Source organism: Panthera onca, chromosome B2, assembly GCF_046562875.1.
Source record: "Panthera onca isolate mPanOnc1 chromosome B2, mPanOnc1 haplotype 2, whole genome shotgun sequence".
Lineage (NCBI taxonomy): Eukaryota > Metazoa > Chordata > Mammalia > Carnivora > Felidae > Panthera > Panthera onca.
This window is the reverse complement of record NC_138343.1, coordinates 41,848,772-41,975,248: the sequence shown is the minus strand read 5'-3', so window position 1 is coordinate 41,975,248 and position 126,477 is coordinate 41,848,772. Positions and strand designations below refer to the sequence as shown.

At 50.8% G+C, this 126,477-nt stretch overlaps 3 protein-coding genes, 1 long non-coding RNA gene, 1 other non-coding gene and 1 pseudogene across 13 annotated transcripts; 3 read left to right on the top strand and 3 right to left on the bottom strand.

Moving 5' to 3' along the window:
• Nucleotides 1–2,103: 2,103 nt before the first annotated feature.
• LOC132668108 (U6 spliceosomal RNA) lies at nt 2,104–2,206 on the top strand. The gene has a single exon (XR_009605474.1). It is a non-coding gene; the product is annotated as a U6 spliceosomal RNA (small nuclear RNA).
• Nucleotides 2,207–5,263: 3,057 nt separating this feature from the next.
• LOC132667125 (uncharacterized) lies at nt 5,264–25,769 on the top strand. Of its 4 annotated transcripts, none has more exons than XR_009604984.3 (4): nt 5,264–5,651; nt 8,243–8,337; nt 11,598–11,701; nt 12,828–14,270. It is a non-coding gene; the product is annotated as an uncharacterized LOC132667125 (long non-coding RNA). The 4 variants fall into 4 exon arrangements; XR_009604982.3 differs by lacking the exon at nt 12,828–14,270 and adding an exon at nt 19,489–20,806 and having other exon boundaries at nt 5,265–5,651; XR_009604983.2 differs by lacking the exon at nt 12,828–14,270 and adding an exon at nt 11,977–12,756 and having other exon boundaries at nt 5,266–5,651.
• On the bottom strand, nt 25,758–43,841 carry CAPN11 (calpain 11). 4 transcript variants are annotated; one of them, XM_078446943.2, is made up of 22 exons: nt 43,779–43,841; nt 37,601–37,854; nt 37,153–37,222; nt 34,971–35,089; nt 34,026–34,159; nt 33,673–33,841; nt 32,338–32,421; nt 32,147–32,232; nt 31,833–31,907; nt 31,516–31,676; nt 31,205–31,374; nt 29,527–29,538; nt 28,979–29,190; nt 28,413–28,452; nt 28,246–28,314; nt 28,106–28,163; nt 27,901–27,965; nt 27,559–27,627; nt 27,022–27,100; nt 26,883–26,925; nt 26,280–26,338; nt 25,758–26,189 (listed from the first exon to the last, which is right to left on the bottom strand). In XM_078446943.2, the coding sequence occupies exons 1-22, from the start codon at nt 43,807–43,809 to the stop codon at nt 25,918–25,920; spliced, it is 2,331 nt and encodes a 776-aa protein (XP_078303069.1). In that variant the 5' UTR covers nt 43,810–43,841; the 3' UTR covers nt 25,758–25,917. The 4 variants fall into 4 exon arrangements, with proteins under 4 accessions (XP_078303069.1, XP_078303070.1, XP_078303071.1 ...); XM_078446946.2 differs by having other exon boundaries at nt 26,041–26,189; nt 26,809–26,925; XM_078446944.2 differs by lacking the exon at nt 29,527–29,538.
• A 5,704-nt stretch (nt 43,842–49,545) lies between these two features.
• Nucleotides 49,546–73,909, bottom strand: TMEM63B (transmembrane protein 63B). 2 transcript variants are annotated; one of them, XM_078446940.1, is made up of 24 exons: nt 73,787–73,909; nt 66,999–67,181; nt 66,629–66,708; nt 66,325–66,366; nt 65,258–65,348; nt 63,792–63,829; nt 62,718–62,860; nt 62,554–62,605; nt 61,987–62,095; nt 61,256–61,326; nt 58,281–58,361; nt 57,683–57,806; nt 56,693–56,826; nt 56,413–56,550; nt 56,135–56,288; nt 55,123–55,229; nt 54,770–54,856; nt 54,501–54,566; nt 53,042–53,204; nt 52,369–52,474; nt 51,213–51,380; nt 50,867–50,982; nt 50,631–50,711; nt 49,546–50,359 (listed from the first exon to the last, which is right to left on the bottom strand). In XM_078446940.1, exons 2-24 carry the CDS (start codon nt 67,155–67,157, stop codon nt 50,168–50,170), a joined length of 2,502 nt encoding a protein of 833 aa, XP_078303066.1. In that variant the 5' UTR covers nt 67,158–67,181; nt 73,787–73,909; the 3' UTR covers nt 49,546–50,167. The 2 variants fall into 2 exon arrangements, with proteins under 2 accessions (XP_078303066.1, XP_078303067.1); XM_078446941.1 differs by lacking the exon at nt 66,325–66,366.
• A 100-nt stretch (nt 73,910–74,009) lies between these two features.
• On the top strand, nt 74,010–87,658 carry MRPL14 (mitochondrial ribosomal protein L14). Of its 2 annotated transcripts, none has more exons than XM_060615625.2 (3): nt 74,010–74,130; nt 84,857–84,935; nt 87,179–87,658. In XM_060615625.2, exons 2-3 carry the CDS (start codon nt 84,865–84,867, stop codon nt 87,543–87,545), a joined length of 438 nt encoding a protein of 145 aa, XP_060471608.1. In that variant the 5' UTR covers nt 74,010–74,130; nt 84,857–84,864; the 3' UTR covers nt 87,546–87,658. The 2 variants fall into 2 exon arrangements, with proteins under 2 accessions (XP_060471608.1, XP_060471609.1); XM_060615626.2 differs by lacking the exon at nt 74,010–74,130 and adding an exon at nt 74,137–74,246.
• A 27,328-nt stretch (nt 87,659–114,986) lies between these two features.
• On the bottom strand, nt 114,987–117,635 carry LOC132667928 (F-actin-capping protein subunit alpha-1 pseudogene; annotated as a pseudogene).
• Nucleotides 117,636–126,477: the final 8,842 nt, after the last annotated feature.

Here is a 126,477-nt window from a genome sequence, read left to right as displayed (position 1 = left end):
CTACTTCCAGGTGGAACTCTAGAGAAATGTCCACAAATGTGCATAGGGAGATGTGTGCAAGGATATCCGTTGATGCTTTTTGCAACAACAACAACAACAAAACACACAGAAACAACCAATGTCCACCAATAGGAGAACAGAAAAGTCAACTTTGGAGCACCTGGCTGGCTGGCCCAGTCAGTGGAACATGTGACTCTTGATCTTGGGGTTATGAGTTCGTGCCCCACATCGGGTGTAGAGATTACCTAAAATCTTTTAGGGGCCCTGGGGTGGCTCAAGAGCTGGATGCTCTTGCTTTCCTCTCGGGTCACGATCTCACAGTTTGTGAGATTGAGCCCCATGTCTGGCTCTGCACACATGGCATGGAGCCTATTTGGGATTCTCTCTCTCCCTCTCTCTCTGCCCCTACGCCCCTCTCTCTTTCTCTCTCTAAAAAAAAAAAAAAGTAAAAAAATAAAATCTCTTTTTTAATATTTATTTTATTTGGGGGGGGAGGGGAAGGGCAGAGAGAGAGGGAGACACAGAATCCAAAGCAGGCCCCAGGCTCTGAGTTGTCAACACAGAGCCTGACGCGGGGCTCGAACCCATGAACCTTGAGATTGTGACCTGAGCTGAAGTCCGACGCTTGACCAACTGAGCCACCCAGGTGCCCGAAATCTTTGTTTTTTTTTTTAAAAAAGAAAAGAAAAATCACCTTCATCATAAAATGGAATACCATACAACAGATAAAATGAGTGCACTAACTCTCATGTATCAACAGGGATCAGTGTCAAAACATGATGTTGAATAAGATAAAGCCAAGTGGAAAAATGTTATGAGCCAAATTATATAATTTATGTAAAAATTTTATTTTATTTTAAATGTTTATGTATTTTGAGAGAGAAAAATAGAGCAGGGGAGGGGGCAGAGAGAGAGGGACACACACACACAATCCCAAGCAGGCTCCACGATGTCAGTGCGGAACCTGATGTGGGGCTCAATCCCATGAACCGTGAGATCATCACCTGAGCCAAGATAAACTGAGCCACCCAGGTGCCCCTATGTAAAAATTTTAAATATATGAGCATTAGTATATACTTTTGTAGATACATACCTATGTAAAAACATAGGAGCAGGGGCGCCTGGGTGGCTCAGTCGGTTAAGCGTCCGACTTCGGCTCAGGTCATGATCTCACAGTTCGTGAGTTCGAGCCCCGCGTCGGGCTCTGAGCTGACAGCTCAGAGCCTGGAGCCTGCTTCACATTCTGTGTCTCCCTCTCTCTCTGCCCCTTCCCTGCTCATGCTGTGTCTCTCTCTGTCTCAAAAATAAATAAACATTAAAAAAAATTTAAAAATATAGGAGCATCTGGGTGGCTCAGTCGGTTAAGTGTCTGACTTCCGCTCAGGTCATGATCTCACGGCTGGTGAGTTCAAACCCCGCTTTGGGCTCTATGCTGACAGCTCAGAGCCTGGAGCTTGCTTTGGATTCTGTATCTCTCTTTCTCTCTCTCTCTCCTGTCTTGTGGCCTATCTCTCTGTCTCTCAAAAATAAATGTTAAAAAATTAAAAAAAAAAAAGATGTACCACGAGATTAATGTTTCGTGCTTGCTGACAGAACATCCACTCTATAGTAGCTGGATCAAGGAGTCCTTTTACCTTTCAAGTCTTATTATTTAAGAAATACAGATGGGGGCACCTGGGTGACTCAGTCAATTGAGCGTCTGACTTTGGCTCAGGTCATGATCTCAAGGTTTGTGAGTTCGAGCCCACATCAGGCTCACACACTCACAGGGTGTGGCTTGCTTGGGATTCTCTCTTTCTATCATAATAAAGAAATAAACTTAAAAAAAAAGAGAGAAATACAGGTATGCCTGGGTGGTTCCGTCAGTTGAGCGTCCGACTCTTGATGTTGGCTCGGGTCATGATCTCATGGATCATGAGATCAAGCCCCAAGCCAGGCTCTGTGCTGACAGCATGAAGCCTGCTTGGGATTCTCTTTCTCCCTCTCTCTCTCTGCCCCTCTTCTGTGTGCGTGCTCTCTCTCTCTATTAAAATAAATACGTAAATATTAAAAAAAGGAACATCTGTGATTCATGGGAAGAGGTCAAAATATTAACAGTAATAGGTGCTTGCTTCACAGGCGCATTTACTAAAGTTGGAACAGTACAGAGATTAGCACGGCCCCTGGGAAGGATGATATGTGAAATCTTGAAAAAAAATCAACATTAATAGAAGTTAGGAAGAATTAAAAAATTTTTATTTTATTTTAGAGAGAGAGAGACACACACCACACACACACACACACACACACAGAGTGTGAGCGGGGGAGGGACAGAGGGAGAGGGAGACACAGAATCTGAAGCAAGCTCCAGGCTCTGAGCTGTCCGCACAGAGCTTGACGTGGGGCTCGAACTCATGGACCATGAGATCATGACCTGAGCCAAAGCCACCCGGGCCCCCTCAGCCACCAATTCAGCCACCCGGGCGCCCCTGAAGAAAGTGGCTTCTTGAGACAGAAGCTGCTCCTGGTGGAGAGGCTGTGAAGACTGATGAACTGACAACAGAAGTTTTAGAATTTTATGTAAATATAATTGGTAAAGCCATTGCAGGATGTGAGAGGACCGACTCCAGTTTTGAAAGAAGCTCTACCGCGGGGAAAATGCTATCACACAGCAGCACATGCTGCAATCATTCGTGAAAGGAAGAGTCAATGGATGTGGCAAACTTGACCGTTGTCTTATTTTAAGAAACTGCCACAGCCACCATAACCCTCAAGCCTCCAGCACCCTGATCAGTCAGCAGCCATCAGCAAGGAAGCAGGACCCTCCACCGGCAGAAAGATTGATTTGCTGAAAGCTCAGATGAAGGTTAGCATTTCTTTTTAGCAATAAATTAGTTTTTTTTTAATTTTTTTAAACATTTATTCATTTTTGAGAGACAAAGAGAGACAGAGCATGAGTGGGGAAGGGGCAGAGGGAGGGAGACACAGAATCTGAAGCAGGCTCCGGGCTCCGAGCTGTCAGCACAGAGCCTGACGTGGGGCTTGAACTCACGGACCGCTAGATCGTGACCTGAGCCGAAGTCAGATGCTCAACTGACTGAGCCACCCAGGCGCCCCAGCAATAAATTAGTTTTTAATTAAGATATGCACATTGTAGGGTGCCTGGGTGGCTATGTCGGTTAAGCGTCTGACTCTTGGTTTTGGCTCAGGTCCTGATCTCACCGTTTGTGTGTTTGAGCCCCACGTCGGGCTCTGCGATGACAGTGCAGAGCCTGCTTGGGATTCTCTCTCTCTCTGTCTCAATAAATAAATAAATAAATAAATAAATAAATAAACTTCATTTTTTAAATTAAAAAGATTGTTTTTTTTAGACATAATGCTATTGCACACTTATGAGACTACAGTATAGTGCAAACCTAACTTTTATATGCACTGGGAAACCAAAAAATTCATTTCACTCACTTTATTGCAATACTTGCTTTTTGGTAATGTTTGGAACTGAACCCACACTATCTCTAAGGTACGCCTGAGTTGGTCTCTCCAACCTCTTAGGCTTTTTCTCTGGATTTCCCTAACGCTCTTCACCTTTCTCTCCCTCTTTTTTTAAGTTTATTTATTTATTTTGAGAGACAGATAGAGTGTGAGCAGGGGAGAGGCAGAAAGAGAGGGAGAGAGGGAGAATCTCAAGCAGGGTCTGTCGGCAGAGGCCGACACGGGGTTCGAACCCATGAAACTGTGAGATCATGACCTGAGATGAAATCAAGAGTCGGAAATTTAACCAAAGGAACCACCCAGGCCCCCAGCATTTTTTTTCCTCTCTTTCTCTCCCTGCCTCCCCACAAGTTTCTGGACCCCAAGAAGTAAAAGGCAGTGTGGGCTGGCAGTAGGGAGCATGGTGCTGGGAGTGCCTCTTGCTTCTGGCTGTTCTCCGGGGGTGTCCTTCTTTCTACACTCAGTCTCTCCTTGGGTGTCCAGAAATGGCCCCTTTCTGCCCTCCCTTCCTTCTCTGGCTCCCTTAGGCAGGAATTGGTGCTTTGTGCCAGGGATGAGGCTGGCATCAGGGACACAGCAATAGGACAGGCACAGGAGACAGGTCAGGGGAACCCAACAACGTGGAGGTGACCTTGCCACGCCCCCCCCATGGCATTCCAGGGGAGCAAAGCCTGTGCCCTGAGCCACAGACCCAGAGGGCCACCAGACCTCTCTTTATTTCCTCCTGTCCTCTGTGAATCCAAGAGGAGAGCCCCACCCACTTCCTTCCTCTCCCTTGCACCCAGCTCTCTCAGTGAGGGAATTCTGAAAATATGAGGGAAGGCACTGGAAACCCAGCCTAAAGGTTCTTGGAAGACCTGGAAGACTGGGTTTGGGGAATGCACATCTCCAATGCCACTGAAGGTAAATCCATGTGAGTTATGGCAAAATAGATGTAGTTAAACTCTGTGTCATTCAACTGAAGGGTTGATTCTGTTTGAATCTGATCACACAAATGTCAAAGAACAGAAAATATGGGCATGGTTCTTTTGTAAAGAGCTACATTTTAAACACGTTTCCATCCTTGAGATAGATAAATAGATATCTACACAAAAATCCACCTACAGAATTCCCATTAGAGTTAGAATCATTCCAGGAGAGGATGGTTGTGTGATTGGGTCAGTTTTATTCGAAGAGGGCAGCTTTCAGACCGAGTGATTCTAATATATATTATTTAATAGGGACACGATATGGGGTGGTGGTTAAGCAAATAGGCTCCGCTCAGGGTTCAAATCCCAGCCCTTCTGCCTCCATTGAGGAATCTTAGGCAAATAAGTCATTAACGGCTCTGGGCCTCAGTTTACCTTTCTGTGAAATGGAGCCAATTTAGAATGAAAAGGCTTCTACTACTGGTTAGATATTAGAACGGCGCCTGGTATAGAGAACATGCTCGGTGAATGGTAGCACTCTTGTTTTTTTAATAATGTACCCACATCTCATATTCATCGGTCCTTATAATTTTCCCTGGAGTGTTCTCTTCCCTAGACAGATGAAAAAAACTGAGGTTCAGAGAGGACCTCGGTGACAGTCGGAAGAGGGTGCGGGGAAGACAGTCGAGGTAGAGAAGTTTGCACCTCAGACCCAGGAGGGTTCTAATTCCCCGCACGGCCAGGTTGGCCCCACAAGAGGCGTCCTTGGTGGAGAGCTTTGGACGTTCGAAATAGGGAGTGAGCACGTTAGCTAGGACACCCATTCATTTCCCTCCTCAACAAACATAGTTAGTGTTCCTGCGAAGGCACTTGAAATACCTTGAAATAAGTCAGTGAAAGACAGCCCTGCCACCGGCTGTCAGTAAGGCACCCAGAGGAGTAAACAGGAAATTACAATAAGGAGAGACGATTGTGCTGCCAGGGAAAAGTGCCTGGCGCCTGAGGAGTCCAGGGCGCCTGGCCAGCATGGCCTGGGGAGCAGGCGTGGAAGTTCTCTTAGAAGGCCTCCCACAAGACTGGCCGAGCTCGAAGCCAGCTGAGGTCTAGGCGAGGGCGGGGGTTCGGAGAGGAAACAGGAAGAGAAGGCAGAGGCCGAAGGTGCGCTGGGGGCAGAGGGCGACCCTGCTGCAGGGAGGAGGAACAGAATCCAGATGAGGAAGAGCCTGAGCCAAGATGGAGGTCAAACAGCGGGGTGAATTCAGGAAATGTCCGGTGCGCGGGAGGCGGGGGCTGGAAACAGTGCTTGGGCGAGTCTGGGTGGTTCTGACTAGCTGGTGCCACTAAGGGAAAGAGGGACAGCAGACTCACTCTGGGGGACGGGTTGAGGAAGCCAAGTTTCCAACAAGGTGAAGGTGCTTCTGCAAGACCCACGGGACCTAGAGGCTCACGTCTCTGGCAGGAGCGTGTGCAGCGGTTAACCTCGGGCAGCGTGGGAGAAACGTGGCGCGTTGGGCGAGAGAATGAGGCTGCAGAGGCGATGGGCAGGAGGGGCACCTCCGGCGGACCTGCCTGTGGAGACAGAATAAACACAAGGAGAAATGCGAGGGGTGTGAAAGTGCAGCGATAGACTCCCAAAAGGGAGATTTAAGAAATTGCAAAAAAAAAAAAAAAAAAAAAAAAAAGAAATTTATTTTGTAAATAAATGCACCCACAGATACAAACACACAAAGGCATTGAGAAACAGGAAGTGGTTATCCTGGGAAGTAGGCTGAAAGGTGAATTTTGGTTTTCTTCTGTGTGCTTTTCTCTATTTTCCATATTCTAATGAGAATTTGTAATCCTGGGGGGCGTCTGGGTGGCTCAGTCGGTTAAGCATCCACCTTCCGCTCAGGTACCAATCTCTTGGTTGGAACCCCACCCCTGGCTTCGCACTGATAGCTCAGAGCTTGCTTGGGATTCTCTCTCTCTCTCTCTCTCTCCCTCCTGCACACGCATGCTCTCTTTCTCTCAAAAATAAACAAACATAAAAAAAAAAAAAGAATATGTAATCCCAGAAGTCAAAGGACACAATAAATGTTATTTACAATAAGAAGAGTCTTTATAGAGCCAGATGTCACCAAGAGGTCAAATGTCACCAGGACGAATGAGGAACTAGAGGGGTTTTGGGACGTGGCTCTGAGAGGGGACAGGTGGCCTGAGGAAAGCAGTTCTGCTGGAGTGAAAGGGAGGAGTGGGGTCTGTGTGGCAGGCATTAAAACCCAGTGGAGGGGTGCCTGGGTGGCTCAGTCAGTTAAGCGTCCGAGTTCAGCTCAGGTTATGATCTTGTGGTTCACAAATTCAAGCTCTGGGTCGGGCTCTATACTGACAGCTCAGAGCCTGGAGTTGCTTTAGATTCTGTGTCTCTGGCTCTCTCTGCCCCTCTGCCTCTCACGCTCTGTCTCTCTGTCTGTCTGTCTCTCTCTCTCTCAAAGGTAAATAAATAAACATTAGGGAAAAAAAAAACAGTGGAAAGACAAATGACAAACAAAGGGAAATATTCGCAGCCCCTACGGCAGAACAAAGACAAATCTTCCTAAAATATAAATAGCTCCTAGACTTGTATAAGGAAAAACACAAAAGCCTAGTATAAAAATGGACAAAGAATATACAGAGGCAGCTCACTGAAAATGAAATGCAAGCAAAACGGGAGTCTTAGCTCAGTTTCAACTTGCAATAAGAAAAATGCAAATTATGAGGACACTGAGAAACAATTTTGTTTCTACCAGATTAGAGATATGTAAAAGTTTTACCACATACCGTGTTGATGTGGGGAGATATGCACTCTCTCATATTGCTGGTGGCAGTATAAATTCCCCCGATATGGAGGGAGCTTAATATATATAATGAATTACTGATGTATATGCTTTTTTTAAATTTTTGTTTTTAAGATTTATTCATTTTTCAGAGACAGTCAAAGCATGAATGGGGAAGGGGTATAGAGAGAGAGGGAGACACCGAATCCAAAGCATGCTCCAGGGTCTGAGCCATCAGCACAGAGCCCGAAGCGGGGCTCGAAATCACGGACCTCCCGATCATGACCTGAGCCGAAGTCGGATGCTTAACCAACTGAGCCACCCAGGCGCCCCTGATGTATATACTTTTTAACTTAATATCCCACTTTTAGAAACGTATCTTCTAGAAATATCTGCATTATATGAAACGCCACGTGTGGTGTCATTCATTGTAGCATTGATTATAATAGTTGAAGATTGGGAACAACTGTCAGGAAAGAACAGACAAAGTCAATGTCAAGACTTCACTACATAGTGAGATCCTATGCCACTATAAAAAAATCATACAGAAGCTCTCTGTGCACCAATAGAAAAATATCTCCAAGGTATCTATTTTAATTACTTTAAAAAATAAACTATTTTTTAAAGTTTATTTTATTATTTATCTCTGAGGGGGAGGGGCAGAGAGAGAGGGAGACAGAGGATCTGGGCTCTGCGTTGACAGCAGCGAGCTTGATGTGGGGCTCGATTCACGAACAGTGAGATCATGACTTGAGCCAAAGTCGGACACTTAACTGACTGAGCCACTCAGGCGCCCCACCTATTTATTTGAGAATAGTTTTACATTTACAGAGAAATTGTGAAGATAGTACAGACTATTTCTGTATCCCCCACACCCAATTCCCCCTATAATTAGCATCTGACCTTAGGATAGTACGTTCGGTACAGTTAAGGAACAGATATTGATAACATTAGTATTAACTGAAACCCATACTTTATTCAGATTTCCCTAGCTTTTACCCAGTGTCCCTTTTCTGTGCCAGGGTCCCATCCAGGAGACCACATGACACTTAGTTGTCTTTTTCTCCTTAGGTTCCTCCTGGCTCTGTGTCTCAGACTTTCCTTGTTTTGGTGATCTTGACAGTTTTGAGGAATCCTGGGCAGGTGTTTTGCAAAATGTCCCTCAGGTGAGATTTGTCTGTTTTTCTCATGATTAGACTGGAGTGTTGGAGTTGGGGGGAAAGAAACCAAAGAAGTAAAAAGCCATTCCTGTTGACGCTGACCTTGATCAGCTGCCTGAAGTTGTGTTTGTCAGGTTTCTCTACCATTAAGTTACTCTTTCCTCCCACTTTTCATACTGCCCTCCTTGGAAGGAAGTCACTAGGTGCTGCCCACGCTTAAGGGGTGGGCAATCACGCTCCACCTTTGACGTACTCTCATCGTTGTGTTCTTTGTTTTTGCCATTATTTTGAGCATTTCCTTACTTTCTGGCACAAGACGCGTTGGGCTCATCTTATACCTTTCCTGCACCAGCCCTAGAATCAGACATTTCTCCCACAAGCCCCAGTTCTGTTTATTGGTGAATGGTATTAGAAACCAAGTACTGGGCACTTGGTGTGCTCATTGCTACTGGAGTGTTGTGGCTTTGGGCCCTCTCAGCCTGCAGAGGAAGGAAATGCGTGTGTGTATACTGACCCCAGTATACACACATATCTATAAATATATTGTATGTAATCATCTGTATCTATGTTAAGCTAAACGTGAATTCATATTGATATCTCCAAGTCTGATCTATGACCACATGGATCATCTAGCCTCTTTTCCTGGATTATCTGTAATATTCCCAAGATAATAATTTTTTTTTTTAGAAAAAAGGAGGGTTCAGGGGCACCTGGGTGACTCAGTCAGTTGTGCGTCCGACTTCAGCTCAGGTCATGATCTCGAGGTGAGTTTGGGCTCCGCGTCGGGCTCCGTGCTGACAGCTCAGAGCCTGGAGCCTGCTTCGGATTCTGGGTCTCCCTCTTTCTCTGCCCCTCCCCCACTCATGCTCTGTCTCTCTGTCAAAAATAAATAAACATTAAAAAAAAATTTAAGAAAAAAAGGAGGGTGCAGACTGATGAGTATACCAGGATACCTTTTGTGCAAAGAGGGTAGAGAAATAAAATATGTTTGGGGGCACCTGGGTGGCTCAGTCAGTTAAACATCGGACTCTTGGTTTCGGCTCAGGTCATGATCTCAACGGTTTGTGAGTTCGAGCCCCACATCTGGCTCCGTGCTGACGGCTCAGAGTCTGGAGCCTGCTTCGGATCCTATGTCTCCCTCTCTCTCTGTCCCACCCCTGCTCATGTTCTGTCTCTCGTCTTTCAAAATTGAATACATGTTAAAAAAAAATTTTTTTTAATGGTTAAGATGGGAAAGTTTATATTCTGTTGAAACCATCATTTAAAAAATGTACAAAAAAGTTACCGTGTTCATTTTGCTTTACTGTTTTCCACTCAGCGTATTTTCAGAATCTTATAGCCGTGGCTGTGTGGTGTCCAGTCCACTGCTCCTGTTATGTGGTAGTCCATAGTTTTTCTAGCACATTCTATTTTTTAAATTGAGAAATAATTGACATATGACATTATATTATATTAGTTTATATACATTATAAACATTATATTAGTTTACATACAAATATGATTCCATTTTTTTTTCTTGTGTTGAGAACTTTTAAGAACTCTTTGGGCAGGGCACCTGGATGGCTCAGCAAGTGCAACATCTGACTCTTGATCTTAGTGTTGTGACTTCGCCCCACGTTGGGTGTAGAGATTACTTAAAAATGAAATCTTAAAAAAAAAAAAGAACTATTCTCCTAACAACTTTCAAACATACAACCGTATTATTAACTATAGTCACAAAGCTGTACATTACATCCCCATGACATATTTATTTTATAACTGGAAATTTATACCTTTTGACCCTCTTCACCCATTTTGCACACACCCCCATCCCCACCAATCTGTTCTTTATATGTATGAGTTAGATTTTTTGCTTTTGGCTTTGTTTTTGTTTTTTGTTTTTTTAAGATTCTACACATAAGTGAGATCATACATATTTGTCTGTCTTTGTCTGACTTATTTTACTCAGTATAATGCCCTCAAAGCCCATCCATGTTGTTGCAAACGGCAAGATTTCTGGCCCACTTTAGACCCCGCTTTCTCAGAAACCAGAAGACAAAGCTATGGTGCTATTCTGAGGGACTGGAGAAGTCGGGCTGAGGGGGTTCCTGTGATGTGGCCTCATCCTTGCAGAAAAACTGGAAGCTGTGGAGGGGGGCCTGAAGGAAATGGGGGCAGCAGCTGCAGAGAATGGCAGTTAGTCATCAAGATGTGAAATCTAGATTGCCACATGGCCTCGATCAAGGTCACCCAGCCTGAGCTGTGCAGGTTGCAGGCAGCACGGGCCAGGGCCCTTCCCCAGCCAAACCCTACCACCCGGTTCCGTGCACAGAGGAAGCTAGCCACAATGAAGGCCAGGGGAGAAGATCAGAAAGTGTAGTTACAGATCCTTGAGAGACAGCAAGGACAAAGTGGGAATGACCTTCCAGGGCATTAGGCTGAGAGAGCAGGCAAATGAAGTTGAGCTGGGATCAAGTCCAAAGGGACTGGAGAAACAGGGGGCGGGATGCAGATTTGGCAGGGGGCAGGCCAGACAGGCCTGGCTGTAGCTGGGGGGGCACTTCTGTTTCAGAGTCTGGATGTGGGAGAATGTGACGCATGCACGCTTGCGTATGTGTTAGACGCGTGTGTTCATTAGATGCATTTATCACATGTATGCTAATTCATTTCACTTCTCGAATGCTAGGCAGCCGCCATGTGGTGCAACTCTGGGCGTGCACCACACCATCTAGGTGAATGACACTCCCTCTGATTGGTCGGCACACAAACTACAGGTGGGGCTCCTTCATCTAAATGTGATGATGATGATGAGTTTACCCCCCGGGGAGCGCTCACTGCTCACCAAGCGCTAAGCACACTTTGATCCCTGTTGTCCACCCGACACGCCCTGAGAAGTAGCCAGGGGCACCCCTGTTAAAAAGAAAACCACGGCCCCTCATGGAGTCACTTAGGTTAAGGCCCCACATCAGCAAACCAAGACTAATACCTGACTTAACTGCAGTTTCAACCCCTCCCAGGAATGTGACCTTTAATCAGTCAACCTGGAATTTCTTGGGCAGCGCTAGGAAATGTACAGATAGACTGCTTCCGTTCCCTTTGCCTGAAACAATACACTGCTAATAATTTCCCTTTCCCGCTTCCTCTCTGCCTTTGCAAACCTTTCTTTTTCTACAGCTGGACGGAGCTTTTTTCTGTTTGCTGGGTGGGACGCTGCCTGATTCATAAATTATTCAATAAAGCCAGTTCGATCTTTCCAACCACTCAGTTGAATTTTGGTTGTTTAACAGATTTGGCGGCCGCGGCAGACCCCAAAGAAGACTGTGGATAGGCGTGGTAGCTGCGAACCCCTTTTTGAGTTCACTGTCTTTCTCACCGTTTCCCAGGGCTGTGGGTAAGTCCCTCTCAGTTGGGAACCGGGCTTTCTTTGCGATGAGTTCCTGATCTAACTGGCTTCCCGGTCCAGGGCTTAGTGGGTCAGTTTGAGATGGCAAGCTGAGGCTGGAGCCCTTGGTTCAGTCTTCAGTTCCCAGTGGTTTGGAACTGCTCGCCCGAGAGGGAGACTGAGGTCTGCCTGTGGAGTCCACACTGGAATTGCTGGCACTGTGCAGTCTTCTATGGGCTGGTCCGCAGTGACTTCTAAACCCTCGTTCTTGGTTCTGTCCTCAGATTCCACGCGGGGAGCTGCTGGTGGCAGCTGTGTTTCTCCATTTGTATGGAATCAGTCTGCAGTCCCCATCCTTTGAGGTCGGGTTGACCTTTCCCCAGCCCCTAGTTCTTTGGGTACTGCTGCGGCCACGGTTGGTTTCCTTGGTTTCTGTGGCTTTCTGTTAGTGTACCCACAAGGTAAGGTGTAATTGCTGATGGGGATCTTGGAAGCCAAAAAGCCACAAAAATTGGTGGTCATGGGTTCAGCATTTAAGAGTTGTTAGAGTGTGAAGAGTGCCACCTGACCCAAAGACGCCCGTGTTAGGATAAGTTGGCCACAGAATGGGTTAGATTGACACTAAGTCATCTACCAACCTCAAGAAAATTTTCGCGCGGGGCATCTGGGTGGCTCTGTCTGTTAAGTGTCCGACTTTGGCTCAGGTCACAATCTCAGGGTTCGTGAGTTTGAGTCCCGTGTCAGGCTCTCTGCTGTCAGCACAGAGCCTGCTTCAGATCCTCTCCCGCCCCCCCATCCCCCTCCCCCTCCCCCCCCATCTCTCTCTCTCAAAAATAAATAAACATTTAGGGTGCCTGAGTGGCTCAGTCAGCTAAGCATCCAGCTCTTGATTTTGTCTCCAGTCATGATCTCATGGTTTGTGGGTTCGAGTCCTGCAGTGGGCTCCGTGCTGATGCGCGGCGTCAGCTGGAGATTCTCTCTCTCTCCTCTGTCTCTGCCCCTCCCCCACTCTCTATCTCAAAATAAATAATAAATAAACAAGTAAATAAACATTTAAAAAAAGAGACAATTTCTGTGCAATGAGGTGAAACACTGAAACACCACACAAACCCAATTCCATGTGCATCTTTCTTAGGTATCAATCTGGCTTCGAGAAACCCAGAAGCTTAATGAAAAAAACAAACAAACAATAAAAGTAAGTAAATAAATAATAAAGATGGGATCCTTAATTCTTACAGAGTCAAGTGTACCACCTTCCAGCGCACCTGCTTATTTTATGTCTAAGAACTTCGGTTCTGGAAGCTATAGATATTTACACAAATGGCAAAATCTTACTAAGCTTGATTTGCGTTCTGAGGAACTTGGCTTCATAAACGTCAGGTGGCGATCCCCAAAATAAGGCCAAAGTGAGTTGTACTTCATTTACAGCTAGATCTGGCTGGACAGAAATGTAGGTTAAACTCCTTTACCAGCCCTCAGGGGAATTACAGTGGCCATTAGGAAGAATGTTCCAATCAGATAAGATCATTTAAGAAGTACACGTAAAAACAAAGGCTTCAAAATTGCAAAACCAGCTTTATTGAAACTTTCGGTGCAAAAAAGTTGATAAAAAATTACGAAGACACAGAAGTAATACAAACGACTGTAAGACTGTCCTAATTCTTACTGCCTCCCCCTCCCTCTATCCTTTACTCAAAGATTCCTTCTAGTTATCCTCTGTCTGAATTGCCTTTACACTGCATGACTGGAGACAAAAGTCCACCGGTTTAATCACTTTACAGACACCACCATATCTGTTGTCAAAGGAGCCCCCCCTACCCCCCTTGAGCCTCTCCCAGAGCTGATGCGACTCTGTGGAAATCTTCTGGTAAGCTGCTACATTGTTCCCTGACACAGCCAAAGGAAAACTAAAATTAAAAGCCAAACAAAGCCTTGCCAAATTCTAGTAAATATCAGAGCTATACTCTCTCCACTTTAAGCCCCACTCAGAACCTTAGGATGGGATCCTGGAAAAACTGATGGAAGCTGGCTAGAAGGCTGTTTCCTGTCAGTGAAATGTACCCACGAAGAAAGAAACTAACAAACATTTCACCATAGGTGGGTGGATATGTCAGTCCTCCACATTCAGGCTACAGCCCAGTTCTTCAGAAGAGGGATTAAAGGCAACTGTCCTTATCTTACAAATCTTTACAAAACTAGACTTGCAGCTCTAAAGGCAATTCAAAGTTCACCTATTGCTTTACTAATTCCCAAACCTCCCCTATCTCAAGGGGCTTGTAAATGATTGACTTTACAAAGCCAAAGTCCTTCTTGGAGGAATTTGCATTCTCTTCCTGGGACTTTGAGATAAAAATATTAAAAGTACAAACTTCAGGAAAGCCATTCTTTCCCCCTCTTTAAAAAAAATTTTTAATAATGTCTTGGGGTGCCTAGGTGGCTCAGTCGGTTAAGCATCCGACTTCAGCTCAGGTCATGATCTCGCAGTTTGTGGGTTCGAGCCCCACGTTGGGCTCTGTGCTGACAGCTCAGAGCCTGGAGCCTGCTTCCAATTCTGTGTCTCCCTCTCTCTGTGTCCCTCCCCTGCTCATGTTCTATCTCTCTGTGTCTCTCAATAATAAATAAACATTAAAAAAATTTTTTTAGAAATTAATAATGTCTTAATTCTAGAAGTCTGTATGTTTTAATTCCCTTCACTTATTTTGCCTAAAGTAATTCTTACCAGAAGTAGAATGAAAGGGAGAAAGGCAATTAGAAGTTTTTTAATTTAATTAAAAAAACTTTTTTATTTGAGAGACAGCCATCTGGAGAGAGAGAGAGAGAGAGAGAGAGAGAGAGAGAGAATCTTAAGCAGGTTCCATAGTCAGCTTGGAGCCTGATGAGGGGCTTGATCCCACAACCATAAGATCACGACCTGAGCCAAAATCAAGAGTCAGAAGCTCAACTGACTGAGCCACCCAGGCACCACAGGCCATTTGAAATTTACATGAATGGGGGCACTTGGGTGGTTCAGTCAGTTAAATGTCTGACTTCGGCTCAGGTCATGATCTCGCAGTTTGTGAGTTCAAGCCCCACACTGGGCTCTCTGCTGTCAGCACAGAGTCCGCTTCAGATCCTCTGTCTCCCTCTTTCTCTGCCCCTCCCCCTTGTTGCTCTGTCTCTCTCTCTCTCTCAAAAATAAATGTTAAAAAAAAGAAACTTAGACGAATGAAAAGTCATGTGTTTTCTTCCACAAATATTAGTAGAAAAATCTTTAGCAATCTGAGCAAGTCACCTGAACTTATTTCATCTGCCAGAAAAAGTTTGGATCTAACTGTTCTTTTATAAACTAGTGGGTTTTGTATTTTCATGCCTGTCTCGTGGCTAAAAATTTTAAAACGATAATTGTAAAGTCTCTGTTTATATGTTTATTGTAGATAGGTGACATTTTCTACTTCTGTGTGGAATTGCTAGAATTAATTTGCGAAGGCTTCTATTTAACTGGCTTAAAAATAAACACTTATAAATGAAATATTTCTAAATTTCAGAAGTATAATAGAAGCTAATCCAAGTGCTTTTCAGGTTCACATGCTCTGGGAAGATATTTTAGTATTAAAGCTAGTTTAAGGTTGTTAGTTTAATTAAAATAAACATGTCTTTGAAGTTATTAGCATTAAATATAATACTTTTATCCTACCCTGGTTTGCTAATCGAGGAAGGTCACGTTATCTCTGTTACAAAATTTGTCAACAAGAAAAATACCTTGGGACAATAGTTGATTTTATCTAATGTCTCATAAAGTTTTTGTGGGTAATCTAAACATAATTGTTAAGAAAAAATAAATTGAGTAGATATAAATAAGATAAAAAAATCTTAGGTAAACTTTTAAAATAATTTCCTCACGGGGCGCCTGGCTGGCTCTGTCGGAAGAGCATGTGACTCTTGATCTCAGGGTTGTAAGTTCGAGCCCCACATTGGGAGAAGAGATTACTTAAAAAAAAAAAAAAAAATTTCCTGAAATCTTTTAAACATCTTTTTTGTTTTGTTTTCAAAGTAGGCTCCACACCCAGCTTGGGGCTTGACCCTGAGAACAAGATTTGCATAGCCTACCGACTGAGCCAGGCAGACACCCCTTCCTCAAGTCTTTTTGGTAACCTGAAATCTTAAAGTTTTGCCAAGTGATGAGTTAAGTTAAATTCAAAGAATATCTAGATCATTTCCAAATAAGATAAAATGCTGAAACATTAATTACTGAACACAGGCTTCTCCTTTTTTTTTTTTTTTTTTTTTTGCTTCCTTTTACAGACAAGCTAAAAATAATTGTCTCTATTAATAAACATGGTTTATGCCATGGTGAGAAATTTTCTATAAAAAAGCATATTCTGAGGCTCCCAGGTGGCTCAGTCGGTTAAGTGTTCAACTTCGGCTGAAGTCATGATCTTGCGGTCTGTGAGTTTGAGCCCTGCATCGGGCTCTGGGCTGACAGCTGGGAGCCTGGAGCCTGCTTCAGATTCTGTGTCTCCCTCTCTCTCTGCCCCTCCCCTGTTCATGCTCTGTCTCTCTCTGTCCCAAAAATAAATAAACGTTAAAAAAAAAAAATTAAAAAAAAGATAATATTACAAAATTACTATATTTCTGTCTACAAAAATGCATTTCCATTAACTTCTTTTACTGAAAGCACACATCCTGTTCTCGCATTACTTTTTGTAATATAGTAATTTTGTTCTAAAATAGGGGTACTTAAAGAGGAAAATAGAGGACAAAATCTGAATGTAAAACAGAAAGAGTTGTAGAAGATTTGTGGAAAGGGAAATTTTCAAAAGGAATTTTAATATGTGATCAAATTGGCTAAGATTAAAATGAACTTATTTAAAAATGAGATTTAGGGGTGCCTGGGTGGCTCAGGTGGTTAAGCACCTGACTTCAGCTCAGGTCATGATCTCACGGTTCATGAGTTCAAGCCCCGAATCAGGCTTTCTGCTGTCAGCACAGAGCCCATTCTGGATCCTCTGTCTCCCTCTCTCTGACCCTCCCCCTGCTCTCTCTCTCTCTCTGAAAAATAAATAAACATTTAAAAAAATAAGCTTTAGTATCAAAAGTAAACAGCTGCAAAATTAGAAGTTAGCTTTTCTTGTTGTCAAAAGGACAAAGTTTTCTCAGGGCATCTGGTCAGCTCAGTGGGAAGAGCATGTGACTCTTGATCTTGGGGTCATGGGTTTAAGCCCCACATTGGATGTAGAGATTACTTAAAAAAAAAAAAAAAAAAAAAAAATATATATATATATATATATATATATATTTTATATATATATGTATATATATAAACTTAAAATACATATATATATAAACTTAAAAAAAGAATATTTTTTCTAGATTATTGACCTGTTCTTAAGAAGACATTATAAACAAAGGTTTTTCTTCACCTTTAATGTAATCTGCCTAGAAATGCAAAGATTGTATGCTTGCCTTTATTGAGTCTCTGATTACTTAGGAAAAAAAAAAAACCTGGAATCTTTTTAATGCTAAAAGAGTTGAAATTTTTAATAACTATTTTAACTTTCTGTATTTGCTTGCAAAGTCTTTACTTCTTGCTTTGGTTGAATGGATAACTAAGTATTGTGAAAGTGACCCATGATTCTATTTGCCCAAGTGTTTTAAAACCTTTTTGATTGATTGATTTTGAGAGAGAAAGTGGGTGAGCATGAGAGGAGGAGAGACAGAGGGAGGGAGAGAATCTTAAGCAGCCTCTACGCTCAGGACCGTGAGATCATGACCTGAGCCGCAATCAAGAGTCGGATGCCTAACTGACTGAGCCACCCAGGTGCCCCAACCTTTTTGATATTTTTGATGAGCTTCCCCCAAATCAAATCCTAAATAGTCTTTTTGACCTTGAACTACCTTTGAGTTATTCCAGACATTTCCCGGAACATCTCAAAGGATTTGTTCTCTCTCCTTATAAAAAGGGAGATATCAAACTTAATTAGGCTTATCTGATATATTAAATTACACGGGGAGCATTGTCAAATAAGAAATAATACTGATGTGGGAAACAAAAGGCAAAGGAAATGCAGATAAAATTCAGTTTCCTTATAACCAGCTGCCCAATGACAAATACTTGAGGCAGGCAGAGAATAACATTCTTCCAGGAACTCCCAACTATCTTATTGTTAATGCTTTGCCAGAGGGAAAAACAACCTTAGCTTGACAATAGCTAGGCCTCCAGGATCTTGTGGGTCTTCTTAGCACATGAAAGTCCTTTTGGAAACTTCCCCCTTGCTTTTACCTCCCCCAGCTCCCAACTATCGAATTAGTCACTCCTCACAATCCCAGTGCAACTCTTTCTGCCCAGAGGTCCTGTCCCTGTGCTTTAAGAAAGCCACCCTTTTGCACCAAAGGCTTCTCAAGAATTCTTTCTTGGGGCGCCTGGGTGGCTCAGTAGGTTAAGTGTCCAACTTCGGCGCAGGTCACGATCTCATGGTTCACAAGCTCGAGCCCCGTACCGCTTTGGATCCTCTGTCCCTCTCTGTCCCTGCTCCTCTCCCCGCTTCTCCAAAGTTAATAAACATTTGGGCACCTGGGTGGCTCAGAGGTTAAATGTCCAACTCTAGATCTCGGCTCAGGTCATGATCTCATGTGTCATGAGTTCAAGCCCCACATCAGTTCTACAAGGATAGTGCAGACCTTGCTTGGGATTCTCTCTCCCCTCTCTCTCTGCCCCTACTGGGCTCATACTCTCTCAATCTCTCTCTCCCTCTCAATAAATAAATAAACGTTTAAAACAAACAAACAAACATTAACGAAAAGCATTCTTTCTTGGCCATTGGCTTCGAACCTCAACATGTCAAACTGCATTGGTACTAAGCCTTCTTTATATTATGCCTGTATATGTTATGCCCAGAATTCACGATCCCCAAAGACCACCAGGGAGCCGGGTCCGATGCAAAAGCAAAGAGCCTTTATTCGAGCTAGCTCCAGCTCAATCCCCTACCTGTACCTACGCAGCGGTGAGATGCCGGAGAGAGCCAGCGAGTTTCAAAAGCACAAAGGTTTTGGGGCGCCTGGGTGGCTCAGTCAGTTAAGCGTCCGACTTCGGCTCAGGTCATGATCTCGCGGTCTGTGAGTTAGAGCCCCGCGTCGGGCTCTGGGCTGATGGCTCAGAGCCTGGAGCCTGTTTCAGATTCTGTGTCTCCCTCTCTCTCTCTGCCCCTCCCCCGTTCATGCTCTGTCTCTCTCTGTCTCAAAAATAAATAAACGTTAAAAACAAAAGCACAAAGGTTTTATAGGAGTCTAGGAGCAGTTGGTGAGATAATGGTTGTGGCCTTAGCTGATTGACTGGGGAAGGGTCGTGGCCTCAGCCGATTGGCTGGGGAAGGGTCGTGGCCTCAGCCAATTGGCTGGGGAAGGGTCAGAGTCCCGTTAGGCAGGTTGCTGGATGGGTTTTGATCGGGAAGTTTGAACGGGTGAGCGGGAGATTACTCAAGGGGAGGAGGCGTGGTCTGAGGTTTCTGCGATTTTCCCGGAAAGGGAACCATGTCGGGGACATGGTCACTCAAGGTGGAGGACACAGAACAAGATGGAGTCGGCCGGCGTAGGTCCGCTCTTTCATATACATGTTCTGGAAAACTTGTAAAATTCCTGGCAATCTGATGTGTCCTAATATAATGTCGGCACTTGTAATTCTAATTACTGTCTTAAAATGTATGTTGCAAGAATACCCAAGTTTCTTTGTTAATTGCATTACAATGAACTCTCATCAGATCTTTTTACCCAGGTCATGTTTAAGTCCTTTATCATTTACAGGCAGTTATTGTTTTACTCAGATACTTTTATAGAAGCTTCTAGTAAGCGAGTTTCATCTTCAGAGAAATTCATGGAAAGGAGTCTGCCAAGTACCATTGAACTCATGCATTGCGAGATCACGACCTTAGCCAAAATTGAGAGTCACATGCTCTACCGACTGAGCCACACCGGAGCCCGTAGAATACAGATTTCTGGTAACTTTCCGATCATACAACTGGACTGGTGAGAACAAAGCCTGCTCTTGAATCTCCTTGGAAGGGACTATAGCAGGCCCTCCTCACTAGTCAGATGGCAGCCAAACCACAGCACCTTAAACCTTGGATGTGCACCTTGGAGCTGGAGAAGGCTCCCCCTGGCATCTGGTCCTGTGCAAGTGTTGGAGACATCCAAGAGGCCAGATCGTGAGACCTCACACTTTAACTGATACGAAACCCTTTCTTTTTTCTTTCTTTCACAATGGCACTGGCCTGGAAAGATGACCCCCCTCATTGGTGTGAAGGGGGATAACCTTTGCCTTTCGGCCTGCTGGATTCGTCATCCCAAACTCCTATCTGTCCACATTCACAGTGCCACCTTAGTGGAAGTGGTTTGTGACCGGATGGGGTTTGTCCCTTGTCTTTGGTGGTCATCACTCTCCTTGGGTCTACAAAAGTCTAGAGAGCTGGTGCAAGATATGATTTGAAGTGGGGTTCGGGAACTAACGGTCAAGAAAGAATTCTTGAGACGGTTTTGATGCAAAAAAAAAAAAAAAAAAAAAAATGTGGTTTTTATTAAAGCCCAGAGACAGGATCTATGGGCAGAAAGAGCTGCACCAGGATTGTGAGGAGTGATTGGTTAGATACATTTTAAGTGGGGTTAAGTGGGGAGGGGCGGAAGAAACAAAGGAAGTTTCCAGAAGAATTTTCTTTTCTTTTCTTTTTTTTTTTTTAAATTAAATCTGCTCTTGCTTTATTTTATATATTTAGGGTGTAACACAATGCCTGGTATATACTGTTGCATTTTTTTTTAATTTTTTTTTTAACGTTTATTTATTTTTGAGACAGAGAGAGACAGAGCATGAACAGGGGAGGGTCAGAGAGAGAGGGAGACACAGAATCTGAAACAGGCTCCAGGCTCTGAGCTGTCAGCACAGAGCCCGACGCGGGGCTCGAACTCACGGACTGCGAGATCATGACCTGAGCCGAAGTCGGATGCTTAACCGACTGAGCCACCCAGGCGCCCCTGTTGCATTTTTTTTAATATATGAAGTTTATTGTCAGATTGGTTTCCATACAACACCCAGTGCTCATCCCAAAAGGTGCCCTCCTCAATACCCATCCCCCACCCTCCCCTCCCTCCCACCCCCCATCAACCCTCAGTTTGTTCTCAGTTTTTAAGAGTCTCTTATGCTTTGGCTCTCTTCCACTCTAACCTCTTTTTTTTCCCCTTCCCCTCCCCCATGGGTTTCTGTTAAGTTTCTCAGGTTCCACATAAGAGTGAAACCATATGGTATCTGTCTTTCTCTGTATGGCTTATTTCACTTAGCATCACTCTCTCCAGTTCCATCCACGTTGCTACAAAGGGCCATATTTCATTCTTTCTCATTGCCACGTAGTACTCCATTGTGTATATAAACCACAATTTCTTTATCCATTCATCAGTTGATGGACATTTAGGCTCTTTCCATAATTTGGCTATTGTTGAGAGTGCTGCTATAAACATTGGGGTACAAGTGCCCCTATGCATCAGTACTCCTGTATCCCTTGGGTAAATTCCTAGCAGTGCTATTGCTGGGTCACAGGGTAGGTCTATTTTTAATTTTTTAAGGAACCTCCACATCCAGAAGGATTTTCCTATGTTAAAGAAGACTCACAGGATCCTGGAGGCCTAGCTATTGTCGACTAAGTCCGTTTTTCCCTCTAGCAAGGCATTAGCGTTAAGACAGTTGTGGGGGCGCTTGGTTGGCTCAGTGGGTGGAGAGGTGACATTCCACTCGCCATCTCGGGGTTGTGAGTTCAAACACCACATTGGATGTAGAGATTACTTCAAAATAAAATCTTTTTAAAAAATATAACAAGACATTCCTGGAGGAATGTCACACTCTGCCGGCCTCAAGTATTTGTCAATGGGCTGCTGGATATAAGGAAATTGAATTTTATCTTCATTTCCTTTGGTCTTTGTTCTCCCCATCAGTGCACAGCCGGGCAATGCTTCTTAGGTTATCTCACTGTGTCCCCAACTTGTCACAAGTGAAATAAGACATCTCACTGGTTGACTCCCCTGGATTTACATCATTGAGTTAGTTAGAAAAGGCACCCTACCAGGGGTGCCTGGGTGGCTCAGTCAGTTGAGCGTCTAACTCTTTTTTTTTTTTTAATATTTTTATTTATGTATTTATGTATTTTTTTCTTTTTTTTAAATTTTATTTTTTTCAAGTTTATTTATTTATCTTGAGAGCAAGACCATGGGAGAGGGGCAGAGAGAGGGAGAGAGAGAGAACTCCAAGCAGGCTCCGCACTGTCAGTGCAGAGCCTGATGCGGGGCTCAAACTCACAAACCGCGAGATCATGACCTGAATCGAAGTTGGACGTTCAACCGACTGAACCACCCAGGTGCCCCTGTTTTTATTTATTTTTTGAGACAGAAATAGAGAAGAGCATGTGCAGGGGAAGGGCAGAGAGAGAGGGAGACACAGAATCTGAAGCAGGCTCCAGGTTCTGAGCTGTCAGCCCAGAGCCTGACGCAGGGCTCGAACTTGTGAACTGCGAGATCATGACCTGGGCCAAAGTCAGACACCCAACTGACTGAGTCAGGTAGGCATCCTGTGCTTCTGACTCTTGATTTCACCTCAGATCTCAGATCTCAGATTTCAGCTCAGATCAGATTTCAGCTGGATCGTGGGATGGAGCCCTGCATCAGGTTCTGTGCTGAGTGCTGAGCGTAGACCCTGCTTGAGATCGTCTCTCTCTCTCTCTCTCTCTCTCTCTCTCTCTCTCTTCCTCTGCCCCTTTCCCCCGCTCACTTTCTCTCTAAAATAAAAAATTTAAAAGAAAGAAAGAAAGAAGGAAAGAAAGAGAGAGAAGGAAAGAAAGAAAGAAAGAAGGAGAGAGAAGGAAAGAAAGAAATGAAAGAAAGGAAAAGGAAGAAAAGGAAGAAAGAAAAGAAAGAAAGGAATAAAGAAAAGACCTATCAGGAGGGATTCACAACTCAGGGTTTGCTTCCTTTAGCAGAGCCATACTTACCTGGTTAGGAGGAAATATAGATAAGAATATGATCAGAAACCTCTCCTTAACTCTTAAAGATATTGTAGAATCTGTCACTCAGACAATAGCTGGCCAACAAAGATCCTTAAACTCTGCAGTAAAGCTGTCCTCGATAACAGGATAGCCCTGATTATCTTTTAGCTGAGCAAGGAGGTGTCTGTGCTGTGGCCAATGCCATCCGCTGTACCTGGATTAACACTTCTGGGGAGGCTGAAACTCAGTTGCACGAGCTCGCTGCCCTAGCCACAGGGCTTAAAACAGTGACTCCTTCAGCAGAGTCTTACTTTGACTTATTTGGGTCTTGGAGACCATGGCTCTGAAGTGCGCGGCAGACACTGGGGATTATCCTGTTTGTGCTCATCACGATAATCTCCGTGGTGCCTTGTACTCTCTCAAAAGCTTTAAATGCGTGTTCACAGCTGTACTTCACCAAGTGCACGATCTCCCGAAGACTGGACTGTCAGAAAAAGAGCAAAGAGGATGAACTGACTTAAAAATGGTGAACCTTGGGGCTCCTGGTAGGCGTGATATCCATGCCATGGAACATGCAACTGTTGATGTCAGGGTTGTGAGTTTGAACCCCACGCTGGGTATCGAGATTACTTTATTTATTTAAAAAATTTTTTTTTCAATGTTTGTTTATTTTTGAGAGACAGAGAGAGAGCGCGAGTAGGGAAGGGGCAGAGAGAGAGGGAGACACAGAATCCAAAGCAGGCTCCAGGCTCTGAGCTGTCAGCACAGAGCCCGACGTGGGGCACGAACCCCCCAACCGTGAGATCATGACCTGGGCCGAAGTCGGATGTCCAACCGACTGAGCCACCCAGGTGCCCCTAGAGATGACTTTAAAAAAAAAACCCATGAACCTGAAGTTGTAACTTGTGACTACCTTAGTCACGGAATGTCTTAAATTTCGATCACGTCTCTCAGTTAAGCTTAGAATCGAATCAAAAAGGAGAAATGTCTAAAAAGAAGGGCACTGGGGTGGCTCAGTAGGTCGAGGATCTGACTCTTGATTTCAGCTCGGGTTATGATCCCAGGGTCGTGGGATGGAGCCCCAAGCTGGGCTCCACGCTCAGCATGGAACCTGCTTAAGATTCTCTGTCAGTCAATCCCTCTCTCTCTCTCTCTCTCTCCCTCTGCCCTTCTCTGCTTGTGCACTCTTTCCCTTTCTTAAAAAAAAAAAAAAAAAGAAATTGCTAAAAAAAAAAGAAAATCCCCAGGCCCCACATGGATCATGGAGTCACTTATGTCAAGGCCCCATACCAGGAAACCAAGACTTCATACCTAACCTAACTGTAGTTTTAACCCTCCTAGGGATGTGACCCTTAACCAGTCAATCTGGGATTACCTGCAGCACTAGAACATTTACGGATAGACTCCTTCTGTTCCCCCTTAGGGAGGTGACCTTACCTAAAACAATACACTCTTTGCTAATAATTTCCTTCCGCTGCCCCACCCCCTGCCCTTACAAACCTGTTTCTACAGCTGGACAGAGCTTTTTTCTGTTCGCTAAGTGGGATGCTGCCCGATTCATGAATTGTTCAGTCAAGCCAATTTGATCTTTTCAGTTACTCAGATAAATTTTTGTTATTTCACATCCCTAACCCACAGGTGAGAAAAAGGGGACTTTCAGAGAAGTAAAATAACTTGCCCCGAAGCCACCCAGACAGAAGTTGGCGGCATCTCGCACCAGGGCAAGGAACAACAGGTGGGGTCAGCGTCTTGCCGGGCTTCCTAGAACCCAGTGGGACTGCCCAGGGCCTCTCTAAAGCTCAAAGGACCTGCTAGTTTTGGGGCTTCCCCGAACAATCCCTGCCCTGCCCCCCAGGAACCTTAGAGAGCAGCTCTGTGGAAAAAAGGAGGCAGAAAGTGGTGTGGAGGAACTACTGGTCTTTAAGAGGTTCTTCAAGAGAGTGTGACTTTCTCTTAGACAAGGCTTGCAGAGGGCAGGAGGAGGAAGAGGGAGGTGGCTGGCGGAAATGATTCCTGGGAAGAGCGGGGGCGGCAGAGGAGGGAGAGGGCGGCTTACTTAGTTTAGTCTTTGAGGCCACAAAGGAGACAGGCGGCAGGGGAGATTGGAAATCCAGCCCCCCACTAAGCATAAGAGGGGTGGGTGGGTGTCGTGCAAATGGAAGGGAGCCACCACGGACCACTGCTGTAGGAAGGAACTTGAAATCAGCCACCAGCCGGGAAGACAGGACGAAAGGGCACACAGACACAAGAAGGATCTAGAGGCATGTAAGGTGGACAGGTCCCTAAGCTAAAGGGATTTGGAAGCTGCCTCTGTCCAAGAGGTTAAAGAGCTCACATGCACAGGCCCGGGTGTCCAGCCCAGAGAGACCAGAGGGGAAGCCAGGGAAAGATCTGGAAGGATGGGTGATGTGCAGCTGAGGGGCTGCTGCAGATGGTCTGGACTTCTCGCTGCAGCAAGAGGCTGGAGACTAGGGGAGAGGGCACCTGGGGCAGAGACTCCAAGGTCAAGAACAGGTCAAGGGTCCCTTGAGCCTTCCTGTGAGGGCAGTGGCTCAGCAGTAGCAAGTGTCTAACAACACAAATGATTTGAATCAGAGCACGTTTCACGCAGGAAGGAGCTCATCTGTTGCCACAATCTTCACCCCTCCCCGCCTCGCACCCAGGAGGGTCACTTCATTTCTATGACCGGCTGGCTCACGTGGATGCCAGATTTTTGGCCTTTGAGACACCTGCAATGCCGCCTTTGGAGACCCCAGGTTGGGGGAGGGGACGAGAGAGGAGGCTGGCGTCCCAAGGGCCCCTAACTTTGCCCAATGCCCTGTCCTCAGATGCTGCTCCTTGGTACCACGTCTGTACGGGTCCTCGGGGAGGGACCGTTGTGCCTTTAGCGTCTCTGGTACTGCCCATAAATGTCAACAGCGCCCTCTAGTTTTTGTAACAGTCACACATGCCTCCCTGGAAGTAGGGGTGAGATCACTCTAACTGAGAGCTCCTGGAGCCCCTCTTTGGTGCTGGGGAAGTGACTTCCACCCCTGCCAGAATTTTCTTGGCATAGAAGCACGGAGACACAGAAGCCAGTGGCAATGGCTGTTTATTATAACAATGCCCACAAGTGAGGGAGAGAGAGGAGGGCCCAAGCTTGGAGAGGTAGGCAGTGGGTACGTGTGAGCAGGAAAGTATGGAGAGCCTCCACAGCCACTGGGGAAGTGGCACTTAATCTTCAGTAGAATATACTCAGAAAGGGAGAGAGACTGGGGGAAATCCAGCCACCAGAAGCTGGCTGGGGAAAAAGAGAAACACTTCGGGCTGGGGGGGGTGGGCAATGGACGGCCTGGTGCTGGAGTAAGGGGCCCAGGTGCCACTACCTGGAGCCCGCTCCATTGGCAGGGAATGCAGAGCCGAGAGCAGTAAGGAGTGCCCTGCCCCTGAGCCCGGAGCCCCGCAGTGGTGGTGGTGGGAGCTGGGCTCTTGGGGCTCCCCTATCCCCACATGGTTGTCTGCAGCCACTGTGGGGAGGAGAGAAGCAGATCCAAGGCCGGTAGGGAGGGTGGGGTAGGATGGCTGGGGGAGCAGAGGGCAGGGGGAGCCGTGAGTACCTGGTTCAGATTCAAGCGAATATAGCCAGTGTTCTTGGGGTCCATGGATAGAAAGTATGCTGTTTGGGAGAGGAGGCAAGGGAAGGGGTTTGAGAGACGAGTCTGCGGTCTGCAAGACCCAATCCCAAAGAAGCAGGAGGTCAGAAAGGGCATCAGAAGCTGTCCCTTGCTGCCTCCAGGCTAACCCTCAGCCCAGGAAGGAATTAATGATAACAACTCCAAGCCTCGCCACGAGCCACACACAGAGCGTCGCCACGCGTGAAACTCATATGTTCTGTGGCTCCGTCCTATGAGGGCAATACTGTTACTGCCCACATTTTATAGATGAGAACAGAGGACGGAGGCACAGAGAGATAAAGCGCCTTGCTCAAGGCACACAGCCAACAAGTGGTGGGCCTGGGATTTGAACCCAGATCATCTGTGCCCTAAAGAGGGGGATGGTTTGGGAGCAGGGCTCCTCACGTGGGCGTGTGGGAGGCGGCCAGTGGTCCCCGACCCACGGTGGGGAGTGGGCAGATGGCTGACTCACTGAACATGGCCTTGAGCCTCAGGAAGCAGCTGATGAAGCTGTCAAAATCCACGATCATGTTATCGTTTGCATACCTGGCCACCAGCACCTGCATCACCTTGTTATTCAGCTTGATGCCTGGGAGAGAGAGGAGTGCGGCGGGGGAGTCCAGCCCCCTGGCCACCGCGTCCTCCCTCGCTGCCCCCAGACCCTCTCCCCTGACCCCCTGCTAACCTGCTTTCTCAATTGCCAAGCGCATCTCATAGGAGTTCAAGCTGCCTGAGTTGTCCTCGTCACACTCTCGGAAGATGTCCTGAAGGGATAGACAGAGGGGGTGTGCATAGCACGGTGGTGGAAATAATGAAATATTTCAGTATAGTTAACCTACAAGGACTACCCAAGACGCCAGCGCTGCCTACCCTGGCCCCCGCCCTGAGTGCCCAATATTCCTGTCATCTAGTGACTGTAGGGGGCCTCTGGCAAGGGGAGGGGGCTAAGACCGGAGTCAGGGATCTGAAAGACCCACTCCCAACTGGGCCCTCTGCACCAGTCCTTTAAACTGGTGATGCCTGGACTATACTGGTTGTTAATCTGACTAGCTAATGCACCAACACTCCAACAGATCCTGTCCTCTGTGTGTGTGTGTGTGTGTGTGTGTGTGTGTGTGTCTAGTCAGGGGCTCCAGGTTCTAGCATCGTCCTTACTAATCCCCATCACTCTTGAGGACCTCCCTTTCTCCCCGCCATAAACTGCTCCTTCAGTGTTTTTTACCGTCCATTTCTTGATTTTTTTCCACAGGATCTGGAACTCCAGAAGCCCCAGCTTGCCAGAGCCATCTTTCTGGGGAGGGGGTGGTAGTCAAGGATGTCAGAAGAGGGAGTGAAGAGGGCATCTTGGGGCCAGGGAAGCAGAGGGGCTCGCTGAGTGGGAGACATGAGACCCGGGGATCTTGTGTGGTCCCTATGGTAACAGCCAGAAAAACTGGCATCTTTTGCTACCTCAGAGCCTAATCCCCGGCAGGAAGGAGGGCATGTCTGGCCAGAGCGATGGTCACCGGGGGGCCAGGCTTGGGGGTAGGGGTGAGGGGTGGGAGAGCACTGGACAAGAAGATACATCCATGAGGTTGACCATACAGCGGCACACATCCAGGCCGAAGCCCTGGGTCCTGAAGTTTCTGACTGTGAGGGAGAGAAGGGGCAGGAAGAGAGAAGGAGTGAGTGGGGCATTGCAGGGGATGCAGGGAGCGGCCCAGGGTGGGTGCAAGCTGTGGGAGAAGGGTTGTGAGTGGCAGGATGGGGGGGGGGGGTGAAAGACTCACGTTTGGTGACCACCTTGTTGAGCAGCTTCTGTAGCTCATACATGCCTATCTCCTTGTCCTAGGAAGGGCGACCATAAATCCCAGCTCTGGCACGTTCCCCCCATCCACCTGCTTTGGGTGCCCAGCCCTCGGCCTCGCACCTCTCCTCCTGCCACTATCCCAAACAAATGTATGAAGTCCTGGTCTACATCATTCTCACAGAACTTCTCCTGGAGGGAAAGGAGTGGGAAAGGGACCCAGTCAAGAAAGTTCCTTCACACTCCTCAGATGCTTCCTCCGGTCCCTCGACCCCACAGCCTCCCCTCACCTCCTGGAGTAGCTCAGCACAGTTGGCTTCATCCAGTTCCCTGCGCAAAAGTGAAGGAAGGTTCGTGGTTATGCGGGATCAGGGAGACAGGGAATTTAGTGGGGTGCTTGTGGGGAGATCGTGTCGTGTATCTGAAGCAGCGTGCAACAGGTTCCATGGGATCTGGGTTCTGATTCTGGCTTGCTACTGAGAGTCCCCTTCCGTGTGCCTCAGTTTCCCTGACTTATTTATTTATTTTTTTTAACGTTTATTTTATTTTTGAGACAGAGAGAGACAAGAGCATGAACGGGGGAGGGGCAGAGAGAGAGGGAGACACAGAATCGGAAACAGGCTCCGGGCTCTGAGCCATCAGCCCAGAGCCCGACGCGGGGCTCGAACTCACAGACCGTGAGATCGTGACCCGAGCTGAAGTCGGACGCTTAACCGACTGAGCCGCCCAGGTGCCCCCAGTTTCCCTGATTTAAACTAGGGACAGAGTTGGGGAGGACCAGATGACTGCCCCCTGAGCTTGACATCCTACAGCTCTTGGGCAGGTGGTCTTGGAGCGGTGAGGTAGGGCTTCTCACCAGGACTCGCTGTGCTTTTCTGTGAAGACCCGTAGCAGGAAGTCAGCATCTCTGTGTGGCTCAAAGGTGGAGGGAATGATGACATATTCCCCCGGAGGCAGCCGGAGATGACTGCTCACCTCCCGCGAGTTAGTAAAGATCTCTGAGAAGCCATGGTCCTGATACTTTATGAAGAAGTCCTTCTTCAAGCGAGTATCCTGGATGTTCTGAAACTATATGTGCCTTGGAGGTGGGTACAGGGCTGGCATGTGAGTATAGGCAGAGAGAGGGACCCCAAAAGTGAAGCTTACTGGGGCAAGTCTCCGGGGGAGGCATTACCACAAACTGACCAGTCCTGGATACCACCCAGCTGGCAGGTAACCAAAGTATCTCCTGCCCGACTCCCTAATCCTTGATCTCCTGCCCTGACTCCCATCCGGGGCCCCAACGCAGTAGAATCCTAACCCAGTAGCCCTGAGAGCCCTTGGCTGAATTCTACCCCTTGCCCATCCACATGCAGCCAGAGGTGGGGCAGTGCCTGCCCAGAATCAAGCCCATGTCTTCTGTACCTCCTTTGGGACCTAGGAAGAGAAGAGAGAGGAAGGCCAAACTCCCAGGATGGTGAAAGGGCTCAGGCCTGTAGAAGTCAGGCAGTGTGTGTGTGTGTGTGTGCACGCGTGCACATGTGTGTGTGTTGGGGGTGTTACAGCAGGGTGGTGGTGGTGGGGCATGGGTTCTGACAGCCAAAAGTCCTAACGTTAACATTAATAATCCCTCAGTTTTGGACAACAAATTATAGTTTACACAAAGTTTTGCCAGGGGGAGGTTTTTACCCCTGCAGGTTAAGGATAGGAAACCGAATCCCAAGAGGTGAGGTAACGTGCCCAATTTCACACTGCTAAAAAGTGAAAGAGCTAGGATGAAAGTCGAGGAGAGCGTTTTCCAGAACACGAGCGTTTTCCATGGAACACTCGTATCCTGCAGGTAGTTAACAGGTGATTATTGAAACTGACCATTGGACACAAATATGTTTGTAAAAAGGTGAGTTAAACCAAGATAAGTAGGTTGTAAGGGATCCTGGGTAGCTCAGTCAGTTGAACGTCCGGCTCCTGATTTTGGCTGAGGTCACAATCTCACGGTTCATGAGTTTGAGCCCCACATTGGGCTCTGTGCTGGCAGCACGGGGCTTGCTTGGGATTCTCTATCTCCTGTCTCTCTCTCTCTCTCTGTCCCTCCCCTGCTGTCTTTCTCTCTCTGTCTCAAAAATAAATAAAATAAACAAAAAAGATTAAGTGGGTTGTTGCCCCGTAGGGATGATGAAAACCCATAGCTGATGCCCTGTAGAGCCCCAGGTGGGAGGTAGAGTATATACCTTTCCTGAAGGACCACAGCTAACCTTGGAAATATATATATTTTTTAAATGTCTTGAGTGTTTCTTTATTCTTTAGAGAGAGAGAGAGAGAGTGAACGGGGAAGGGGCAGAGAGAGAAGGAGACACAGAATCTGAAGCAGGCTCCAGGCTCCGAGCCATCAGCACAGAGCCCGATGCAGGGCTCAAACTCATGAACTACAAGATCATGACCTGAGCTCAATTCAGACGCTTAACCGACCAAGCCACCAGGCACCCCTAATCTTGGAAATATCTTCAGGCATGTCTGGTGTCTGTTAACCTGGTGGGCTCCCAGCCTAGGAGGAGGGCAAGGCTTGTGTCTCTCTCTCTCTTTTTTTTAAAGATGAAGTATCTTATAATTTTTAAAATGTTTTTATTTATTTTTGAGACAGAGAGAGACAGAGCATAAGCAGGAGAGGGACACACAGAATCCAAAGGAGGCTCCAGGCTCTGAGCTGTCAGCACAGAGCCCAATGCGGGGCTCGAACTCGTGAACTGTGAGATCATGACCTGAGCCGAAGTCGGACGCCCAACCGACTGAGCCACCCAGGCGCCCCTTGGGATACCTCTTGGCTGCTGGAGTCAACGCTCTGGGTGGTGTGTCTGGGCGGGTGTGTGTGTGGGGGGGGGACACCTGGGGACAATGTGAAGTCTCAGAACATCTGGGAATCAGGACATAATCTGCTTCTGAGCCTTGGGGGTGTGAGCTCGGGTAAGTAACCTCACCTCCCTGGCGCTCTGTCTCCTTCCTCTTCTTAGAAGGCGTTACTATTCATTAAGGCCTCTGGCAGGGTCTTGAAGGGGGTGAGGCCAGGAGAGGGAGCAAGAGTGGCTGGGGGAGGTGTTGGGGCACCCACCGAGTAGATGACAAATCCAATGGTCTGCAGCTGGGCTCCGTGGGGCCGTGCCCGTCGCCAGTTCTTCTGCATCAGGGCCACCAGGCAGGTGCAGACAACTTCGTCGTCCTCTGGGTCGTCGTCCCCCTCCGGGAGAGAGATCCTGAACTGGGGGTTGGTCCAGAATGTGTCTGTGGAAGAAGCAGGTCAGCATGGCTCTGCCCTTCCCAGGATGGACCGGCTTCCCGGCCACACGCCTGCCTCCTCGGCGGGGCCTCGTGGGATCTGCCGGTCCCCTGACCCCTTCGCGGACCCCGAATCCCCTCACCCACCGGGGTGGTTCCTGCAGCCCCCCGCAGTGCTGCCCCGCCGCCAGCTGCCCTCGCAGAAGGTGGTGTGCCAACAGCCCCCGTTGTCCCAGGAGAGCGTGTCAGGCGTCAGGTTGCAGATCTCCAGGAGCGTGAAGTTGTCCAGGAAGTCTTGGTAGGACATCCTGTGGTGGAGGGCGCAACGGCTAGAGCCTGTGGCACCGTCACACCCGGAGGCTCCCCCTCAGAGCCTCCCCATCAAAGGCAAGGGTGGGAGGGCGGCAGAGGAGAAGAAGGGACAGGCATGGGGGCAGAAGGAAGCCCACCCAAGCTGCACTGACCAGAACTCCCCATCCTCCCTCTTCTGAAGCAGCTGTTTCTGGGTTTCTGGGTCCACTTTGTCCCACTCGCTGGCACTGGATCAGAGACAGGAGGTGGAAGGAGAAAGGCAGGGCTCAGAAGGTATTTTGTTCCTCCCCAAGGGATTCCCTCCCCGCTGAACTCCTGCCGCTGGGGGTCCTGAGTTAGAGGGAAAGACACTAGGGGGGAGAGGCTGGTCCTGGGACGCCAGAGGGTCCATCTGTGACACTGCCTGGCTCGTGGGCCGGCCGTGCGCTCTGCCCCTCACCTGACAGTGCTGCTCAGGGGCACCTACTTGTCACTCCAGGCTCCATTCCACTCGATCCGGCCCCAGGGATTCCGGACTCGAATCAGGGTTTCCGTTCTGCCTCTGTAGAAGACCTGGCAGAAAGGGTGTGGTGGCAGGGGTGTGGCTAAAGGTCCGGGGCAGGAGGGACTGTCCTCCTTGTTCTGTGTCTCCAGGTAGGGTGCCCTTGGCAGACTCACATCATGGAGGCCGGTCACAGAGTAGGCGTGCCCTTTCACTAGCATCCTCTGGGTCATGGCCTCCAACTCACTGTCGCTGGTGACCTACAGAAAAGAGAGGAAAGAAAGGAATTCAGGATCCGGTCAGATGCACCAGGGCACCCGAAGAGATGTGAGCACTCTTGGGGTCCAGGGTTTTTTTTTTTTTTAAGTTTATTTATTTTGAGAGAGAGAGACAGAGAGAGAGAGAGGCAGGCAGAGGGAAGGAGAGAGAGAATCCCAAGCAGACTCCGTGCTGTCAGTGCAAAGCCGGACTCAAAACTCCATCCCATGAACCGTGAGATCATGACCTGAGCCAAAATCCAGAGACAGACGCTTAACCGACTGAGCCACCTAGGTGCCCCCTGGAGGGCGCAGCCGGTTAAGCGTCCAACTTTGGCTCAGGTCACGATCTCGCGGTTCCTGGGTGCGAGCCCCGCATCGGGCTCTGTGCTGACAGCTCAGAGCCTGGAGCCTGCTTCCGATTCTGTGTCTCCCTCTCTCTGCCCCTCCCTTGCTTGCACTCTGTTTCTGTCTCTTTCTGTCTCTCAAATATAAATAAACATTTAAAAAATCTGTCGTTTCAAGCCTGTCATGTGAATGGATTCGTACAGTATTGAACTCTCTTGGTTTTCCTCACGCAGCATAATTCCCTTGGGATTCAGCCAAGTAGTTGCATGTATTGGTAGTTCATTTCCTCTTATTGCCGAGTTATATCCCATGGCCTATGTGCACCACAGTTTAACTATTCACTCCGTGAAGGACGTGAAGGACGTCTAGACTGTTCCCACTTTCTGGCTACTATGAACAAAGCCTCTATGAACATTTGTGTGCCGGCTTTCACGTGCTTGTAAGTCTTCGTTTCTCGGGGTTACATGCCCAGAGTGCAAAGGCAGGGTCGTACGGTTCCACCCTGGGCTCATTTATTTCTTTGAATAAATATTTGCTGGGTGTCTCTTGCATATGCCAGGCAGCGTCCTAAGTCCCAGGATCCGGCAGTGAATGAGACAGGTCACTGCCCCCATGGAATACAAAACTGTCAGGAGAAGATAGACTGGGAACAACTATATTGATAAGTAAGACCATTTCAGATCACAATACATGCTGGGGAGAGAATAAAAACAAAGTAGAAAGCAAAGGGAGGTAGGAGCAGCTGATTTAGAGTGGGAGGTAGGGAAGAGAGACCTGAGGAAGGGGCATTTGAACTGAAATGTGAATGAGAAGGGGCTAGTCGCGCAGCTACCTGGGGGAAAGAACCATCTGGGTGAAGGCAACCGCAGGTACAAAGGCCCTGAGGCAGGACCCAGTATGGCTTACTTCGATGCAGCAGCCCATGAGGGAGGATCGCTCTATGGCCTTCCTAAGAATCCTCAGCAGGTTCCGAGGGGGCTTCTGGAGTTGGAGGCTATAGGTCACGCCCCCTGTGAAGTCTTCAAAGCCCTCTACTGTGTTGCCCCCCGACAGTGCTTCATAGGACCCATTCAGCCTGCGGGCACAGAGAGGGCACTTTTATGCTCTGGGTTAGAGATGCCAACTTGGACACGAGAGGGTGTGGTGAGGGCAGGAAGGGATGCCCTGACCTCCATCTGCTTTTTCCCCCGAGTCAGCTGCCCCCATAGCTGCCAGTTGTCGGGCAGGCTTGGAGGCAAGCCCAGGCTTGGGGCACTCACTTGGCATATGCCTTCTCGAGCAGGGCACTCCAGAACTCGGCGCGCTCAGCTGAGTGCACGAACACCAGCTTGCCATTCTTTGTGGGCAGCCGGTCATCCACCACCACGTCCATCCATTGTCCAAACTGCCAAATCTGTGGGCAGCAAGGTGGACCTCAGTGGGGCTTAAGACACGTGTGTGCCCCTGGCCATCCTACAAGCACATGCGTGCGTACTGGCACACACCCTCACACCCACCCCACCCCCGCTGCCGTATATGAGAACTGTGTTACACGAGCACCTCCTGGTGGCCAGGATCAGTGACACGCCAGTGTCAGAGAGCCCACTCCCCAGAAGGGCTGAAAAGTGAGTGAAAAGCTATGAAAAGCCTGAAGGTCACCCCAGCCTCATCTCCAGTTTCTGCCTTGGGCCCCAGAGGGACCCCACCCACATTTTGACCTTGGCTGGGCTTTAGGATTTTAAATTTGGAATTAAAAAAATTCTTGTGATTCTCAGAAATATTTTGCGACACGGGCAATTTGTCCACACGTCGTTAAGTTTAAAGAGCAGATTACCAAAACTATGTGACAGTGACTCCCAATGTCATACACACGCACACACATTCACACACATGCGTGTTTCTACCAACAGGAAGAGACAGAGAGGGAAAGGGAGAGAAGCAGGAGAAGGAGGGCCACCAACAACAGATCATTACTATTATTTTCTTTGAGGGCTTTAAAAAATTAGCTTACGTGATTTCTTTAGTGACCAGATATTTCTCTGATAATTAGACAAAAATCCACTCTAATAAATGTCATTTTTCAAAAAGAAAAAATGTAACTTCAAAGCAAATATAATTAATTCTTCTTCTTCCTCCCTACCCGCTTTGTCTCTGTCTCTGCCACACACACACACACACACACACACACACCACAAAACAACTCTGGCTTTCAAATCATCCTTCACCTGAAAATGGAAAATGCCTGCATAGTTTTTCTTGAAGCTCTGCCCCTTGGGTACCACACGGTACAGCAGTTTGGGGCAGGTGGTGAGGGAGCCAATGGCAGCCAGCAGCCAGCAGTCCCCTGGAAAGACAGGAAGGGGGTTGCCTCTCCTCTACTCCCAGGAACTGACTCCGTGGCCCCCTCCCTTAGCCCTGTCACTAAGAAGTGTTCAGGAAGGGGGGCGCCTGGGTGGCTCAGTCGGTTAAGCGTCCGACTTCGGCTCAGGTCATGATCTCGCGGTCTGTGAGTTCGAGCCCCGCGTCGGGCTCTGGGCTGATGGCTCAGAGCCTGGAGCCTGCTTCCGATTCTTTGTCTCCCTCTCTCTCTGCCCCTCCCCCGTTCATGCTGTGTCTCTCTCTGTCTCAAAAATAAATAAACGTTAAAAAAAAAATTAAAAAAAAAAGAAGTGTTCAGGAAGGAATCTAGTAGGGAGAAACAGGGCTGAAAGAACAGGCTCTGGGGGGAGGTGAGCCTCTTTACCTTCTGTATTACAGAAGAGATTCACAAATTAGAGCTGGATGCTTTTGTTTTCAGATTTGGGGAGGAGGTGTTTGGCTTTCGTCTTGCTTCTCACTCTGGGATCTACTTTCTTTGGGAGAGAGCCAGTTTTCTCCCCCCTCCCCGCCCCCCTGAACAAATCCAGTCACCTTCCCCCATGCCCTGCCTCCTTCTACTTCTACGCCATGATTACATTAGTGTAGCAATCAAGATATCTCTCCCTGGTATCAGTCACATAACACCAGACACCCAAGGGGCTTAGGCTGTAGCCCAGCTAGGTCCCCAGGGCTAGGCATTGATGGGGTACAGGGGCAGTAACTCTGGTTTGAGGTCACCCATCGAGTACTCTCTCGGTATCTCAGATGTCCTGGGGTGGCCGTGGGGCAGGGTGGTAGCCTGAGTGAGTGTCCTGGGCCAGGCTGAGGCTGAGGCTCTCTCGGAAAGCTACTGCGATTACCAATGGCTTCCTAGTTGCCTGAGGTACCCTTAGTGGGAGGCAGAGGATGGGAAAAGGAGGGTTAAGGACACTCCAATCTTCCATTGCCAAAAGGACACCTAAATAGAGAGAAGCCAGGTCACTTCCTGTGGCCCAGTAAGCCACGGTGACAGACACGGGGCCTGAGGTCTCCTTGGTTTCTGCCCTGCCTACAACTTGCCCTTTTCTCTGCCACAAATACGACAGAACTCAGCCCCAGAGGAAGCCCATACTGGTCTTGTCCCTGAAAATGCGATGAAGGGTTTGGAGGAATCCTTCCTTAAGGAGGAAGATATCCCTTGGGCTTGTCATGGGAGCCCTTGGGAGAGGGGGCTGAAGAGCCTAGTGCCCCTTTACTTAATACGTCAGACTAAGGAAGTTCTGGAACCGGCACTGGCTTAAAAATATGTCCACAAGCTCTTTGACAATCCTCTCAGGAGGTGGAGTCTAATTCCCTTCCCTTGAGTGTGGGCCAGATTTTGTGCTTGCTTCTAACAAATGGAATGTGGTGGAGGTGACCGCATGTGTTCTCCTGAGACTAGGTGGTAAAAGGCATGATGGCTTCCTCTTTGTCCTCTCCCTCATATCATTCCGTCTGGGGAAATCTGTTACCGTGTTGTGTGGACACTCAAGCGGCCCTATGGAGAAGCCTACATGGAAGGGAACTGAGGCCTCCTGGCCCGTGAGTGCGCCATCTTGGAAGTGGATCCTTCAGCTCGCGTGGAACCTTCAGGTGAGCACAGCTCTGCCTGACATCTTGACTGCAGCCTCATGAGAGACTCTGAGCCAGACCCACCCACCTATGCTTCTTCCAAATCACTAACCCACAAACACGGGGATGATAGGTATTTGTCGTTGCCCGGGGCAGTTTATTGTGCAGCAATGGGTCACTAGTATACCACCCAGCTTATTCCCAGACCCAGCTAGCAGCGGGAGGGGCTGGGATCAGACGGGGGGGGGGGGGGGGGGGGAGGTAACAGGAAGAACATACTTGACAGTCTCATTATCCTCTCCACAGAAACAGAGGGGCAGGGAAGCAGGAGAGGTTGTCTGAATCTAGGAGTCCCAGCTTCCCATCCTCAAAAGACACTCTGGCACTCCCCCTACCTCAGCCTTCTTCCCCGATTCACCCCCTCCCCCCCCCCCACCGGCTTTTTTGCTCCTCACTCACCAAGTACACCCTGGCAGATGTCTGTTGGACTGATCCCATTCATAATGAAATGAGGATTGCTTGTGATTTCCTGCAGTAAAGGAATAAAGGTCTTAGAGGGTGCAGGACATGCCCCGCCCCCCTCCCCGGAACCTCCATCTCGCCATTCCCGGGGCATGATGCCCACCTCCAAGTTCTAGGGGAAAACAGGGTGCAGGAGGGCACAAGACCAGTTTGACATAGTTGTCGGATGTGATAGCAAAGGTCAGTGAGTGACTTTCCCAGGGGTTATCTGAGAGGTTTTGCTTAAGCATGTCCAGAACTGTCTCCAGCCCTGATGGAGGTGGAGACTAGTTCCAGGGCCAGGATTAGGGAGGTTGGGAGATTGGAAATGTCAAAGTGACTGGGACATTGTTACAAACAGCCCTCCACCCCGAAGATGAGTCATGCCTTCCCTCCCAGTACCCACACTGGGCCTCTGCCAGGAGATGTTCTGCACGCTTTTGGAGTTGGGACCCAGCTCCTTGAAGCCCAGGGACCTGGGTTCGGCAGGGAAAAAGGAGTCCTCGAACAGCTCCCCCTTCCTCAGACAGGTTGCTTGCAGGTCCTCAAAGCTCTGGTTATGGAAGTTCTGGGCGTTGTGGTGTTGGCCCATGCCCTTGGCTTTGAGTCGGCAGTGGGTGATGTGAGCCGCCATTCCCTGATTGGTGAAAACCGCCTCCGCTTAATAATGAAAAGACAAACAACCCAATTAAAAAATGGACAAGGGATCTGGACAGATTTCTTTTTGAAGATATGACCAACACTCATGTGAAAAATTGCTCAACACCACTGGTCGTCAATGACAAATGCAAATCAAGGCCACAGTGATACACCCCTTCGCACCAGCTAGGATGGCTATAATAAAGAAGACTGATAATAACAAGTGTCGGCAAAGATGTGGAGAAGTTGGAACCTTCATACTTTGCTGGTGGAAATATGAAAGGGTGCTGCCACTTTGGAAAATGGCCTGGCTCTCCCTCTAACAGTTAAACATAGAGTTATTACCATATGGCCCAGCAGTTCCACCTCTAGGCATTTACCTGAGAGAAAGGAAGATATATGTCCGTACAAAAACTTGGACACAAATGTTCATTGCATTATTCCCAATAGCCAAAAAGTGGGAGGAGACCCCAAATGTCCAGCAGCTGATCAATGGGCACAAAAAATGAGAAACAGACATCCAACGGAATATCATTCGTACAAGGATATCATTCAAAAAGAAATGAAGTACTCATCCATGCTGTCATGGATGTAGGTGAAAAAAGGCAGTCAGATTTATATAAAATGCCCCAAATAGGCCAATCTACATAGAGATAGAGAGTAGTAGAAGGATGTGGTCTGAGTCAAACAAATCCCCGTTGGTGCCAGGGCATGGGAGGAATGCATAGTGAGGAAAAGAAGGGGCAGCTACAGGGAAGGGCAGGAGGGTTCTGGGGTGTCTAGAGGTAAGACCCAGATTGAGCACACAGGGGGCTGAGTTCCACAGAGGCAAGAGCAGGGGGTCTTAGCTATTCGTCCTCCCTTGTTGACAGACAAGGAGAAGAGTTACAATTGCAGAGCTAACAGTGCCGAGTGCCTGCTCTGTGCCAGGCACACCAGCCCTGAGAAAGATCCACGCAATACCCTTAATTACTGGAAGAGGAAGCAGGGACCTGGAGGTCAAGGAATTTGCCCAAGGTCACGGGGTGAGGGCTGGGCATGGGTCTAAGTCTGACTGCAGATCCCAAACGAGGCCTGTGACCTTTTCCTTTTTTTTTTTTTTAATAAAAAATCTTTTTTTAATGTTTATATATTTTTGAGAGACAGAGACAGAGCCCAAGTAGGAGAGGGGCAGAGAGAGACAGAGGCACAGAATCCAAAGCAGGCTCCAAGCTCTGAGCTGAGCTTGAATCCATGAGCTGTGAGATCATGACCTGAACCAAAGTCAGATGCTTAACTGACTAAGCCACCCAGGCGCCCTGACCCATGACCGTGACCTTTTCCTGATGCTACCTCCTAGAGGGAGGCCCCTCTCCTCAGCGGGGAGTCCCGTGGAACTAGCACCATCTTCCCATCTTCACCAACTAAGGGGATCACGGGCCACTTGTGGCTAAATTTATCTGAGGCCTCTTTACTCTTCACGCTACCCCAACCAAGCCAACCCATTCCCCTGTCCCACATCAGCGTCTCCTTGGGACTTCTCTAGGTCCGGTAACGCTCCTGTTGTCTCCCCCTGGAGCCTGACAAACCCAAGCCAGGCTGCCACCTAGAGGCCCAGAGCCTTCCTGCACAGGCAGCCCCTGTTTCTCAGCTGTACCAGATGGTTCTTGCCTCTGTGCCTCCGCCCGGGGTCATTCCTGATCCCACGCACACACCTGGTGCACTGGGGACAGTCCTGCTCAGTCTTCCAGTCCCTGCTCAATGCCATCTCCTTGGGGAAGCCCTCCCCTAACGTGCCCAGAGTGTGGGGCCGCCGTCAAGTCTAACGCTTTCGTTTGTTGTGACACCCATCACTGCCTGCCTGCTGAGTTGACTTGTCTGTGAGCTCTCAAGGGTGGACATGGGGGCTCCTCTGTCCACTATTAGGTTCCATCTGTCTCTTGGGGCACCTGCATGGCTCAGGCAGGTAAGCATCCGACTCTTGACATCGTCTCAGGTGATGATCTCGCGGTTCATGGGTTCGAGCCCCATGCTGGGCTCTATGCTGGAGCCTACTTGGGATTCTTTCTCTCCCTCTCTCTCTGCCCCCCCCCCCCCCCCCCGCCCCGTGCACTCACTCTCTCTCCTCTCTCAAACTAAGTGAATAAACTTAAAAAATAAAGTACAATGAACTCCATCTGTCTCATAGAGCACCTGGCCCCAGCAGGGGCTCAGAAATGCTTTCAGTGGATGAATGAATGAATGAACGAATGAATGCCTTGCATTGCACTGTAGTGATTTTTCATCTATGTTTGCAAATCTCTGTTTTCTCTCTCCTGCCCTGACCCCCAGATCCCTGTCCCTCTTTGGTCCCTGACATACTATACACTTTATTTATTATTTGTCTCCCTCACTAGAATGAAAGCTTAGGAGAGCAGGGGTTTTTGTCGTTTGTTTGCTGCTGCATTGGGCACATAGTAGGTGCTCGATAGATGTTTTGAATGATGTTCCCCAGTGCTTCTAGAAGGGAGGAGCATCTTAGTTTCTCCCTGTGAAGGGATAGATGGTCATGTGGCTCATCCCTGGGACCCTCCACTCCATTAGGGAGAATCCCCCCGAAGAGCTGACCCCAGAGCAGATGCCTGGTAAATGGAGGGACCTACAGACTCCCACCCACCACTGCCACGGGCCATGCCTGGGCTGGGGACAAAAAAGAGCTCACCCCAGCCTAGGGAAGACAGAGCGTTGGTGCAGGCGATGAGCAAAGTCCCTGACCACAGCATAAAGGCTTCTCTGGGGTCCCCCTTTGGGGTCCCTGGGGCCTGGAGTTTCCTGGCCCCCGGTGAGAAAAGTCCATTGGCTGTAAGGATTAGAATGAGTTTGCTGAATGGAGACTTGGGACCCTGTCTTTTGCTTCTTCCACAGAGCCTATGGTTTGTGACGAGAAGATACTAGGAATCTCCCCCAGGTGTAAAAGTAACTAGCACCAGGGCGCCTGGGTGGCTCAGTTGACTGAGCGTCCGACTCTTGATATCGGCTTGGGTTTTGATCTCGGGGTCGTGAGTTCAAGCCCCGCACTGGGCCCCAGAGCTTACTTAAAAAAAAAAAAAAGTAACTAGCACTTACAGAGCAGTTATAAAAATAATAGTTAACAGTGTTTGAGGACTCAGTGCGTACCCGACATGGTTCTAAATGCTTTACCTGCATTACTTCAGGGAATCATCATAACGCTGTTGGCTGGGTTTGTTATTATTATGTCTCCCTGCTACAGGGGGGAGAACCAAGGCCCAGAGAGGTTGAACTCCCTCAAGGCTGGATACCTGGTGGGCAGCAGAGTCAGTGAGGGTCACACCTAGGCAGGCTGGTCCATGCTCCTACCCATCACTCGCGGCTTAGGCTTCCTCCACTTTCCTACAGCCTCTAGGCGGTCTTTGTGAAGTCACCTCCCTTTAGGCAGCTGATTCCTCTTTTGCAGCCCTGGGCTGCCCCATACCAGAGTGGATAGCTGTGTGACCTCGGGCACGCTGCTTTATGTCTCTGAGCCTTGGTTTTCTCATCTCTCTAAAGAGGCCGTCGTATCCTACCTTGCAGGGTGTTTCAGGATTAAATGGTGCAACAGACATGAAAAAGGCTGGCGTTCACGAGGCGCTCAGAAATTGTTGGTTGCCTTCTTGCTGACCCGGCTGGGTAGCTAGTATTTATGGAGTTCCTCCTGGGATCATATAGCACCCCTCCTCCCTCCCAGGACTCAGTGATCATAAGGATGCAGGAACACTTGTACTCTATATGTTGGGATCTTCTGTGAGCCTGTCTGTCTCTGCTGCTCCGTTTGCGGTCCTTGAAGCAAACTGTAGCTCGTCTCAGCCACATTTTCGGAGCATGTATTCTGTGCCGGGCACCGAGGAGTCAGAAGCGAACCCACCCCTGCATGGAGCTCTGAGAGGACCTTCCTCCGACTATCCTCCTTCAGTTTCAGCTTCATGGGCCACGGAGGCAGGGAGAAGGTGCCAGGGAGAGAGGCCACCAGGTCGGGTGGGATAATTGGGAGGTTTTTGGGGAGAGTGACTGCCCCCTTTTCCCTCCTCTAAGCTCACTCCACTCCCCTAAGGTAGGGTGAATAAAGGGGTGTGTTGGGGACGCAGGGGAAGAAGTGGCTAATTTCTTTGCTCAAAGAGCAGGGGAAAGACTTAGAGGGAGGCCTGTGGTGGGGGGACAAATCTTGGGGGGTGAAGAAGGGGTCCAGATGAAGAGGGTCCAAAGAGGCAGGCGGCAGAACATCCCTGAGGGGGACCCTCAAGGGGACATGCCCGTTCCCTGGGGGAGGCCCAGGTCCGCAGAGGTACAGGAATGGTACGAGCCCATCAGCACCTACCTGGGGAATACAGCATGCTGGTGGCTAGCGTGATGCTTGACAGTTGAAGGTTCTAGGTGGGGAGGGGGAGGGGGAGGGGAACCCCACCCCCACCCAGAACTCTCCAATTGCAGTGGGAGTCCCAGGGCAGTGGCATCCCTGAGGACTGGTTTTGTCTCATCACCTGGCCCTTACCCCGAGTCGTCAGCAGGCCCATCTGACCTACATCTAACTTAGAGCCTGCCTGGAGGCCTTAGGGCACTGGTCCTCAACCTGTGAGATAGTGCCCCAGGGACCACTTAGCAATGTCTAGAGACATTTTGGGCTGTCATAACTGGGGACCAGGTGGGTGCTACTGGCATCCAGAGGGGAGAGGCCGGCGATGCTGCTAAGCGTCCCGTAGTGCTCAGGGTGAGAGACCGGGGGTGAGCGAATGGCCCGAGGTCATTCAGACAGTGAGGTGAACCGCTCTGTGCCCTTCCACTACGAGGTCGCCTTAGGTCGACTCTGACTGATGGCAGTGAATGTACTGGGCTCCCCCTGCGGGTCTAGAAGGACCACAGGAGGTGCTGGTGTCCAAGAACACTGGAGAACCCCAGGGGGCAGGCCAAGGCTGTGATCATGCCCTCCGATCATCACCCAGCCTGAGAAGTCACTTCCCACCATTCTGTCGCCAGCTTCACTTCCTGTGTACCAAGTCTCCCGGGTCTGAGCGTGTTACTCAGCTGGCTGGCGGGGAGACTTACACAGACACACACTCCACCACAGTCGTCACCAAAAACTTCTCCAGAGCGGGTGACAGACTCGAGCCCTGGCGGGTGGGCTAGGGGCGTGGGCAAGCTGAGACACAGACAGACAGATAAGCCTGGCAGTGGGAAAGACAGGCAGATGGCCAGAGCAACGCAATAAAACAAGGCATGAAGGGATAGGAAGCTCTCTGGCTCAGGGGTGTCTAGACTTCTCAGGGCACCTTGGAAGAGTGAGGACTGGGTTTGGTCTTCTCCTCGGGCTAGCCCTATGCCTCCAGGGGTCACGCAGACGGTGAGGGCCGGGGAAGCCAGGATCTAGGGTGCCCTGTATAGCAGAAGCCAGCTACCCTCCTAGGCTGGGTGAGGTGCAGCGCTGAGCCCTTCTGCCGGCTGGGATTGGCTGCCTTCCACCCTGCAGAACAGCCTAGCTCTGCCCAGCACCCCTCTCCCCAGGGCTGTCTCCCTCAGGCCCTGAGGTCAGGTCCCCAGGCCTGCCTACGGAGTCCTGCTCCTGTAGCCTTCTCACGGTCTGGTCTTTCTGGATCAAGAGGCCAGGTTTTCTGGGATGGGGAGGGGTTCTCTCTGTTCCCTGAGGTTTATTTTTCTAATGGCCTCTGGGGCTTCCCTCATACAAGCCTTTCTCACAGATAGCTGTGACAGTGGGGTGTGAGGTCCCTCTCGGCTCCTCGACTCCAACCTTTCAGTGGAGACAGGAAGAAGGGGTCCTGTGGGTCTGGCCATCAGTGGACCGTCTGGGGAAGAGGCTCATCTGCTCCTAGGGAGCCTCCAGTCCGATGGGAGAGTCACCCTCGAGGGGACATGGCCTCTTCCCTGGTAGGGGGCGGGGAGGCCCTGGTCTGTAGAGGTACAAGCCCATCAGTGCCTACCTGGGGAGTACGGCATGTTGGTGGCTATCATGATGCTTGACAGTTGAAGGCTCTGGGTGGGGAGGGGGAGGGGAACCCCCACCCCCACCTAGAACTCTCCAATTGCAGTGGGGGTCGCGGGGCAGTGGCACGTTTTAATAGCTGCCTTCCTCTTCTGTCCTCCTTCCCACTGTCCCTCATAGCTGGCATGGTCAGTAACCTAGCCGCTTTCGATCTGCCTGGGCCCTACCTGCCGCCCATAGGGTCATCTTCCTGTGGAGACAGGAGTCCCAGCACCCCTACCCCGGGGGCACCTCCACCATGCTGGCTGTCCTCACCGTACTGTCCAATCAGGACAAGTCTGAGTCCCTCTCCTCCAGCCCAAGCCTTCCAGGAAGGGGGTGGCCCTGACACCCCAACTTGACCTTTGTATCCTGAAAACCTCTTCATTTCTGAAAGGCAACTTCCCACTGACATGGCACTCTCCCTGTGTGTCTTTGGGTCTTCACAAGGCATTCTGTGTCTCCTCCTCATACAGACACCAGTTGCAATGGATTAGGGACCTACCCTATTCTAGCGTGACTTCATCTTAACTGTTTACTTCTGCAATGACCATATTTCCAAATAAGATCACATGCTGAGGTACTGACTGGGGGGATTAGGATTTGAATACATCTTTGGGGGGACGCAATTCAACCCATAACACTCTCCCTGGCATGGTTAGGCCACTGGCCTGGCTGTCATGTCTATCCAGGGGAAAGAGTGAACTCTTTGACATGAGAAACCTTCCCTATAGTATAGTCTTTCCAAGAGCGTATGACCGTTGAGGACAGGGACTGTCCAGTCGTCCCTGTGTCCCCCCGCCCTGCCTGGTGGAGTGCTGACTACAGAGCAGGTGCTCAGGCTGCTGAATGGAATCATAGAGTCCTGTTCCAAGCTGACCTCGGACAAGTCTTCCCCCCCCCCCTTTCTGGATCTCTCAACTTCCTCATCTATAAGAACATTAATTACAGTTAATTAAGTTCTTATTATGTGCCAAATGCTGGGCTAAGAACTTGCCGCTTGTTTAATCCTTAAAACAGCTCAAGGACGTTATCATTATCCTCACATTACAGATGAGGAAAGTGAGGGCCAGAGGTGACATAATAAGAAATACACACTTGGTCTCTGCCCCTGGTTCCTGGGACAGGACTCCTGAATCCCCTGGAGTTTTGTGAGTGACAACAGCGTCTTTTGTTCTAATGAGGTCACTCCTGGAGATCTCCTGGATAGCCTCAGGATGGGGGCTGATGGCCAGAAAAACCAAGCCGTGATTAGAAACCTGGAACTTTCAGCCCTACTCCTAATTCTCCAGGGAGGGGAGAGGGGCTGGAGATTGACTTAATCATCAATCAGGCCCAATCTGGAGGAAGCCTCCAGAAACATTCCTAAATATGGGGTTTAGAGAGCTTCTGGGTTGGTGAACACATTTACGTGCTGGGAGGGCGGGGCACCCCAACTCCACAGGGACAGAAGCTCTTACGCTTGGGACCTTTCTGATCTCACCTTAGGTACCTCCTCAACCAGCCACTCACTGGTGTCCTATAATATATCCTTTTACAAGAAACTGATAAATGTGTTTCCCTGAGTTCTGCTGAGCTGTCGTAGTAAATGATAAGATTTTTTAAAAAGCTTCTTTATTTGGGGGGGCGGGGCAGGGAGAGAGAATCCCAAGCAGGCTCCGCCCTGTCAGCCTGGAGCCCTGTGTGGGGCTTGAACTCACATACGGTGAGATCATGATCTGAAGTCGGACACTTAGCCAACTGAGCCACCCAGGCGCCCCTGTCATAGCAAATGATAAAACCTGAGGAAGGGCTATAAATCCTGATATATAGGCAGTCGGGCGGAAGCGCAGGTGACCACCTGGGCGTCTGATGCTAGCTCCAGGTAGACGGTGTCAGAACCGAACAGAATTGTGGGACACCCAGCTGGTGCCTGGATAGTTGGAGAGTCGGTTGATGTGGGAAAAGCCCCCTTCCCTCTTTTGGTGTCAGAGCATTTCGTGTGTGAGGACATCAGGAGCTTTCCTGTTCAAGAGGCACGATACAACTCGCCCAGCGTCACTCAGCTGGTAAGGGGCTGAGCTGGGACTTGAACCTGAATCCTCAGCTCTTGCCCATTATCTTCTGCCGGCCCCAGCTGGAAAGGGAGGGAGGAGAGGCGGACTCTGGGGCTCCCTGTGGCCTCCTTCCGTGACTCCACCGTCGCACCTCGAGGATCCTTTGCGGCACCCAGGGCGAAGCCGGACCCTCAGCCCCGGTTCAGGAAATGTTTGTGAAATGAGCATGTTGTGATTTCCCTCTCTGACCTGGGTTCTGCCTGTGAGGGGGCACCAGAGGCAGGGGCTGGGTGGTTGCGGGCATCTTCCTGTATTACAGTCTCCCACTTCGGGGCCGTGCTCGCCCCAGGACCTGTGTTCAGTTTGCTGTTTCGGCATCATCTGGAGTTTCACGACTGGCAACACTTGAACCTGGCTTTGGGCTTCGTGAGGTGGGGTTAGGGGAGAAGACCCTGTAAGGTGGGGTTAGGGGAGACCCCGCCTCGAGGGAAGCCAGGCAGGTGAGGAATTTGGGGGTCTAGGCTGAGGTCTGTCCCAGGCCACACTGCGCAGCTAACGGGGTTTTCCAGGCAAAGTGGTGCTGTGCCTGCCCACCTGTACAGAGAACACGCTTCGGGGGAGCTGAGGGGCCTTCGTGAACCAAGGTGCTTGGTTCAAAACCTCTCTTGGCTACTTAAAGCACCCCCTTAGGGCCCCCTCTCAATCAACACCAGTGGTCCTTCCCCCGTGACCCAAAACACACCTGGTTTCTTCCTTCCTCTGTTTTGTTCCAAAGAACAGATCAGAACCTGTGGGACCTTCACAGGACCCCAGGCGTCCAGCCCCAGAATGCTTCCCTGCTTGCCTACAGCCTCTGCCAGTGAGTCCTTACCTGGACCCCGACCCCTCCCCGTCTGTTCGCTGCCCCTTAACCCAGTTCCCCAGTCTTCCTTCGCCTTCTGGACTTTTCTGTCTGATATGATGAAGGGTCGCCCCACTGCCCACCGCCATTCCCAGCCTCCCAACACATGCTGGGAGTGTTTCTGGTTTAATCCAATGACCCTGGGGAAGGCATCTGGTACCACGCTGGCCATTTTGGCCTTAATAGTTGTGGGTTCTTGTCATTCCTCCTCTTTGGGTGTCAACCTTCTTGGCTGAACAGTAAAAAGTTTGAATAGGCAAGATAGTCCTGATCTGGGGCTCTCATATCATCCTAAGATTTTTTTCGCCCTTGTCCTAGCACCCCTGCACCCAAAGTCATGTTAACAGGAGCAAGGGACATGAGCACCGTGTGCCCCAGGCCCCTCATCTCTGAATTTGGGATAGGGCTTCTCTGAGGACTCAGTCAACTCAGAGAAGGTGGTCAGAAGGGTGCTGGACCTAGTGAGTGCTCAGATCTGTCTCTGGCCTGCTCGCCAGGCTGTGGGCTTCTACAATCAGCCTTGCTGCTATGTCGCCAGCACCCAGCTCAGGGTCTGGAGCACAGGAGTACTCGAGGGGGTTTCATGGAGGGATCAGGGGCTGCTGTCTGAGGCCTCAGAGGCCTGCTGCGCGTGCTCCCTGCTTGAAATTCACAGCCAGTTTCAGCCCACCTACCGGCCGGCACTCTGCTCCCCAGCCCTGGGACTCTGGGGACCCTACCTGGAGGTCCACATTTCACAAGACTGTGCAACTGCCGTACACGTGAGGGCTGAGGCCTGGGCCGAGCTGCCCACGGCGGTCCCCCCAGGGAACACTGGCCTTCCAAGCAGGGGACATCTGTCTGTAGCCTGGGAGTGGATGGGCCCCACACCGTGTGCCTCCTGCCCCCTGCCAGTGCCTGGGCAATCTTTCACGGGCTTTTTGCTTTGTTTGCTATCCCTGCTGTTGGTCGTTTCTGGTCGACTATCCGTAAGCCTTTGTGGTATCTGCTTTTTCTCTTCCTCTGCCTGGTCCCCTGGGGTCTCTCCTCTTCTCTCCTCTGGGAGTTCCTTGACTCACTTTCTTTTCGGGGTCCTGCTGATGGGTGGTGGGTAATGGATGGGTTGGATGTTCAGGGCCATTGGGGTCACTTGGTCATACTCCTTGGTATTATCGATGAGCAGATAGGTTCAGAGAGGAGAGGCGGCTTTCCGAGGGTCGCGCAGCACGTTAGTGACAGAACCGGGACTGGAGTTCTCGGTTCTCCAGGAGCCAGGAGACCCGTTGCACACGCAATGTACATTGCATGCGACCATGTGGCTGGGTGGGCCTCTCGGGGGTGGGCTAGAGTGGCCATAGGAAATTTCTTACAAAAAGTGGATTACTGGGGCGCCTGGGTGGCTCAGTTGGTCAAGCAGTGACTTCGGCTCAGGTCACGATCTCATGGTTTGTGAGCTTGAGCCCCATGCTGGGCTCTGTGCTGACAACACAGACCCTGGAGCCTGCTTCGAGTTCTGTGTCTCCTGCTCTCTCTGCCCCTCCCCTGCTCATGCCCTGTCTCCCTCTCTTTCAAAAATAAACATTAAAAGGGGCACCTGAGTGGCTCGGTCGGTTAAGCGTCCGACTTAGACCAAAACCAGGTCATGGTCTTGCGGTGTGTGAGTTCGAGCCTCACGTCGGGCTCTGTGCTGTCAGCTCAGAGCCTGGAGCCTGCTTCAGATTGTGTCTCCTCTCTCTGCCCCTCCCTCACTTGGGCTCTGTCTCTCTCTGTCTCTCAAAAATAAATAAATGTAAAAAGAAAAATAAACATTAAAAAAAAAAGTGAATTACAGTTGGGTCTGGGGATGTGGGAGATTTGACTGGGCAGGAGACTTGTCGGGCAGGGCCTCAGGCACTCCTGAGGGGGAAGGGACAGACGGGCTGGGGGCCTGGCTCACTGAGATTCTCAGAAGGGCTTTCCAAGATTCCTCTCAGGCCGGTAACCTTGGACAAACCCCGCAGCCTCCCTGAGCCTCCACAAGAAGAGGGAAAATGACACCTGGGTTGCAAGTGCTATTAATGATCACAGAATTAATTCCAGTTGACGTTTATTGGGTGTTTCCTATGGGCTAGGCGCTGGGCCAAGTGGGCATCTGGCCTATATTGCCTCACGTAATCCTCCTCGCAGTGAACCCATGCCTGACCCCTGGAGTGAGCTCTCTGGGGAGTAAATGCTTTAAAACAGGTAACAGAGTCACTCAGCAGGATTCCAGGCACATCACTGCTCGATATGTTATGGCAACAATGACAACAAATAATAATGGCATTATTTGCGGGACTACTGTGGCCCCATTTTCTGGCCTCTCTCACCCTCCAGAGCCACCGGCTGAGCCCCTTTCTAGAAGCAGCCCTCTGGGGATCTTCCTCCTCCAGGAAGTCTTCAAGAAGACAGTGGGGAACCTGTGGTTTTGCATGGCCTTTCTCCCTGAATCTCCATCCCATCTGTGTGGCTCTTGGGGATTCGGGTGTGTGGGTTTGTGTCCCTGTCCCTCAGACTGAGTGGTCGGTCCTACAGCTTCCTCCGGGCAGGGGGTGAAGACAGAGCTGAGAGCTAGTAGATGCCAGAGCAGGGTGGCGGTGTGAACTCAGCAGGCTCCGCCTGCCTGAGACTCCCCTGCAGTCTCCCAGGCCCATTCTCTCCTCTCCCTGGGGAAACTGAGGTCCCGCACAGGAAGTCTCTTGCCCGGGGTCCAAACAGATCTTCCAGATACAGGAGGGTGGTTGGTCCCTAGCCCACGTGTCCGGGGCGGCAGCACAAATCAGACACGTGCCTCAGAGCTTTTCTTTTTGTTTTTATTTTAAAGGAAAAAAAAAAAAAAACAGTGCAAAAACCCATTTTCCAGTGTCAGCCATACCCACCCCCCACCCCTAGGTCACCTCCCTGGCTGGGGGCCTGACTCTTCCTCCCACTCAGCAGCCCCTCCCCTTTCATGCAACCCACAGGGGCTGGAGGCTCCATTTCCCTGGAGTGCCAGATCCCAGGGGGCCTTGGGGGGAGGAAAGAACTGGGGGGGGGGGGGTGGCCCCTGATATGCCTGCCCCCCCCCCCAGGTCTCCAGCCATGGCACCAGGTACCCCTCCTGGCTCTCAATAACCCTTCCTGACCATACTACTAGCCTGGGGGGCACTGATCTGGGGGAACCCTGTCCGCACCCCTCTTTGCCCCGGGTCCGGCTCGGGGCTCTCCTCACTGAGGTTGGGGGGGTTCCCTCCCTCCCTCCATGGTGGGGGGAGAGTGGTGGAATCCCCAGGTTTAAATACCTTAATGAAAGCAGGAGATGGGGGGAGGAAGGGGCTTTAGATCTAATAAATTATTAGCGTTTTTAGTGTCCGTTGGGGGGGGGGGGTGGGTCGGGTGGGGGCAGGGCGTGGCCTCCAGGGCCCCTCCCTCCCCTTACTGGTGAATCTCATTCTCTATGAGGCTGTCCTCATAAGACGGGAAGTCTGTGTCCGTGAGGCCATCAGGTGGCATCAGCAGCTCCTCATCTTGGGACGAGGACAATGGGGGCTCATCCCCTGAGCTTCCAGGACCCCCGTCCCCTTCCCCGTCCACCTCTGAGTCCTGCAGCACCTGAGCGATGTATTTCTGAAGGGGGAGAGGAGTAGAGGGTGAGGGTGGACAGCTGCTCCTGGTGGCGAGGGGTTGATTGGGGGAATCTCAGGGTCTCCAGGAAGCGGGACAGTGATCTTCCCCCCCAGGGAGAGGTGGGCAGACCCCTCAGTGAAGCCAGATCTTTCCCTGCCTCTGGGGTCTGGAATGGGCTTCACTTTCTGAAGGACTAATGGAACCCCCAACTTTGGATCGAGCCTCAGTCAGAGGCTCCTCCCCATCTTTGGCCATGAATCGGGGCACTCACCGCAGATTTGGGGACAGCGGCAGCAGTGGGGGGCCGTCCATTGCTTCTGGAGTCCACAGTATCTGTCTCCGTGTGCTCAATCTTGAGGGGTCCAGAATGAGTCAGGGAGTGGGGAGATGTCCTTGGCTCTCAGCCACAATCATGACCCTGCACCCTCTTGGCACCCCTGCCCTCAGCTCCCACCCATCCCCTTGAGCTTCTGCCCTTAGCCATCCCCTGCCCCCCTGGCCCCACACCTTGTAGTTGTGGGCACTGAGGTATTTGAAGTGTCCGAAGCAGACGTGGCAGAGACAGATGACGATGGTGATGACCAGGACCACGAATGTGAACATGGACGTGGGGGCTAGGAACCCTGGTGGGGGAGGGGGCAGAGGATGGGGCTGCTACCTTTCCTCTGGGCACCCCCCCACCTTCGCTACCTTCTGAATGCAACCCCACATTTTCATGTGCCGTGGCTTCTCCCAGGTTCCTTGCCTGTGGCCCTTGGCCATCATGGACCCTCCCATGGCTTGCTCTGCCTTGACTCTGAATGGGGGTCCCCCTCCCCCAGCTCCCTGAGGCATGTGGGGGGGTGGCCCTCACCCGTGCGCATGGTGGAGAAGAAGAGCAGCCAGAAGAGGCAGAGGATGGGTGCGGCCACCACCTGATTCACGGCCCCTGAGTGGATCTTCTTGTCCAGCTTGGCCGGCAGGTAGGCGTAGTAGAGATTGTACCTGTCTACCAGGTGCTTCAGCAGCATGTACATGAGCCCTGGGGGAAGCCACACGGGCCCTGACCTCGGAACCAACGCCACCGGACCTCGGTGTGTCCGTCACAGGTTGTCCCAGTCCTACCGAGATCGCTGAAGGGCTGGCCTCCCTCCTCCTGCCCCAGCCCCAAGCCCATCGCAGGATCACAGACTGTCAGCTTCCTCAGCTTCCCTGCTTTGTTCTGCTGCCCCTCGCTAAAAACCCTACTATTAGAAGTCCATCCATTTGGGTCAATGAGCTTCCTCTTGAAACCCTTCTCGGTTTTTTTCTATCCTGTCCCTAAACAGATGGGTATAAATTAGATGGTAAGTTCTGTTTTCCTGGAGGCTGAGGGAATGGAAGCTTTCAAAGAGGACAAAGGGGTTATTTTGGAGCCTTCAATAACCAGGGAGGGTGGTTAAGGGGTTAGGATGTTACCAGGGGGAAAGGAGAGGTCACTAGTAGGGCAACAGGTGAAGAGAAACTTTGCTAAATTTCAGAAGGAAGAGGGACTTGTCCAAGGCGCACAGTTCAGCTACAGTGGGTCTCTGTGAGTGGCAAGAGTCCAACCCCACCCTGGAATCCAAAGGTCTTTCCTGAGCTTATGGGACTGTGTCCACGTGTACCCGCGGATGCTGTGTAGGAGTGACAGTGTGCGTGTGTGTGTGTGTGTGTGTGTGTGCACGTGTGAATACCTCTGTGGGTATGTGATGTGTGTCCGAGCATGTCAGTTGAGTGAAGGCACTTGGTGTGGATGAGTATGGCCATGTTGGGTGGCTTTGCCCAGGGGCTCAGCACACCAGCTGGAGCCAACCTGAGCTGAGATGGTTTTCCCCCTCCTCCCCCCAGGCCCGGCCCCAGACTGAGGCAGGGACCGGGCGGGAGGCCTGAGGGGCCGGCCTCCCAGCCGGGGCCCTGTCCACTCAGGGCGGCCTGCCTTACTGGAGTGAAGCGGGTGAGGTCCTGGGTCCCCCCGAGCAGGGCCCAGGTCCCGGCGCGGCGGTGCCTACCGAAGGGCACGATGATGGGGCAGGTGATACTGTAGGTCATGACCACCGTGAAGACGCACATCATCCAGGCGTAGGCTGCGCCAAACTGGAACTCGTAGGCCTGATGCTGGGGGGGAGATGGGCAGGAGGGTGGCTCAGGGAAGGGAGGGACAGACTAGAAGGGCACAGGGCAGGTGGGAGGGGGCAGGGGGCCAGGAACGAAGCTGTGGGGAAAAGGAACCCAATATCCAGGGTGGGGCAGGGCAAAGCAGATGGAAAGAGGGGCTGTGGCTGAGTCAGGGTGGGTACAGTGACGGGGCATGGGTGGGGGGGTGCTCTTTGAGAAATCAGGGGCTGGTAGGTTGGTAGGCCTGGGAATGGGATGCCCAGAGACCTCGTGTGGGGTGAGGGCACAGGGACCCTAGGTCTAGGGACCCAGACCTCCCCCAACTCCCATGGGAACACTAGACTGTCAGAACTGGCAGGTGCCTTCGGGGTTCTCTATGTTGATCCATCGTCGCACATATGGGTAAACTGAGGCTCCAGAAAGGAAAGGGATAGCCCAAGGCCTCGGAACTGGGTCCTGCAACTTCCGGCACCCCTGTGTCCCCACACCCTAGCAGAACTGCCACTGTTTCTGGTTGGGCCCACCAGGGGGCGCTGTGCGGGCCACTGCGGCCCCAGGCGGCCGTACCCGCTTCACGTTGCGCCTCTCCGCGGCAGAGCGCGCCAGGCAGAGCCGGATCATGTACATGAGCAGGCCTGGGATGCGCAGCAGGTCCATGGCGTTGCCGATAAAGGCTGAGGCAATGACGTAGTTCACGAAGAAGGCGCCGTTGTCGGGCAGGAACACGCACCTGCAGGCACCAAGTGCTCCAGCACTGCACCCTGGGAGACCCGGCGGCGGCCTGCCCACTGCCAGCCAGAGAGCACACCACACCTTCGCCCCCAACGCGCCTTCCTCCATGTGGACACCCTAGGTCAGCTCTCAAGCACCTGTGCCCCCGCTTCCCCCCAGAGTGTGAACCCCAGGGGCAGATGCCAGAGTGTTCAACAGACACCTCCAACACCCTCAGTGCGAGTGGATGCAACCTGGGAGTGTGAGCTCAGCAGTGCGCCTAGAACTTGTGTGCTATAAAGACCCATGGAGAGTGCTCCATAGCCCTGAGGCCACCGGAGTTCAGGGTATGACTGTCCGAGGTCTCCACAGACAACCCCCATGAGATCCTAAAAGACCCCCAAGGGCGTGAGCCCTAGGAATACCCAGAAATTACCCCTTAGCTCTGAAATTAAGCCATGGTTATTACCCCCAGAGCGTGAGCCTCAGCCACATCCAGAACACAAGCTCCAGAGACCCTTCCTCAAAGATCTTCAGTGGGGGAGCCCAAGAAGTTTTGTCAGTGCCTGTGATACCCCAAGTGTGAGCCCAAGATGATCACAGATGGCCTAGAGCAAGACCCCTGGAGCTTGTGTCCACATATACAGCCATGGCACGTGGCCCCCAAACCCCCACCCCCAAACAGCTTCATAGGGCTTTCCAGAAAAGGTGCTCCATAAAGAATTTCATAGTCACACCTCTGGATAAGAGCCTGAAACTTCAGAGGTGTTCCCAGAACCCGTGCCCCATAAACATCCCAAAGTATGAGCCCCAGAGTTCCCCGTAAATACTCCAGAGTTGGGAGCCCAAGAGCCTTCCATAAATACTCAGAAGTGTGGGCTCCAGAGCCCTTCAGGGATACACCCAAATCACTCCCAAAGTATGGCCAAGATCCTACTACATACAGACACCTTTCCAAACCTCCTGAGTGAAACTCGCCTCCCACAGTTAGTCCTAGAATACAAGCTCTAGAGACAGTCAGAGAAATGCCCCAGTGTGGGTCCTAAAGCCCCAAATACACTTTGAAGGTGACCTCTAGAGGGGTTCCCGGAGAATGAGCCCCAACAGAGACCCCAGGGATATCTCCCACGTCTACGCCTGAGACACTGTGTGCAAGCTTTGGGATGGCCTTGCCACACCCTGTAAGCCCCCTCCTCTTCCCTGCAGCGGGGAGGTGGGAAGCTTCGAGGCACCCTCCCATGGGGAAAGGCAGTGTGTCCCAGGCATACCCACCCCCGCCCTCCGGTCTCTTTCCCTGGGGGCCCAGGTCACTCACTCAAACCGAATAGCTGCCTCAGCCAAGAATTTCTTGTCAAAGAGCCAGCGGAAGAAGAGGTCCAGGCTGGAGAGGAGGAGTGGAGAGGTGTGGTGGGAGGCTGGAATGGCCCAGAACACCAGGGGAGGAGTCTAGTCCGTGAGCCTCTGGGGATGCCCCCCCAGACCTGGGTCCCCCCGCTCTGTGAGGGAGGTAGGAGCCTGGACCGTTCCCCTCGCCCACCCTGCAACACCCCCACGCCATCTCCCATCCCATCGTCTGCGACCTACCTGCTCAGTCCCAGTGAGGGCAGGAGCAGCACCATGAAGATGAGGAAGGTGTAGCATTTGTGCATGGTGGTCCTGTTCTCCCCGGAGCTGGGGCAGGGGGCACGGGGGCAGAGGTCAGGAGAACCAGCCCCCCACGCCTGCTCCCCTAGCCAGGATGGCATCACAGGAGGCCCCACTGGGATGGGGACCGCCCAGGGTGAGGATGCCGGCCAGCATCCCTTCCCCAGCAGCTCTGGGGCCGCCTGGGGCGGGGAGGCTGAAGGGGAAAGGGCTGCCTGGGGGCGGCGGGGTGGGGTGGGGGGACGGGTGCACACCTAGGAGGGCCAGAGTGCAGTGAGTGTGAAGGGTCTCACCGTGTCCAGTGAGCTTCGAAGAAGGCCGAGTAGTAGACAATGGTGGGGAGCAGGGCCGAGAAGCACCACAGCAGCAGGGTGGGGAAGAACTGAGTGATGATGGGGTTCTGCAGTGGGGCACGGGGCTGCGTTTCAGGCAGGGGCAGCGGCCCCGGTCCCGCTTGCTTTGCCTATCGGCCCCCTCCCCCACTGAGCCCCAGGCCCCGCAGCTCTCAGGGCCCCATGACAGACGTCCAGAACCTGTGGGGGCCAGGGTCTTATGAACAGCATCAGTAGTTAGCACTTGCTGAGTACCTACTAAGTACCCAGCATTGATCACATGCTTTACGTGTATTGATCCTCACGATATTACCCCATTTTACAGATGAGGAAACTAAGGTACAAAGAGATTCAGTAGGTTACCCGGCTAGTGAGGAGTGAAGGGGGGTGGAATCTGAACCCAGAAAAACCGGGTCTTATGTATTTTGCTCTTATCAGTCAGTAATTTTTTAAACTATCTTCCTTTGGACTTTGAGACTCCAAGGAGGTACGCCATGTGCATGGCAGGAGAGGTGAGGGGAGAGCTGGTGGAAGTGACCGTCACTCTGTCGCCATCTGAGCAGCCTTGCTTTTCCACACTGGGTTTCACGTAAGAGTCTTTTTGATAAAGGCACCAGAATCTGAGTTTGGAAGCCAGGGATGTAGTCTGAACCTCCATTCGTTTGTCGGAGAGACTGGGGGATGAGAAGGGACTGGCCCTGGGCTCTCTCTCTTCCCCAGTGTCTCTCTAGATGTGCGCAAACCCAAGGGTGGTCTCTGCTAGGAGAAGGTGGCAGGGAGCCCCAGGGAAGTTCACAGAGGGCTTTACAGCCCGTGGTCGTGTGGGAGTGCTTGGTGCGGCTGGGCTAGAAAAGCAGGAGAGGAGCCAGACTGGGCAGGAGGGTGTTCTGGATTCCCCCCGAAGAGGGATTCGAGGCCCGGCATCTGTGTCTCCTGACACAGCATAGAGGGGTGGGGCGGGGCAGGGCCTCACATTGAGGTACTCCACAGGCTTGGTGACGTTGAACTTGTCCATGGTGGTGATGATGATGGCCGGGGTGGTGAGGAAGAAGAGGAGGATGAAGAGGACGACATTGATGACCAGGCAGCGCAGCCACCAGATGAAGCCTCGGATGGACAGGTGCTCCCTGGGAAGGCAGGGGAGAGGGTCATCCTGGGGACCGCATGCTGATGGTTCCCGGAGACACCTCCCCTCTACCCACTGGAGCCAGCAGGCCCCACGGAACGTGCCCCTGCCACCCCAGCGCTCACCAGTAGATGTTCTGGGGGTCGGGGGCATACGACACGGTCCAGTTGGAGATGTGCAGGGACTCGCTGCAGGACGAGGAGCGCGGCTCCCCGCGGCAGGTGCAGCCCTGGCACTTACACACGTTGAAGTCCTTCAGGATGCTGGGGGACGGGCACCGGTTACCAGGGCGCCAGCCGCTGGGGACCCCACTGCCGACAGCTGGCCGTGAGCGTGGGGACCCGGGAGCCCCGGCTGGTCGGTGGGGGGCAAGGACTGGGCTGGGCAGGCAGGGCAGGGGCTCACATGGCGGTGATGGTCTCATTGTGGAAGGTGACAAAGGCCATGCCAAGAGGCTTCTCGTTCACCTTCTCCTTCTCCCGCTTGTAGTCCTCTTTCAGCTTCTGTTCCAGCTTCGTGTAGTACTCAATGGCCTCCACCTGCCGGTGGCGGGGGGGCGGGTGAGGCGAAGGTTCTGGTCAGAGAGCTGGGCTGGTCCCCACCATGCTCAGCGGCACTGCCCCAGGGCTTACTACGGGCCAGGTACTGCTTTAGGCTTTCTATGTGTTAACTCGTAATCCTCATAAGCCCAAGGTAGGTACAATTAGCTCCATCCTACAGATGAGGAAACTGAGGCACAGAGCAGTCAGAAAACTCGCCTAAAGCCACAGAGCTAGTAAATACACCACAGCACTGTCCTCTTGGCTGACCTCTTCTGACTTGGGCCCTGAAAATTTGGTCACTGGAGGGATGGGTACAAACCCAGTAGTGGAACTGGAGCTTCAAGGACTGTAGGAACAGGTGGGGACCTACTGAGGGAGGGTTGCGCCCTGCTCCCCATCCTGGCACCCTACCTCCAGCCCCTGGGCCGCATGGCCTTGCCTCCTCAGGGAGTCTGTTTACCGTTGGTGTTTTTTATTTATTTTTGAGGGCAGGGAGGGAGGGGGGAGGGGGGGGGGGGGGACAAAGGATCCGAAGCAGGCTCTGCATTGATAGCAGTGAGCCTGATGCGGGGCTTGAACTCAAGAACCGAACCATGAGACCATAACCTGAGCCTAAGTCAGACACTTAACTGACTGAGCCACCCAGGCGTCCCTTACTTTTGGCTGTTTATGTTTAAGACCCATTTGTGTGTGTGTGTGTGTGTGTGTGTGTGTGTGTGTGTGTGTGTGTTCCCGGGGTCTTGGGACACGCACCTGGAATGTGCCCATCTCTACTGTGATCTGTCTTCCCAAGATCTGTCCAACCCCTCCCCGTATCCAGCAGGAGCTTTGGGGGCCTGAGGTCACCTCATACCTGCTCACAGCCTCGCACCACGCAGCAGCAGAGGTGGCCACAGGGCTTGGGGTTGATCATGGTGGGGACATTCTCCTTGCTCTGGAGGTTTGTGAAGTAGAGCTTTCCCCGCTCGGCCTTCTTCCTGTGGGATCCAGGGGTCCAGTCACCCACCACCCAGCTGGGGCCAGGAATGGCTGGGAGGGTGAGTAGGGAGCCCAGCTGAGGGGCCACCTAAGTCCACTCCCTGAGGACAGGGGCGATCTTACTCTTGGATCTGCTTAGAATGTATGGTTCAGATATGTCCCCATTCCAGGGTCTTCCCGCCCATCCCTTGAGGGCCAGAAATTCTTCCTATAGTCTGGCCTAAAGTTTTCACACTGTAGCTGGAGAAGGGGATGTCCTTGGACGGGGTGGGGATGGTGGGCTCCTTTCTTCTTGCAACAAACGCTAACCTCCAGGCTTTGCTCTTTCCAGAGCTGGATTGACAGGCAACCCAGGGGTTGAATTAAAATCAAATGCCCTGGGAAACACCTGGATGGGGAGCCAGGTTCCCCTGTGGCAGCTGAGATGCCCTCTATAATAGGCAGGGGCCCCCAGGTGTCATCCCCCCCATTACCTCTCTGCATCGAGGAACATGAGGCGAGCCACGTTGTAACATGGGCGGGCTTCAAGAACCGTGCAGTTGGGATAGGCCTCCCTGCAATACAGTCCACCATCATCTTCTGTGGTGACCCTGCCCACCTGCCCCCGACTTGCAGCCGCGACCGTGAAGACATACACCCCCAATTCAAGCTCCCTCTTTCTGGTCTACAAAAATGGGAGCTCCGTAAGAATGAAACTTGGAAATTCCTCCCTGTGTTTAACTGAGCAGCAGCGGGGAGCCTTGAGGCACGGGGACCTTGAGCACACCCCGATGATGACCGTGGATGTGAGTGCACCCCCGCACGGTGCTAGGGGAGGCCACGGCCGTGGTCTGACTCTTGTTCAGAGCTCTGAACTTTCAGTTGAGAGAAACGGTTTCTACTCAGGTTGTTCTCTCAACCCTGTTTCCAGAATACCTGGTTACAGTCCAACACTTAGCCTTGCCTTACGGTCCAACTGATCCCAATCAACCCACGGCCCGGTCTGCAGACCCAAGACTGACCTTTTAACCCTGACCCGAGACTGACCCTCACCTTGCCCTGAAACCGAGCAGAGAGAGACTATATGTGACTCTCGGTGCTGGTACCTGGCAGGACTCGAGGGGTGCCTGCGGCTCCTTCTCACTTCTCATCGCACACTGCTCCCTGCTCCCCAATCTAGACTGAGCCCCATCTTTAAAAAATTTTTTTAAATGAAGAACCACCAAGTGTTAACAGATGCACAATATCTAGTTCCCCAAAGCACGAGAATTTGCAAACTTAAATCTGGGATGCGGTCCTTGAAATGCACTACAGACTTTTCCCCCGACACGGTGTTACTCTAACCATTTTAGGGCTCCTCTTTGGAAGGGCCTGGAACCCTGTGGCAGGCTGAGCCCTCATTCTCACCCGACTAATCTCTAACCCCTTAATCCCTGCCATGCAGGCTCTCTGATATTACACACGGGATATTCCCTAATTCTGCTGGGTCAGTCCTCTAATTCAGACAGACCCCAGACCTGGATCACAAGCCCTACTCATCACCATGTGCTCGGGCCTGGGCCAGCAGCTTAGACATACTAGGTACTCAATAAACATGCGCTGAATGAATGGATTGATGAGATGGCTGTTCCCTGATGCTCACCTCCTTGACCCCCCAAACTCCAATTAGGACTATAGTCTCCCCCCCATCCCCTGCTTAGAGGCTGACCACTAAATTTTAATCACAGTCTGCTTCCTGAACAAAACCGTAGATTGACTCCTGAAACAGCCTGAACCACGAGCTCCCCACGGACACCCATCAGGCCTGGTTCTCTTTTGTCTCCCTGGTAGGAAGCACACAGTAGGTATACAATGAGTGTGTGCTGAATGGATGTTTGGTTAGCGGGGTTTACTTCCTCATTGTGTGCAGGGCCCTGTCAGCATGCCCCCCGCCGCTCCCTCCCCCCCACTGGAAACAGCAGCCCTTCCTGACTCCCTCACTCTGTTCCTCTCCCTGCTTTGGTTTTCCTCCTGGCACCCACCCCTACTCGACACAATGTCTGTTACTAGTTCGTTTGTTTATTACCTGTCTCGCCCACCAGAATGCCAGCGGACAAGGGCAGGGGCTTTCTTTCTTTGTTTACTGCTGTAACCCTAGGTCCCCCTCCAGGGCGGGTGCCCGGCAGGTGCTCAAGAAGGATTTGTCATTAAAGGACTAACCAGTACAAGCTGACAACTGATCCCAACAGGACAGTGATATTAAGATGCCACCTAATTCTGAGCACACACTGTCCTTAATCCTGACTCGGACTGCCCCCTAATGCCGATCACAGCTGGGAATCCAGACAGGATCCCAAGTCGCTCTCGTACTGACTGAGGATGATCTAATTTTGACCGCTGTTCTTGAACTTCTGTGTGGGCAGGGCCTGTTTCTAATTTATTTATGCTTGGAGTACAGAAAGTGATAATAAATGCATGTTGAATGAATGATTATCCGTCCGCTGATGCTGATCACAAACCACTCATTTGCCTGCAACAAAGGGGTCTACAATCTAACCTCGGCCAGATGCTGACTCCCAATCCTGTTCTGATCCAGAACAAGAACTGGCTTCTGATCCAGGCCAACTGGCTGTGGATGCAGACCTCACTAAGTCCCGATCCTGAGCAGAGACTGAGCCCTGATCCAAACTGCCAATGTCCCTTATCAGGACCACTGGCCAACTCCTAATTCTGGCCACAGACTGGCCTCAGACCAATCTCTGGTCAGACCCTGGACCAGCTCCTGACGCTGACCTCCACCATGTGAACGTCCAGAGAGCTCAACGATCTTTCATTCGTTTCTATGGTCCCAAGGCTTAATATCATGAGAAAGTCTGCTGAGCACACAGATGAATGTGTGACGGGATCCTTAATTCTGGATGCGGACCATTCCGGCCACCTGGAGCTCCTGGAGGTGTATATTCCCCTTCCCCTCTGAGACACAACTCCAGAGCTGAAAAGAGCCTGAGAACACATGCAGCTCAGGTCCACAGCCCCCCCCCCCCCCCCCCCCCCCCCAGGATCCACTGAAAACCAAGAGCTCCTCCCTGCCAATCTGCACACAAACCCCAGAATGTCACCTACGGTTTTGAAGCCATACACCTTGAAGGGCCCTTGGATCCCAGGCCAACAACCCATGACCCAGTTCAAGCTGAGAGGGGAGGTGGAGTGGGGGGGGGGGGTGGTGAGAGAGAGGAAGGAGGGGATGTGACATACACTTCCTTCTCTCACTTTACAAGTATTTCTTATATTTCCCCTGCTGTTGGGGGCGGGGGTGGCTATCACCCAGCCCTGGTGCTAGAATGCCCTGGGGTCACGTAATCCTTTAGTGGTCTAGTCTCCACCCCACTGCAGCCCAGACCTCAGCCGGAGGGTGTGAGAAGTCTGAGGGGCTGAAAGGCGGAAGAAGGGCCCACAGGACCTGGGGTTGGGGGTAGGAGTGGCCACTCACTCAAAATGCTTCTTGATCTTTTCTGACTCTGCATATTTGGAGATTCCATTGATGAAGAGAGTCCGCTTCACCTGGGGTGAGAGGGGAGCGCATGTACCTTCCAGAGGAGGCTCGAGAATGCCAGGAGGGCATGGGGAATGGTGAGCAGAGAGGAGCAGCTGGGTGGGAGGAGGCCTTAGGGATAAACCAGGTTCCAGGGAAAGCAGGGGAGTGCATCTAATTGAAATCAGGCAGGAGCTTAATGAAAGAGCCATTTGGTCTCTCACTCCTGAGGGGTCATCCAGGGCAAGGGAGGGGGTACTACTCTGACCCTCAGGCCACAAGGCCCTGGCCCCCCGGCACCGGCACCGTGGCTGCTGTGGGGTGGGCATTCAGTACTGGGCTGGTAGATGGATGCGGAGAGGGAGGGAGCATCCCAAGCATGGCACCACCACTGCTGTTTCCCCAGGGCCAGGCACAGCATGGGTGATTTCTACGCCTATCACCTACCGCCCCCCCCCCCAACGCCCCCCATCTTAGGAAGGTTCTGCTGTTGTCTCATTTTACAGACCAGGAGGCGAGGCTTGGGGAGGTAACTGAACTTGCAGCATAGGGGCTCTTGAGTTGCTGAGCCCGGAATGCAACCCAGGCGGCCTCACCCTGGCACTGACACCCCTTAGGGCCGAGGGGAGAGAGGCCCAGAGGGAAGGGAAGAGGCTGGGGGCGGGGCAGGCCGGCTGGGCTCTACTCACTAGGTCGTCCTCCTTGTAGCGCATCTTAGAGGTGTGCCTACGCATGCTGTAGACGGTGAGCAGCAGGTACAGGAAGGCGAAGGAGGTGTGCAGCCATAGCAGGTTGTTCCTGGGTGGGGCAGAGGGGTACATGGAGCCACTGGGGCCAGGAACCCACTCAGACAGCGCCCAGCCTCCCGGTGTGAATTCAGCCCTGGTTCAAGGCCCTTCTACTGCCAGTGGTCTTCTGGCACTGGCCCCCTCACAGGGCAGGCCCCATACATCACACCGTCCGGGTCCCAACATTATTCCACTGCAGTTGAAATGTCCCCAAGAGGTCATCTCTCCCTGCCCTGTGCACTGGCTACACTGTCCCCTAACTACCCCCTGCCATCTTTCCCTGGCCTGAAGTCACACAGCAGCTTCTTTATCTGGTCATCTCTGGGGACTCCCAGCAGACATCCACCTACTCTGTCTCCAATCCAAGTCCCCAGGGCCCCACATCCACCTCTCCCCACAGTGCTCCCCCTCGCACCCCTCCTCATTACAGCTGGACTCTGACCTCACTGACTGGCTTCCCAATCTTACCCTGATTTCAGGTTGGCAATGGTGGTTCTCCCAAAGCTGTAGGCATTGTTCTCTGGGGGTGGGAGGGGGCAGGAAGAGGGAGAGGATGATGCTGGGGTCAGGACGCGTGCCCTCCTGCCCCCTCTCCTCCCTTCCCCGCCCCACTCATCCCAGCCTTCACTGACCCAGCAGGTCCCCTGAGAAGTTGACAGGCAGCACGATGCCCACAGAGAGGACGCCCACGACGACCAGCAGCCCGATGATGTGCCGCTGGAAGGACAGGTAGTGCACAGCATCGCCCCCACATTTGTCCCGGATCTCATCATCCCTGCAGGCCCGGGGCAGCAGAGGAATCAGGTGAGGGCCAGGTGGCAGAGGGGCCACAGCTTGCCTGCCCTGCCCGCCCCCAAGTCCACCCTAGCCCCTGCCAGTCTGGCAGCAGTATGGGGGTGGGCTAGGGTCTTTGGGCCCCCTATTATTGGGAGGGGGGATGAGAAAGGGAGAGGGAAGGGGAGGGAGGAAAGGAAGGATGCAGGGAGGGAAAGGAGAAGAGGAGAGAGAGGAGGGGAACAGAGGGGAAAGGGGAAGATTGCAGAGAGGAAGAAAGGGTAAGAAAGGGCCGGGAGTAGAGGGGGTGTTGAAAGGGAGGGTGGGTTGATGGAAGAGGTTGGAGCAGGAGGGAGGACGGAGGCTGGGGATAGAGCAGCGCCTTATGGGTGCTGGAGAATCACATTATGTGGTGCACCTGGGGAGGGGCCCTGGGGGCCGGGGCGTGGGCAGTGGTGGTGCTGACCTGTCTGGGCCTCCTGCCTCTCTCAGCGCTCACTGCCTGCCTGCCGCACTCTGGCTCGACCTCCTGACTTCTGTCTGCTGGACACTGGCTCCTGCCTGTTGCTGGCTGGCTGCTCCCAGCCTGCCTGCTGTCCCCCACCCCGCTGGCTGCACGGAGGCTCTGAGGTGGGGGGGCTCTGGCCTCTGCCCTCACAGGGTGGCAGGGGTGCGGAGAGCTGAGGGCAGAGCGGGCCCACCAGGCAGGGGGGCATACAGGAGACCGTGGGGTAGAGTGAGGCCAGCTCAGGGGACAGCAGAGGCCAGGACCCCAGGGCTTGGCCTCCTGGAAGAAGGAGGAGGGTGCTGGGCTGGCTAGGAGCACTAAGGCCCTCAAAGCTGCTGGCCTCTGGATTTTGTAGGGAAGTAACAGGTTCTGAAGTTTTTCTTTGTTTCTCTCTTTCCTTTGAGCCTGAAGACTGTTCACTTACTTTATCCTGAAGATGGCTGTCAGCCAGGAACAGAAACCCTGGAGTGGGGGGGACAGAGGGCTATCAGCTGGAGCCCCCCACCACCCCACCACCCCCAGCCTCCCTTCCCCCTCAAATCCCACCTGCCCCATTCTCATAATCACCTCCAGGCTGGGCTCACCTTGGAACAACTTCCACAACCCCCCAAAGAAAGCAGCTCATCCCAGAGGGGGAGAGGGAAGGTGCCAGCCCTCAAAGGAGAAAGGGACTAAGGCCAAACTGAGTTATCTGTGGATGCTCATGTCAAGAGCTACATATCCCCGCCAAGAGCCAACGGGGCAGCGCAACCAAAGGAAGGCCTACAGCGGTGTAGGTCAGGGTAGGGAGGAGTGGGATTCAGGGTTCTAGGAGAGGCAGTGGGGACTCCAGATCCAGACAAGAAGAGTCCGCAACATGGCTCTGCCTACAGCAGAGGGGCAGGCCAGGCTTCCCGAGTTCCTGCCACCTTTCTTCCAATACAGCCCAGAGGGACCAACCCCCGGGTCCCTGTGAGCTTCAGTCTCCCACCTTCAAGCCCCCAGGCCTACCTGCAGCAGAGGCCCCACTGAGAGCAGGGTCGGGATACAGGGGGGAGGGCTGGGCAGAGAGAACCCTCCCTCACCTTCCTACCAGTGGAAGGTCCAGGCTTAACACAGGATCGGGGACAGAGGTGCTTCCAGTTAAGATGCAGGACTGTGCTGCCTGCTGCCAACATCACCTGAGTCTGGGGACCATGTGGACACCTCTGGCGGGCAAGGGTGATAGCTTTGCTTTGCCACTTACCGGTGTGAGTCCAGCTCAGGAAGCTGACAGGCTTCTTCTACTATGGCTGCTACAGGAGCTGTTGCCCCCAGGCCACCCAGCCCAAGCCGGACTGCCCAGGGCCAGCCTAGGGCCTAAAGATTAGAGTTCTGACTAGGACCCACACCCTGGCAGAACGACAGGGGCCAGGCAGGTAATGTTGGAGTACTGGGTCTGGCGTGCATGAGGGTCCGGGGACTGCTGTGAATCGCCTTATCTGTAAGGACCTCTGCCACTCAGCCCCAACCCACAACTGGCCCCATCTAGACGAGGGCCACCAGCCTGCAATCTCTGAGCAACGCAATGAATTCCTGCTTTTGCTCCATGGGGCAGAAAGGCCTGTCATTACTTCTAAAACCCTAAGGAAGAAGGGGTCCTTGGGATTAACAGGTGGAGATGGGCGTGGGGCTCTACGTGGTGCAAAGTGTGGGATTCACAATGTTAGGTCTGTGCTGATTTGGAGGCTGGCGTGGAGTACAGAGCGAGTCTGGGTGGCCATCCTGTGGCTCTTAGACGAGCACTGCCCTTGCTGAGGAGAAGGCCACATTCCAGGTCCTTGACTCTGTATCACTGGAGGCTAGAGGCTGCTAAGCCCCCTGCCCCGGAGAAGGAGTGGGTGGCTAACAAGTCTGGGGGAGGGCACTCACATTGTCTCTTTGGTCAAAGTCGACGGAGCTGGAGACAGACGTGAGACGCTCATACCGGTCATGACTGTCCCCGTGCATAGCTGAGGCCACACTGGGGGTGGGGAGGTGAGAGATCAGAGAGCCTGGTGAGTCTGAGCTCCTGGGGAGCGGGACTGAAGTGGGGGGCTCCCCCTCCAGAGCTCCAGGGGCTAGACAAAGCACAGAAAGCGCAGAGGCTGAAGCGGGGACGAACGCCTGCCTTCTCCCTGCCTCCCTTAATTGCACCTCCTTCCTTCAGAGCACCTGGAGGGCACACCAGTGCAGGGCAGTGAGTGAAGGGAGAAGGGTGTCTTCATCTTACTCCCTGGAGGCTGGAGCGAGAGTGTGAGGAGGCCCTGCATTTCTGGGGCTGACCAGCAGGGGACGGGATAGGGGGGCGACAGAGCCAGTATTATGCACAGGGCAATGGGGAGCTGAAGGAAAGGATGGACTAGGAGAGCCCCAGAAGGGCTGGAGGGATCAGGGGCTGGGGGATGCCTCCCAGGTGGGACCCTACCCTCCCCCTTCCCTGACCCCAGCAGCTGCTGCAACTCCAACGCTAGTCCTATAGACAGAGACAATGATGTGACACAAAAGGCCAGACTCGGGGCTCCGTGGGAGGCCCCCCTCCCAGGCCTCCAGAAGGGGTGAGCAGGGAACCCTGAAATATGAAGAACTAGTTGTTAGGGGATGGCAAGCCACTGGGGACACCCAATCTTGTCTCTGGGACCAACAGGTGAGCGTCCTCTAAGTTTCCGGGAGGACAGCCCCTCCAGCCTGGCCACCGGCCACCATAGAGAGAGCCAGGCACATGGGGAGGGGCCTCTCCCAGGCAGAAAGCCAGAGGGAGAGATGGGGGAGCGAGGCAGAGACAAGTTGGAAGTCCCCTGCTCTGCAAAGCACACCGCCTGCGTTAGTCCGAAACATGAGCCTGCAGAGGAGAAAACTGCAAAGAGAAACCAGTAACGAGGCAGGAAGAGAAAAGAAGCATGAGAGAAGAAAAGAGAAAGCTGGTTTAGTGGGGATGAGGGGGCAGGTGCCCCACATACTATTCCTGTTCCACTCGCTCCCTCTCCTGCCGCTGCCGAAGCCTGGGGACAGAGAACAGACAGGGTTAACAGGGGAGGTGGGGGAGGGTCCCGGGGGACTGACAAAGGACACAGATCCAACTGTAGGCCTTCATGTCCCCCATGGCTGTTCTGGGACTGGTCCCTCTTCATCCCCCTGACAAAGGGGGATGAGAGAGGGCTGGCTCTTTCCTATCCCCGAGGAGTGATGGGTGTGTGTTGAGTGAGTGACAGTGAGTGTGCATGTGTATGTGTGCAGGGGTGAGGCAGAGTCCCCAAGCCTTACCTGTCTGCATCTGTCACCAAGGCCAGCCGCCCATAGTCCCAAGCCACCTTCCGGAGAATGGAGAACAAGAACAGCAGTGCCTGTGGGCAGAGGGAATGGTTGGCAGGTAGAGAGACCGTCCACCCACGGGACTAGCCTGGAGGGCAGGGGCAGAGGGGCTGGGATCTGGCCTTAGAAAGGGCTGACCCTGGCTTGGGTGAATGGCCAGAGGCTAGGCTTGGGCTGCGTGACACGGATCCCTCCCATAGTTAAGCCTGGGGAGTCAGGGTCAGGTGGAAGAGTGGTTAGAGCTACAGGTGTTAGCTAGCTAGGTACAGGGTGTGGATGCCAGGCATGGGGGGCGGGGGGGGGGGCATGTGTGGGCACTCACAAGGAAGCACATGAAGTCAAGAGCCAGCACGGTGGGGACACCCCCAAAGGGCAGGCCCTGCAGGACGGTGCTGCGGATTCGGGCACTGTAGCAGTAGTCCTTAGGGTTGCTGTTGTTGAGGGCCGTGGTGCCCAGGGTGGCCAGAAGGAAGGGCAGCATGGCTGCTACTGCCGCATGGTCCTCCTGAGCAGAGAGCACCATGGTCAGCTGGGCTCATCCCCTGTCCCCCTCATGGCTCCCAGCATGAGCATGGGGAGAGGGAGTGAGGGCAGATCACCGGCTGCCTGGGTGGGGGGAAGCACTGGCTTCCAGAGATAAGGGCCTGGGGAGGGGAGGGTTGAGTCACATGGATTTACCTTCATTGGCTCTGAGGCCGAGACCCCACCCAGGGTCTGGGGAACTTGGCCCAGATCTGCACTGGGGAGACTGGTTTTTCTAAGTTGGAAGTTGTGAGTCTCTGCTGCCTACCTCCCACCACCTCCATACACACACACAAACACTCTCCAAACACACACACACACACACACACACACACACATTCACTTTCATGCTTGCTTTCTCTTTCTCCCTCTCTCTCCCTCTCTCTCTGTCTCAGGCAGAGACATGAGGGAAGATGGGGAGAGGTCTTAGGTCTGAGGGTTCAAGGCTAAAAGGTGGGGTGAGGAGGCCAGGGGAAGATGAGTCAGGAACCAGCTACCTCATCCTGATCTTCTCTTTCTACCTCTATTAGAAAAATGGCATGATTTCATCTGCTTAGAGATTTCGGCACTGTTAATCACTTTCTCGATATAACTGGCTTCAAAACAAAGGAAAAAAAGGGGGGTGCCTGGGTGGCTCAGTCGGTTGAGCGTCCAGCTTTGGCTCAGGTCATGATCTCACAGTCTGTGAGTTCGAGCCCGTGTCGGGCTCTGTGCTGACAGCTGGGAGCCTGGAGCCTGCTTCAGATTCTGTATCTCCCTCTCTCTCTCTGCCCCTCCCCTGCTCATGCTCTGTCTCTCTCTGTCCCAAAAATAAATAAAAACATTAAACAACAACAACAACAACAACAACAAGGAAAAAAAAAGATGCTCAGCTTCAGAGCTGGCTCTCTGTCCTCAGAGTAGGGACCTGAGGATGGGGTCAGAGTGGGAAGTCAGTTAAAAAGTTAGGACTTCTGGGTTTGCGTTATCTGCCTGGTCCCAGTCACTCCTGCTTACCCTCATTCCTTTTTCCCTGCCTTGGAAGCAGCTCCTCCCCTCCAGCTTCCTCACCTCTCCAACGATCTCAGCACAGGGGTCACCTGAGTGGTGTGAGAACTACAACTCCCAGAGTGCCCTGTTCCTGCCTCCGGAGTAGGGCAGGCTGGGAATGCTGTGCCCTCCAGCGAGCTTTTCCATTGGCAAAGGAAGAGAGAGTGGGCAGGGGCCTCTTAGCCCGCCCAAGTCCCCGGCAGCCAGGGTACTGCCCTCCAGCCCGGTTCCCCGCCACTGCCCACTGCCAGGCTGCCCGGCCCTCTTTGGGCTGGGTGGGAGGGGCGGGGAGGAGGAGGGAAGGGGCAGCCAGCCCGGATACCTGGGTTCTGGGAGTGTCTGGGGACGGAACCTAGCAGGGCTCTGGGGAGGCTCCTACGGTGGAGAAGTGTGGCCGAGGCACGCTGCTCCACCCCGTCCTACTGGGGGCCCCTGGGGGCCCCTTCTGCTGACAACACTGAAACTCTGCCTGGGGTGGGGGTGGGGGTCCCTAGGGAAGAGAGGAAACCAGACAAAGAGAGAGAACAACAAACCGAGAATCAGTGACTGTAACTCTGGCAGCAAGCATCCTCTAGCCCCTTGGGGGGACTCAGAGGGTTTCTCCTGCCCACCGATCCCTGGTTTTCCCCTTCCTGACACTTCAATTGCAGGGGAAGAGGCACCAGCTCTCAAGTGGAGGGGGAAGCTGTGGTTGTTTATATGTTTCACTTGGTCCCAGGGAGTCTCTGAAAAGCCTGTATTAAGAAGGCTAAAGTGGTAACTGCCCAGTGTTTATGCCTCCCTCTTCCCTTCCAGCCCAAGTTGCCTTAAAAAAACCCCAAAACCCCATGAATTTAGTAATTACAACAGGCATCACTTATCTAGTACCCACTGTTTCAAGAATAATACATACACAATTTCGTTTAATCCTTGACAATCCTGAGTTGGATCTTATTGCCATTTTAAGATGAGGGCACAGGGGATCAGAGAAGTTAAATAACTTTCCCTAAGTCACACTGCTCATAAAATGATGGAGTTCAAACCTAGGTCAACTTCCTTCTAAAGCTAGAACACTGTTCAGGGCACCATGCTTTTCTGATGTGCCTAGAACAGGAGGACTCCACAAAACACAGAAGTTTCATAAATGCTCATTCTCCAGCTAGAGAATACTAGAGCATTGTGGGAATGTGTATGTTTAGGTGTGCAGACATGTGTTGATGTGTGTGTGTGTGTGTTGGGGGGGAGGTAGGAGACTGGTGTGTAAGTTGGGGGGTGTGTGGGTGTGCCTAGAAGCTTGGATATGTAAACGTGAGGTGTGTAGAACCCTGCGGTACCAGGGTTAAAGTGGAGGTTAAAGGTAGGTATAGGTATCTTGGATCTTGGGTCTGTGATGGTTGGCAGCCCTCTGAATTAGTGGCCCCCGCCCCCCGCTCCAGTATACTCCAGCAATCAAGAGAGCCCATTCCTAGTTTTTGCCTGTCTCTCTCCCCAACTCCAAGGCTCCATCAGACCAGAATGCAATGGGTACAAACCCCTGGAGTACCACGCACCACCCCCCCCCAGTCCTGTCCACACTGAAAGAAGGTGGAACGTTCTGCGAGCTTCTGCAGTAAGGGGGCCCCATAGGGTGGGTGAAGGTCCAGGTAGATGCTTAGTAACTGAAATTATGGTGTCTATCTGCTGCTTCCCTCTTTACAGTCACAAAGCACTCCCCCCCTCCCCCAACAACTGCATTGATCTTACCCCTGACCCCCAAGGAAGGCAAGGTACTTGCTGGATCAGATCACTATCCCCTCTTTACAGGGGAGGAAGCAGGGGCCCAGGGAGAGAGAAGGAGAAGCGACTCACATGAGGTCACAGGGCAGGTAAAGTGTGGAGTCAGGGCCAGTGGCTCTTCAGGCTCACTGGGTTCCTTGGTGCTCCTAATTGTGGGGGGCAGGGTTGCAGGGGGGCTGAACTTCACCTAGGGCAGCTGCCCAAAGCTTTTAGGGAGAGCAGCTGGGAGGGTGGAAGAAACTGAGGCGGAATATTTGGGGGGAGGACTAAGTGAGGGGGCAGTTCATCCCCTGGGCCAGGTGTATCCTGGAATTTCTCTAGTCTGACACTGAGACTTTAGCTGGCAGTATGTAGAAAGTGGAGGAGGATTTTATTTATTTATTTAAATTTTTAAAAAATTGAGAGAGAGACAGAGTGTGAGCAGGACAGGAGCAGAGAGAGAGGGAGACACAGATCCGAGGCAGGCTCCAGGCCCTGAGCTGTCTGCACAGAGCCCAACGCGGGGCTCGAACTCATGAACCGTGAGATCTTGACCTGAGCCGAAGTCGGACGCTCAACCGACTGAGCCACCCAGGTGCCCCCAAAATGGCGGAGGATTTTAGTTCTAGCTATCTAAAGGTTGTTATGTTACCATTAAAAAGCGTGTGCATGGTGAGGGTGAGGGAGTTAGAAGGTAAAAGTTTTTTCTTCCAGAGTTACTTGGGAAGATTTCATTTAGGGCTTGGGATCAGGAAGGCTGTGTGTTCTGAAGGGAGGGGATGATGATGTGGGCCAGTTCTGCTACTATGTAACCTGGGCCTCAGTCTTCCAAACTGTAGCAAAGAGGTATTAATATCCTTGCTCCATCCCTCCAAGCTTCACAGGGATGGGTAAAAAAAGTATCTGCAGGGGCGCCTGGGTGGCTCAGTTGGTTGTGCATCTGATTTCGGCTCAGGTCATGGTCTCGCGGTCCGTGAGTTCAAGTCCCGCGTCGGGCTCTGTGCTGACAGCTCAGAGCCTGGAGCCTGTTTCAGATTCTGTGTCTCCCTCTCTCTCTGACCCTCCTCCGTTCAGGCTGTCTCTCCCTGTCTCAAAAATAAATAAACGTTAAAAAAAATTTTTTTTTTTTAAAAAGTATCTGCAAAAGAGGATAAATAGTAGCAGGAAAAGGGATGTCTTAAGGCTCAGTCCCTTATGCTTCCGACTTCAGTTCAGGTCATGATCTCACCGTTCCAGAGTTGGAGCCGGAGTCGGGCTCTGTGCTGACAGCTCAGAGCCTAGAGCCTGCTTCGGATTCTGTGTTTCCCTCTCTCTCTGCCCCTCCCCCACTCGTGCTCTGTCTCTCTCTCTCTCAAAAATAAATAAACATTAAAAAATTAAAAAAAAAACTAGTAGGAAAAGAATGCATTTATCAAATATTGATTTCCCTCTTCTTCTGTGCCAGGCACCGTTCTTAGTGCTTTACACATGTTAGCTCATTTACTAGCCATCACAACCCTGAGAAGACACTGAGGTACAGAGAGGATGCAGAACTTGCCCGATGTCACACAGTCAGTCTGTCACAGATCCAGATATGGACCCAGGCAGTCCGGCTTAAGTGTGTGGTCTTGACAACCGCATGCTGCTGCCCTGGCCGGAGGAGAAGCTTCCATCAGGGACCTGGTGGGGGTGGGGGCTGCCAGCTCCAGCTCTGGAAAAATGCCACACCCTATTTCTACCTGTTTGCCCTCCTTCTTGCCTGTGGCTGCCAGACCCTCCCACTCAGACTGTGGGACTGTGATTTCAGGCTTTATCTAGGATGAGACAGAGCTGGATACTGACCTGGGCAAATTACTTCACCACCCTGGGCCTCAGTTCCCTCATCAGTAAATGGGAATCACAATTCAGTTGTGTGGTTGTTTTGAGAACTAAACAAGATGACTTATGTAAAGCTCTTAATACAGTTCAAGGCACATGACAGATTCTAAAAATATTAGGTACTGTTATTAATAAAGTGTTGGCATAAAAGGGGTTGGTTTAGTGAAGGAAAACTGGTAAAAATCAAAATAAAGGAAAACAGACTTTAACGTGACAGAGCCCCTCAGTCAGGATGGGCTTCTTGTTTAGACTAAAGGGTTTATATGGCCTTCAGGATTCTGCCGCTGAGTGGCAGGGAGTGTTCCCAGACTCTTCAGACATATCCAATCCATCTGTAGCAGACCAGAAAGGTGGGAGCCCAGGAGGGTGATGTTATGCCAAGATGGGTCAGAAGTTTAGAGAAGAGAACCCATTATTGATCAACAACGAGGCAGGGTGCCAGGCTCTTTACCTGTGTTATCTAGTTGATCCTCATGATAAATCTCGTAAGGAGGTGGTAGTAAATGCACTTTTTAATTAAAACTAAGGTTCAGACAGGTTAAGTAACTTGTCAAGGTCACACAGCTAAAGAATAGCAGATCTGGAATTTGAACTGAGGTCTCCAAGACTCATAATCGGAGGGAACTTGTAGGATGTCCAAAAGGGGGTTAGCTTCCCTAACTACCTTTAGCTACTCACCACCTGCCTTCTGCCTTGCCACATCCCCACCCACCACCCAACCATAGGCCAAGACTGAGTTGGATGAGCCAACAGCAGGCCCCAGCTTGTGCCACCTGGAGCAAGCCAGGGCCTGGACCCTCTGGTGCCCTGGAGGACAGTCATGCTGCCAGCACAACCAGGGCTGGAAGCCTGGTAGACACTCCCACTCCTCTCCTCTCACGGCCTGGGAAGCAAGACTGGGGGTCCCTACTCAAGAGGGGTTGAGCACAGCCTCATTTTTCCCTGGGCAGACCCAGGGAAAGGGTAGAGAGTGGTATTGGGTACAGAAGCCCAGACCCTCCTGCCCCGCAGGGAAGTGGAGTGCTGAGCGGCCAGAGCTCCCCCCAGGGGACCCAGGCAGGTGGCAGCACAGAGCCCCAAGGGCAGCTGGCCCCTCTGACCTCTCCTCTCCACTTCCCAAGCGACCTTCTCTTCTGAGGAGCAAGGCGCCAAATCTTTGGGACTGTCCTCGCTAGACGGTCAAGAAGGCCAGGAGGGACAAAGCGCGCCCCCTCCCCCCAACAGGGCCTTTGCCCCACTCCTTGTTCCGCCTCTGAAGCCTTTCCCCACCGCACCCTCCAACGCAGGCCCGGGCGGCTCATGAATGAACTGCACTGTGCGGGGCGCAAGGAGAGGACACGCTCCAGGGGCCAGTCGCCTCTTCAGCCCGAGACCAGTCCCCGGACGGGCTGGGGGCAGCGGCCGGCCTCCAGCCAGCACCCGCGAACCCTGCCCTTGTCCGAGCCCGAACCCCTGCCCCGGGCAGGCTTGGGGGGGTGGGTGGTTCTCGGCCCCGGGAACAGGAGAAAAGATAAAAGAGACCGAGGACATTGGACTTGGCGACCCTGGAATCCAAAACTCGGGGGCGGGGGCGGCAGGTTCCCCACAGCGGCGGCGAGCTGATGGGGGCGCAGCTGGAACCCTGGAGCGGCATGCGGGGGGACGCGCACCTGGACCCGGCAGGTGGGAGAAGAGTGGCGCTTGGGGGCCGGGGGCGGGGGTCCCACCCCTCGGGATCTCCCTAGGGGTGGGGACAGACGGCGGTGCACATCTGGACCCTCGGCAGGGGTCAGAGGACTCGCATTTGGCTCAGGATGGTACGAGGTTGGGGGCAGCGCGCGGCACCACTGGGTCCCGCGGGCCCGGGCACCTCTGGGTCCCGCAGGAGGTTGAAGGGAGGGGACACGTAGCTGAGTCTGGGGTTTTCTTTGGGTGGTGGTAGGAGCCTCAAAGAAAAGAGAAGGGGTTGGGGAAGGGTCGCGTACTTACCCCCAGGCGCAGACTCGGCTCCGGCTTGGAGCCCCGGGTTGGGGCGGGGCGGGGCTGGGGGAGGGGGAGGGGGAGTCGCTGGGCGGCTCGAGCTCCGGGCTCCTGCGGCGGCCGCGGCAGTGTCTGGGGGAGGGGGAGCGGGAGGAGGGAGGGGGATGAGGAGGGGGCGGGGCCGCACAGGTCCCACCCCCCACGCCAGAACACGCAAGGCGCGCGCGCACTCTCAGATCGGCGCTCGCCTGGCTGGGTCGGGCGCGCAGGCGCAGTGGAGAGGCCGCGTGGGGGAGGAAGGCGGCGCTGGGCCAGAGAGGCCCGCCGCGGGATATTCCGGGGCGGCGAGAGCGGTACGACCCTGTGACTGGGGGAATGGGCGTCACGCTCCTCCTTCTCCGCTTCCTTTCTCCCCTGTACTAGGGAAGGCGCACTCCTCGGGGTGGACGGGGAAAAGCCGGAGTGGGAGGTTAGTGGGCCCCCTTGGGGGCAGAGGGCCAGTGGGAGGGGTCAGAGTGGGGAGGGGAGGCCTCTGACCCCGGTCCCCGAGGGCCGCGGGGGCTCCCGGGGTCTCTGCACCCCGCGACCCCCGCTTGCGCTCACCTGCCCTTCCCAGGGATGTGGGGCTGGCTTGGTGAGGGGCGGGCTGCGGTCCAGCCTTGGCGAGTTGGCCTCCGGCCCGTTACCCAGCCCCGGCTCCTTGAGTTTGTCTGCTTCTCTTGTCTTCCCTTCCCTTTTCCAGCTTGGCTCTTGAGATGACTTTGTGACTCGTTTGCCAGGCGCTTCTGTGGTGTGGAGAGTGAGTCCACTGCCTTCACTGTCATGCCGATGAGTGGCTCCCCCCTGTTCCAGGGGGTTCCCTGGTTTCTCATTTCACCAGAGGCTGCATCAGCCAGGGATTAAGACTGGAAAGATGAAGAGAGGGGGAGAGAGGGGGGAACAGACAGGCCGTGTGTATCCTCTTTTATAGCACCTACGCAAATAGATCACAAAGGCACGCAGAGTACAAACTTTTTCATTGAATTTTGGGTTCCTGGAAGGCTCTATCTTCCCTTCAGGCTTGAAGAGGGAGGTTTGGGAACAAAAAGGAAGTTTTGCGTTCCATACTGGGCAGTAAATGAACTTTGCCATCCTGGGAGATTGAATGGACTGAATTTATAAACGGGGTAACAAAAGGGCATATGATGGAGTCATGTTGGGTTACCTGGGAAAAGCTGGGAGATTGGGAGATACTTAAACCCGGGCTGCTGGACAGAGGAAGGGCACTGCTTACCTGGTTGTGTCTGGTTCTTGTGATTGGTCATTGTCTCTGCTGTCTGCTGGCTTTTTAAAGGGATCATTAAAAGCTTGTGGAATGCAACAGTAAGGTTCAATTTACTGCATTTCAAACTGAACTCCCATTCAAACTGAGTTCCATTGGTTAGTTGAAATCCAGTTTAGTGGATCACAGCCATCATTAAAAAAAAAAAAAAGGTAGAAGCCATCAGGGCTCATTTTACTTAGTAAGACCAAGTATTGTTTCCTGACACTTGCTTCAGGTATACATACATTCATACATATGTGAATGTGTCAAGTGTTAATACCATGTGTTTCTTTGTGTGTCACAGAAAACTTCGAAATGGATTGGTCTCCCTTATCTTCCTGTTTGCTGCCTTTCCTTCCTCAGCCTGAGTGTTCAGTCATTTGAAAATGTACACAAGGACTCAGCACACTGGGAACGTACAGTAAAGAGCAGATTGTGTCTCTTGAGAGAGGTACTTTCCAAGAAGAAGGACAATTTACTCTTCACTCGTGGAGATACATGCAGTTGAAGAACAAGCATTTTGTTGGAGTAGGAAGTACATTGGTTTACTTAGGAAGGATAGAAAGGAGGATGAACCTGTCTTTGGTACACTCCCTGGTGGTCTTTGTAAGTTTGGATTCCGGGAGTTGTTTTGAGTGGGAGCAAGGAGTTTAGATGAAAGGGGGTGTGCTCTGGTTTTTGTTTTTTCACGGATGGAATTGTTCATTTAACCCTTAGAGCTTCTTGGGTGTGTTTCCTATGGACATTTTTTGCATATGATGTTGATTTTATGGTTGTAAAGCTGGTGTGATCCATTGCCAAATAGCACTTGTCATGGAAGTGGATCTCTGAGGATCACTACAAGGTGTTTCTTATGTATTACTATTTTTTGTAAGTTTAGTTCTTTATTTTGAGGGAGAGAGAGCGTGTGTGCATGAGTGGGGAAAGGGGCAGAGAGACAGGGAGAGAGAATCCCAAGCAGGCCTGGGGCTGTCAGCGCAAAGCCTGATGCCGGTCTCAATACCATGAACTGTGGGATCACGACCTGAGCTGAAACCAAGAATTGGATGCTTAACCAACTGAACCACCCAGACACCCCTATGTATTACTATTTCTTAATCTGAACATGTGGGGGATTCCCGGTCTATTTCTGCCTGTGCCTAATTAAGGTTTTTAAACCACATATTACTGGAGAGAAGAAGGAACTTTTCAAAAAGCCTGAAATGATAATTGAATCAAATGTGCTGTGGAATCCATGAAGAAATGGTGGCCAAAACATTTTATTATTGCTCCTGAATGTCAGGGATAAAAACCTTGCATGGAGTCCATTTTCGGGTAGTACTCTGTTGGGTGCTAGACATGATTATTTAGGCTCTCCTCGACATTTAGAATCTTAGATGATGTAAAAGTCCTTTAAAACCTATTTTGTCCCAATTTTGTGCTGGGGAAAATGGATTTTCCTTTTGTTTTTGTTACTTGGATAGTTATTATGGCTGTGTGGCGGGGGGCCTTGGGGCCCCCAAAGGTCTCTTTTTGAAGGTCTCAAAAATCAGGTTACAAGTTAGCCTTCCTTTTAGAGGTTATGAGTTAGCCCTCATTTTAGAGGCTGATGGTTTTCTTTGGGTTGTACCTCACCGTTGTGCGATTTTACATGTGTATTAGCAATGACAACCAGGTTGGAAGAGAGAACTGATTCAAATTCCAGAAATGTTGCTCTGGGTGAGGTAATATGCTTTCTTTCTTTCTTTTTTTTTTTTAATTATTATTTTTTTAATGTTTATTTATTTTTGAGAGAGACAGAGACAGAATGTGAGTGGGTTGAGGCAGAGAGAGAGGGGGGTACAGAATCTGAAGCAGGCTCCAGGCTCGGAACTGTCAGCACAGAGCCTGACGTAGGGCTCAAACCCACAAGCTGTGAGATCATGACCTGAGCCGAAGTTGGACGCTCAACCGACTGAGCCACCCTGGCGCCCTGGTAATATGCTTTCTTATTAACACATCAGTTAGCTCATTATTTATTCCTGAAACACAACTCAGAGTGGGAAAGTCCCCCTGTCAAAAACTTTCTAAAAATCATTTATGTCTTTAGAAAAGGGAAGGAGCACTTTTCCATGTTTACTTTTAGCTGAAAAACACTTTTAGGAGTGAGTGACCCATAGTGGGGGGTACCTGGATGGCTCAGTTGGTTAAGGGTCTAACTCTTGATTTTGGGTCAGGTTATGATCTCTGTTTGTGAGATCAAGCCTCATGTCTGGCTGTGTGCTAACAGTGAGAAGCCTGCTTGGGATTTTCTCTCTCACTCTCTTTCTGCTCCTCCCCTACTTGTGTTGTCTCTCTTTCTCTCTCTCTCAAAATAAACAAACGTTAAAAAATGTAGGGGCACCTGGGTGGCTCAGTCGATTGAGTGTCCAGATCTTGGTTTCAGCTAAGCTCATGATCTCGTGGTTCGTGGGTTCTTGCCCCATATCAGGCTCTGCACTGGCAGCGTGGAACCTGCTTGGGATTCTTTCTCTCCTTCTCTCTGCCCCTCCTCTGCTTGTGCTCTGTCTCTCTCTCTCTCAAAATAAATAAACATTAAAATTAATTAATCAATTAATTAAAAGACATACCCATAGTGCTGCCTTGAGAATCAGGGAGCAAGGCTCTTTTCCCTGGTCAGCATTTGGGAAACAAACTGCTTACAGTGCAGACCTGGTCCTTACTGGTTAATCCAGAGAGGGATTCCCCGCTTAAGATGACCCTCTTCATGAGGCCCGCTAAAGCATTTTCATTTCCATGCCTCTTCGCTCTTCACTATGACCCCTGCTTGACAGAGAGTTGCTGAGGCCTGGAGAGGTTGATTCCAGGGGAGGGTGAGGGTGGAAGAGATATGCTTTCCGTCAGCAGCATCCTCTCTTTGAGTCCAGGGGCTCCCCTAGGCTTTTCTTTTTCTCTACTGCAGGCCTGCCCAACTGACAGTTCCATAAACCTGGCTCCTTGCCACTGGCCCAGTAGAGGTACTAATGGGAGGGAAGTATGTAACTGATTAAGTAGGACTTAACTTTGCCTTACAGGTTTTTCTGAGTTTTGACCAAACCAAGATTGTTACAAACTTACTTCTGGAACTATAGGTGTTTGCACACCAGTGAGGTCAGGAAGGAGGGGGAGCAAGTCTAGAGTAGATAAAATCCACATATTGAAAAACCAGCTTGAATAATTGAGAATTGTCATATACATTAAAGAACCACTATTTTATTTTTTTTAGTGTTTATTTTGAGAGAGAGAGAGAGTGAGTGTGCTCCTGCACACACAAGAGGGAGGGGCAGAGAGAGAGCCTGTGCTGTCAGCGCAGAGCCTGATGCAGGACAAGGGGGCTCCATCGGGTGAATTGACCTGAACCAAAATCAAGAGTCGGAAGCTGAATGGACTGAGCCACTACGGAGCCATCCAGGCGTCCCAAGAACCACTATTTAAATACTTTTGTAACAGGGTGGAGCATAAGGTAAATAAATAAACAAGCCTAGGTCGAGGACCCTGGAAACATTTTATCTTTGTGAATCACATTGAGAAATGGGGTCCTCACTGGTAGCCTTTGTAGAAACAGCCCACTGTGCCTTGGAGGGATGCTTTGTTTATTGATAGTGATGCTGGGAAAACTGACACTTTGGCCAGTGAATCAGATCAGCTCAGCTTCGGTCCTAATCTGGGCTGGGTGTAGTGTAGATATTTATTGAAAAGACAGCTTTATTTTATTTATTTTATTTTATTGTATTGTATTGTATTGTATTGTATTGTATTTTATTTTATTTTATTTTATTTTATTTTATTTTATTTTATTTTATTTTATTTTATTTTTTAGAGAGCACAAGTAGGGAGGGGGCAGAGGGAAAGAGAGAATCTTAGGCAGGCTCCTAGCGCAGCGTGGAGCCCAACACAGGGCTCAATCTCACAACTGTGAGATCATGACCTGAGCCAAAATCAAGAGTCAGACCATTAACTGACTTAGCCACCCAGGTGCCTATGAAGAGACAGCTTTTTAATTTCCGAGTTTTAAAAGATTTGACAGAGGAGAAAGAGCGCTTGCCCTCTGTGTGGCATGCTTGTTTCTGTGAAGTTTATTAATGGTTAAAGCAGCATCTTAGCTGTGTAGGGTACAGTGGAAACAGCTTTCTGACCTTGGACAGTCGACAAGTTGCTTAGCATTTTGGACTTCATTTCTTTATCTGCAAAATGGTACTTTACTGAGCCCCCAGAACTATTCAAAACCCTTAACAGAGTCAACCCCTTACAGACTGTTGCTCTTTATCATTTGTCTATATGTTTCTGTTCAGTGCTCAAGAAGGGAATCATCCAGGGGCTCCTGGCTGGCTCAGTCGGTAGAGCATGCAACTTTTGATCTTGGGGTTGTAAATTTGAGCCCCCCACGTTGGGTGTAGAGATTACTTAAAAATAAAATCTCAAAAGAAAAAAAAAGTAACCACCCAACAAAATGATCTATGAAAGTACTTTGAGAATTGTAGCATGTTATACTTGTGTGAGGTTAAAAAAAAAAAAACCCACAAAATTTCCTAAAAGAGAATAATTGGGCAACAAAACAGTAATGAGTTTTAAAGCAACAAGTAGGAGTACTTATTGGTACAGAAAGATTGGGGTGAGATCTGCAGGAGATGGGAGGGACTCCTGCATGATAGGTCAGGGAGTCCTTTTTTTGATTCCTGGAAGCCGGCAAGTTTCTCCTTTTTCCTGCTTTAATTAAGAAGGACATTTCTATCCTTACGGTAGGTGTATTTCCTTTTTGTGGCTGGGCCTTGCATTTGTATGTGTTTCTTTTCATTTACTGACATGTCCTTTGAACATGCCTATGTGATTGTGCTGAACTTTTTATTTTTGTCTCTTTTCTTAAGAGTCCGTTCCTCTTTAGACGGCTTTATATGGTACCTAACATGCCAGGCACTTAAAGATGGAAATTGTTCAGGTGGAAACAATGAATAAATAAATATATATGTATATATAACATGTACCTGTGACACTAAGTATACCATTTTGCTACTCCTTGCTCAAGGAATGGTACATTCCTGCTTTCCACAAAGCACCAGAGGTATAGGCTCTTTTCTGTCTGCTTTTCCAGCTTAGTCTCTATGTGTTAAAATTAGCTAAACATGTTCATTGTGTCTTGGAGGCTTCCCCAAGTCACTAGGAGCCAGAGTGAAGGGCACAAGAAAGACCCCCCCCCCCCCCCCAACCCCAGCATGGGGCCTCTCTGGGACTGGAGGGGAACTAATTGCAATTGTAGATTAATTGTATTCATTTAACAGATACTTAGTGAACTCCATTTGGATACATTGTGCTGAGCCCTCTGAGTGTGCAGGTCCCTGCCCTCACTGAATGTCTTTCTGATGGGACCTATAGGGCCATGCTAAGTAAAATACTCACCTGCTTGGCCCTCCCTGGCCTCCAAAACCGAAGGGAGATCTTAAAGCTAAACCAGGATGGAAAGTGAGCACAATTCTTGGATTTTATTAAGTAATCTCTCTCTTTCTTTCATTCCTTCCCTCCTTCCTTCTCTTGCTCCCCCATCCCCCTCTCCCTGGAGAGGTTGTGATTCATACTCTAAACCTGGAGGGCAATACTTGGTGCTGACCAGGAAGTGGCATGAAAAGCCATCTCTGGCACTGGAGTCTTCCGAATAGCTGGCCTCTGAGTGAGAGTGTTGTAGAGGAGGAAATATCATTGGGGTTAGTTTCCTGTGCACACAAGACTCAGAGTGACATTGCTTGTGAAACAAAGCATTATATATAGACTGAAGTGAATCAGGGCTGTGTCTGCATGATGGATTTATGCTAGGAAATAACATCAGGGTCAGTTGGAGTTGCTTTGAAGTAAATTGCTGCTTCCATTATTACTCTTGCCTGATCCGAACCAGTTATTTAGTGGTGGGATGAGGGACCTTTCCACAGTGGGCACTGTAGGCACTAGGCCCAGGAGATGATTCCAGGGGCTGGTATACATGGCACGGGCTAATCCTCCCATGACTAGCACCATGGTTCTCCCAAAGCATGTTTGCATGTGATGTCCTGGTTCCTGATACACAGATAACAGCTCTACAGGGTCTGGATTTCCTTCTGTGTGGAGCCGTGGGTGAGGGGAGTCTCTCTTTCTGTTGGCTACCTCATTTTAAAATTTTTAAAAAATTTGCCCTTGGGGGAAGGGCAGAGAGAGGGGAAGACACAGAATCCGAAGCAGGCTCCAGGTTTTGAGCTGTTAGCACAGAGCTGGATGCAGGGCTCAAACTCAGGGACTGCGAGATCATGACCTGAGCCAAAGTCAGACGTTTAACTAACTGAGTCACCCAGGTGCCCTGGCCACCTCATTTATTTTATTCAACAGGTATTCATTGCACTCCTATTCTATCAAGACCTGCTGGGGTGGGAGTAGAGGGGACCACAGATTTTTTTTTTTTTTTTTTTTTTTTTGAGAAATAAGGGACACGTGTACAATAAGTGAATATATTTGGTTCTTGTGTGCTTTCAAGTTCATGGGAATGCTTACTGCTGTCCATTTGATGTCTTAAGTCCTTTGGGTGTGGAGGTCACTATCAGATCCACTGAAGGGCTAGTGAAAAGTCTTTGAATTGGACCTTTTCTTGTGAAAATGGAAGTACCTGCTGGAGATGTCAATGTATTACTCCTGTGTCTGAGGGCAGTACATATAATCCTCGTGATCTGAGTCTATATGACCCCTGAATTCCTGTAGTGAGTTCAGATGCCATGTTATCAAGATCTCTGCAGAGTCTCTGAGTTTTGGAGAGTAGCAAGGACTGGAATGTTAAGGGTTATCAGCCTTATCTCAAAAAAGTATCTAAATTTATGCGGTGACTGAGTTTGGATAGTGAACATTGGCGCTGTGAGAGTTCCTCTGGCACAGGATCCCCAGATGTCCTCGGTGTGCAGGAGGGGTAGCAAGTGATGCTGTGGTTTTACACAAGGCTGCCTGGGGGAGATGCGATTGGCACTAGGGCAGATTTAGCTGGGCAGAGCTGGGCATAGGTTGTGGGGGCGGCTTGTGAGCAAGGCACGGAGAGGAGGTCTGGCTTTGGGTTTGTGCCCAGGCTGCCCTGCAGATTTTAGAGAGGTGCCTTGAGTCGTGGGTTTGTTGTACCCAAGTCGGGAAAGTTCTGGGAAGCCCCCAGCACTTCGGCAGCCCTGGGACTAACGTAAGTGTCACTGAGGAAGAGGTGCGGTGTGAAGAGGCAGGGTGTTGCAGTTCTCGGGAGAGGGAATGTGGGTGGGTGGTGCTGGGCTAATCTTGAGGGTTCTGTGGAGGAGCTGAGGAGCCTCTTTCCTCCCTGGGAGTGAGAACAAGGGCCCGCCAGCGTCAGATGGGAAAGCTTGGCTGAGATCGGAGGTAGCCGCCGCCTGGACCAGACGGACTGCTTTTCAGAGCCTTTTTTTTTTTTTAGGCCAATTTTTAGTTATTGCTCAGAGTGTGGAACTCTTCTTGCCACCTACACTACACATTGTCCTCAAAAACTTAAATTGGATTAAAGTGAATAATTTTCACCTGGTGCTTATATAGTTCGGTTGATTCAGCAAGCATTGGGTTGGGGATGAGTAAAATGTGTATGTGATACCAGTGATGGAATGGGGATGATTTAACAGTTGGAAAAATACTAATAGTAAAATTAAAGTTAAACCACGTTAACTGTTGAGTAAGAGCATGGGTTCAGATTTCAATTTTGTCACTCCTGGCCGTGTGACCTTGAGCAAATTATCTAACCTCGCAGGGCCTCATTCCTTCATGTGTAAAATGAGGCTGATACTAATACCTATTTTATAGTTTTGTGAGGCTTAAAGAAGATGATAATGTAAAGCACTTAGTCTAGTGCCTGATGCTTTTAACTATTAGGTAAATTTTCATAAAGAAAGAAAACCGAGAAAGACCAGATGACCCTTAAAACTGCTTCTTGCCCTAAGCTCCCTTTTGAGAAGTGAGCTTTGCATGGCAGAGTGAAGCTGTACAGTGTGTGGGAAGACCCTTGGGCTGAAGCTGGGCCCGGTTCTGGTTCTGGTTCTGCCCATGGCCAGCTGTGGGGCTTCAGAGACACACACACACACACACAGACACACACACACACACAGAATCCGAAGCAAGCTCCAGACTCTGAGCTGTCAGCACAGAGCCCGACACGGGGCTCAAACCCATGAACCACGAGATCATGACCTGAGCTGAAGTTGGATGCTTAACCAACTGAGCCACCCAGGCACCCTGTCCTTTGTTTTTTTCATCTTTTTTTTTTTTTTTAATGTTTGTTTATTTTTGAGAGAGTACAAGTGGGGAAGGGGAAAAGAGAGAGGGAGATAGAGAATCCCAAGCAGGCCCTGTGCCATCAGTAAAGAGCCTGATGTGCGGCTCAAACCCACAAACTGTGAGGTCATGACTTGAGCCAGAGTCAAGAATCGGGACACTTAACCAGCTGAGCCACCCAGGCTCCCCCATGCTCTGTCCTTTTCATGGCTTATCTCATGACCAGCTGTGTGTAGGTGTTCCAGATGGGGAAATTGAAGCTCATAGTTCCTTGTCCAGGGTCACCTAGCTGTAAAGGTAAAGCTGGCCTCTTCTGATTGTCTTTGATTCGGTATGTCAGACGTTAGTAGTTCTAGAAGTTAGCTGCCTTTCTTTGCATTTAATTTTCTGATCATAACTACATTTTGGCCAATGCTTTCTGGGTTGTCTTAAGGAAAACACTGGAGAATAAGCTTGTAATTTGAGGCTAAATTGTAGTTAATAAGCATTTCTGGAGTGTCTAGATGTTTCTGTGGAAGTAAATAGTGGCTCCCGCTCCCACCCTTGTTAAATAAAATCTTATCTGAGGTGCTTTGAAGTTACAGGAGGGAAGGCTGTGTGTAAATACTCGAGTGGTAGAGGCCTTTCTCAGCAGAAAGTTCTCGATGAGGCCCTCTGTAGTCAAATATTTGGATAGAAGAACGGGCATGTTTTGCAGCTAGAATTGCTGGCTGGCTATAGGATTTTCTTAAACGTACCCCTAACTGATGCCCAGGTCTTGCAGGCAGCTGGGGCTGCCATATTTGTTGGGGCTAGGGAGCTGTGGGGTTGGGGTTCTGCAAGTTGGAGGAGTCGGTTTGGGGTTGGTGTTTGTTCTTCTGTCTCCACCTTGTTGTCCCAAACACGGCTTTCAGCTGTAGAGTGGGGCAGGTAATTTTTCTGTGTTATATTGTTGTTTGGGAGACTGACCCAGATAGAGGCTTTGGTCGGTGACATGGCGAGGGCATCCTTTGGCTCTACTTGACTAGCCTTGAGCTATCCAGGTGTTCTGGCTTTTATATCTGGGGAAAGGTGATATGGTGACAAGACAAGCTGGCAGTTGGTCAGGTAGTCTGCTTTCAGGGAGTAAAAGTTCTGGTTTCAGGAGACACAGGAGTGTCAGAGGCACTGGTGTGTAGGCTCTCCTCTGTGGAGGACTTGGGAAGGGGTCACTGGCTGGTTGTGTACCAGAGGATTCCTGCTTTCTTCCTGCCGATGGAAGTCTGTAACCAGGAAGGCATCCTCTGTGCTATTGTATTATAGCAAGAACTGCTGTGGGCCGTGCCAGCTCTCTGACCCCAGTGAGAATATGAATCAGCAAAACTGGAGCTAGAGTTCCACCTAATCATCTGTGTATCTTTTAACCACTAAGATTTATATTTAGTGACTAATGATCTTATGCTAGAAGTACCACCTCCCACACGAGTCCCCAGCAGGTTGGCTCTGAGTAAGGACACTGACTTAGAAATAACCCCTTTCCCCCTCTTTTCCTGCAGGATTTGCCATGGCTTTCTTTGCTGGGCTCTGGTGCCCCTTCACCCGTGCAGGCAGAGCCCTCAGCCAGCGCAGTTTCAGGTAACTTTCCCATTCGGTTCTAAAAGCTGTGTCTTTGAGTAAACCTCCCATCAGGGCTGGGTATCACATGACTCGAAAGGGAGTGGGAACCCAGAGAGGTAGGCTTGGCATCTGGGAAAGCTTAAGGGGCCAGAGCGGCTGGGGTTTGGTCAGGTCAGGTAAGAGGATTGGTAAGGAGGTGACTTTGCTGTTGGAGGTAGAGTAGGGAGTGGCCTACGGTAGATGTAACTTCGGTCCTTGCTGGACTCTGACATTTCTTGACCTTGTCATTCCCCCAGTGCATGAAAACCTTTTCTTTTAAAAATGGAATCTCTTTTTCTTTTTCTTTTTTTAATTTTTATTTTTAACGTTTATTTATTTTTGAGACAGAGAGAGACAGAGCATGAACAGGGGAGGGGCAGAGAGAGAAAGGGAGACACAGAATCTGAAACAGGCTCCAGGCTCTGAGCGGTCAGCACAGAGCCCGACGCGGGGCTCGAACTCACGGACTGTGAGATCATGACCTGAGCCGAAGTCGGACGCTTAACCGACCAAGCCACCCAGGCACCCCTGGAATCTCTTTTTAAAAAGTTACATGCTTACTACCAAAACTCAGGCACGGTGGAAGTATGACAGCCTCCCCTCCTTATAGATGCTAAGCCAGGACGCAGAGCACTGGGTGTGTTCCTGTTGGCAAACGTGCCTTCTGTCCCCATTCGTGCACTCACTCCCTGGCGTTTACTGAGCACTGTGCCTAGGGTTGGTCATAGATGAATAAGAATTGCTTCCTGTCCTGAAAGAGTCTTCACAGTTGGCCACAGGAGCAAACTTGGAAACAAATAACTCTGAGGAAATGTGACCAGTATAATAATAGAGGTTTGTACGGTGCTTTGGATGGCTTGAGACAGGAGCTGCTAATGGACGAGGAGGGGGAAGGGAGAGCGGAGGCAGCCTTCCCACAAGGGAAGTGGGAGTAGGCCCGTCCAGGCCTCCAGGGAGGGCTAAGAGGCATGGTGTGCCCGGAGGGCACAGGTCACTCTGGTCAATGGGAAGAGGTTGTGGACCTCAGCAGGTAAGGGGGGGGCAGACTGTCGACAGTGTAGACAGTGGTGGACCACTGTACAGTTTTAAGTGGTGGTGGGGGTGGGGGGGTTGGCCTCAGTTTAATGTTCTGATGAGAGCCCTTGGTCTGCAATGTGAGGCACACAGAACCACTTGGGACACTAATGTAACAGTCTTGGCGCAAGAGAGAAAGCTGTGGAACTGACAGTGTTGGTGGGGTTGGAGGGAAGGGACAGAGGGGCTTTGCAGGTAGTGGCAATAGGACTTGGCAGCCAGGGTGTTGATGGAGAGAGAGGTTTATGGCTTGGGGGCTGGAGAAGCCATTTTCTAGAAAGAAAATATGGCAGCAGGGGGAGGTTTGCAAGGGGAGACGATGAGGTCATTGTGAGACCTATTGAGCCTGCAGTATCAGTAGGACACGTTGCGGGGAGCTTGGAGTGAATGCAGGGCTAGAGTATAGGCGAGAAGTGGGGCCGGAGATGAAATTTACTAGTTGGAAGCAGAGGGAACCAATGAGATTACCTGGAGGAAGCATGTGGAATTGGAGGGGAGAGCCTGGGATTACCCGGGACAATGCCAGCACTTCAGGAAAATAGAAATCCACCTGTTATCTGACTGCTTAATAATAGTTTGTCTGCCTTTAATAGGTATTCTTTAAAACCAATTCCAGTCTAGTGGGGCAAATGCATTGAGACAAAAGATTGTTACCTTGACTTATTTCTGGTTTCTCCTATATTATGTCAGGGGACCCCCTTAGCAAACCTACTCATGTTGTCTAGTTCCCAGCAACACACAGATGGGAAGTTTGGGAATCGGTGTATTGTGGGGGAGCAGGTTTTGCAGGCTAGGTAATGGGTGAGGCCTGGCCTGTAAAATATTCCCTTAATCCTCAAGAGTTCTTTTGAATACTAAAGGCTTTCAGTTAGGTTGCCATGAAGATTGTTGTAACAGAGAATCGGGTTCTCCTTAAAACCCCTCCAAGCTGAGATGTTGACCTGGCAGCAGAAGCTTTTGACTGTGAGGAAACTGTCTTGGTCACAGAGAAGTCTTCACAAGAACCCGACTTTCTGTCAGGGCCCTGGGTTTTGCTCTGTTCAGCATGTTGTTGCTAACGTTTGATCTCTCCCAGGCCTTGCCCTCTGAGGCCTCTGCACCCTGGCCAGGAAAGATACAGACTTCAGCCATTTTTTCTCTTTCCCTAGCACCACTGGGAGCCTCGATGCAATTCAGAAGATGACGCGCGTACGTGTGGTGGACAACAGTGCCCTGGGGAACACCCCGTACCATCGCCCTCCTCGTTGCATCCACGTCTATAACAAGAGTGGGGTGGGCAAGGTGGGTGACCGGATACTGCTGGCCATCAAGGGACAGAAGAAAAAGGCACTCATTGTGGGGCATCGCATGCCTGGTCCCCGGATGACCCCCAGGTTTGACTCTAACAATGTGGTCCTCATTGAGGACAATGGGAACCCTGTGGGGACCCGAATTAAGACACCCATCCCCACCAGCCTGCGCCAGAGGGAAGGTGAATTTTCCAAAGTGCTGGCCATTGCTCAGAACTTTGTGTGAGCAGTGGCCAGGCCACTAACTGCACTGGGACTCATGGGAGGGAACTTGGGGCCTCATGCCAGGGAACAGTGTCCTGTGAAAAAATAAACCTTTTCCTGTGTGTTCCTTCCTGAGCTTTCTGGGATGTAGTCATGAGGTAAATGGCACCAAAGCAGTTAAAAGGTGGCCAACCCTTGTCTGGCCACACAAGATGGCGGTCTTTGCAGGAAGTAGCCTATGAGCCCATCCAGGATTGTCAAGCTCTGGAGAATGGATGTATAAACCAAATGCCAATTCATTCATGTGCACTTGGACTCTGTCACTTTCTTTCTTTAAAAAAAAATTTTTTTTAACGTTTATTTATTTTTGAGACAGAGAGAGACTGAGCATGAATGGGGGAGGGTCAGAGAGAGGGAGACACAGAATCTGAAACAGGCTCCAGGCTCTGAGCGGTCAGCACAGAGCCCGACGCGGGACTTGAACTCACGGACCGCGAGACCATGACCTGAGCCGAAGTCGGCCACTTAACCGACTGAGCCACCCAGGCGCCCCGGACTCTGTCACTTTCTAACCAGGCAAGATTTTATTTTGTTTTATTTTTTTGCCAGCGAGAAATTTTTTTGTGTGTCAGAGGGTTTGAGATGTTAAATGGTTATGGGGATTACAGGGTTAGCATGAAAAAGAGCAGAGGGACTTGTTTAATCTAGTGGAATATTGCCTTCAGGCTTCGATGGAACCCAGACGGTAATCCTCTCTCTGCTGTGGAGTACCCTCTGCTAGGGAGCAGAAGCACTCCTCTGTGTTCAGTAGAAAGCTTCTGCCCTTGACTGCCGGGGGAATGGACGAGCCCTTAGGTTTTGCAGATGACCTAATCTTGGGCCTATGTAGGTGGGTCCCATTTGTTTGTTGATCTTCTCAGGGAGATTTGGGGGGTCTCCCTTAGTTCCCTTAACGAAATCTCATCAACTCGTTTGTAAGTCCATTCACTCAAGTTATCCTGAGCACATGCTTGTAGTATATTCCAGTGGCCTCTGAGAGGCAGAGTAGCACAATGATCAAGAACACAGGCTCCAGGGCGCCGGGGTGGCTCAGTCGATTAAACGTCTGACTCTTGATTTCAGGTCGTGATCTCATGGTTTGTGAGATTGAGCCCAGTGTTGGGCTCTGTGCTGAGAGTGCAAAGCCTGCTTGGGATTCTCTCTCTCCCTCTCTCTGCCCCTCCCTGTGCTTGTGGGCACAGGCGCGCTCGCTCTATCTCAATATAAACATTTAAAATATAAATAAAATAAAGAACACAGGCTCTGTAGCCAGACTGCCTGGGTTTGAATCCTGACTCCGCCACTTACCACTTAATGACTTTGGGCAAGTTCTTTAACTTCTCTGTTCCTCAGTTTCTTCACCTGTAAAATGGGGATATAACAATGGCACCTACTTGGTAGGATTGATGTGAGAGTTCAGTGAGGTAGTACGTCTGAGTACCTGGCAATAATGAGCATTCAGTAGGTATTAGCTGTTTTTTGTTGTCATTTCTATGCATGTGCCAGCACTGAGAAACAGCAGTGAGTGCAAGTAGGGATGGTCCTTGCCCTCATGGAGCCTACGGTGTCCCTTGGGAAATCAACACAGCTCACATAATTCAAATGCAAATTCTCAGGTGTGAAAGTGCCTGTGATAGAGGGGTTAGACTTTTCTGAGGGATTGGAGGCAGCTTCTCTGAGAAAAGGTTGCATCAGCTGCTTTCTGAGAAATGAATAGAAGTCATAGAAGTCAGGATAGTGGTGGGGGTGGGGAGGAGTGTGGACAGGAAAGGGGAAGAGGGAAACCTATCTAGGCAGGAATTATGGGTATAGATCTATAAATAATTATTGAGTTATGCACATCATGTGCTTTTTTATACCTTAGCAAAAATCAATGAGTAGGCATTAGTTAGGCTAGAGAGGAGGGAAAAATGTTCCGGGCAGGGGGAAGAGCATGTGCAAAAGCCCTGTGGCAGGAGTGAATGGTATAAGTACCAGGGACTTGAAAAAGCCAGTGTGGCCAGAGCAGGGAGAGTGAGACGGAGTGTGGTGTTGGCTGAGACTAGGAGAAGAGCAGGGCCAGGCTGTGCGAGGCCTCATAGGCCCCAGGCAGCTTCCCTTGCCTTTCCAGCTTACGTTGAGGGTACTGTTGTGGGGTATTTAGCATGTGGGGTAGGGGTGGTGGGAGAGGAGATGTGCTTAGATTTGCTCTGTGGACAGGGGCTGAGGGAAGCCAAAATGGGTAGCATAGGCTCTGCAGCAGGCCCTGTGAAAATGATGATGTGTTGGGTGAGGAGGGTAGTAAAGGAGGGAAGGAGAAGCCTTTAGGAAGTACAGTTGACTAGGCTTGGTGGTGCATTAAGATGGTGGGGATGGCCAAGAATGGGTCATGTGTTTCTGGCTTCCATGCCTGGATGGTGTGAGGGGGCAGTACCCTAGGAGAGGTCTGGGTAGCAGGGAGGGAGCAATTAGGGGCATCTGGAAGGGGATGCCTTTGAGACATCCAAGAGATATCAGGTAGGTAGCTGGATATAAATGATCTCTTAAATTGGAATGGCACTTAGTATCTGTTTTGAAAGTATGTGTATGTCTGTCCTTGGATTCCTCACAGTCCTTAGGTTTGGCAGGCATTGGTCCATGGTTTAGATGAGGACACTGAGCTTCAGAGGTAACTTGATTTCACAGGGTCTTAAAACTCCTAGGTAGTAAAGCTGGTCTGGAAGTCAGATCCTGGGACTTGTAACTGCAGAGTCTTCCCACAGCATTATGGGGTCTTAATTTTGTGGTCGATGAGTCTTCCCCACCTTGAATGGATTCTCTAGCTGTGAGCCTAGAGGATAATTTGCGTTTCCTGAAGTCAGTGGGTACACCTTGGAGCCTGTTACCTGCTATGTCTTGACTGCAGTGAGGTGAGGGCTCGTAGTTTTCCGTCTACTTGGTTGAGGCGTGCACCGCTCCCCAGGGCCCTTCTGACAAAGCTTGATTCAGGGTCCCCCTGGGTACCTGAGGAGCTAACGTCCTTTTCCATCTGGCCCTGTGGAAGGACTGATAGAGTCTGTGGCTGACATGCTCTGCTGCAGTGGCTCACCGTGGCCAAGGAGGAGGGATCACACGCAGCCTGGGTCCTGCTTTGTCAGTGTTGAGTGTCTCCAACTGTAGCAGCTGGTACTCAGCAAGCTCTTAATTTCTCTGCTTTCTGGGCTGCTGCTTCCCAAAGGCTTTGGGGGAAAGAGACCCCTGTCCTGAGGCAAAGGAAAAGCAGAACTGTTATTCTCAGCCGGGTACCACCTGCTCGGGGGCTGGGCCTTTGCTCTTTCCTGAGCTACCCTTTGTCGTCACAGGTCACTTGCTTTCTGGGGTCAGACTCACTCCTTCCTGTGCCCTTAGTCAGCAGCCAGCTTGTGGTGTGGATCCTTTCATGAGTTTGCAGGGTCCTGCCGCTCTGCCGCATTCCCTCTGCCGCTGGGGCCTACCCAAGTCATTCAAATGACTGTCCTCACTGTCCCTTCCTCTGCTCTTCACTCTTCCCCAAGGTGTTCTGTGCTGACCACTGGAAGGCTGTGGTTTCCACAAAGCCGAGTGGCCGGACCCTGCTCTCCGCCTGTGACGCAGGCCTTCCCAGCGCACAGCCCAGAATAGCCTCAGCTTTGCTGCTTTTCCAGCTGCCCTATCACTTTGCAAACTGGGATCTAATTTGCTGTCCACCCTCCCCGCCCCAGTCTCTCAGCCAGTACCACTTTCTTTGCTCATGAAATATTTATAATCACAGATTATGTTTCCCTATGAGTATAAGCTTGCTTTTGTTTTTTTCCCTTCCGCGCCCTTAAGAAGCTGCCCCTGACAGGTCAAAGAGCCTCATGTCTCTTGGTTCATAGGCGTCATCACTCTGCCTCCTGCAGTGTTTGGCTCTACCTGTGGTTTTACTCCCTCTGCTACAGCGCCATCAAAGAAATGTGATGGAAGGGCTGTAGGTTGGGAGACCTGCACTCCACTTGGGCCTATGCTACTTCCTAGTTTTGTGACTTTGGGCAAGCCACAGCCTCAGGGAGTTGCACAGGGGCCTGGTGCTCAGGGGACCCAGCCAGTGGGGTGCCTCTGGAGTAGTCCAGACATGCTTCTGGCTGCAGCCCTTGCCTCAGCCACTTTGAAGAGTATGTCTTTGGCTGCAGGTAGGGACCTGGTCAAAGAATGTGCAGAGATCATCCTGTCGCCACCAACATTCCTGGCAAACAGAAGCCAGGCACCTCTGGCAGGGTGGTCTCTTCCTGGGTGAAGGGCAGTTCCCTCTTGAGACTTAAGCCCGGCCTTGCTTTAGCGAGGGCGGGCTGTGAGAGAGAGAGAGAGAGAGAGAGAGAGAAAGAGAGAGAGAGAGAGAGACCATTGTGAGGCAGGACTCATGGGAGGAGAGGAACCCCTCCCTCAGCAGGGGAGCAAGCCCCAGGGGCTGCCTCCTCTGGAGCCCACAGGCTCTGGCCTCTCCTGGGCACAGCCTCCTTAGCTTTCCTGCTCCCTCCCCTCATTGCCTTTCTTGGCCTCTTCCTCATGTTCTCTCTGGTTCTTTCTCAGCTGCTGAGAATTCTTGTTTTTGATGAAAATTGCATGATACTGGAATCAAATGATTAACTGAAATTCAAATCTGTTCTGGCAGCTGCATTTCTTCCTTCCTCTGATTTTGTAATTCAACCTTTAACAAAAAGTTTCAGGATTTTGTTTTATTCTTTCCCACCTGGAGGATGGATAGAGATCACAGTTCAGTACCCCTTGGCATTTTGGACATTTGCTGAATTGTTTTCCCAAATATTAGTCATTTTCCAAATTGTTGGAAGTTCCCAGGTTCACAGTGGTCATGAGTTTGCTTCTCAGTTTTCAGCATCAAGCTAGTGTCTTTATGATTTTTTTTTTTTTTTGCCTTTATGATTTTTTAACGCCAGTGGTTTCCAGCCAGATTCAGGAACAGTAATGCCTCTTGTCATTTGCTTGATATTATGACAGACTATCTCAAGACATACTATAAGCTGGTTTTGTTTTTGTTTTTATTTTTTTTAATGGAAGTGAACTTAAACATTTTGGGAATTTCACAAGAGCTCTTGAATAATCGGGATACCCTTGGATAGTTTGAAACCTTCCTTTGAAATTGCTTTTAGGCCAAATGTTTACCTGCCAAATAGAGGCAACTGTTGGTCAATCGGGACTGATGATCCAATGTGGGATCAGAGCCACCCTCCCAGGTCCCCACTCCCTGCTCTGGGCTCCCTGTTGATTTGTACCACTCCGGAAGGCAGGAGGGCACAGTGCCAGTGCAAGAAGAGAGAAAGAGGCCTCTCTCACATGCTGGCTTTTTCAAGGGATGCTGCTCCTGGCCTGTACTGGATGTCACAGGCTGGAGGTGGCTGTGCCACCCCATGCCCACAGACTAAGCCAGTGCCCTTCCTGGTTGGCACACAGGGCCAGGGGGTGGAGCTTCCCTTAGTCCGTGGACCTTGTTGTCCCTGTCCTTAACCAACTACCTGAACGTACTGATTTGCTGCCAGCTCTGGTTAAAGGTTTGCTGGTGAAGGAGAATGAAACCCTTGCTTGAAATGAAGTTTTAGGGTTGTCTGTGGATTTTGTTTCTCCAGGTTTGTCCCCAAAATATGCGAAACATTGAGCATTAGTTACATAGTTTTCCACGTATTTGGAAGAGACTTTGCCGCAGATCTCCTGTCCCATAGGCTTCCCTTTGTACTTAATTAAGTTGATTTTTGGTAGGTGACTTTTTGCAGAGAGAGTCCATATATACACGTTTTTTTTTCCTCCCTTTTGTTCCATATAAAAGTTAATTTTAGTTTTTACTTTTTACTCCTTTTATTTATAAGATCATGTGTTTGTTTTTATTTTATCTTTTTTTTAAATTAATTTTTAATTTACACCCAAGTTAGTTAGCATATAGTACGATAATGATTTCAGGAGTAGATTCCAGTGATTCATCCCCCATGTATAACACCCAATGTTCATCCCAACAAGTGTCTTCCTTAATGCCCCTTACCCATTTAGCCCATCCCTGCCACCCACAACCCCTCCAACAACCCTCAGTTTGTTCTGTATATTTAAGAGTCTCTTATGTTTTGTCCCCCTCCCTATTTTTTTCCCTTCCTGTTTTTATATTATTTTTGTTTCCCTTCCCTTATGTTCATCTGTTTTGTATCTTAAATTCCACATACAAGTGAAGTCATATGATATCTGTCTTTCTCTGACTGACTTATTTGCCTTAGCATAATACCCTCTAGTTCCATTCACGTAGTTGCAAATGGCAAGATTTCATTCTTTTTGATTGCCAAGTAACAATCCTTTGTAAATATATACCACATCTTCTTTATCCATTCATCCATCAATGGACATTTGGGCTCTTTCCATATTTTGGCTATTGTTGATAGCGCTGCTATAAACGTTGGGGTGCATGTGCCCCTTCAAAACAGCACACCTGTATCCCTTGGATAAATATCTAGTAGTGCAATTGCTGGGTCGTAGGGTAGTTCTATTTTTAATTTTTTGAGGAACCTCCATATTGTTTTCCAGAGTGGCTGCACCGGTTTGCATTCCTACCAGCAGTGCAAAAGAGATCCTCTTTCTCTGCATCCTCGCCTTAGCCATTCTGACTGGAGCGAGGTGGCATCTCATTGTGTTTTTAGTTTGTATTTCCCTGATGATGAGTGATGTTGAGCATTTTTTCGAAAAATGTGTCGGTTGACCATCTGGATGTCTTCTTTGGAAAAGTGTCTATTCATGTCTTTTGCCCATTTCTTCACTGGATTATTTGTTTTTTGGGTGTTGAATTTGATAAGTTTTTTTTATAGATTTTGTATACTAACCCTTTGTCTGATATGTCATTTGCAAGTATCTTCTCCCCTTCTGTCGGTTGCCTTTTAATTTTGCTGATTGTTTCCTTTGCAGTGCAGAAGCTTCTTATCTTGATGACATCCCAATAGTTCAGTTTTGCTTTTGTTTCCCTTGTCTCCGGAGACGTGTTGAGTAAAGAAGGTGCTGCAGCCGAGGTCAAAGAGGTTTTTGCCTGCTTTCTCCTCTAGGATTTTGATGGCTTCCTGCCTTACATTTAGGTCTTTCATCCATCTTGTGTTTATTTTTGTGTATGGTGTAAGAAAGTGGTCCAGGTTCATTCTTCTGCATGTCACTCTCCAGTTTTCCCAACACCATTTGCTGAAGAGACTGCCTTTATTCCATTGGATATTCGTTTCTGCTTAGTCAAAGATTAGTTGGCCATACGTTTGTGGGTCCATTTCTGGGTTCTCTACTCTGTTCCATTGATCTGAGTGTCTGTTTTTGTGCCAGTACCATACTGTCTTGATGATTACAGCTTTGTAATACAGCTTGAAGTCCGGGATTGTGATGCCTCCAGCTTTGGTTTTCTTTTTCAAGATCTCTTTGGCTATTCAGGGTCTTTTCTGGTTCCATACAAATTTTAGGATTGTTTGTTTTAGCTCTGTGAAGAATGCTGGTGTTATTTTGATAGGGATTGCATTAAGTTTGTAGATTGCTTTGGGTAGTATCGATACTTTAAGAATATTTGTTCTTCCAATCCATAAGCCTGGAATATTTTTCCTTTTTTTCATGTCTTCTTCAGTTTTCTTCATAAGCTTTCTATTATTTTCAGTGTATAGATGTTTCACCTCTTTGGTTAGATTTATTTCTAGGTATATTATGGTTATTGGTGCAATTGTAAATGGGATCAATTCCTTGATTTCTCTTTCTGTTGCTTCATTGTTGGTGTATAGAAATGCAACCAATTTCTGTGCATTGATTTTATATCCTGAGACTTTGCTGAATTCGTGGATCAGTTCTATCAGTTTTTTGGTGGAATCTTTTGGGTATTCCACATAGAGTATCATGTCTGTGAAGAGTGAAAGTTTGACTTCCTCCTTGCCAATTTGGATGCCTTTTATTCCTTTGTGTTGTCTGATTGCTGAGGCTAGGACTTCCAATACTATGTTGAATAACAGTGGTGAGAGTGGACATCCCTGTTGTGTTCCTGACCTTAGGGGGAAAGCTCTCAGTTTTTCCCCATTGAGGATGATATTAGCAGTTTGTTTTTCGTATATGGCTTTTATGATCTCGAGGTATGATCCTTCTGTCCCTACCTTCTCGAGGGTTTTTATCAAGAAAGGATGTTGTATTTTGTCAAATGCTTTCTCTGCATCTATTGAGAGGATCATGTGGTTCTTGTCCTTTCTTTTATTGATGTGATGTATCACATGGATTGTTTTGCAGATATTGAACCAGTCCTGTACCCCAGGTATAAATCCTCCTTGGTCGTGGTGAATAATTTTTTTAATGTATTGTTGGATCCAGTTGGCTGGTATCTTGTTGAGAATTTTTGCATCCATGTTCATCAGAGAAATTGGTCTGTAGTTCTCCTTTTTAGTGGGGTCTTTGTCTGGTTTTGGAGTCAAGGTAATGCTGGCTTCATAGAATGAGTTTGGGAGTTTTCCTCCCATTTCCATTTTTTGGAAGGTCATGTATTTATGTTTTTAAAAAGCCAGATGCTGAAGTACTTAGGAATTAAGTGTCTTGATATCTGTAGAAAATTATCAATTGGTGAATCTAAAAGGAGTATATGGGGATTATACTATTCTTTCAATTTATTTTAGGTTTGACATTTTCAAAATAATGATAGGGATAAAAGAAAAAGGAATTATTGCCTTTAAAAAAAAATTTCTAATGATAAAATCAAACCTGTGTTTGAAATGTGCTCCCATTAGTCAGTGCCCAGACTGTGGGTCCCCTGAGCCTGTGGCTCTGAGCTGGCTGGGGACCGGACGGTTCAGATGGCAGGAGCTGAAGCTGTTCAGTCTGCTCGCTGCTGCCCACGCTCCTGCTTCTGGCTGTGCCTTTCTCACTGTCCCTCCCCTGGCCCCACGGCCTGGGCTTGGTTTGTATTCTTTCCTTCCTCCAGTTCAGGAATGTGGCTGTAGTGTTTGTAACTCTGTTCTAACATATGGCACACAGTAGACATGCAGTAAGTGTTGAATTCATAAATCATGTCTGTTCAAGTTTGTGGTGAGCGTTTAAAAGAAAGGAGGGGGCACCTGGGGGGCTCAGTCGGTTGGGCGGCTGACTTCGGCTCAGGTTGCAATCTCGCGGTCCGTGAGTTCGAGCCCCGCATCAGGCTTTGTGCTGACAGCTCAGAGCCTGGAGCCTGCTTTGGATTCTGTGTACCCCCCTCGCTCTGCCCCTACCACACTCGTGCTCTGTCTTGCTCTGTCTGTCAAAAATAAGTAAATGTTAAAAAAAAAAAAATTTTAAAAAGAAGAAAGGAGAACTTTGGGCACCTGGGTGGCTCAGTTGGTCGAATGTCCAACTTCAGCTCATGTCATGATCTCACAGTTTGTGAGTTTGAGCCCTGCATCAGGCTCACTGCTGTCAGCGCAGAGCCCACTTTGGATCCTCTGTCCCCGCCCCCCGCCCCGTCCCTCCTCTGCTCATGCCTCTCTCTCTCTCTCTCTCTCTCTCTCTCTCTCTCAAAAATAGATAAACATTAAAAAAAAAAAAAAGGAAAGGAGAATTCTGTGCTTCCTAAGTAACTACTGTTCGTCTAGCATGTACTTTGAGTTTTCCTTTCTGTGACACCCGGCTGGGAGCATAGGGTCCCTCTCTCACGGGCCATGTCAGCTCTAACCCACTGTGGCTTGAGTTTATTTCAAAAGAAAACTGGTGTGGTTTGAATCTTTCACTATGACTTGGAGGACTGAGGATCTCCCCACATTTCACAGACAAAAGAAGCAGTTTCAGCATGAGAACTAGGATTTTCTGGTTCTCAGTCCAGTTCTTTTCGCTGCACCTCACAGTATCACTGAGCACTGTCACCACTGAGCTTAGAAATATGGTGAACTTTCTGAAAACCATTTTTGGAAGGGGCCACACACCCACCCAACCTGTTGGGGCAGAAAGCAGTTATTGGTGTGAGGAGCTGGGAGACTCCTAGGCGTGTGGGGTGACCGGGATGGGTGGGGCGGGGGTGCCGTGGGGCTGGTTGGGGAGGAGGCAGGGCGCTCTTGCTGCCGTGGGCTGAAGCCTTTCCCCTGGACCCTGCGTCCGCCCCCGGGGTCCCAGCGCTTCAGAGCCCACCTCTCTGCCTTTTCTTCCTTCCCCTGAGTAGCAGGGCACTTCCTCCCAGGGGTCCGCTTGGTTTGTGGACACCGCCACTGGCAAACCCCTGCCTCTGGGGAGCTCTCCCTTCGGTGGTCTTCCCTCGCACCCACTGCAACAGCGTCTCCCAGCCTTGCGCTCTGTGACTGCGGCCTCGGTGACAACTCTGGGTGCTAGGTCTTTATTTCATAGATAGAAAACTGACTGAGTACGCAGTGGAGTTGGGCCCAGCGTTCCTTTTATGATCTGTGGGGCCTCCGCCGTGCTTCGTACCCCTCAGCATGGCACTTTTCAGACCACTTTGTAATTGGGCAGGCCCAATTACTCAGGAGTGTCTGTCCTGTTCTCTGCTGTCTCCCGGGTGCTCAGTAGGTACACAAGAGTATTGACAGCTCAAAGGTTAAAATCTGGATTCTCAATTTAGGAGTCTGTGTTTAGATGGTTAGTGTAGGAATGGGCAAAAATTGAGACATTTACGGAGTATTTCCAAGGACGAGTGCTGGACAGTGTCTCACGTCTCTGTGCAGATCCTTACCCATGGACTTCATCCACACAGTGGATGCCCAGAGTTTCCCCCTCATAGGATGTCTGCCCATGCTGGTAACCCTGCGAAACCGGAGTTCACATTCATGTCCAAACCATCAGTATGTGCTTTCTTCGAGAGAACCCATGATGAGTGGGGCTTCTGGCCATACCTCTGATACCTCTTTCCAGGACTAGCCAGGATGAAAAAGGAAACCGTTTACTGGAACTTGCTTTCTTTTTTTCCCAAACAATAAAATACTGTCCCCCCTCCTAAACTTGGTTTCATTCATACAAAAATTTTAGTAACCTTCAAATGTTTAGGCAACAATTAAGAGAGTTACAAGGTGGCTTGTGAGGCAGTTGTTTGTACAAGGGTTCAGAGGACAGCAGTCCCTTCAGGCTGGACAAATGTCTATGGGATGGATGGAAGGAGTGAGATGAACATACATAGCTCAACCTTTGCCTCAAGTTCATCGGATTTAAATGATGTCCTTGGAAGCAGTCAGCAGTCCTCAGTCTTAGGGGACAGAAAGAATGGAAAAGAAAGGAAGAGATGCATGTGACAGAGTGACAATGTGCCACCAGAAGTTGGTTTCAGCATTAAGTGCCTAGGCTGTTAGTTGCTTCTTGTTGACAGAGCTTTTCCACCTTCTTCCATCTTGGTTCCTCCACGATCCCCACCCAGGAAGATATTGAGTAAATGAGCTTCTTACTAAAGTTGAATTTTTTAAAAAGTTTATTTATTTTGAGAGAGAGAGCAGGTGAGCAGGGGAGGGGCAGAGAGAGAGAGAGAGGGAGAGAATCCCAAGCAGGCTCAACACTGGTAGCACAGAGCCAGGTGTGGGGCTCAAACTCACAAACCATGGGCTCATGACCTGAGTTGAAATCAAGAGTTGGATACTTAACTGACTGAGCCACCTATGCACCCCTAAATTGAATTTAAAAAAATCTTTTTTTTAATGTTCATTTATTTTTGAGACAGAGAGAGACAGAGCAAGAGCAGGGGAGGGGCAGAGAGAGAGGGAGACACAGAATCCGAAGCAGGCTCCAGGCTCCGAGCCATCAGCACAGAGCCCGACGTGGGGCTCGAACTCATCAACAACAATATCATGACCTGAGCGGAAGTCGGACACTCAACCGACTGAGCCACCTAGGCGCCCCAAGATTTTTTAAATCTTCACCCTGTTTAGGAGAAAAGAAAGCTGTGGAAAGGATAAGGCAGTGGTGCTCAACTGGGGACATTTGTCAACATCTGGAGGCATTGGTGGTTGTCACAACTGGGGGTGGCATCTAGTGGGTAGAGACCAGGGTCAGTGCTAGACATGCTATGATGTACAGGACAGACCCCACAACAAAGAGCCATCTGGCCTCAAGTATTGATAATGCCAAGGATAAGAAACCCTGGGGTAAGACTAGTCGTGCATGAGGGAACAGAGGACATCCGGGAGTCACAGTGAACCACTGGTTCCTAAATAATGGTGTTGAATTAGAGGAGTGAAACCCTCTAACACTGAAATCCATGAAACTCTGTACTTGACCACAGTGTATCTGCCATTGCCTTGGCTTGAGCCCTAAAGGTAGAGCAGCAGGTAGTGGGGGATTTAGAAGGGTTGCAGCTTCCTGAAGCGTTGAGAAATAGACCGACAGAGTCACCATCAGAGGACTGGGCCCTGGACTGGGTCTCAGCTGTGGGCTCGGGTTGAGGGCATGGCTGGAGGTTGGGCTGAGCCACCTGCTCATGGGTTAGGTCACTGAGGCTAGTTGCTTTTCTCAGAGCTTTGGCTTCTGTCCCTGCCCCCGCCCCCATTCTCCACAACTGTCCTAGTGGTGGCACCAGCAGCCTTGCTGCCTCACAGATCTTACAACTTTGGAATCCCTTTGGGTTTGTCCCGTTTTCCTTATTTATTATTAATTTTCATGGAGTGCTGCCCGTTTTCCTAGAGCAGGGTGGCACTCCTCCAGCCCGGGGTCCCACACAGTCCCGACATGCTGCTGTCTGCTGCCGAGTCACTGTGACAATGCAGCCGCCCACCAGAGACGGCTCTCGGTGTAGACATCATACCTCTTTCAGCCTGGGGTCTGTAGCACATGGTGGTAGGAACAGAGAAGAGTAACCCATGTATGAGGCTGATTTTGTGCCAGGCACTTTACACTTTGTGTTCCAAGTAGCCCTTGCGATGACACTGTGTGAGTGTTGTGCCTGATATGTGAGTGAGCAAATCCAGGCTGGTGGCAGGCTGGGATTTGAAGTCAGGCCCGTCTGACCTCACAGCTCCCGCTCCTTCTGCTGCACTGATCTGTGGTGGAAATCTTCCTTGGTAACGTGCCCTCCCTCAGCTGAGTTGTCTCCTGGAAGCATCATTTGGATGGCAGATACCCACAGTTGCTTCCAGTTTTCTCTGAGGTCAGTTCCAGCCAGCCAGCCAAGGGCAGTGCTTCCTGCTGGTGGAGGCCTGCTCCCTGCCTTATTTATCAGCACAGTGTCCTGTCCCTTGCAACTTGAGCTTCAACTCTGGCCAAGGAAGTGGGCCTCCCCTTGCATTCTGTGCCCAGCTGACTGGGCTCCCTGGGGCTGGCACCTGGTCTTGGCTCACGGCTCAGCTCTCGGCACCCAGTTACCAGGTCGCTTCTCAGTGTTTGCTGAATGATTTATCAAGCATAGGTCTTTCCCCAGCCCCACGAAAGGCTGCCTCTGCCTCTCTGAACCCATTCCCACCTGCAAAACCCAGGCCAAGGAAGTCCTGTATAGGCCGACTAAACAGCTCTGCCTGCCAGGTGCCATCAGCGTGGAGACCTGAACTGGCTCTGTTTCTCGAACCCCTCCTTCTTGGCTGGTATCTTTACGCCCAGGTGAGCCACACGAGCCCACAGCTGTGCCTTTGCACATGTTCAGCTTGGAGTGTCCTTTCCTCTTGGAGACGCTGTCAGTCATCTTATGGAGCCCTGCTCACACACCTCATCAGTTAGTTTGGATCAACTGGCATTTTTTGGGCCCCCGGCTGGACATCTTTTAATTTGCCCTTTGAGGCCCCTCATGCCCCCTTTCTGCCTAGTTATGTCCTGGAGGGTAACCTGTATGGACTCCCATGCCTTCTGACTTCCAGTTGGGTTTGGCCAGTGGGAAGCGCTAACAGGAGTGCACAGGATGGGTACGGAGCACTTGTCATGGTCCCCTGCCCCTGTAGGGCTGGCCGCACCCTCAGTCCCCTCTCACAGCAGCTCTGCCACTCTCCTTCCAAGAGCTGTGCCCCTGGGGCACCATGGAGCCCACTGTGCTGCTTGCACCTTTGTTTAACTCTCTTCAGATGATCTTGACTGGAGTGGGCCACCTGTGACCTGCTAGGACCCTGCCGGATACAAACATGGACCGTGGGAACCCAGATGGCAAACAATGGTCCCTGCCCTGGAGAAGCTCCTGGGAGGTGATGGGGTTGGTTCATTCTATGGGAAGTGTCAGGAAGCTTCTGCCTCAGCAGCCATTGGTCTGGGGGACCCAGAAAGACTTCCTGAAGAGATTCCTGGAAGCCAGAAGATTGGTCAAGTGACATCTAAAGTGGAAGCTACTTTCATCCTAGCCAAAGCCAGATGTATGACACTGAGTGAGAGGGACCATGACCTGCCAATGGTTTGGGGACCCTGGAGGCCAGCAGTGAGTGTGGAGGCTGGCAGGGCCGCACCAGCCCCGGGACCCTGACCTCCTCACCACTTGGCTTCAAATGCCCCCAGAGCTCCTCATCACAGATTGCATTTGTCAAGTTGGGCCAGGCTATTGTGCGGAGGACCTCTCTAAGGGGTGGCATGAGGGCCAGGTAGGTGGCAGGGGAATCAGTAAGTTGAAGAGATGGTAAGAGCACCAGGGTAGGGCAAGGCAGGGATGAAGGATGGGATTCAGGACATATTTGGGGGAAATAGGTATTTAGCAGGTTGAGACAGTTTGGAATAGGGGAGTCATGTTGGGAGACAGGGCAGGGGTCTAGAAACTCAAGACAGCACAACTGGGCTGTGGGGATGGGTTATTGAGGGCTGAGGTTTGTGTTCAGAGGAACTGTGTGGTGGGAAACAGGAGAGTGGGTGGGGAGGGGAGCCGCTGAGCATGGGGCAAATGCCAGCTGTGCCTGTGGCGGGGAGCGAGGCAAGCTCAGAGGGTGACTGGCAGTGGCCTGGGTCAAGGCAGGGAGAGGAAGCTGCCTGCAGCATCCCCGATGCAGCTGGGGCCACCTGGAGGCCAGGCCCGACTACCTGTGACTAGAGGCGTGGGGCTTGCTCAGTTGCCTTCCTCTGAGCCACTTTCCTGAAATAAAAGGGCATCCATGCATCCTGCACCTTGGGTCTTAAACCTACTGGGCCAGCCAACTGTTGAACTGCCCAAATGTGGAATGGGCAGGATCTGGTGAACATTTGGGAGTAGACAGAGGCCAGGGTGCCTTCTAGGTCTGCAGCCTGGGGGGCTGGTGGGTCCCTGAGAAAGGAGAGGAGAGGAGGAAGGAAGCTCTTTTCTGGTTGTTGAGCTGTAAGTGTTGGGGGGACATCGTCTAAACACAAGGTCAAGGAGAGAACAGATGAAAGGTTTCAGAGGCATCGGGAAACCCATTGCCCCCCGCCTCCCCACCCTCAGGGAGAGGAAGGGGAGAGACTGGAGAGTACTGGTATTTAAGAAGTGGGTGCAGGAGGAGGAAGCTGGGCAGGAGATCAACACGAAATGGGAAGGAGGAGGAGGAGGAGGGCTGGGGAGTGGAGTCCTGGAGGCGCGGAGGTGAGGTGTGAGGAAGAAGTGGTCACCCCACTTGTCAGATGGGGGTCTGCATCTGGGGTGAGGTCTACAGAGGGTCGGGTGAAGTGACCACATGGTTGTCACTGGTGGAGGGAGGTCAGAGGCAGTCTGCAGTGGGGCGAGGAGGGATGAGAGCAAGCAGACGGTCACGAGGAGGGAGGAGAATTTCTTCAAGAAGTTTGTTTGATGAGGGGAGAGGAGAGAGGACAGCATGAGAGATGCTTTAGGTTGGGAGAGACCCGAGCAGTTTGTAGACAGGTGGATTCTCCTCCTTGCTGTGAGGGGGTCTTTGGTAAGAAGATGCTAGCATATGTGAAAATCAAAAACAAATGGAGACCAGCGTTGAAAATTCCCTGAGCACCTGGGTGGCTCTCACAGATAGTGACATTGAGCCCTGTGTTAGGCTTAGGGCTGACAGCACAGAGCCTGCTTGGGATTCTCTCTCTCTCTCAAAATAAATAAATAAACATTAAAAACAAACAAACAAAAACACTTAAAATTCCCTGAGCAGACAAAACCAGGTTAGTCATACAAGCAAAGCTTAATTGAGCTTATTTTGCACGACAAACTTGACCTGGGCCATTGCTTATGCCTCTGGAAATCACAAGCAAAACTGAAACTTTCCCAAGGTTGATAGGAAGTAACCTCTAATTCCCAGTCATTTAAGAAGGAGTCTAATATGACCAGTCACTGTGCAGAATAAACAGTCACTGCTTTCTCACTGTGTAAACTGCTTTAAAACAGTACACCCTGGAGCCTCCCTCATACCATGTTTTGGGAGTGCTGAGCGCTGGTTTGTAAACTGTCTTCTTGGTGTGTGTGCACAATAAACTTTTATTAATTACTGCTTGGAGGCGCCTGGGTTGCTTAGTCGGTTAAGCATCTGACTTTGGCTCAGGTCATGACCTTTTGGTCCGTGAGTTCAAGCCCCACGTTGAGCTCTGCTGACAGCTCAGAGCCTGGAGCCTACTTCAGATTCTGTAACTCTCTCTCTCTCTCTCTCTGCCCCTCTCCCACTCATGCTCGCTCTCTCTCTCTCTCTCTCTCTCTCTCAAAAATAAACATTAAAAAAAATTACTGCTTGGATGATTCACTGGTTTTACTTCTGTTATTTTGGAACTTTTGATACCTGGTAAGTACTAGGTCAATATTATCAGCATGAGAAGACCCCATAGCATGGACTGTGTTTCATTCTGAAGGCCTTCTAGTGATGCCCAGACCCAAGGAAAGTGACCCCTGGGAGGAAAGTATAACAAAATGCTGCCTGATGGAGAGCCTGGGCCTCGGGTGGAGATGGGCAGAGGCCCTGGGAGGGTTGGATTGGGGGAAGGTCCTCTGACTTAGACCAAAAGTGGATATGACGGGGCAGGTAGGCAGCTATCGGTGCCGTCCCACGCAGGGGGACTGCATTCATGGGCACCTAGTGATCACCAGAAAGTGCCTTTGTGGCAGGTGGGTGTCGCCTAGGGGTTAGGGCAATTGCAATCACATTTAGTGAACACTCCCTGCCTGCCAGCCCACTTCTGAGCATTTCATGTGCTGATGTTATCTCATCTTCCCAAAACCTCAGCAGGTCGGTTCTGTCAGTGTTCCTGGGTTGTGCTCTGTGCTGACGTGGGGACTGAAGCTCTGATTGGTGGAGCCGCTGTCTCAGGTCCTTGGGCCAGGAAATGGAGCTGGAGTGCTGGGCCTGTGCAGTTGTTGCTGGAGGTGGAGGCATGGTGACTGGTGGAAGGAGGCCCCAACAGAGGGGGAAGCAGGGGAGCCCGAACAAGCGAAGGGACACCTGATCCCTGAGCCTGGTGGCAGGCTGGGCGCTCAGGGAGGTCAGTTTTTGTATAGGTTTGGGCGGGCAGGACATTGAAGGGTTCACTCCTGAAAGCCTTGTAAGAGGGAGGCTGTCTGCTGAGAGTGGGGTAGGGGTGGGAAAGATGGGGACCAGCTGCCCACCTGGGGGAGAAAGCTGAGAATGGAGAAGGGGTTGGTAGTGCACTAGGGCGCTGGGCCCCGATGGTTTCCTGCCTGTGCAGAAGAGGGGTCTGCACTGAGCAAGGCTCAGTGACCATGTGTGGGAAAGGGAGGAGAGTGCCTTGCGGGGGACATCGTGGGTCAGGTTTGGCAAGGCCCGGCAGTGGAAATGCCCCCTCTCTCCCAGTGGGTTTGTGGCCCCAGGATAGAGTTGACTCCACCCTTTTCTACTCTGGGTCTTGAACATGCTGCTTCTTTTTTTTTTTTTTAATTTTTTAATGTTTATTTGTTTTTGAGAGATAAGAGTGTGAGCAGGGTAGGGGCAGAGAGAGAGACATACACAGAATTGGAAGCAGGCTCCAGGCTCCGAGCTGACAGCACAGAGCCCGATGTGGGGCTTGAACTCACAAGCCGTGAGATCATGACCTGAGCCAAAGTCAGAAACTCAACCGACTGAGCCACCCAGGCGCCCCTTGAACACGCTTCTGTTCCAAGGCGCCATGTATGAGGTTACACTAGTGGAATTATGAGTCTGACTCTAAGGGGTGGGGACAAGGCCACCACCTGGAAATATTGCTTGAACCCAACTGTCTTGCTTTTGTCCCCTATGAATTCTTTGAGGACGGAAGCAGTGTTGGGCACACAGTAGGTGATTGCATATTTGTTAAATCAGCCTGGAAGCTCCTTAAGGGGGGAGAGCCGGGGATCCTGCCTCTTAGGAAACCTTGGCCTTCACCTTTGGTCTCTGCCTCTCCAACACACATGGACACACACACACACACACACACACTCCCATGAACACATCCATGTTCATGCGCATGTACTCACATGCATGCACACACACGTGCACACACATGCATATACCACCTCAGTCAGAGGTCCCCCCAGCAGAACCTCTTCAGGCGCCGGGCTTGTCCTGTGGCTTTGCTGTGGTGTGACCCGCAGAGGCAGGGCGAGGACTCCGCTCACAGCATCCCAACTTGTCCAGAATGGATTTAGGCTCTGAGCCCAAGGGGATTGCAGACTTTGGGTGAGCTCAGTCCCTGCCCTTGAGAGGGTTCAGGTTGTCTAAAGATCTTGGCCAGAAGTAAGGAAGCCAAGGACAAGGACACAGAGCAGCGCCTAATGCATGTGCCGGACACTTTGGCACCGGTGATCTTATTGTTTTCACAGCAGTCCTATGAGGCAGGCATTTCTTCACTTTGTAAAGTGGAAACTGAGGCTGGTGTTCATTAGTTGCCCACAGTGAGGGGTGGCACCAGAATTTGGGCTAGGTTGGGCTCCAGAGATTGTCTCAGCAGTAGATGGAATCCTTGTCAGCAAAACCGCTGGGAGGGAAGCTGCTTTATGTTGTCCACCTTGTCCTTCTAAGCACATAACATGGTATTTCGTAAAGGCACAAAAGTTAACATAGGTCAGTGCTTCTTAGCTTTTGTGAGGGCCTCTGAAAACCAGAAAACCTGTGAGGGTTATGGCCCCTCTCCCCAGAATAGTCCAAACATGCAGAGGCACATGTAGGTAAATTTATGTATGATTTCAGGGGTTCAAGGCCCCCCGAGGCCTTCAGTGGCTTCCAGGTTGAGAACTCCCATCAGCGGTGTTCAGTAACAGTGTGACAGAGAAGGCCTCCTGGTACAGTGTACAAGGAAGTCTGTACAAGGATGTTCATTTTGGCCCCATTTTAATTTTTAATTTTTAATTTTTTAAAATGTTTATTCAGTTTTGAGAGAGAGAGAGAGCGTGAGTGGGAGAGGGGCAGAGAGAGAGAGAGAGAGACAGAATGTGAGCAGGCTCCAGGCTCCAAGCTGTCAGCACAGAGCCCGACGCGGGGCTTGAACCCACGAACCGTGAGATCGTGACCTGAGCTGAAGTTGGACACTTAACCAACTGAGCCACCCAGGTGCCCCACGGCCCCGTTTTTAATAATGGAAACTGGGAACAATTTGAACAGCCAGCAGGAAGGGCCGGTTTGATAGGTAAAGCCGATCCAGGTACAACGGTTCCAAGAAAGAATGGTGTAGGTGTAAATAGACGTAGCTGTCCAAGACATATTGTTGGGTGGGGTGGGGAGAAGCATGTTGAAGATTGATACACACACACACACACACACACACACACACACACACACACCATTTATGTAAAAATAAAATCACTTAACAATATTACTTACTTCTGCACATGTAGAAAAATGTGTGTGAATGCCTAGAAAAGGACTGAGATCATATCCAGGACAGTTAGTAGTAGGGGGTACTATGGGGAGGGTGGGAAATCCTGTTCAAATATGACAAAGCTCTATCTACAGTGCTTTAATGTTTCCGAGGAGAATATACTTCTGTATTATTTGTATACTTAAAATTAATTTTAAGGACTCTTGGGCGGCTCAGTTGAGTGTCTGACTTCAGCTCAGGTCATGATCTCACAGTTCATGAGTTCGAGCCCCACATCGGGCTCTGTGCTGACAGCTCAGAGCCTGGAGCCTGCTTCAGATTCTGTGTCTCCCTCTCTCTCTCTCTGCCTTTCCCCTGCTCGTGCTCTGTCTCTCTTTGTCTCTGTCCCTCAAAAATAAATAAACATTATAAATAAATAAATAAATAAATAAATAACTCATTTTAAAATGCAGCATACATACTGGGTATATGGAGGAAAAAAGAAAGGAGGAAGGGATTCTGAAGGAGGTGGTGTGGGGTCAGGTCATAAAACCTTATGTCAGACAATTTTGTATTCCAGTCCTGACTTCGACAATTATCTGCCTGTGACCTTGGGTAAGTCACCTCAACTCTCCGAGCCTCAACTTCCTCTTCTGTGAAATGGGGATGCTAATGTCTGCCTTCCAGGGCTCTTGTGTGAGTGAAGTAGCATAAAGTACTCCTAACACATAGCACGTGATCGATGAATCACAGTCATTATTGTGATTTCAAATTTCAGCCCACAAAACATTTGAGCTCTTACTAGGTGACAGGTAACATGGCTTAGGAACCATATCTGGTTCAATCAGAGATGACTTCCTGAAGGAGGAGTTCAAGTGACTTGACCATGTGTAGGAAGGAGGGCAGCAGGGAGTCTGAAAGAGGGCTGTGTGCAGAGGTGAGGAGGGATCATGTCTGTGTGTCTGTTACTAGTAATGATATCCCTTATCTCCATGTTATAGACAAGGATACTTGGAGAGTCTAAAGTTGCCCGTAGACACAGCTAGAAAGCGAAGAACTGATCACACAGAAGGGATGGGCCGAGGAAGAGAAAGAACTTGGGAAGAAGCAGGAAACTGAGGGAGTTCTCTGGGAGGGGAAGAGGGAGAAAATGGGCCTTGTTACCAGGAAGAGTCCTGAAGACAGAGACGTGGGGCCCTTGTGGGCCAGCGGGGCCTTGGTGAGCACTCAGTACAGGTGGGCAGAGCAGGCCCAGGGGAGACCGCGAGACCTGAGGTCTCTCACTGAGATACTCTGGACAGCCATCCCCCAACTCTCCTAAGGCCCAGGCAGATTCCTGTTGGAGGGATTCAGGGTCACCCACAGGGAGGGAGGGAGGCCAGGCCAGGCAGTCCAGGAGGTGGAGGCCTGGAGTCTCTTCCCAGTAAGCATCCATGAATTGGGTGAGTTGAGAGCTGGCTGGCAGGACTCAAATCATCAGGTCAACCCTGTGACTGGGCAGTTCCACTCCTTGAATCTTTAGGCAGGTCCACAGGGGACATGTGCAAGGGCGCTCATGGCAGGATTGTTGAGGGGCGTTGGAGGGAACCTGGGTGCCTGTCACCCTCTCAGCCAGAAACTGTGGAAGGTACCCACGGGGGCCTAGCAACATAGATAGGGCTTAAAAATAGGGTACTGAGAAAACAAAGAAATATATGACATACTAAACAGGAAATTACAAAATACATGCACCTGTTTTGCAAGAACACATACAAATGGTTGGCTGTGGGTGGGGGCAAGGAGTGGGAATAAAAAACGAGATAAAGACAAAGGGCGTGGTGAAAATTCCGTCCCTGGGCAGGTGAGGAGGGAGGCCGGCTTGTAAAACCTACATTTCTGTGCGCATCACGACATCTAGTGGGCAGAAGGGTTCCCAGCTCCCCGGTCCCAGAGCCCAAGCCGCCATCCTGGTGTCTGGACAGGCCCGGCAGGGGTTGCCTGGTTGGGCCCCTCAGCAGAGGGGCAGGGATGGGCTGGCTGGGGTTTGCTGTGGGCAAACCAGGGTTGGGGGGCTTGCACTGGTTCAGGGGCAGAGGAAGCTTCAGACCAGTTGAGCTCCTCATCACCAGCTGTAGCAGGTGGGCAGGTGTTGCCTGAGGGGGTGAGGCAGAGGGTGAGGCCCAGATGCTAAATCCCTGAGTCCTGGCAGGAATCATCTGGCAGGATCATCATGAAAGCAAAGAGGGAAGGAGATGGGCCTGGGGGCTGTGGGCATGGACAGGAAGCCTGGGGTTGATGGGATCACCGGCACCAGGGCCTGGGGCCACTGGCTAAGAATGGACCATGGACCCAGGCCAGGGGTGGGTGGAGTGAAGCAGGGTGGGGTCCTGGGGTGAGGTCCTGCAAAATACCTCCTTATCTGCGGCCTGAACTCCTCTGCTCTCCCAAGTACCCACCAGACAGGTTGTGGAGGTCATGTATAATCAGGATAAGTATGTCCCCGGCTGGAAGTGGTGGCAGGGGGGTACCAGCAGTGCCGGTGGTCTTGATCTCTGGGATTTGAGGGGGTCCTACCCTGCTTCACCTCCCTCTGCAGTTCACAACTCATTACTCTCCCGCTCCTCCTCCCCCTCCCCCTTCCCCTCCTCCTTCTTCTCTTCTCCCTCAGATTCTGTCCCCTTATTTATGTTAGCTGTCCCTTCCCCCCCATCCCCAGCCTCTCCTGCTTCCTGCACCAGCGTTATCTTCTTAAAGCACAGAACAGCTTAGCCTGTTCAAGAACCTTCCTTGGCTTCTCGTTGCTTGTGAGTCAATTCAGACATCCTTGATAGGCACTCAAGTCCCTTATAATCTGGCCCAACCTGCCTTATCACACTTGTCTTCCAACTCGGCAATTCTCTCTTTCTTTCTTTCTTTCTTTCTTTCTTTCTTTCTTTCTTTCTTTCTTTCTTTCTTTCTATGTTTGTTTGTTTAGAAAGAGCATGAACAGGAGAGAGGCAGAGAGAGGGAGAGAGAGGGAATCCCAATCCCGTGCTGTCAGTGCAGAGCCTGACATGGGGCTCAAACCCACAAACCATGAGATCACGACCTGAGCTGAAATCAAGAGTCAGATCCTTAACTGACTGAGCCGCCCAGGCGCCTCTTCTCCATTGCTTCTCATCCCCCAAACCGACCACGTGCTTCCGGTCTCCCCTCTACTTAAGCTGCTTTGAACTCTCCCTCCCCACTTCTCTGCCTGGTAAAGTCCTCCTCATCCTTAAAGGCCCAATTCAGATGTTAGCACCACCACAAAGGCTTCCCTGGCGAACTGGCCACCTCCAGGCCCCTGTCATTAAATCAGCTGTCATTAATCACTGTCTGGTTTCCAGTGCCTGTTGAGAAAATAAAGACCTGTGGGTTTTGACAACAGACTGTGTGGAGGAATCTTCTCTCTCTCTCCCTCTCTCTCTCCTTTTAGTGTTATTTATTTTGAGAGCGAGAGAACGAGCGCGAGCAGGGGAGGGCCAGAGAAAGAGGGAGAGAGAGAATCCTGAGCAGGCTTCCTGCTGTCAGCGCAGAGCCTAACACAGGGCTCGATCCCACAAACCATGAGGTCATGACCTGAGCCAAAAATCAAGAGTCTGTCACTTAACTGACTGAGCCGCCCAGGCGCCCTGGAAATTTTCTTCTCTGAACCTTAGTTTCCTTATCTGCTAAATGCAAATGAAGCTCTCATTACCCAACCCAGGCTCCTCGCTGCAGTCAGCAAGGTCTTGCCTGACCTGTCTCTGGCCCCTCTGCGGGTACACACTCCAGCCACAGCAGCCTCCACACACTGTTCATTCTTGAACATGCTAGGTCCTTTCTTGTCTCCTGGCCCCCGCACCTGCTGTTCCCCACCTGGAATGCTCTTCCTTCTCCTCTACCTCATTTCCAATGTCCCCTCCTCAGAGAGGCCCTCTGCAACCACCCCCTGAATTGCTGGCTCCATTTTGCTTTGTCCCGCCTTCTGTTTATTTTCTTCTCAGTCTTACCTCGGTCTGGAAGTTTCCTACTTTTTGACTTGGTTGGCAGCTCGTGAGCTCTTGAGGATGAATCTCCTGTCTCCAGGATTATGGAGATGACCAGGCTTGATAAGTGTTAGTCCTGGCCCCGGCTCTCCACCTGCTCATCAGGCATTCAGGTGTATGTCCCTGCTCCTGGCAGGGAGTATGTCTCTTTCATGCTCTACTCTTAGCACCAAGCACCGTGCCTGGCCCAGAGTGGGCCTTCAGGCCATGTTTGCCGTCTGTCTGTCCATCCTTGTTCTTCTCCCTTCTTTTCCCTTCACAGCTCCCCATGGTCTCCTGATGGTTTCTAATGGTTTCTTCTGGAGTAGCAGTGCCTCCCACACAAGCCCTAGGTCTCTGCCACTTAATTTACTGCCAAGCCCAAAACAGGATTTTAAGTGAGCAGTTTGTGGTACATTCCTGGCTGTAGCATCAGAGGCCTTGACTATGCCCTCAGCATCAGCATCACACCTAGAATGGTCTGGGCTAGTCTGAGAAACTTGGAGAGGGCCAAGAGGTCCCAGTGATGCCCACAGCCCCCTCAGAACTTGGCTGTGAGCTGCTCAGGATGAGTGTGGTCCACACGGTCTAATGAAGCCTCATTTGGTTCACAAGAAAATTGGTCCGTGAACATGACTTGCCCATATATATATATATATATATATATATATATATATATATATATATATATTTTTTTTTTTTTTTTAAGTTGATTTATTTTTGAGAGAGAGAGCAAGCAGGGGAGGGGCAAAGAGAGGATCCCAAGCAGGCTCTGTGCTGTCAGGGCTCAAACTTAGGAACCGTGAGGTCATGACCTGAGCCGACATCAAGAGTCAGACATTTATTTTTTTTTTTAAATTTTTTTTTTTTCAACGTTTTTTATTTATTTTTGGGACAGAGAGAGACAGAGCATGAACGGGGGAGGGGCAGAGAGAGAGGGAGACACAGAACCGGAAACAGGCTCCAGGCTCCGAGCCATCAGCCCAGAGCCTGACGCGGGGCTCGAACTCACAGACCGTGAGATCGTGACCTGGCTGAAGTCGGACGCTTAACCGACTGCGCCACCCAGGCGCCCCAAGAGTCAGACATTTAATCAGCTGAGCTACCAGGAGCCCCATGGCTTGCCTCTTCTTAAGCCAAACTAGAGGTCTGGTAAATGGGAGAGTGGCAGGGTGCCACGTGTCCCCCTTTGCTGCTGGAGGACAGGCCTCTGGTACCAGGATGCAGGAGGCAGTCTCGGGGTAAGCAGAGGTTGGCCAGTGAGGATGCTGCTGTGTGAAGGGGTGGGGCGGCGGGGGGGCGGGCAGGCTGCAAAGAGCCACCCTGCCAGGGATGGTCCCCAGGGGCCCCACCCTCCTCCCACTCACTGAGTAAGTGAGACCCGATTCACCCTCTGCCAGAAGAGGGAAACTTGACGGGCAGGTCGGGCAGGACCATGCTTCTTAGATTTGAGGATTTACCAACAAAATTGCAAAAAAAGTCATTTTGGGAACTGATGCAAGGGTTGCTGGCATCTCATTTTGTTAAATAAGGACATAGGATAATTTAAAAAGTCACTTTTTTAAAAAACTTTAAAAAAATGTGGTAAGGTAACATAAAATTTACCATTTGCACCATTTAAAAGTACAATTCAGGGGGTGCCTGGGTGTCTTGGTTGATTGTCCAACTTATTTTATTTTATTTTATTATTTTATTTTATTGAAAGAGATGGTGGGGGAGAGCTGAGAGAAGGAAAAGACAGAATCCTAAGCAGGCTCCAGGCCATCAGCACAGAGCCGGATGGGGGGCTCAAACTGATAAACTGTGAGATCATGACCTGAGCCGAGATCAAGAGTCTGAGGCTTAACTGACTGTGCCACCCAGGCACTTGACTGGTATCTGACTCTTGATTTCAGCTCAGGTCATGATCCCAGGGTGGTGGGACTGAGACCCGTGTTGAGTTCAGCTGTGCGCTGAGCACAGAGCCTGCTAAAGATTCTCTCTCTCTCTCTCTCTCTCTCTCTCACACACACACACACACACATTCCCTCTGAGCCTCACCTCACCCCCTCATAAATAAATAAATAAATAAATAAATAAATAAATAAACTAAACACTGAGGTGTACTGAACTCAGTAGCACGTAGAATGTTCACAGGGTTCTGCAACATCCCTGCTATGTAGTTCCCACACCCATTAGATGGTCCCTCCCTATGCCTCCTCCCCCAGCCGCTGGCCACCACCCATTTACTCTGTCTCTACAAATTCACCTATTCTGGACATTTCATATGAATGGCCCCCTACAACATGTGGCCTTTTGTGACTGGCTTCTTTTGCTCGGCACGATGTTTTCAAGGTTCACTCATGTTGTAGCACGCGTCAGTACATCGTTCCTGTTTATGGCTGAATAATACTCTGCCGTATGGATATAGTGCATTGTGTTTATTCATTTGTCAGTTGATGGACATTTCGGTAGTTTCCACCTTTTAGCTGTTGTGAATTGTGCTCCTATGACATCCTTATGAAAGTTCCATCTGAACACCTGTTCTTGATTCTTTTGGTCCATACAAGGAGTGGAATCATAGGGATCATATGGCAATTCTATGTTTAACTTATTGAGGACCCGCCAAACTGTTTCCACAGCAGCTCCATCATTATATGTTCTCAGCATGTGAGGGCTCCAATTTCCTCACCTCCTTGCCAGCACTGGTTATTTTCCTTTTTATAGCCATCCTCGTGGGTGTGAAATGGTATCTCATTGTGGGTTTTGATTGCATTTTCCTAATGACTAATCGCATTAATCATCTTTGCCCTGAACTCTTTGGGGGAACTCTGGCAAGTCCCTTGCCTTCTGCGTGCCTCAGTTTCCTGGTGTCTAAACCGGGATACTATCCAGGGCTGTATGAGAGTGAAGCGAGTGACCCATGAGAAGAACTTAGCACCCATGCCGGACGTGCAGGGGGGCTCTCAAGACCACATCAGGCGGCCCCAGCCCCACCCTTGCTCAGCTAGGGGAGAGGCTGCTGCTCAGGGGACCCTCCTGGCTCTGACAGGCTGGGACTCTGCAGGTAAGTTAGAGCTGTTGCCCTCTGCCCTGCGGTCTGTGCCTCTCTGCCTCTACCTCCCTGGACTAGCAGGGATCCGTGACCCTTCAGAGGCTGGGCTGGGACTGATTTCCAGCCAACCAAGAAGATGTTTCTGGAGCATAGCAGATCCGCTGAGGCCCTTTTTCCATTTCTTTTTTCGTTTTCTTTTTAATACAAATATATTTTATTTGAAGTAAACAAAAATGCTTATATAGGTCAACAGGTCACTTGGAAACAAACTTGCTTAACTATATTACTGAGCAAAAACAAGCACCCTTCTCTTTTGACATGTATTTGGATAGGTAGGAAGACACTACTTGGTTTTTTAAAAACTGACCTTCCCTTAAGGCCTGGTCATAGAAGTGTAAACAATGGAAATGAATCCACCATGACCAGCTGTCATACCATATCTGTGTCCCCCGTGTATTCTGAGATCACACATACACCCGCCAGTATACCTGGGAAGGGTTGCTGTATCACAGTTATGTTTATGTTCTTGGCAGGCAGGACTGAGGACAAGTAATTTGGAAGCAGTTTTCCATCCTGTTTAGAACAAATCCCTAGTATCCCTTCAAATAACAGGTTACAATAGAAAGATACTGCCTGGGACATGTCCTTCTCACTTTGGTTCATTTCTTGGTTTTGTTTGTGATTTACTTAGTTGTTTGAATCATCTGTTTATAGTACAATCCAGCCACAAAGTATTAAAGCACAAGATACCTATTCTTCAACATCTGCACTTTTTCACGTTTTCAACTCTACTGCATTCCTAGTATGTCAGCAGTTCTTGAATAATAAAAAAAAGAATAGTAAATGAGTAAAACTCTTCTAAAAATGCAGATGTCTATAACCATAATGGTGCTAGATTGGAAAGAGACAATGAGGGAAGAGAAAAAAGCAAACACGTTCATGTGCAGGGAATGTGGTTCAAGTCTTTGGATTTAAAAGCAACTTCCCCAGAGAAGCTGCCTATGATGGCATTTCCAGAAAACTTCCTTTGCCCCCACAAAAGGACCTGAAAAGCCCTATCCAAACTTTTGAACACTACAGTCATGGGATGCTATAAATGATGATCAAAGCAGTCAGAGGGAGAGGGTGAATGTGTCTTCCCTTCAGCACGTTTGTAACATAGCATCGTTAGCAGTTGGTGGATCAGTAAAAACTACGGAAGTACCAGAAGTGCTTTGAAGGATAGGGATAGAAAAGTGCTGAGTGTATTACCTGTCTATATCAATGACAGGGCTTCATGGCTAGGAAAAATTTCTAAAAGATAAAATGACTCCAGGATAGATCTCCTTCTCCATCATTAAATGTGGCAGAATTAAAAAAAAAAATACAACTAAATGTAGTGAAAACAGAAAATTACAAGGCAGAGAACACAAAAGAGTCAAGGTTAAACAGTATTCCATGAGGCTAGAAAACCTGCAAAATATCACTCTTGTTTATAAATCACTGATTTATCATATGACCGCATGTCGAATCCTTTCTTTCCGCATACTGAGGAATCCTACATTCAGCCTTTTAAGCATTCTGCATTTCTTTGCCAGTCCTGTAGCTGAGTATCTTGTTCCAGTCGATTTCCATGCGGGTAACCGGAAGCTGCCGGCGCAAGGCCTTGAATGAGGTGTGTGACGTTGTTTGATAGTTTTCACTAATTGCTGTCTGATGTTCATTTTCTGCATGCTCTATGATTTTAATAAACTTCCTTGGCAGTTTGGACTTCATTCGAAACAGTTACTGAATCTTGTACATCTTTATGACTAACCAACTGAACATTGCCACCTTCGTAACAGTGAACCTGAATCTTAAGCACTCCAACAACCTGGGCTGTAGGTCGTATGATGGTGAACTTCCACTCTGATCTCCAATGACCATTCCAGAAGGTTTTAGGCTAAAACTGGTGGCTTTCAACACATGCAGTAATGATCTGTTGCTCACCTATAGTTTTAGCGTAAACAGTACGGAAGCCATTGGAATAATGATCTTTCACATAGGCCCTTAAAGCACTGTCACAGGATTCTCTCCAAGACTTCAGACCTCCATCTACATCCTCTGGCTGGGGGTCACTTGCTTCTTTCCGTCAATGATCCAACGTAAAGGAAATTTTGTTTTTTGGATCTAAAAATCTGCTATTGCCCAGGTCACCGTGTTCTGTAATTAAGACCTGATCTTCATATCCTTCTATCTTCACAGACGTGAACTGACCCGTTATACTGGGCAAATGCATGTGCTGCCCCTTCCCTGAGGAGATTGTCATTATTAAGTAGTAGCCGGACATCCTTGAACACTGCATTAAATTCCCCTGGGGGTGCGTGAGTGATGAATTTAGCAGCTATGTGTACCCTCTCCTCACCTTCACCTAATCCTCAAAGTCGGCTGTCTTGGGCTACTCTCCCTTTTCCCATTTCCATGCACCCTCCCTGCCCCCTGTGTGCTTTCCCTTCTGCAGGCTCTCTTTCTACATAATGCACTCAGCTCCTGGAGCATAGTGGAAGTGCCTGGAAGTTTACACCCCGCCCCCCAAAGTAGCTCTTAGCCAACAAATGGAGTGCAGGTGAGAGAGGGCTCAGTTCCCTTGCGTGGCATGGGGAGAGCCCTGAGGTGTAACGTGCACAGCAGAGTCCCCTGCAGGACAGGATGAAGCCAGCCTCTGCACCCTTGTGGGCCTCCCCTGCCTCCCCCAGTCTCTCTTCAGTGTCCCCCTGGCCCCTGATCCCCCTGGGAGCACTGCTTTAGGAAATCACGAGCTGGGATTCCCCATCTCAGGATCTGCTTCTGGGGAACTTGACCTAAAGCCAGGAGCACCTACAGTATCCCAAGCTCTGTGCAAAATGCTGAGACAGACCATGATTAACAAGATGTGGTTCCTTCCGCCAACGAGCTCACAGCTTGGTTGGGGCTGATCCTGACAGCAGTGGTAACGCTAAGAAGCCAATGTTGCACACCTACCATGTATCAGGCACCAGGCTGAACACTTGACATACCTTACTTCATGAAAACCCCCTAACCTAGGGCCCCTGGGTGGCTCAGTCTATTAAGCGTCTGACTCTTGGTTTTGGCTCAGGTCACGGTCTCATGGTTTGTGAGTTCGAGCCCTGTGTCTGGCTCCGCACTGGCAGCCCCGAGCCTGCTTGGGATTCTTTGTCTCCCTCTCTCTCTCTGCTCCTCCTCTGGTCTCTCTCTCTCGCTCTCTCTCAAAATAAATAAATAAATAAATAAATAAATAAATAAATAAATAAATAAATAAATAGAAAATAAAAAAAAAAAAAAAAAACACAACCCACAACAACCCCGTAACCCTCTGTGAGGGGATGGTATTATCACCACCACTTTGCAGATGAGAAAACCGAGGCCCAGAAGTCACCTAATATGTGGTCTTGCACTTCAGTGTGGAAGTGGCAGCACTCACCCAGAGCCCCGGCTTCTGCTCCGGAAGTCCGTACTCCCGACCCACCACTACACGGTGTGGCATTTTTTTTGGCAGAGGGCCACGCTTCAGGAGGAGGGGGGAGGGGGTGGCCTCAGCTGCTCCCATTCAGTAGAGGACAGAGATTCTCCAGGGCCCACGTGGTGACTGGTTGTGAGGGTGTTTCACAAAGAATTTGTTGCTGATATTGGTTAACCTTTTTTTTTTTTTTTGAGGTTTATTTATTTTGAGAGGGGGTTAGGGGCACAGAGAGAGAGAGGGGCAGAGAAAATCCCAAGCAAGCTCCTCACCCAGTGCAGAGCCTGACGCAGGGCTCGATCCCGTGACCACGAGATCATGACCTGAGCCGATGTCAAGAGTTGGGCATTCAACTGACTGAGCCACCCGGGTGCTCCCCTCTTGGTTAACTTTCTGTGAATGATATTAATTAAGAACAAAAATAAATAAATACAAGCCCATCTCTCTGACACAGTCACTCCCTGCCCACTTACCTTCTACTCTGCTTTCCAGAGCAAGAGATGAGTGGAGGTCCTGCCCCAGGGCAGTGCGGTCTGCCCCAGGTGAAGAGCCCATCCCATGGGTTGTGGTATAAACAGGGTTCTAGCTGCTGCCTTGCCCGGTCTCTACACCATCTGGGCTCCCAGGAGCTCTCAGGCTCTCATGGCGGAAGGAGCTGTGGCCATTGGCCTGTGCCCTTTTGTGATAGAGGCCCCCCCTCTTTACGTCAACGGCCACCAGACCCCTGGGGAATCAGAAGAACTGTCTCAGGAGAAGCCAGACTGTTGCCCTTGGCGAGTGTACTGGGGTGGCTGAGAGCACAGACTCAAGGCAGCCCGCCTGGGATCAAACCCTAGCTCTGCCGTTTACAAGCTGAGTGACTTGAGGGAAATTACTTAATCGTTCAATGCCTCGGTTTTCCCATCTGTAAACTCTGCCTTGTACACAGCAGGCACTATACAAGCGTTGACTGCTATTACTACTGTCACGAGAGGGGTGTCCAGGCCTGCCTAAGACTCCTGACTCACCCAGCAGCTCTTGGCAGAGCCCCTGAGTCTGGACTTGGTTTCCTGGACAGATGTCCCTGGACCCCTCTGTGTACCTGGAGGGGGTGCAGGATAAAGGCTTCTACCTCCCTCTTTCCCCAGCCTCCCCCCTCTGGCTTGCGTCTCCCCCACGTGGAGTTTCTGGTGCTCCTCTGAGTCAGAGGTCCTGGCAGTGGGACTGGGAGCTTGAAGGGGACTGTCCCAGGGACCCCACCCTAACTCGGAACGAGGGCACTCTGTCTGTCGGCCTACAGGCCTCATAGTGAGTGAGGGGGCAGCTGGCTCAGTGTTCTGTACCTGTGACTAAGCCAGCTTTGCCACTATCTGACTGTGTGGCCTTGGCCAGCTCCTTCCCCTGGTCCTGGTGACAGTGTGAGCATTTATGAAACACTGCCTCCAACTCGCTGGTCCTCATCATACAAGCAGGGAGGCAGAGGCAGCAACAGCCGAGTAACCACAATACGGACAGGGAGACTTGGTCAGGGAGGGGCTGGGTCAACAGAGACGTCTCCCCACTGATAACAGCTGGACCCCCCGGGGCATTTCCTCAGGCAGGTGCTGTAAAGGTGAGGAACCTAGGCCACAAGCAGGTAGAGCCAGAACCAGAGCCAGCTCTGCTTAGGCGTGGCACCCGTGCCTGACCCTTGGGGCTCAGTGACAAAGGCCAGGTCTGGGGGCTCAGCTCCCAGTGACAGGACCATGCCTCTGTCCCACGTGTGGTCCCTGACCAGTTAGGCAGGCTGAGAAGATGCAGGAAGGCCGTGGCCACACAGAGGGTGGGGGGCAGTTGCGGGGGGTGGGGGCTGTGTCTCCCCTATCAGACTGGGAGCTCCCTGAGCTCAGGGGCTACTCTCCTCAGATGATAGACTCTCTTAGGGGGAACTTTTTCCTTTTTTAAGTTTCTATTAGAGAAATTTGCAATCACAAGTAGAGAATAAAGCATAATGAACTCCCATGCACCCATCCCCAGACTCAGCAGCCATCAGTTCATGGTCAATCTGCTTTCATCAACCTATCCACTCTCCCCTGCCCCCACCCTTAGATGATTTTGAAGCACACTTCAGGCTGCATATCATTTCACAGATGTTTCTTTTCTTTTTTTTTAATGTTTGTTCATTTATTTTGAGAGAGAGAGAGAGAACGAACAAGGGAGGGACAGAGAGAGGGGGAGACAGAGAACCCCAAGCAGGCTCCACAGCTGTCAGCACAAGCCTCATGGGGGTCTTGAACCCACAAACCATGAGATCATGACCTGAGCTGCAACCTAGAGCAGGACACTTAAGCGACCGAGCCACCCAGATGCCCCTGAATGTACCTCTGAAGATAAAGACTCTCCTTCAAGAAAAGTACAAAGCCCCTTAATCATAGAGACTTTTGGGAGGTCAGGGACTCACTTCTCACTTCCTCCTTGCCTCCAGCTCAGGGGAACCCCACTGCCATAGGTTCGAGGTTCCTTCTGCCTCCATTTCCAGGGCATGAAAGATGCCCATGCTGGGTGGGCTCTGAGTGTGCAGTGGATTGACTTTGGCCAAGATCCTTCTCTGCCAGAGTGGAGGGTGACCTCTGAGGTCAGCAGGGCTCTGACCCACCTGCATGGGGCCCTTGGCTCCACCTGTGGCCTGTGCTCAGGGCTTTGGGGCCATCCCCCTTTGTGGCCCTCGGGTACAGGCTTAGTGGGCATCACTGGCCTGTCTAGTTTGTGCATATATTCCTTTCAGCCCCCCACACCGCTCCTCTCCCCCCTCACAATATTGGATGTGGATCTTTCCATTTGTATGTTTCCTGCAAATAGGCACTGTTGTTTTGGAACAACTTCGGTTAATGTCATTGTGTCACAATCTCCTTTGCTCAGCACTCTTTTAAAATCTAGCCTTGTTGGGGCACCTGGGTGGCTCAGTCAGTTAAGCATCTGACTCTTGATTTCAGCTCAGGTTATGATCTCACGATCATGAGACTGAGCCCCGCATCAGGCTCTGCACTGAGCATGGGGCCCAAGATTTTTTCTCTCTCCCTCTCCCTTTGCCTCTCTCCCCCACTCTCTCTCTCTCTCTCCCTTTCAAAAAAAAAAAAAAAAAAACTTTTTGTTCCAACCTGCTGTCATTTATCCCATGATGTGCCAACCCCACAATTTTCTGCCCACCCCCCTGGAGGGAATGAGCTGCGGGCCAGCTCTGCCTGGACCAGAGGGACCCGCCTGAGACTCTCAATATGTAGTCACAAGGGGAGCTGCAGGGTCACAGGACACCTGGTATTTCACTTGACTAAGCATGGCCACCCCGAGTCCACGGTGTGCCATCGGGCCGACGCCTGCCATGCAAAGGGCTCCCGTGTCCCCACATCCCCACCAGTACTGGGCTTTATCCAGTTTTCTCATGTTTGCCCATCCATTGGAAAGAAGTGATGTCTGGTGATTTTCAGCACCTCTTCTCATGTGTGTTCGCTTTTGGGGTCTTGTCTCCCTTCACTGCCCACTCATATCTCTTGCCCATTTTGGGGGTAGGGTTGCCATCCTCCCGTAGCTCTGCAGATGCCCCTTGTATCATCTCATCTAGGTACTAATCCTTTGCAGGTTCTGAGATGGCCAGCCTCCGCCATCAGTCTGTCATATTCGGGCACTTTGAAACCTAACTCCTCTCCCTCCTGCCGGCCGCCCGGCTCCTTTCTGAGTGGATGGCACAGGTGAGGCCCTTCTCACTGTCTCTGCCCTTTTGGTAAATGCCAGGCATCCGGGACAGGGTACAGCCTGCACCAGGAACTTGTTCTTAGCACGGGCTCTCAGGCTTGGGGGAGGGAGAGACTGGCCAGGACAGGAAGGCAGCTGCCCCAGAGCCCCGTCCCCACCCCTAGGGTGTCCTTGCCCCGGCAGATCTGGATCCAACTGGTTCCTTCGTTCACACACACAGCAGCACTAGGCTGGATCATGATGTCGGACCTGGGCCCTCCAACTTGATTAAGACCCTGCCCTTGGCCTCAAAAACTCCAGCTCAGTGGAGGGAAAAAACAACACAACAAAACAAAACACACCCACTGACTATAGCAGTGGCTAGGTGGAGGCCTCAGAGAGAGGGCCCTGCAGAATGTCACCTGCACAACTGCCATTGCTGGTCAGGGAGGGCTTCTCAGAGGCAGTACCTTTGGTCTGGGCTTCGGAGGAAGTATGGGTGTTCTCCAGGCCTCAGCAAGTGGGAATAGGAGTGGAGTTTTTCATCTTTATTTCCAGGGAATATGATTTCTAGGTCTTTCCCTTTCATGGAGTTGAGGGGTCTTTCTCCCTGGTTGTTGCTTCTGAACAGGGCCCAGGGTGCCTCGCCAGGAAAAGGAGGCTGGCTTGGGGGTTAGCAGATCTGCTGTCTCCGAGTGACCTTGGTCAAGTTCCTTTTTCTCGCTGGACCTAGGTCCTCTCATGTGAATGATGAGGGCCTGGGGTGGAGAGAAGCACTCCTGGGACCTTTCAGAATCCCTGGAATGATGCCAACATGGCGGCAGTGGCTGTCTTGCCCTCTTCTTCACCCCCTATCCCCTTCAAGGGACAAGGACCTTGTGGGGAGGCTGCCCTGGGTCCATGGCCCCAGTCTCTCCCCGGGCTCTCTGCTCCCTAAGCCCCCTTTCTGCTAGGCCCAGGGCAGGCTTGACTTGTTTTTCAGGTTTGCCCTCAGAGCCTTTTGGATTTTCCTTGCAACAGCTCCTATGAGTCGAGCAGGTCCTGTGTGTCAGGCTCCGTGCTTGGCGTTTTGCTTCATTTACTTCCCACAAGTCTATGAGGCAGGTACTATTATACCACGGTGCTCAGAGAGAGTAAGCCACCTGCCCAAGGTCACCCAGCTTGTACGTGGCTGGACAAAGATTCTAACCCAGCTCTGCCTGCTCCAGGGTCCATTTCTTAATTGCCTCTGCTCACGCCCCACGGGTCCTCCCTTTCCTAAATTCCAGCTGCCCTGTTAGCATTCCCTGGCCAAGCCCTCTCTGTGCGTCTCCTTGATCCCAAACCTCGACCTCCACCTTTCCCAGATTTACTCCTACTTTCCCTTCTGCCTCCCCCCTCCACCTCCGCCCCCTTCCCTGCTAGAGCCTTGTCAGCCCTTCCAGGCCTCTCTTTGTTACTCTGCATCTCCCTGGAGTGTGCCCACGAGCTGGGTGCCTGCACGGAGCCTGGCGGGGGGTGTCCCTGAGGCTCCTCATTAGACCCCAGCCCTGCAGCACCTGCTGGCCCTGAGGAGGGGCCGGTGGGGCCTCTGGACCTCACATCCCATGGGGTCACGCCCCTTCCTGAGGTCGAACAGGGTGAGCCATGGAGGAGGTCACGCTCTAGGGCCCAGCAGGGCTGGTGATCTGGGCCCTGGCAGCTGGCCTGGCATGTGCCCGAGGTGACCAGCCTGGAGGTACGTGCGTGTCCTGCTAGAAGCTGCTGGGTTATCAGAGGGGAGTGAATGGGCCGGGACAGCCCATCTCCTAGGACGTGCAGGGACTCATGCCACCTGGGTGTGTCTGTGCGCGTATGCATGTGCCAGCTGTGCGGGTCCCTGTTGCGGGCCCGGTCCCAGAGGACAGGTGGTGGGAGTTCCGGGGTCAGCACTTGACTCCCCTGCCGCTAACAGATTCGGCACAGTGTCTGGGACCCAGCGGGAGTCTGACTCTTCCGCACTATTATTTTTATAGCTAGGAGCCCTCTTCTCCCCTGGGCAAAGCCTATCTCCCACATGGGAACTCCAGCTGGCAGAGGGCCGGCAGTGGGTGCGTGAAGGGAGCGCTGGGCCGGAAGCGCAGCTGTGCAGGCTGTGTCCTGAGGCCACCCCTCTCCCAGCTGCAAAGACATGCCCCCTTGGAGTCTCAGCTGCTGCCAGTGAGCAGGACCAACACCACCCAGGATGGTTGCTTGGGGTCTGAAAGGAATAATGGGGTGTGCAAACTGTAAGTGCCACGGCGCAACATGAACACGGGGGTGTGTTGCCAGCCGGGATCTTTTATTTCCACTTAGCACTGTGCTTGGCCCAGGAAGGGTGATCGACAGATACCACCCCCGCAATGACCTTGAAAACAATTTGCCTCGGCCCCTGAGGTGTGGAAGATGATTGGGTGAGGAGCATTGCGTGAATGAATGAGTGAACGGATCCGTGAAGGGACATCCATCTCTGCAGGTGTTGAGACAGAAGGCTATCCCACAACTGCAAGGTCACGGGGTGTGGGGGGTGGGGGCTGAGCCAGAACCAGATGCCTTTTGAGGTGATTTCCCACTGCAGGTCCTTTCCAGGTTCTGTGACTGCAGCTGAGTTTGTCCCCTTTCTTTCTTTCCTTCTTTCTTTCTTCTTTTTTAACATTTATTTATTTTTGAGAGAGAGAGAGTGAGAATGGGAGAGGAGCAGAGAGAGAGAGGGAGACACAGAATCTGAAGCAAGCACCAAGCTCTGAGCTGTCAGCACAGAGCCCGATGTGGGGCTCGAACCCATGAATAGTGAGATCATGACCTGAGCCAAAGTCAGACACTCAACCGACTGAGCACCCAGGGGCCCCAAGTTTGGCCCCTTTCTAAGAGACTCTTGTTCCCCAGTCTCCCTGCTGCTGGTGCTGGGCTGGGCACAGTACCTTGTGCCCACACAGTCCTGCCCTCAGGGGTTCTTGGGAGAGCCTAGAGCTAGCAGAACGGGGGTCTATGTAGGACCTCTGTGATGGGCCAGGGGAAGTCAAGGGAGGGGAAAACATCCTTTGGGAGGTCAAGGCTGAGTGTGTGCGTGTTGGCACCACCAGCCCTTTGTGGAACAGCCTGGAAGGCTTCCTGGAGGATAAGTTTTGAATCTCAATGAGGGAGCCAGTGGGCTGGCCCCTGGTCCCAGCCATCATGGCCTGTGGACTGGTATGTACCCGCCCCCTGCTTGCTCAGCCATGCCCAGCCCATGACCCCGATGGCAGGGGGGAGGGGTGCCCAGCTTGGGGGCAGAGGGACTCTGGCCCAGGTAAGTGTGGGAGCAGGTTTTGGTTCTTGCTGGCTCACTTGGGTAGTCTCTTGGGAAGCTGGAGCTTCTGGGTGTGGTTCTGATGCTACGTGACTTGGCTGGTTCTAATCTCTTAGACCCCATTTCTTCCCTCACAAATGCCCAGTTAGCAAAGGTGATGACCCAGGCCCCCTGGGACTCTGGGTGGGGGTCTGTTGGGAGCTACCTGGCCAGCCCAGCCCAAGACCTTGTGCCCTGGGGTGATCTGGGGGTGGTGGGGATTTCTCTTTGTAGCTGCCACCATTTGGGGGCTGGCAAGAACCTCCAGCAAAGTTTATTCCCTGGAATCTGCTCCCTCCACCCCCCCCTCTCCTTCTGCCCCATTTTGTCCCCTCACTGTTACATTCCACAGAAGAAAGCGATCCTTCACTCAAGGCCTGAGGATTATGGGCCAGAGAGAAGCCTGTGTTGCCCTGGGAACACTCACGTAGCCCTTTCCCACCAGTACCCTCCTCCTCCTCCTCCTCCCACCAAAGGCTGGGGTTGGGAGTTGATCCTGGCACACCCCAGCCCGAAGGAGCAGCGGGGCATTTGGGGTTCGGGGGCTGGTCAGTCTTTTCCTGTCTCCCTGGGGGTCAGCGACCCAGGGTGAGGTGAACTGGGTTGAGCTTCTAGTGGGCCTTCCCAGGAGGTGGCTAGGGGCTAGGTCCTGGGGTCTCCACGTGCCTGGGCTCCCCTGCCCCCTCACTTCTGCTCTGACCCCCTCCCCTCCCAGGCTGAAGCCCCCCTATCCCTACTAAGCTGGGGATTTCCGCAGGCTGAGCCAACCACCTGACCCTAATTATGGCGCCTTCATCCTGTTGGGGTTAAGCTCTCAGTGGCCTTCCCTGCCCCCATCACAGTGGCCAGGCCTGGGGTCAGAGATTCAGGAGGCTCAAGCCCACTGGGCCCCCTCTGGGAAGAGCTGATGGACAGTATTCCCCCCTGGGGCCACAGAGGGGTGAGGAGGCAGCTTGCCCTGGGGGTCTGGGTGGACACGTTAAGATGTCCAGAGAACACTGGGGAAGGAAGGCGTGGTTTCTCTGGAGAGCCCTCAGGACAGGGGAAGCCCTGGGGAGCTGACCTCTGGAGGGCAGGGAGGTCTAAAGATGGAAAATTCCCAGAGGCCACAATCTCAACCCTAGCTTCATTTAGAATCACCTAGAAAGATTTTTAAAAATACCCATACCTCAGCCCCACTCGTACTGACACTGATTTCATCAGCCAGGGCTGGGGCAATCATTGGTATTTAAAAAATTCTCCAGGGCACCTGGGTGGCTCCGTCGGTTGAGTGTCTGACTTCAGCTCAGGTCATGATCTCATGGTTCGTGGGTTTGAGCCCCGCGTCGGGCTCTGTGCTGACAGCTCAGAGCTTGGAGCCTGCTTCAGATTCTGTCTCTGGCTCTCTCTGCCCCTCCCCCACTTGTGCTCTGTCTCTCTTGTCTCTAAAATAAATAAACATTAATTTTTTTTTTAATTCTCCCCAGATAATTCTCATGGAGGGAGGGCCAGTTTGAGAATCACTGCTCTATCCAACACCCCACTGCCCTCGAGCCAGCAGAAGGCCCTTGAGGGAGGTCACTCCACTAGTTGGGCAAGGCTGGGTTGGAACTTGGTGTTTCTAACCCTCTGGCAGGCCACTTCCTCTTGGCCTCCTCTGTCACCTGGAGGCTTACCAGGTGTCCCATTCATTTCATCATTTAGATCCTTAGGAGCTGTGTGACCCTGAGCAAGTTGCTTAACTTTGCTGTACCTGCTTTCCCTGCTGTGATAATAGGCCCTAGTGATAAGAATTGAATGAGATGATGCCTATAAGGCCCTGAATGCACATGGGGGAAGAGTAACCTTCATCTTTCTGCTTTCTGCCTAGGGCCAGGG

Coding starts and splice junctions, on each gene's coding strand:
- CAPN11 (XM_078446943.2), bottom strand. CDS start 43,809: ATGATAGCCACCAACATGCCGTACTCCCCAG. Junction 37,855..43,778: donor CAACATGCCGTACTCCCCAG/GTAGGCACTGAT, acceptor TTCATTATTAAG/CGGAGGCGGTTTTCACCAAT. Junction 31,375..31,515: donor GGGCTGCAGGAACCACCCCG/GTGGGTGAGGGG, acceptor CTTCTTCCACAG/ACACATTCTGGACCAACCCC.
- TMEM63B (XM_078446940.1), bottom strand. CDS start 67,157: ATGCTGCCCTTCCTTCTGGCCACCCTGGGCACCACGGCCCTCAACAAC. Junction 62,606..62,717: donor CTTCTCAGGGGACCTGCTGG/GTCAGTGAAGGC, acceptor TCCCACCCCCAG/AGAACAATGCCTACAGCTTT. Junction 50,360..50,630: donor CCGCTGTCCCCAAATCTGCG/GTGAGTGCCCCG, acceptor CTCCCCCTTCAG/AAATACATCGCTCAGGTGCT.
- MRPL14 (XM_060615625.2), top strand. CDS start 84,865: ATGGCTTTCTTTGCTGGGCTCTGGTGCCCCTTCACCCGTGCAGGCAGA. Junction 84,936..87,178: donor CTCAGCCAGCGCAGTTTCAG/GTAACTTTCCCA, acceptor CTCTTTCCCTAG/CACCACTGGGAGCCTCGATG.